The sequence below is a fragment of the Gadus chalcogrammus genome, chromosome 15, assembly GCF_026213295.1.
Source record: "Gadus chalcogrammus isolate NIFS_2021 chromosome 15, NIFS_Gcha_1.0, whole genome shotgun sequence".
Taxonomy (NCBI): Eukaryota; Metazoa; Chordata; class Actinopteri; order Gadiformes; family Gadidae; genus Gadus; species Gadus chalcogrammus.
The window spans coordinates 1,992,406-2,112,405 of NC_079426.1; the positions used below are offsets into that span (position 1 = coordinate 1,992,406).

The 120,000-nt window shown below is 45.6% G+C and overlaps 11 protein-coding genes across 20 annotated transcripts; 8 read left to right on the top strand and 3 right to left on the bottom strand.

The window, feature by feature from the left end:
• The first annotated feature begins 7,848 nt into the window (after window positions 1-7,848).
• Window positions 7,849-15,327, top strand: cdc42ep3 (CDC42 effector protein (Rho GTPase binding) 3). Its single transcript, XM_056610184.1, has 2 exons — window positions 7,849-8,275; window positions 13,401-15,327. Exon 2 carries the CDS (start codon window positions 13,650-13,652, stop codon window positions 14,742-14,744), a length of 1,095 nt encoding a protein of 364 aa, XP_056466159.1. The 5' UTR covers window positions 7,849-8,275; window positions 13,401-13,649; the 3' UTR covers window positions 14,745-15,327.
• A 5,937-nt stretch (window positions 15,328-21,264) lies between these two features.
• On the bottom strand, window positions 21,265-28,647 carry LOC130405168 (uncharacterized). 8 transcript variants are annotated; one of them, XM_056610175.1, is made up of 9 exons: window positions 28,538-28,647; window positions 26,110-26,164; window positions 24,956-25,180; window positions 23,560-23,716; window positions 23,215-23,307; window positions 22,955-23,044; window positions 22,546-22,632; window positions 22,157-22,219; window positions 21,267-21,979 (listed from the first exon to the last, which is right to left on the bottom strand). In XM_056610175.1, the coding sequence occupies exons 3-9, from the start codon at window positions 25,166-25,168 to the stop codon at window positions 21,855-21,857; spliced, it is 828 nt and encodes a 275-aa protein (XP_056466150.1). In that variant the 5' UTR covers window positions 25,169-25,180; window positions 26,110-26,164; window positions 28,538-28,647; the 3' UTR covers window positions 21,267-21,854. The 8 variants fall into 8 exon arrangements, 6 of the variants coding, with proteins under 6 accessions (XP_056466152.1, XP_056466148.1, XP_056466151.1 ...); XR_008904305.1 differs by lacking the exons at window positions 26,110-26,164; window positions 28,538-28,647 and adding an exon at window positions 23,428-23,458 and having other exon boundaries at window positions 21,265-21,979; window positions 23,215-23,283; window positions 24,956-26,103; XR_008904304.1 differs by lacking the exons at window positions 26,110-26,164; window positions 28,538-28,647 and adding an exon at window positions 23,428-23,458 and having other exon boundaries at window positions 21,265-21,979; window positions 24,956-26,103.
• Window positions 28,648-36,297: 7,650 nt separating this feature from the next.
• On the top strand, window positions 36,298-86,656 carry LOC130404346 (E3 ubiquitin-protein ligase TRIM39-like). Its single transcript, XM_056609023.1, has 3 exons — window positions 36,298-36,315; window positions 84,025-84,201; window positions 84,308-86,656. Exon 3 carries the CDS (start codon window positions 84,310-84,312, stop codon window positions 85,933-85,935), a length of 1,626 nt encoding a protein of 541 aa, XP_056464998.1. The 5' UTR covers window positions 36,298-36,315; window positions 84,025-84,201; window positions 84,308-84,309; the 3' UTR covers window positions 85,936-86,656.
• Window positions 36,354-46,095, top strand: LOC130404907 (uncharacterized). The gene is made up of 6 exons (XM_056609851.1): window positions 36,354-36,479; window positions 37,445-39,060; window positions 42,796-43,002; window positions 43,110-43,161; window positions 43,595-43,762; window positions 43,867-46,095. The coding sequence occupies exons 2-6, from the start codon at window positions 37,447-37,449 to the stop codon at window positions 45,492-45,494; spliced, it is 3,669 nt and encodes a 1,222-aa protein (XP_056465826.1). The 5' UTR covers window positions 36,354-36,479; window positions 37,445-37,446; the 3' UTR covers window positions 45,495-46,095.
• LOC130404350 (serine/threonine-protein kinase pim-3-like) lies at window positions 42,723-43,595 on the top strand. The gene is made up of 3 exons (XM_056609027.1): window positions 42,723-43,002; window positions 43,110-43,157; window positions 43,508-43,595. The coding sequence occupies exons 1-3, from the start codon at window positions 42,865-42,867 to the stop codon at window positions 43,559-43,561; spliced, it is 240 nt and encodes a 79-aa protein (XP_056465002.1). The 5' UTR covers window positions 42,723-42,864; the 3' UTR covers window positions 43,562-43,595.
• On the top strand, window positions 58,880-69,403 carry LOC130404349 (zinc finger protein RFP-like). Its single transcript, XM_056609026.1, has 2 exons — window positions 58,880-59,672; window positions 69,217-69,403. The coding sequence occupies exons 1-2, from the start codon at window positions 58,888-58,890 to the stop codon at window positions 69,305-69,307; spliced, it is 876 nt and encodes a 291-aa protein (XP_056465001.1). The 5' UTR covers window positions 58,880-58,887; the 3' UTR covers window positions 69,308-69,403.
• Window positions 70,350-72,932, top strand: LOC130404345 (E3 ubiquitin-protein ligase TRIM39-like). Its single transcript, XM_056609022.1, has 2 exons — window positions 70,350-70,571; window positions 70,676-72,932. The coding sequence occupies exons 1-2, from the start codon at window positions 70,469-70,471 to the stop codon at window positions 72,301-72,303; spliced, it is 1,731 nt and encodes a 576-aa protein (XP_056464997.1). The 5' UTR covers window positions 70,350-70,468; the 3' UTR covers window positions 72,304-72,932.
• Window positions 74,798-76,660, top strand: LOC130404348 (zinc finger protein RFP-like). Its single transcript, XM_056609025.1, has 2 exons — window positions 74,798-74,886; window positions 74,993-76,660. Exon 2 carries the CDS (start codon window positions 74,995-74,997, stop codon window positions 76,396-76,398), a length of 1,404 nt encoding a protein of 467 aa, XP_056465000.1. The 5' UTR covers window positions 74,798-74,886; window positions 74,993-74,994; the 3' UTR covers window positions 76,399-76,660.
• A 7,489-nt stretch (window positions 86,657-94,145) lies between the features above and the next one.
• Window positions 94,146-96,256, top strand: LOC130404347 (E3 ubiquitin-protein ligase TRIM39-like). The gene is made up of 2 exons (XM_056609024.1): window positions 94,146-94,266; window positions 94,373-96,256. Exon 2 carries the CDS (start codon window positions 94,375-94,377, stop codon window positions 95,998-96,000), a length of 1,626 nt encoding a protein of 541 aa, XP_056464999.1. The 5' UTR covers window positions 94,146-94,266; window positions 94,373-94,374; the 3' UTR covers window positions 96,001-96,256.
• A 2,305-nt stretch (window positions 96,257-98,561) lies between these two features.
• erlin1 (ER lipid raft associated 1) lies at window positions 98,562-105,525 on the bottom strand. 2 transcript variants are annotated; one of them, XM_056609219.1, is made up of 12 exons: window positions 105,431-105,525; window positions 104,592-104,720; window positions 104,165-104,246; window positions 104,007-104,053; window positions 103,853-103,914; window positions 103,195-103,320; window positions 103,004-103,077; window positions 102,788-102,846; window positions 102,600-102,691; window positions 102,335-102,424; window positions 101,522-101,601; window positions 98,562-100,778 (listed from the first exon to the last, which is right to left on the bottom strand). In XM_056609219.1, exons 2-12 carry the CDS (start codon window positions 104,702-104,704, stop codon window positions 100,611-100,613), a joined length of 993 nt encoding a protein of 330 aa, XP_056465194.1. In that variant the 5' UTR covers window positions 104,705-104,720; window positions 105,431-105,525; the 3' UTR covers window positions 98,562-100,610. The 2 variants fall into 2 exon arrangements, with proteins under 2 accessions (XP_056465194.1, XP_056465195.1); XM_056609220.1 differs by lacking the exon at window positions 105,431-105,525 and adding an exon at window positions 105,201-105,385.
• A 115-nt stretch (window positions 105,526-105,640) lies between these two features.
• LOC130404470 (inhibitor of nuclear factor kappa-B kinase subunit alpha-like) lies at window positions 105,641-115,480 on the bottom strand. 2 transcript variants are annotated; one of them, XM_056609218.1, is made up of 22 exons: window positions 115,345-115,480; window positions 114,883-115,005; window positions 114,547-114,641; window positions 114,302-114,419; window positions 114,120-114,189; window positions 113,890-113,978; window positions 113,323-113,412; window positions 112,716-112,840; window positions 112,535-112,642; window positions 112,213-112,348; window positions 111,117-111,317; window positions 109,507-109,609; window positions 109,290-109,413; window positions 108,768-108,919; window positions 108,135-108,196; window positions 107,909-108,018; window positions 107,770-107,819; window positions 107,508-107,616; window positions 106,930-107,077; window positions 106,614-106,663; window positions 106,394-106,426; window positions 105,641-106,137 (listed from the first exon to the last, which is right to left on the bottom strand). In XM_056609218.1, the coding sequence occupies exons 2-22, from the start codon at window positions 114,985-114,987 to the stop codon at window positions 106,086-106,088; spliced, it is 2,130 nt and encodes a 709-aa protein (XP_056465193.1). In that variant the 5' UTR covers window positions 114,988-115,005; window positions 115,345-115,480; the 3' UTR covers window positions 105,641-106,085. The 2 variants fall into 2 exon arrangements, with proteins under 2 accessions (XP_056465193.1, XP_056465192.1); XM_056609217.1 differs by having other exon boundaries at window positions 106,394-106,493; window positions 115,345-115,479.
• Window positions 115,481-120,000: the final 4,520 nt, after the last annotated feature.

Sequence of the window (120,000 nt, forward strand, 5' to 3'; positions counted from 1 at the left end):
AACCAGGCTACACCCCGTGTAGGGAGGTCAGTCACCGTACACTATCATTAAGCGATGCACTAGAACCTGTGGGGTGACAGTCCCTCCATCGGCACCTAAGTGTCAGCAAGCGGGTCAGCAAGCGGGTCAAAAGGATGAATCTGGGATGGATCAGACCAACATTTGAAAGAACTCATTTGTCATGTCATGCAGTCGCAAAGGCTTTCGTTCCATAGTCTGGTGGCGCGTGTGTTGTGTCAACGCCCGTCTCCCGTCCTAACTATCCACCGTCCTTTGCTTTGGCCTATTGGATGCTTTGCTGACATCTTACTGCCCCCCCCCCCCACACACACACACACACCTTCAGATCTCCTGCACACGCTCAGTGGCTCTGAATAAATGCTGAAGGTATCCCTGGCATGGGCCTAGCCCTCAGCAGCGCGGGGACCTGCTTTAGCTTAGCGTACCGCACACTCAGCCTCCTGAGCAACAGGCTCCTAATATAGCCCCCCCCCCCCCCATTCCGCTCCATCTCGCTAATGACCTCATATCAATGTAGAGGTCGTAGGAATTCAGAGAGAGAGAGAAAGGTGGTTCTATATTTCGTGAGCGATCCGTGTCTTATTATACCAGGTCGGGAGGTAGGAGGCCGGTAAGCAGAAGCAGCGGAGGCCGAGAGGAATGCAAGAGGGGGTGGAGGTCAAAGGTCGGAGTCCATATAGTGAGTGGAGCGCAGTGTCTGAGGTCCCGGGTCCCGGGAGTCGGTCACTCCTCCTCCTTTCTCATAACACGTTAGGACCGGTAGCCACAACACGCCGGGCCCCGGTCCGGTCTCGTGTTTCAGGCTGAGGACCAGGCCACACCGTTCGGCTGCTCAATGGATCCATTCTTCATGAAGGGTGTTGTGTTGTATCATCAATCAAACTCTCGTTTCGTGGTTAGATAACCTGGATTTATGTTCAGTTTGAGATTAAGGACATCGATGTAGGTTTTCCACGAGACCTTGAGTACGTTTCCATTATTGTGTATAAAGCTATTCTTTTTACTATATTTATTTTTCTAGCATATAACGTAAGCCATATATTGGGAGTTAGGATGTATGATTAGAACGTTATTGAACGTTACTTGCCCAGGGAGAGGGCAAGCCAACAACAGAGATGTGTGCTATTATTCTGATATAAATATAATGTTTTATAAGTACTATGTACTGCAGATCACATATATGTGTAACTATTTTGTAATTTAGCTTCTGTCCAAAGTTATTTCTAGCATTTCATTCTAGATTAGATAATATCAATGACCAATCCGGATGGGGTTGGGCAGGTAGACTGCAGACGTCGGGGATTTAACCTAATCTCTTTTTGTCTGGGAGTCAAATACCACAGCCACTATCCTGCCCCCGAATATGTTAAACACAAGTAGAAAAAATAACTTCCATAATTAAAACCGCGTTGTTTAAAGACTGCAGCAGATGCTGCTCTGGAACGTGCGCTCTATAAAACTCCCCAAGGCATCTGCACTCGGCACAGTAATGCGATGCTATGGTATAAATGTCTTACAAATGTCACAACAATAAATCAGTAACTGGAACACCATTTAAAATGGGTTTTCTGTTTCAAAAAATACAACTCCAGTGACTTCTGTGATAAGTATGAACACCATGAACTCAGTTCATGAGTTTGGCGGTCAAAAGCCACTGAAGAGAATATCTCCAGATAGTTGGAGGTATTTTTCCATCCCATAATAGTAAAACCACGATTGCTTCTATCTAATTCCCGCTAGCCAAAACAGGGTGATTCGAACAATGCAAAGCGCCCAAGAACATTCAATCATTCATCACCCAATCACTCTAATTGAAGCCACAATAGATGCTCTGAACAAGACAATACAGCCTGAATATTCTTGGAAAAAAACAAAAACATGCTACAAAAAACGCAGAAGAAACCGCCTTTCTCATGGCATTTCCGATCCCTCCTTGATTGTTGGAATGTTATTTGGTGAGGGCAGAGATAGGGCTGCCATAAACACACAGTCACACACGTGAGCTCCCAGGAGACACTGCGGGAGGAAAACAGGAAGTCATCATCGGATCCGATTCGATCAGATGGCTATCACAAGGGACCTTTTCCTCCTCCCCTGTCATGCGATGACCGTGTGATCAACAATGGCACAGAAATGCAACCAAACAATTATTTCCAGTATATCTCGACATCTTCAAATCTGGAACGCAATATGTTTAGTCTGGCTCTTCCCAGTCATACTTTAGTATCACTTTTGAGTGTGCTAAGGACATCAACTTCACTCACATTAGCGTGATACATAACATACCCTCATGCAACCGCCTCACTGTACATTTTACAAATTCCTACACTTGTTTCTGGAACATTTTCCTGGAGCCCTTAACGCCTTTCTAACGAGGACCAGACCATGACGGGGGGGGCTCATCTTGAGTTCTGAGCCCACACGTTGGGCCCCTGTAGAAATACTCCCGGAAACATCCAGAGGTGTTTCCAAGGTGAGACATTTATCAGTCTCAGAGAACATCTTATTCTCTGCCATCCCACCAGGTGTCAGAGGCCCCCGGCCCGGCTCCTGCTAACCTCAACCATCCATTTAGTCACGGCCATGCTCGACTCTAGCTCTGTTCGTCCAGGGTCTGTCTCTGTCTCTCTCTCTCTCTCTCTCTCTCTGCATCACATCCTTCAATGCCTCCACACTGCAGTCTCTCTCTCTCTCTCTCGCTCTCTCTCCCCCCTCCCTCTCCCTCTCTCTCTCTCTCTCTCTCTCTCTCTCTCTCTCTCTCTCTCTCTCTCTCTCTCTCTCTCTCTCTCTCTCTCTCTCTCTCTCTCTCTCTCTCTCTCTCTCCCTCCCTCACTCTGTGGTGGTGGTGGATCATGGATGATGATCCACAGCTTTTACAGAACCAGACCCCCGACCACAAGCTTTCCCCTCCGATCCAAAAGCATACTCCTGCTTTATTACCGACCCGCACATGACTTTGCCTAGATCCCCCCCCCCCCCCCCCAACCCACCATGCATTTGGCAGTTGTGTAACAGAGAAAACCGCATCTTGGATGTGTGTATGACGGTGGGAATTGTCGATGATTCTGTTACAGTAAATTCCTCACAATGTCCTCATGGCTTCTTGTGGGGGGGGTGGTGGTGAGTGGGTGGTGGTGGTGGGGTTAGACGTGGTGGTGGGGTGGGTAGGGCTCGTGGAGGTGGGCGATGGAGGACAGCAGTAGAAACTAGAGTACTAGTTTGGGTGTTGTGGGTGGAAGTGCACACAGAGTGCGTACAGTGTACACTCGCCCTGGAGGATTGACCTGATGGATGCCAGTTCCTTGTGATCAGTGTGTAGAGTCAGGAGAGGTGGGGACCGAATCCTGTTCTCACACAGCACTCTGAAACGATAAATAAGACAATACATAAGACATATATCGACAAAAAGTATTGTAAAACAACGATATCACTGATTCTGGCTTTTCCAGGGTGCAGCCTAACATTATAGTGTGTCTCTTTTTTTGCCGAAGAATGTGTGAGAATGTGCAAGAAACGCCAGAACAGGCCTACACAGCGACTACCCACAATGCACTGCTGGTCACGTTGCAGCTACTACCCAGAACAAGACTCCTCTGTCCATTCTTCCCATTACACTGACCTCTCTTAGTTAGTCTGTACTGTGTGTTGGGGTGGAGACATTGTGAAATGTTTACTGTCTGAGCCTGGAATATAAATCTCAGCATTAGGGTCAACAGCTACAAAAAAGTTACAGCCCTCGAGGAAAAACGTTGACAACGGAGTAATTATGGCCTTGCCATCTATCATCTGGTCCCGAGAAAGTGGAATTGTTCACAAAATATGTTTGGGGCCGAGGGGCATTTTGCTAAAAACATAAATACTGGGAAGGTAATGTTTGCCACCATGAAAACACCTTTTATATCCTATTATTTCTCGCGGACTTCTTTTCAACAGTACAGGATTTTCAGAAATGTGTAACCTGTTTATATTTTGATATGATTTAACTAAAGAGATAGGCTCGGTGTCTCTCCACTGAAAAAAGTTAGGATTGAATTAATTTGAACATGTTCTCTCCCTTACCTCTTTTAACCCTCTCACTCTTTGCCCACTAAACTACATTCCACCGACGATGGAAACCATTAAGTCTCTTGAACAGGTACCTGTTACGAACCACACAAAAAGCGTACTGGAAGATAACAAGCACCTCCCCTTCCAATGAAACAATAGAAAGCTCATCATAAAAGACTCCAGTCGTTCTTATCTTAAAACAAAGGAAACACATCCCAAACATTCCAGCTAGCACATCAGACCTCTGGCTCCCCTCCCTCCCTTCGTCTTCATCGGATGCCAAGTGATAATGATATAGTTTACACGCCGCTCTGGTGTGAACATGTCTGTCTTACAGGAGGAAGGGCGCGGCCTTACCGTGTGTGTTTGTACATATGTGTGTACAAGTGTGAGTGTGCGAGTGTGTGCGTGGTGGTGTGTGTATTTGTGTTTGTGTGTACGTGCGCCTGTGTTTTTTTTAATGTGAGTGTGTGTGTGTTTATCTGTGTGTATGTATATGTGTCTGTGTGTGTGTGTGTGTGTGTGTGTGTGTGTGTGTGTGTGTGTGTGTGTGTGTGTGTGTGTGTGTGTGTGTGTGTGTGCGTGCGTGTGTGTGCGTGCGTATGTGTTTATCTGTGTGTATGTATATGTGTGTGTGTGTGTGTCTGTGTGTGTGTCTGTGTGTGTGTGTGTGTGTGTGTGTGTGTGTGTGTGTGTGTGTGTGTGTGTGTGTGCGTGCGTATGTGTGTATCTGTGTGTATGTAGATGTGTGCGTGTGTGTGTCTGTGTGTGTGTCTGTGTGTGTGTGTGTGCGTGTGTGTGTGTGTGTGTGTGTGTGTGTGTGTACGCATGTCTGTGTGTGTGTGTCTGTGTGTGTGTGGGTGGAGTACTATCGAGAAGGGGAATGTGTCGATTGGCAAAGGCGCGAACAGACTCTAGAATTAGCCTGAGATCTGTGCAAGCTAGCGAGTCATGGACCGCACGCAGAGAGCTAGAAGCTACTCCTTCTCTCCGGGATGATTTACGGGAGGGCTTTCGAAATCCTCTTTCGAAACTTTTTCCCGTCAACAAGCGGAGACGGGGGAGGGCTTAGCAGGGCTTTCTATCAGCAACCTGTGTGTGTTTTAGGGTGTGGGTGGAAGTGGATGACCTAACCCCGCCTTCCTCCGGACAGCTGAGTTGAGAAAGTTGAGAAAGGACAACTAGGAGTGGATGAATAACCCACACATAACCACGCACACACACACCCACCCATACACATAAATACACACAAACACAAACACACACGTACACATACGTACACACAGAGCCTCAGTTGTTCAACGGTTGGAATACATGATGCAAACCTAATGACGGTTCAACGGTGCTGAATGAAAGGGGGGGTAAAAATAGAATTATACCATCATAAAAAACAAAACATGTGACAGAAAATCTGTGAAATTAGATGACAAACATCGTCCTGGCAATGTTACTGCATTTAACATGCCAAGTTCAGTCACAAGGTTTTGGATTTGATGATATTGCCTCTGAGATCCAATGGGAGAAGTGAGGGGAATTTAAGTCTTGAACAAGTTTAACTGGATGTTTTTTCAAGAGTTTAAAAAGACAAACCAGAAATGGGTTGTGAATGTCTCCATGATTTTAAATGGTAAATGATTGCGAAAGATTTGAACCTGCATATTCAATAAATATAATCCCCTTACAGCTTTTTTTGTCTTTTTATTTGTTATACTCTAACAGGAGATTACTATTAATGTGAGTGACCTTGGGTTTGAATTTAGAATCCCTCCTAGAATATCGGGTCTTTTTTTATTACTAATTTAAAAACATATAAAAAGACAGTGGCCATGTGTTCAGCGCGTTGCGCCACGCGCTGAACACATGGACGCCTCGATGACATCACCCCAAGCAGCGCCGCGAGACGCGTCTTAAAAGGCCACCATTCACAACTGAGTCCCGACCGCAGCCAACCGAACGGGCACGTTACTCAAGAGAAGGGTGTCAACGTTAGTGTGTCCACACACAGGCAGACGCTACAGCATTGGTTCGTAAATGGGCCGATGAATTGCATAGTGTGTAGCACTAGTTGTTAGATGGCCAATCTATACTTTGTCTTGTTGTTGTGAAGCAGTTAACAGATTAAAAGATTGGGCTGACTGGGAATCTTTCTCTTGAACGGATGTGCTTTTGCATGCAAGGAGAAATAGCTGACCTCTTTGGACGCGTAATATCCCGAGGAATAGAAGCGCACCCACACACACACATGCAAACGATCATGCACATAAACATTTGCATAGGCAGGCAAACACACACACACACACACACACTGTCACCTACACACAGCCACACGCACACATGCAAACAAACACGCACACCAACACCTACACACAACCACTTGCCCACATGCACATAAACATTCACACAGCAATTAAAAAATCAACCCCCCTGGTCCCACCTTAATCTTCTCTCTCCTCTCTCTCTCTCTCTCTCTCTCTCTCTCTCTCTCTCTCTCTCTCTCTCTCTCTCTCTCTCTCTCTCTCTCTCTGTCCTTATTTCACCTCCGGTTTCAACCACCTTTCACCACCTCAGAGCTGCAACGGTTTCCATGGCGATGCATATTTGCTGGTGGTTAATATTTTGGGATGCGTGGGGGATACAGAGGCCTGTGTATGCGATGCAGCGTCTTGCGGTCTCCTCGGTTTATAGAGGACCCCCAGTCTCATAGACGACCCCGGGTCTCATAGAGGACCCCGGGTCTCATAGAGGACCCCGGGTCTCATAGAGGCTACAAACGGCTCTCCTGGTCCCTATTCAACCACAACAACAACACCATTAATAATAACACAACAACCACCACTGTTCCCGGGATGGTAATATTTTTGCCGCAGTTGATCATCGGCCGTCCGTGAGGCAATTTGTAGCTGTCCCCGAATGCACCGCAGTAGCCCCTCTGCAGCGCTCTGCAGTGAAGAGTCTGTTACTGCAGAACAGAACCACAATCTCACCACAAAGAGAGGCAGTGAGATAGCAGAGGGAGAGAGAGGAGGGAGAGAGAGAGGGAGAGAGAGAGAGAGAGAGAGAGAGATAGAGAGAGAGAGAGAGAGAGAGAGAGAGAGAGAGAGAGAGAGAGAGAGAGAGGGGGGGGGAGAGGGAGAGAGAGAGAGAGGGAGAGGGAGAGGGAGAGGGAGAGATAGAGAGAGAGGGAGAGAGAGAGAGGGAGAGAGAGAGAGAGGGGGGGAGAGGGAGAGAGAGAGAGAGGGAGAGGGAGAGGGAGAGGGAGAGAGAGAGAGAGGGAGAGAGAGAGAGAGAGAGAGAGAGAGAGAGAGAGAGAGAGAGAGAGAGAGAGAGAGAGAGAGGGGGGGGAGAGAGAGAGAGAGAGAGGGAGAGGGAGAGAGGGAGAGAGGGAGAGAGAGAGAGAGAGAGAGAGAGAGAGAGGGAGAGGGAGAGGGAGAGGGAGAGGGAGAGAGAGAGAGAGAGACAGAGACAGAGAGAGAGAGAGAGAGAGAGAGAGTGAGAGAGCGATAGAGAGAGTAAGGAGAGCCAGACACAGCCCAGTCAAGAGTCTGCTGTCGGCACAGCTCTTATCAGATGTATGGAGACTGCAGGCGCGGCGCGGTGACAAGCAGAAGAATGGAGAGCAGCCGGGGAAGGAACAAGCACAGGTGCTGCTACAGTCCACACTCAGCAGCATAAAGACAGACTGGGAGAGAGAGAGGGAGAGGGAGGAGGAGAGAGAGGGAGAGGAGAGAGAGGGAGAGGGAGGAGGAGAGAGAGGGAGGAGGAGAGAGAGGGAGAGGGAGGAGGAGGAGAGAGGGAGAGGGAGGAGGAGGAGAGAGCGAGCACGAGACACGCAGAGAGAGCTATAGAAGGAGGAGGGGTAGGAGGAGATTAGCATTTCAGAAGGAGCTGAACAGAGAGAGAGAGAGAGAGAGAGAGAGAGAGAGAGAGAGAGAGAGAGAGAGAGAGAGAGAGAGAGAGAGGAATTCCAAAACAGCTGTCCGGCAGACGTCCCAGCAGACAGCAGCAGGTCCAGAGGGCTGAGGCATACGGCAGACACACACTGTCAACACGGCACGGGAGCAACACACACTGAGACGGACCGACGCTCCGGCCAGAGGACACACTCACGCATCAGGACCCGTCGGAGGCGCAGCGGGCGGCCGAGGCAGCCCAACTTCAGCAGGGATCCCCACCTCGCCTTTGGAATATCTCAATCTACATCCCAGAGGTAAGAGCAGAGAGAAGGTCATTCTTTTGGTGCACTGTGACTTTATTTTGATGCCCTGTGCTGCCATGGGGGCGGCGGTGTGTACATTGATTATTAGGCTGGGATGATTCATTATGCATGAACTTGTCATGATTTAACATCCTGTGTCCTGCCTGTCCTGCCTGTCCTGCCTGTCTGTCTGTCTGCCTGTCTGCCTGTCTGCCTGTCTGCCTGTCTGCCTGTCTGCCTGTGGTGCAGGCAGAGCCTAACGCCTAAAGTACAGGCACTCCACAGTGCACCGCTGAACAGCCCGCAGTGTAACAAGGTTATTGCCTCAACGACAGGAAATGCTTGTAACGCGTGCACGGCAAGTTTGGCCTCATACAAGAGTGTTTGTTCAGCGAAAGCTCTCACGCATACGACACTGGCGGCAATCCGTTTAGGGCAACCCGATACACCCCCTCCTCCCCGCCACATTTCTCTCCCAGAGGGACACATTTAGTGTGGCTACACGTTCAAGGCATGTTTCCCTGAAATGTGGCACCGGCTCGGCCTGTAATCTCCCGGAGGACGGGAACTGCCTTTTGAGGTGGAGGGGGGGGGGGGGCGGGGATGGGAGGGTTGAACTGGTAGCGAGGGGCCGTTGCTCACCAGTCCCGGGGGCTCTTCTGCGTCCGTGTTGACGGTCCCTTGATCTCCCCGCGGTTCTTTGATATGGTCCCGCTGCCGCGGCGTGGCCAAGGACGACTAGAGACGGGGCCGGGTGCCTGCGGGTGCCACTGGAGGAGAGAGAGAGACAGGAGACAAGGAGGAGGAGGAGGAGGGAAGGAGATAGGGGAAGAACAAACGCCTCCACCCTGCTATTCACCCGGCACCACCACCACCACCACCCTCACCCCAGCTAACTCCCGTAGGAAGGCCTTTGCCTATAATTGAGGTTTTCCCTGTGCAACAAACTGCTCCTTGCCATTCTGTAAGGCTACCATTACGCTCCCTGTGGTATGCGCCTATTCTTCTGCCGCAACCCAAAGTGAGGGTCGTTCCGCTATTCATAGACGCCCGGGCCAGGGCTCTGCGTGTTGGAACAGGATCTGAGGAGCTCGCCAGCCACCTTCAGCAAGATACATTTGATGTCTGTTCAAGGCATTATGTGGGGAAATATATGGAGCCACCTGCCAGGGCACACACAACATGCTACAACACTATACCTAGGGCTGTTTTATGTTTTTATTACCTTACAGAGGCGCTATGAAGTATAGGGTCGATATCATGATAAAATGTTCGGTATCAATGCAGTTCAATGCAACAGTGGTATCGTCAGGTTCAATGAGTGAGGTTTGAACCTCACAAGCTCTAACACACACACTCTCACTAACTTTAGACCTTAGCCTAGGCCTCTCTACTGTATGTTTGGATACGCTGATGCCACATGGCATCATTAAACAGGGCTGTACTCGTTCTAAGAATATGCTGACCCATTTATTTCACACACATGTGACTTATGCACACAAGGTGTCCGAAATAGCCAAGTTAAGCTAAGTCCAGCCTTAACTTTAATTACCCACTCGGCACTCCCCATCTCTGCGCCCCCCAATTACTACCCATATCCGTCAGTCCTCACACTGAGTCAAACCCCCGCCACCCCCGCCCGTCCACTCGTAGCCCCTTTCTGCCCCTTGTTTTGATGAGACGCAGCCCTCTGGTGAATAGGACTCCAAATAGCAGCCGATGGCCCACTGACCCATAGGGCTTCAGCAGGCCTGAGAGCACTCAGACCTCCTGTCAGTAGCACCGTCTGCCCGAGTGATTCTCAGCCAGGGGCCGGGCGCCACTACATCCCCCACCACCCCCCTGCCCCACAACACTCTTTCCTGCGGATGTGTAAATAAAACCCATGAAGACATTCTGCAGTGGCGTCGGGCTGGCGTTGCCAACCCTCCCCTGATCAGAGCTGCCAACCCGTGCCGCTTCTTCTGGGCCGCGTCCAGAGACGAGGGCAGCATCCTGCTTTCAGAACACCTGCTTGACAGCTCACACCCTGCCTGGCAGAGACTCACGTGGATCTGGCGGGCTAGCCGGTCATGTCCCTTTGTCCTCCGCCGGCTGTCTTATCGGAACTTCCTTCTGGGTCCTGGACTAGATCAACTCATAGACCTCGTCGTCTATTGGATGCTTGATTCCTGTCTCAATGAGCGAGTGAAGTTCACTTTTTTTTCCGGCCCACTAATGAAAAACAGTCGTGGAAGTGTGTGTGTTGTGAGAGGTTTGGAGAGGCTGTATGGATCTTGTTTTGCACATAGTTCGGTCGGTGGCCTCTGACATTCCTCCCGTGTTTACCACCCGAACCAAACAGAGGCACCAGCAGGATGTCAGATGTGAAGGTCACGGCCTCGCCATAACAGCCGACTCCTCCTCCACGAGGCCGACGCCACTGCTGACCTTGGCTGGGATGCGCGGCAGATGCTGGGGTACCTCTGATGAGCTTCCTTTACATTCCGTCCATAACTATTGATCCCAAACCGGATTATCGTCTATAATAACGCCGAGCACGCCCCAGATGTAAACTCACGTCATGGCGCTTGGGAACAGGCGGTCTAGACGATTCTCGTGGCGGAGGAGATTTAATTCCATGGCGATAATCAATAATGTATGTCGGAGAGAAAGCGCCGGCTTGAGTCGGAGGGGGGACTGAGTCGAGCAACGAAGGACGGTAGCGTAGCAGGAACCCTGACTTGGAGCGGGGTGCGTTAGAATCGACCAGCCTCAGCTGCATAGGTTAAGCTAACTAGCTGCTGAAGGTCCTCCCCCCCAGACCCCCGTCAAGGTCAGAAACGATTGAGTGACGACAGGGGAAGGGGAAGGAGATTTTTTTTTAACCAAATACTGCAGCAGACGAAAAGCCCCCACTCCCGCCACACACTCCTCGCTCACCCTCAGCATACAAAACACTCTCAGCAACACTCTGTTGCAGCCATGACACCCATTCGCAACGGCTATCTCCCGGCAGGCCCAACAGGCAGCTAATAGAGCAGGAGTTCGGGCGCTCACAGCAGCACTGAGAATACATGAGGAGAGTGCAACACATGCTCCGGATCCTTCCGCGGTGGACGCAGAGTCTATCTTTAGATCCATAGCCCTCGCTGACTGACGGGTTTATTTGAATTGGAATGGCATCCTCCTAATACAGAAACTTTATGCCAAGAATAGGCACGCCGCCAGTTTGCTGAGGCCTTATGGGAGGTTGATTATGTCGTTTGCAAGTTGTATTCATCCAAAATCACTTGCATCATAATCCAAAATATAACAGATATAAAATATATAATTCAGCCAGCTTTATATGAAGGATATTAACATTGTAAAAGCAATTTGTAATTGAAACAGTGTATGTCTCCTTCTCCCTCTATCTCATGGGTCTCTCTCTCCCTATATCTCTCCCTCTCTCTCTCCGTCTCTCTCTCTCTCTCTCTCTCTCTGTCTCTCTCCCTCCTTCTCTCTCTCTCTCTCTCTCTCTCTCTCTCTCTCTCTCTCTCTCTCTCCGTCTCTCTCTCTCTCTCTCTCCCTGTCTCTCTCTCTCTCTCTCTCTCTCTCTCCCTCTCTCTCTCCGTCTCTCTCTCTCTCTCTCTCTCCGTCTCTCTCTCTCTCTCTCTCTCTGTCTCTCTCTCTCTCTCTCTCTCTCTCTCTCTCTCTCTCTCTCTCTCTCTCTCTCTCTCTCTCTCTCTCTCTCTCTCCCCCTCTCTCTCTCTCTCTCTCTCCTTCTCTCTCTCCTAAGCTGCTGTTAAAGAGCATTGCGCCTGGAGAGGCTCTGATAAGCCCGCTGCACGTCGTCCCTCAGTGTGTCTATGGGGCAGGAATGTGGATGTTTTCTCAGTCAAACATTTCTTTCAGGGTTTTTTTTTCCCCTGAAGGAGCTGGACTTGACCGCCCAGCCACTCTTGGTTGTGCGTGTTCAACTGTGCACTCTGTAAGACGGTCACCACTGACATACCTCTCAAAAGTAAATATGTCTATAAATGGGCAAGCTCTCTCCTCTCTGGTGCGCCCCCCCCCCCCCCCACCACCACCCCTCCTCCCCTCCTACACCTCAACCCCACACATCGTATACTCCCTTAACTTCTATACACAGTCCTTTCCTTTCTCCTTTGTCGGTCCCTCTAACCGGCCAAAACTGATGTACTCCCTTTATCCTACTCTGCACATCCCACATCGGACCAGCTGCTCATAAACAAATATAGAGCGGTTCCATCAACAATAATACCGCACATATGCACACGGACGTGACCTCTAAAACTCATCAGCCGCTTTGAGATTTGAAACATTCTAAACTGGACATTTACTCGTCCGGTTGATACTCAAGTTCAAATTCAAAGCAGATCTTTGGTTATTCAAAGTGAAGCAACATCAGCATCTGCAACGTCGTCTCTCATAACATCGACCTTGTATAATCTCTCACTCCATCTCGCTCTCGCAAGAGCAACCTAAAACCCCTTCTCTCTCTCTCTCTCTCTCTCTCTCCTCCCTGGTCCATTCCCATCTATTCCTCTTTGTTTCTGAGCAGCAGCCCCTCTATAAAATAACTAGCTGTGCCTCTCTGATCCCAACACAGTCCCCTTTCGTCTTTTCTTCTCCAAAATCACTCCAGCTGTTTGCCATTAACACGTCCAGATGAGAAAATGCATGTGGATGCAAATAGAGCAAAGAGGAACTTGAGGAGCAGCAGTAGCTGGACTGGACTCGGACCAATCATGTTTCCTTCTGGCTCTGCCATTCCCTCCAGATGTGAAGGGATGAGGGGGATATTTACTGCTGGCTCTGAGTTGTATTTTTTGTATTTATGTGACTTGTGCTGGTGACTAGAGATCTTTATCTGGGTGGCTGGCGACAGGAAGGTTGTAGGGGAGCTCAGCAAATCAAAGTGCAAGGCCCATGGAAAGGTCTGAGGAAAGGACATCTCAGTAAATCTGTCCATGCAGGGTTTAAGGTGTTGAATAAAAACATGCAGTGGAATGCATGCTGCTCAATAACTCCTTCTCCCTGTACTGTGACTCAAGCAAAGAGCCAATTGTTTTACAGGCTTGGATTTGACCATTGTCAAAGAGCTTGTAAACTAACACTTGTCCTTTTCTTGTTATTTTGCTCTTCTTTGCAGAACAGCGTGCCGGTCGACCTTCCCTCAACCCAAAGCCTCAGCAGTTTCAGCACTTGGAATCCAATTCCCCGATCAATGACAGAACGGCTGAAGTTATTTCGGGACTTGCACATGACCTGAGCGTTTGAGAATGTAACTGGGGGTCCTTTTTCAAGGGCACGCCGCGTACTGTCCAGCCATCCATACCAAGAGAGCACACTGTACTGCTGTTTCTCCTGAACACCAAGACACCCATCGTTGACCTCAGCAATGCCGGCCAAAGCACCCATCTACCTGAAGCCCAACAACAGCAAGAAGGGGAAGAAATGTCGCCTGCGAGACATCCTGTCCCCGGACATGATCAGTCCACCGCTAGGGGACTTCCGCCACACCGTCCACATCGGCCGGGGCGGGGAGAGGGACGCCTTCGGGGACATGTCCTTCCTCCAGGGGCGGTTCGAGCTGCTGCCGGGGAAGGCGGAGGTCGTCCACCCGCAGTACGGCACGCAGAGCGACTACCAGAGGACCTGCAGCACCTCTGACGCCTACTTCGCCGAGACCCCGTCCCCGGTGCTGAAGAACGCCATCTCGCTGCCGGCCATGGGCGGGGGTCAGGCCCTGACGCTGCCCCTGATCAGCTCCTCGGCGTTCCCGCTCCCCCCCGCGCCCCTGGAGGACATCCTGGGTCCCACGGCCGCCATGAAGCAGGACAGGGCGGACGCGCTGGAGAGGATGCAGACGGACGCGCTCTTACACTCTATGGACGTCTTCGCCGAGGAGCCCACGCAGCCCTCTCCGAGCATGCAGTCGAAGCCCGACGTGCTCTTGGATCTGCTTGGGAAACCGTCGAAGCCGGCCTCCAAGGCAGTGTCTGATGCTACCAAAATGAAAAAACGGGACAAGAGGTCTGAGAAGCCCCGGTCCTTTAATGCCAACAATCTCAGCAAAAGCAGCTACAAAACCAACGGGAGCCTGCACAGTGACGCGAGCAGCGACAGCTACGAAAGTTTCGACGGGAAGGGAAGTTTCATGGGCCGCAGTCATGAGGAGGAAATCTACAACGGCGACGGCAGTCTCAACAGCACGGGGAACTGCGATTTTGGACCATTTGGCAACAACATAACCATGGGTTATGAGAAGGGGCCTTCTCGTTTCAGCGGAGACTACGCAGACAGGGACAGCGGCGTGGAGGAGGGACGGGTGTGTGACTTTGACTATGAGTTCGGCAAGGATAAGAGATTGTCACGGGATTCCCTGGTGCAGATTACCGGATCTATGCTCTCGCTTGAACTTGATCTGGGCCCATCCATCCTGGATGAAGTGCTCAACATAATGGACAAACCTTCAGCCAAGAGCCGGCCCTGAACAATGCAGAGAGCCCCTTGAGAGAACCAAGGGAATGTACGGACATTGACCTCGCAAAGCAATCAGAACGGTGTCTGGATGTATCGCTGCAACAGAATGAGTTGCAGAAGGCAGAGCTGCTTATATTTTTTATGTTTGAAATAGAGAACTATTCTAGCTTCTATGGAGTGCTGGTTATTCTTCATGTTTTTCAGTCATGCTATCAGCATGTTAGGGTGCATGCGCTATTCTATTATAACTCAAACTCAACCATTGTGCCTTTGATTTAGCAATTAATTACTGATATCGGCTACAAAGTATAGACTTGTGGTTTACGGACTATTGCAGCCCATATACATGATTCTTTTGAAAGTGCTTCGGGTGTCCTTATGTCTTCATGGCTTTTTTATTGCACAACCTTGACCTTTGGTTTCCTCGTTTACCTATATGCATTTTTGTGTGACCTTCAACCGTGTTTAACAACGCACTCTTTTGTTTCGTCACATGATCGTTTTCCTTGCGAGTAGGCCTATTTCATAGAACTCTATGCATACGCACAGATTTGTGTTTTTAATGATACAACACAAATAAAAACATTTTGTCGTATGTTGTCGTTTTCTTTCTTGTCAGTGTCGAGGGGAGGTATTGGCAGCATGTGTGTGTGTATGTGTTGGTGTGTGTGGGGGGGGGGGGGTGGGGGTTTACTAGCATTGAGAAGAATTGTGCCAGATTTCTCCTCACTGTTATAACTAGTAATGATACACACTGATTCCTCCCTTGTAGAGGGAGGGCTGGCTTCAGGCACCCCACAGGGCGCCCGCTCCGTTTGTTCCGCTGTGGACAGAACAAGCAGAGGAGGGGTCTTTAGCATTCTCTACATTCCGCTCCTCAGAGTACAAGTGTCCATGTCCCGACATAAATCAGCTGTCTGCTGTGAAAGGGGGAGGAGTCTGGCGTTAGACCCCGGCACCGATCCATCACCACACAAAACACAGAGTGCCGCTGGGCTGATAAACATCCCGACGAGTGCTCACACGCAAACGCTGTTGAAGCGCTCATCCCATTGGACAGACACTCTAGCGGCGCAAGGGCTACAACAGAGACGTGTCGACCCTGGCGGTGATGAAGCGACCGTGTAGAGGAGCGAGACAACCCCCCCTTGAACCCCCCATCGACCACCCCACAGCCCTGACTCGTCATGTCTCCTCGGTCTCTCGTGGGGCCCGGCCCCTGCAGCTGCATGGATGTGGTGCTCGGTCAGCCCTGCCTTCTGAGGTCCCTCTCCCAGATAGGAGCAGAGGCAGGACCCATGGCGTGCGCTGCCCTGCCGCAATGCTCTCTCCGCCAGCTTCAGAGAGCAGGATCAACCTCTGTGGGCGCTCCCGTCGCACGCTGCATCAAACGTGCGTTAGTGTCGGCGGGGGCGACGGCACATGTGAATAATTACAATGGTTTTATTTCAATCTCGGTCACAAAAGCGAGGCAGTTTGCGGCAGACCTCTCCGGATCCCTCAGAATGTCAGTAAACAACCACGGCCGTAGCAGTAAAGGCGTGCCGTGCTCGCTTCAAACCCACTGTTAGGAGAGGCATTAGCTTCTTCCCATGCAAGGAAACCTGTGTCACGGCCTTAGCCTTTGGACAATCCCAGCAGTATAGGGCTGAAGGAGATTGCTGAGCCGACGAGTACGGCTTTCATGTGTAAAGCATTGAGGCCTTGAGTGTGGAGGTAATTACAATGCTGGTGCGTGCAATGGTACACCATTGACTTGATGACAGTCTTCTTTTGGCAGGCTAAGATCCTTAGCAAAACTTCTTAATTCCTGCGAAACATCTTGTAGCCATCGCCATGTGTTATGTTGTGTAACAGAATATATTTAGACATATATTCTGTGGGCCAGTGTGCGACGCAATGACGACGAAGAGCCAGAAGAGACTCTCAGGGCCCGCGATACGCTGGAGTCACTGGAACGCTGCCGGGCTACAGAGAGAACCCTCCCTTATAAGGCCAGACCCCCTCTCTGCTCCATCTCCCTGTGTCTGCTTTGATCCCTGTGTCCCCAGGGGGTCCTCTTCGGGTGCCCCCCAAAGAGGACCCCCTTTATATAACTTGTCACCGGTGATCACGCCATCACGGGCTACGCGGGTATTTCCAGTGGGCCCCGTGCTATACCCATCCCCTTGAAGACCCGGCAGCTGCCTGCCATGCCTCCTAACCTTTTGTCCTCTTTTGTACACTTCATGGTTTGCACAGTTGAATTACGACCGGGCCAGTAAAGTGAAGCAACCAACACACACTGTCTGCAAACGCAACCAGAGCGAAAAGCCCTGTGTCTTCTTTTTTTTAAGAAAGTAAGAAATGTGTGTTCATGAGAGTCTCCGGCTGGAAGGCGACCTGTGCTCGTGGTTTCCATGGTGCCCCCGACGTGACCCCCGTTGAGGACTGTCTGTGAAATACACCTCGTCACGATCTGACCGCCACGGGGAGTAGAGTAGTAGTAGTGGTAGAACAGCTCAGCCTTAAGTCCACACTGTGCATAACCTGAGGCTTCCAGATCCCTCGATACGAAGTGCTTCTGAGGCTGTTGAGAATGTCTGTGCTATGCCTCCCTACGTTCTTCGTGATGAATTTGGATAAAAAGATTGATGTTAAAGTGTCTACCCTGGTTGGAGGCATCAACAAGGTTATTTCTGTGGTGAAAACAAAAAAAGAAAATGATCTTTCGCAAGGTTTTCCTACAGGTTTGTTTGTGTGTGTGTGTTATCTATCTTAATGTTCCAATTAGTATTGTATACCCCTTGTATACAAAAATACTAAGTGAAACATTAAGAGTTCAATAATCCGGTGAGTCCTCTGTTGGCTGGCAGTGGTATGACTTCATAAAGCAGCGGGCGTTTGAATTACACATCATCGTTAACGCCTTTACTGATCAAATCCTTATCAATCAAGAATACCCATATAAACTACATAAGTAAATGCTTTATCAAACTGCCTGAAAAACTCTTGCATTTCTAACCTAACAACAAGGTCAAAGGTCTATGCTGGAGATTCCCAGATACAAGGTTTGCCTTAGCCTGTCATGACTTTGAAAGATGAGCTTTCCTGTTTGAAAGATGGGTGGTCATGTTTTTTAAGGTGAACTGCAGGTGACGTCCAAACACAACATTCAAAGTAGAATGTCTTGTCCTCCGTGTGTCCTGTCTCAGCGTATCCTAAGGGCTCACGTTGACTTTGCACTTTGAAAGGTACTAATTTAACAAGCCCCCACACACACTTGCGACGTGGCAATCACCCTAGCAAGAAGTTGGCCTACAAGTTGCAGATATTGTTTTTAATTCTCTTTATATAGCTCTATATATTACAGTGAGTAAACCTCAGAACCGGACTGAAGTTATCGATGGACATTTAACTGTTTATTCAACTGTGGGTGAGAAAGAAGAAAATATAAAATATAACAGACCCAACTTGTTTTCAGTCTGAACTCAAACTAATATACCGGTACTTTGTTTATCAGAGAGTGAGAGCACCTTCAATTGATCAACGTTCATGTCTTCTGCAGAGGCCAAGCTTACTATGACCTTATTATTACATATTTAATTATTACAATAACAAACCATCTCAATGATTTGTAGGTGAGCACTGCCTTTTTCCTCTAGGTTTAGTTACCTGAAGGTCGGAGTCTCTGTATCTCTTCCATCACTCCAACTGCTGTTAAAACCGAAACACGTCCTCCCGCAGCATCAGACTCCGCTCCGGGCATCAGAGAGGAGGACAGATGGAGGACAAATGTCACGGTTAGAAAAACAACCGGTATATATTGACCATTTCAGGCCCAAAACATCACACTATCTGGTCCTATGCCTTTAGAGTTGCTATTTTAGCTTATACAGAAATCCCTACCGGTCTTTAGAAAACTAAAAAGAGGTGTGCAGCGCCCTCTGCTGGTTGGAGGGTATGATTTCTTTCCTCCGCTCTGATCTTAAACCAGCTTGTAAAATGAAATTTCTAAGCAACTCCAGTTGGCCCCATACCACGTATTCCCTAGGTGTTCATGGTTACCTCATTAAGGGGATTATGTCCTTGTAATTCTTAAGACCACCTAGATTTATCTAAGTAGCTGAGCAGAACATTCCACACTTATGAATGTCAAACACAATTAGGCTTTCCAGATCAAAGAGAAAATGCTGAACATGTGGTGCAGTTGGATTAATCAGCACGGCACACGTCAGGATGCACCTACCTGCGTTGGTGGGTTCAGATTATGAACACAAATCATATTAAAGGGTTATGGGGTAGTCATTACCGGCTTTATTATTTCTTGGAATATCCCCACAGAACACCATTTCGTTCAGAGATTCAGGTCCATATTGGTCCTGGAGCAAAGCCTCTGTGTCCCCCTACAGCCTGGAGTAAAGGTTGATCCCCCAACACACGTCCAAACAGATCAACATTGTTGTGGTTTTACCCCCTTGTTGTTTTGAACTCTCAAGGTCAACATGACCTAGGTGGACTGAGCCATTCACAATGACGTCTCCGCCATCAGTCCAGGGTTAGGGTGCAGGGTCAAAGGGCAGCAACATTTTCTCAAAGCACCGGATCAACCAACTGGGTGGCATCGGTCAGCAGACAAACACTAGGACGAGTGGATCCCTCATAAACATTAAAGCCCAATCAAATTAGTTTATTTCTCACATACAAGTGCAAGGAAAGTACACTGCTGGGCATTGCTGCGGCCCCCCCCCCACCAGATTGGACACAATACAAGCAAGAAACCAACAAAAGACACTCCAACCATAACCCATATGGAGACAAGGGATTCATTCATGGAACCATTAGTCCCATCAGGCTTCCACAGGCATGGGGCCTCCGTATGGGGCAATTTGAGTGAAATTAAGCTGCTGTATAAATGCCCCATAGTCAGGCTTAAACTAACTAAAGCCTTGACAAAGTTATGTTTTACTAATGAGATTATCCGTGCTTTCACTTCCTCCCAATGGCACTGCCCTGGACATGGGGAGGGGGGGGTGAGGGGGGGGGGGTGACCCCACCATTCAGCGGTCTGGATCCGACCCAGGCCATTCGCATGCGACCTGCTAATAGGCGCGGGTGGGCCGGAGCTGGGCGCTGCGTGCCAGAGCTTCGTTAGCCGCGGCGGCTCAGGTGGTGCTGGCTGAATAGAAGAGGAGAGTCACATGACCCCCTGGCCCGGTCCGGCCCCTCTGTGAGCTCCGAGCTGTGAATGACGCCACGCGGCCCGGAGAGAGAGCGATCACGTTGGTTTCTGAGGGCTACTGACCTGAGCCGTACCCTGAAGATAACTTTATGCCACAGGTCGGCTGATGGTCCCTCTGACAAATATCTGTCGCATACATTCTTGTGTTCGTAATATAATATCTATCGATAGAGCTGCATATTATGAACAATGCCAAGCGTATCATTCTGAATGTATAAAGTCCACTGTCCATCATTCAGCCATTCACCTATCAATCCATCCATCCATCCATTCATTATCTTCTAGCCATCCTCCGACGCATCCAACCACCCACCCATCTGTCCTTTCATTATCCACCCATTCCTCTTCCATCCACCTATCCATACATCCATACATCCATACATCTGGTAATCGAGTGATAGTCTGTGTGATGACCTTCAAAATTACACAAATGTAACCACAAGCACGAGGAGGAAAGGAGAAGGGAAGTTTACTAAGAGAGGAGGCTGTGGATCCCGGAGTTCAAAGTAAGATGGCTATTGGCAGAGACATGAATGGGGGGGTGGCGGGTGGGTTGGGAAAGCGCTACTGTATACGATACCGCTAAGTCCTCGCTAAAAGCTCTCTGATTCATTTTCTGGGAATTTCTCCAAGACAAACAACGTGTCTAAAGCCTCCCTCGGATCTGAGGCAGGAGCACGCAGGGAATTAGAAAGACAAACACACGCAGAGCGGGAGGCCGTACGCAGATGTGTATAAATGTGGAGGATTAATGCACGTCAGCACTTTTTTTGCCGCGGCTTGCTTGCCATGTTGTTCTATATGTTTGTACGTATATGTTGCTACTGCTTGTACTGCTTTCAAAAACGATGTACTTTTCCATACTGCTTTCTGCCCCTGCGTTGTGTATTAGAGGTTGAACACCTTGACCAGAGATTACTAATGAAAAATTACCCCTTGGCGGATTTTGGTATTTTTCATACCATGTGTCTCTTCTATCCAAAAATGTAAATAAAGAGAAACGGACGTATAAGAATCGGATCAAAAGATAGATACATTTATAGATAGATGGCTGGATATGGAGAGAGAGAGAGAGAGAGAGAGAGAGAGAGAGAGAGAGAGAGAGAGAGAGAGAGAGAGAGAGAGAGAGAGAGATAAATAGATAGCACACTTGTGAGTGATACATGCAACCACTAGATGGCGTTCTTCCATTAAAAACCACGTATCAAAATGTTTTTTTTATCCCAATTATCTTCCTTTCACCCTGGTGTCACAGGAATCTGAATTGACCACGGGCGCTTAACTGAAAATCCATGGTGGCCTCACGGAATCACGTAAATTGTCAGTGAAGCTGCCACAGATTTTGCTCCAATGCAAGTTGATGACACTCATATTCCGTGGCCCACACACAGATCACCGCTTCAACGATCGAGTTGACTCATATTATGGTGAGCAGGACATTATGAACAGAACTCCATTTCTGTATAAATTAAATAACTTACTCACCCCAGACAACACTCTTCCACCAATTCCCACAAACCCATAATGTACCCATCCAATAATTTAGGGGTGAGTAATCTCGTGTGTCTTATCGAGTGGGGAAAAAAGTGTAAGAATTTTGAACTTATTTTATTGTGCATGAAAATAACCGTATCTTTCTTTGTATGATTATGTGTCTGTACTGATGCACCTTCTGGCTGTTGTGGGGGCAATCCTTTCCTCTTTAGAAACTGTTTGACATAAGCAAATAGCGGTATGTTTATTCTTTATTGTCATTGTGCAATAAAACCATACAATGAAATCTGTTTATGCAGCCTCTAAAACAATGCTCACACAAACAGTCACACAAGGAATAGTATAAATACAGAATAAAACACAGTATAAAAAACACATTTTTAAGAAAACATAGTCAAGTCCTTTTTAAGTACAACTGTGCAGTCTAGGTGGGGGGAGGGGTGGAATTGGTTGCGTTTCCTTGGGCGTCTGTTTTGTATTTTGCCAGTCGTTGTTGGTGGTGGCAGGGCTGGCTGACAGGACAGTCTCCACTGAAGGTGTACACACAGAATATACAATATGCAACCAGGTCAAATAAAGATGCGTGGCTGCTAAAGGCATTCTACGAAAATGTCAAAGATAGCACAAGAAAGCGGACCAGCAAACACTAGGCTGAGCACACCGAATTATGGTCCTATCATTACATGCTAGGGGGGACTTTGGGTTACCTGTCTCAGTCTCTCGCCCCCCGTTGGTGGTGGTGTTGGGGCTTGTGGACAGAACCGTCTTCACTAAAGATGTACACCCAGAATATACAATAAGCAAGCAGGTCAGATATATATGTGTGGCTGATCAAGAACATTCTACAAATAATTTGAAATATAGCACAACAAAGTTGAACAGTCTACAGATAAGATGTAATTGTTGTAACTTGTAACTCCATAAAGAGAGAGGGTTTTGTTTGACATCGGGCATGGAAATGAACTAAATTATAATGCTCATTTCAGAATGCCGACACGCATAACAAATGACATATTACGCTTAGTGGGGATAATGTGACAGACGGCAGAATATCAGCTTTGTGTTGATTAGGTACTAATCTAACCTTAGTACTAACCTTTTGTGCTTGGGTGTCTCTTTCGTTTGTTGCCAGTCTCTGTCCCCCTGTTGGTGGTGGCAGGGCTTGTTGTCGGGAGAGTGTCCACTAAAGGTGTACACACAGAATATACAATATGCAAGCAGGTCAAATAAAGATGGCTGCTAAACACATTCTACAAAAAAATTGAAATATGGCACAACAAAGTTGAACAGTCTACAGATTAGATGCATTTGTCGTAACTTGCAACTCAATAAAGAGAGAGGGTTTTGTTTGACATCGGGCATGGAAATTAACTAAATCAATAATGTTAATTTCAGAAAAAAGACATGAATAACAAATGAAATAGTACACTTAGTGGGGATAATGTGAAAGACGGCAGAATATCAGCTTTGTGTTGATTAGGTACTAATCTAACCTTAGTACTAACCTTTTGTACTTGGGCGTCTCTTTCGTTTGTTGCCAGTCCCCGTCCCCCTGTTGTTGTTGGTGGCAGGGCTGGCGGACAGGGCAGTCTCCACTAAAGGTGTACACACAGAATATACAATATGCAAGCTGGTCAGATACATGTGTGGCTGCTCAAGCACATTCTACAAAAAAAAATTGAAACATAGCACAACAAAGTTGAACAGCAATAACTAGGCTAAGCACACTGAATTATGGTCCTATCATTGCAACTTATTGAGTTACCCGTCTCAGGTTTAACCCCAGTCTCTGGGCCCTCAATGGTGGTGGTGGTGGTGGTGGTGGTAGGGCTGGCTGAAAGGAGAGTTTCTGAAAGAGCTGTACACACATAGAATATATACTTTGATAAAAATATACCATAATAATGATAATAATATGCTGCTAAAGCACATTCTCACAAAAATATGAAAGATAATGATGAAGCTATGCTAACCACACCTTGTTGTTGTGGTGGGTCTTGGGTAACGGACTAAAAATTAAAAATGTAAGTACATTTTGTTATTTGATGCCACATTTTTCAGAATTAGGGTTGTATAGAGACGTTATAATGTACGGTAAATGTGGAATCACCTTCAATCATGAAGGTGTACATTTCTTCAATGTCATCCAGACATTTCTTTTCCCCCACACTTGGAACGAGCCCTTCTGGGAGGAGCATCCTTGCCTCCTTCTTCGGATATTCCAGAAGGAGGATGGGCTTCCACCCCACTGCATTCAGCTTCTCCATCTGAAAAAAAAAAAATCACACACTTTAAAAAGAATAATAAATTGTGCCAGTGATACGCTTGTCACCCACACTAGCTCATAGGCAGCTCGTTTCAATTGCAGTTCAGAGGCACACTTATTTATTTTACTTATTACTTTACTTATGCATACATCAGGAAGAGCTGATGTAAGATATGGTAAGTTGTGAGTTTATGTGGGAAAGGTGTGAATATATGTGGGTGGGTTTGGTGTGCCTTTCTACTTGAATGTGTGCATGATGCATGTATGAACGTGTCAGTACAGGAGCATAGTAGGGGTATCACTCGTGTCTGCCTTAGACTGTTCTGCAGAGCATGATCGAATCAAAACTATAACCCTCACAAAGCAATTTCACGTAAAGCACCTTCCTAAGTGGCATAATGCTGAATATTGAAGAGATTGGTAAATACTTTTCCTTCTACACCACACATCACATTCACTTACTCATATAACCCATGTGCTGTGCAATAACAGAATCTCACTCACTAACACGTCCCTGCATTTCACTCAACTGGACACTATGTACTTACATAATGGCACTTAGTAGGGAAGAGTCAACTGTGGCTGATATGGAGAGCTCCGACACAGAACTGAAGGCTATCAACTAATATAGGTGATCCTGGCCATTTCTGTAAGCTTTTCCAATGATAACACTTTTAAGTCAAGGTGCTAAAACTGATCAATAAATCGCCGCCATTCTCTAAACAGTGTTGGGTCACGTCACTATTGTTTATGTTTGGGGTTAAAACAAAACCAAACAAAGCACCTGTACTTCCTTAAACAGTCATGAAAGTGCAATTAAAAATACGTGCTTAACTGACTTAATCAACTTCTTCAGACTGTCGTTGAGTACATTTACAGCAGAAGTGTAAATTGTCACAATAGTTGGTGATAAACTAACGCTCTCGCGCTAAACCCCAATCCCCAGATGGTCAAGCCTGGAGCTGAATGTTTTTGTTGAGTTTTTGGATCCTTGGCTGTCCATAGGGACCACATTTCTTTAACAACGTATTCAGGGGGCAAACTGCTAGCGGATAGCAGAATGTAAAATACTTTACAGTAATACATTACAGATGATCAAATACCCACATTGTGAAAACCCCAAGTCATTGATGCCAGTGCACTCAAATACCCATCGCACACCACCTGGAACTAGGTCATTTTGACGCTACATTCTTAACCCAAGATGAGTAGTTTTGGTAATGTAGCACCAGTTACTTACCAGAATGACAGCATCATCCATTAGGTGCGAGGTGATCTGGTTTTTCTTTGTGTTGGCCACCCAAGTATCTTTTTCTTTTTTAAACTTTTCAAGTTTTTTTTTAAGCCTCAGTTTTTGTGGCTGTGGTGCCTTGCACATGGGGCATACTTTACAGCCATTAAAGATGTTTGCCTGACATGCAGGGCATGACTTTTTGAACCCTCCTCTTGCCATGTTTTTGATATGCTGTAAACCATAAACAAGAAAAGCACAATTTGAATTACCATTGTATATAAATACAAATGCTTTTTTGTTAAGAGATTTAACCATAAAACAGCACTTTCAGTCTTTCAACTCAGTTGTAATAAAGGCAATAATCCTGCGGTTTTCAACATTTCAGCTATTTCGAGAGTGATATTTGTGACCAATCCAGGGTATCTAGTATAACACAATGCGACTTGCTGTTCCCACGTCAAACATGGATTGATAAGTAGGTATTCCCCCAATGCTAATTGGACATCCATTAGAACTATGCTCTTCAGGTTAATAATAATAAAGAAACATTTCTTACGAGAGTATCTTTAAAATACATACATAAGGAAACTTCGCATCATCGTTGTGGTTGGTTGCCTGTCCTGGTAGTGGCACTTCAAATACACTACAGTGCTATAGCCAACATAAAGGCTGATAATTATGTTTACGACCTACTGGAGGTCTGACTGACTGGTTCTTACAATGTGCGTATGAGACTCGTGTAACGCCAGGCAGGGCATTTCCACTTCACCATCCCTAATGCATGCACTCCGCTCCTTATTTACATGGTGCTCATGCCCACACATCTGTTGTTTGCACAAAGACAGAGGAACGCGACCCACGGCTTTTCGATACACATAGTTCAACTCTAATACTGGCCGTCTACAGGCAACCGGGGCAACTGTTTTGATTACCCAAACCTGCTAAATCAGCTGGACCTGCACAATCAGAGCTAGCGCTAGCTACCATGAAACAACTGGGAAAAAGCTTTGCCTACATAATTGCAACACCATAACAGACTCAAACTGACTTTCACGATGCAACCGACAATGATGCACAAAAATAGTTAGGTAGGCTAATGACAGCCACTTTGTTTGGTGTTTTGAAGAAAGGAAGAATGCACACATGCTGGAGATACTTACCGATCGCGAATATGTTTATCGTATGCAGAATCCAGGAAAGGTCCCGCCTCAAGAGCTAGGATTGGACAGGAAGCCTGTCAGTCAAACTCGCATGCCTCCATTCTGATGCGAGCTTCAAAGCAGCTCGGAGGTTCGGAAGCTCTTCCGAAATAAAAGTGTTCGTGTACGTTCGTAGGCTATGACATAAAACCGGAAAAACAGCTCGTTCACACCTGATATCACATGAGCAGCCATTATTAAAGGTTGGGTATGGAATTTGTTTTTTGGCCATTTTTGCAAAATTACTTGAAATCCTTATCATAACCCGCTTACAGCCACTGAGTTAGAAGTACTGACATTAAACAAGTCAATCATCTGTGGAACGGGCAGGGCTCGAAAAACTCCAGCCAATCATTTGGATTGCCACCTCGTTGCATTGGACAGTAAGTACGTCAATCAAACGGTCGTACTGCACTCCCCCTCCCCCGCGCCCCGCGCGCGACCCCTTCGTGCAGTACTCGTGACCCAGAGCTCGTGAACCAGAGCGAGCTCCTGTTTGTTGTTATCCTGCGGTAGCTACTGGAACTAGTTAATCCACATTTGGACCTAGCAGTAGAAGACAATTTCCATGGCAGACAAGACACCACCATCCCCACCACCACCACCACCACCAGCAAAGAGAAGGAAAACTCTTTTTCAGAGAGTAATTGATAATAAAAACGCTGAAAGAGAAAAACTGAAATCAAGAATAATCCTAGGCGCTTCTTTCGAACGTTGGCGGCAACTGAAGGACGAGAAGGGTCTAAACCGATGCTTGTGTGGCGGTTGACCTAGTTTCAAAGTTTATACCGTTTATACTCGGTAATACCGGTGTTGAGACGAGTGTATTACTCGTTGTGAAAATGTCCACACGACACACCGCAGCAACCCTAGTGAAAACCAGGACTTCCAATACAATTATATGAAACAAACATACATTTTCTAAAAAAAGTAATGATTTATGTGACCGTTTAATGTTTATAACATCTGGTGCAACCATAGCCGCGAGAACGTATTCTCAGCAGGGGCCTGCACTAGACTCGCAACTCGTCACATTGATAAAAAAGATATATAGCAGCGCAGCTCAATTACACCAGTGCATGCGCGCACAGTTGAAAATCGATCGTTGTGTTCACTTCCTTCACACCATGGTTCACATCCAGCTGCTCACAGAACAAGTTTAGCGCACCACCGCTACCCTAACACTTTTTCATCTAACCATTTTTCAGCACTAGGTCATATGAGCATTAAATAAATGCTGCGTCTCAAAATGCCTTGGACAGCAGCGAGGATGACTCGCTTTGCCACGGGCCGAAACAGTTCGGAGCGACCACAGCCAGAGCGAACACAGCGGGGCAGAGGAGTGTCAGGAATAGTCTTTGGTGTACACATCAGTACGGCCTATTTGCACTACTGTTTAGTGGCAATGCAGTGTTTTATTCTATGCCTTTTTATTTTCGTATATTATTTCAATGAATACAATTTATTTATTCATAAAAACAAGATCTGGTCTTCAAATCTTTTTTCCAAATATAGGTCGTCTTACAATGGGGTTTGTGTTTATATTCGGACCAATACGGTACAGCGGGCGCTCACATGACGTTAAGCATTTCCTGGTGCATAATGTGACGCTTCAGAACCTAAAATCCCGTTTCTCCCCGTTGACACGACAACACATAACCGGCGTTTTCAGAAATCTCCACTTTGGCCGGAGTTTTTAAGAAATGATCGTTTTCTGTGATAAGACAGGGCCTCGGACAGGGGTTGTTGCAGCACCCCCAAAACCCCTACTTCCCGCGGTACTGGGTGCAACTTACAGCTGAATGTAGTGCCATGTTGTAAACGAAAACCTACGCTAGCCTGGCTCGCTCTCGCGCATCTCTGTTCGCGCTCGTGCATGATTGCGCGTCCAGGTACTTGGAATGGGTGGAGTCAGAGTCAGCGTTGAAGGAGAGGGGGTAGGACCATTTGAGTTGTGTATTTTCAAAATCTGCTGGCGTTTCGCAAATCGCGTACCCAACCTTTAAAACACAAAATTGCTGATTAAATAAAACATTGTCACACTCATTTCACTTTGCACTACCATTGATAATAAGTAATGAAAAAACTAAACTTGTGTTCTGCTCCCTAAAGTTACTCTGCCCTCTGTTCAACGTATATAACGAACATATATCATGAAACACACAACTACTTGCCTATCAATAGTCCGTAACTCATGGGCGTAATCACAAGTCAAGTAAGGTTAATGTGAGCCTTTTGCCTCGAACACACATGTCGCTATTTAGGAGAATAAATCTGTCTATACGGTCACTGGTTTATCAGGATGGTACCTTTGGCTAAAAACCTTTTCTTAAAGTACATTTTAAATGTATGCCGATGAAAAGACTTTTTACTGGATTATGGCACCTACCAAATCTCTTCCTGCGCTCCCTCCGGTCCAAAGACGTGTCCTCAGGTAGGTTCCTCAGAGAGCCCAGGGTCTTGTTCAGAGATGGCATTGGTGACCATGGTTCCTCTCTGACAGCTTCCAATGCTTCTGCTCTCAGGAGTCAGCTCTGCTATATCAGCTGGAAAAACCAATTCTGACCAATCATCAGCCTGCAATCTGATATCAGTGTCAGGAAGTGACAGTGGTTTTCTTCTACTCTTATCAGATGTCTTTATTTGACGCACGGACGCATGCAAACACAACAAACACACACACGATCATTTTTTATTGAATACAAAGATACAACATACATAGGTATACTATAGCAGATAGCGTAGTGGACATGTCTAGCAGTCCAATACAGATTTGTATTCATATTTTAACACAACTTAACTTACCACATTATGGGAACGGCAGAATTTGTGTGTTTTGCTGACACTTGAAGTTTCAAAGTTTTACTGGTCACATGTTTGCAAAAATAACGTTTTACATACAGTGAAATTAAAAAGGGGTCACCACTCTGTCATTCATTGTGCAAATTATTGGGACTTGAATAAATAATAGATAATAGTAATTTAAAAACCGACATCCCTTAATAAGGTGAGACTAAAAAGTCATTAAAAAATAAAATGGTATATGAATATAAAAGTGCATAGAAAGTGGTTCAGAAAGTGCAAGAGTGGCAGTTATAGTCCACCGGAGTTAAGCAGTCAAACTGCCTGCAGTAAGAAGCTCCTTCTCAGTCCCTCTGTCCGAGCTTTAAGGCAGCGTAGCTGAGCGCACCACCCTTCTAGGTGTGTGTGTGTGTGTGTGTGTGTGTGTGTGTGTGTGTGTGTGTGTGTGTGTGTGTGTGTGTGTGTGTGTGTGTGTGTGTGTGTGTGTGTGTGACATGCTGGCTCCATGCATGCAACATGAACCGGGGAGACCACGCTATTTTCACAATAATAAGTAATTTATTATATAATAAACATAACAATAAGAAGTGTGGTGCAAGTCAGTATAAATCTAAGTAACCTAAAAGGTAATGTAAATATCAGTCCATGTGAATACAAAGGAAGCCAAAGGAAAGCCAATGCTGGGAGGAGGGAGAAGCCACGTCTGCTGTCTGGGCAGGCTCTTTATACTGCCACCGGTCCATCCCACACCTGCCGACAATCCCCTAATCAGGAGGGAGAGAAACACAGGCATACACAGCAGGGGCGGGGTCAAAGACCCAACTGGGTCGTCACATCCCCCCCCCTTAAAACAGAAGCCCACCTAAATGGGATTCTGTTCCAAAGAAACAACCACATAAAATAATCGATCAAAATAAAAACAATAACCAATCAATCCAAAACATCAAAACCCAACTACCACCAGTTATCTCCCCCCCAAGACTCCTGTCCCACAGCAAAACCGGGCCCGGAAAAGCACTTTAAGAGGGACAGGGAAGGAGAGAAATAACCCCATGCCTATATGTATGAAACCAACCACCTACTCCATCAACTCCGGAGCGCGGGACAAAGCATCTGCCACAACGTTGTCCACGCCCCGTATGTGGCGAATCTGAATATTGTAGGGCTGCTGCAGGTGAGCGGCCCGCTCTCAGACACTCTTCCTCCGGTCTGCCAACAGTGACTCCATCTGGTCTGCCAGGAGAGTGTGCAGCTCCAGCTCCAACAAGTTGATCTCCACCACCTTCTCCTGGAGACACTCCACCAGGTTGTTGGCGTACTGGGTCATGGCCCTGTAGAAGCGGAGCCGCTTGTCCGAGGCGCTGCCCTCCAGGTTCTCCGTGGAGCTCCTGGCGTTCTCCACGTCCCCCTCCATCCCCCTCAGCTTCGCCTGCCGCGCTCGGTGCACCTCCTTCAGCGACTCCAGCTTTCCCTCAAGCCTCCGTTTCAGGCCTCCGACAGGCGGCAGACTCTCTGGGTAGTTGAAGCCGGCCTTCTTCTGCCTGTGTTGGTTTCTCCTCCGGCTTCTGCTGCTGCTGCTGTAGTTGCTGGCTTCACTGCCTGAAGGACTCTGTTCACCTGGACGTCTTTTGAGTCCCTTGAAAATCTGAGTCTCCTCCCAAAGTTTCTGCTCCTCTTCCTCAGAGTCAGATTTACTTTCATCGCTGCTTCCTAGTTTCTGCTCAGTAGAATGTCTGCCGTCAAGAGCATCTCCTCCTTCGCTCTGATCCGACTTTGGTGGCATCGTTTCTCGCTTTGAATGGCACGATATACCGCGGCCTTGTGAACTTTGAGACGGCTCGATGGTCACTATTGGTAGTGCTGGCCCACTTGGCCAGACACGATCTCCTGCCAATTTGTTGCCCAAAATCATATGCACTCCCAGTACAGGCAACGCAGGGCACACGCCGACAACAACATTCCCCTTCACCAGATCAGAACTTAGTTCGATATGGTGGAGGGGAACAGACATAGTCTGCACTCCCATGCCTCGAATTAGCACAACATTCCCCGTGCTCGACTGCCCTGAGAATGGCAAAACGGACTCAACAACAAAAGTTTCAGTAGCACCAGTATCCCGCAAAATCTTTACCGGCCTCTTCTCTGAACTACCTACAAGTGAAACAAATCCGTCCGTAATAAACGGTCCGTAGCCTTCACCTACGTGCCCGATGCCGGATTCAGAAAAACACTGACCTTCCCCAGGAAGATCCAACACCCCACAGCCTGAACCCCCCTTCGAGGCAGTACCCTCCGTAGGGCCTTTGTTCACCTGCTCAACGTTGGGTGTGGGGTTTGACTGCCGAACATTCGCCACGCATCCAACCCCATTAGCGGAGGATGGCCCGCTGAAATTTGACTTGGTTGGAAGTCTATTCCGTAGTGACGGACAGTACCTCTTCCAATGACCACTTTCATCACAATAATGGCACCTTTCATTGTCAGCCTTATTCCTATATGAGGAATCCTGTCTAAACACAGCCTGACCACTATCTTTCCCATTGTACCGAGTGGTCCGACGCTCATCCCGATCGTGAATGACAGGTCTATGAGTTAAAGCATACTCGTCCGAGAGTACGGCAGCCTCCGCGGCCGTCTTAACCTTGTGCTCATTTATAAAGGCAGCCAGATGCTCTGGTACAATGTTTATAAACTGCTCCAATACCACCAAATCACTCAGTTGTTCCAAGGTTACTACATTGACTGCGGAACACCATTGGTTAAAATAACCAACAAGGTCTCTGGCCACCTCAGAGTATGTTTGCCGGTCACCTTTTCTCCAATTTCTAAAATGCTGTCTGTAAAACTCTGGCACTTGTTCGTAAGCCCGCAATATGGAGTTAGATTCATGCCAAAACCCTGCACACACGCAAAACGTGTTTTGCTCACGCAAAACGATTCACACGCACACAAAACGTGTTTTACTCACGCAAAATGATTCACACACACGCTCAGTGTGGTTTGCAAATACAAAACATCATTCACAAACTAAAGCATTTTGCTTCAGAAACAAATACAGTATGTTTTACACAAAGTACAAAAAAATCCTTCAAGTACACAAAACAATTCTACAAGTACGGAACACGAAAGCTGCGCGTGGATCGGAATGCATTTGCGCACGGATCGGATTGCATTTGCGTGAGGAACAGCAAGGCGGAAAATTAGTGCCAAAAGTCACGTGACAAATAAATGTCCTGTTATTCACACTACACAACAGCAGGTGGCGGTGTTGAGTCAGTTTAAGGCCGCCAGGACGATCTTTTTTCTCCCCAAAATCTTTATTTGATTCCAAAACAGAGTGGCGACACTTCCATTGGACTCACCTGTTGGCCGCTCATTTTGTTCAATTTAATCTCCCAAACTAGCTTTTCTCCGTGTCGTACGTTTCCGTGACAAAGGGGCGGCAAGTCGCATAGTATGGAGTTGAATCCACACACGTTTGGCCGGCATCAAATAAGATTTTGGGGAGAAAAAAGATTGTCCTGGCGTCCTTAAACTGACTCAACACCGCCACCTGCTGTTGTGTAGTGTGAATAACAGGACATTTATTTGGCACGTGACTTTTGGCACTCATTTTCCGCCTTGCTGTTCCTCACGCAAATGCAATCCGATCCGTGCGCAAATGCATTCCGATCCACGCGCAGCTTTCGTGTTCCGTACTTGTAGAATTGTTTTGTGTACTTGAAGGATTTTTTTTTGTACTTTGTGTAAAACATACTGTATTTGTTTCTGAAGCAAAATGCTTTAGTTTGTGAATGATGTTTTGTATTTGCAAACCACACTGAGCGTGTGTGTGAATCATTTTGCGTGAGTAAAACACGTTTTGTGTGCGTGTGAATCGTTATGTGTGAGCAAAACACGTTTTGCGTGTGTGCGGGGTTTTGGCATGAATCTAACTCCATACCGCAATACTGCTGCCTTCACCGACTTGTAACACCTACGCTCAACCACTGACAACGCCACATATGCGTCTTGGGCGCGCCCCTCGAGAACTGCTTGTAGAAGCAAAGTGCGCTCCGCATCATCCCACTCCCGCTGATCAGCAATCCCCTCAAAGAGGGAGAAGAAAATGTCCGGGTCTCGGTCGTTAAATCTTGGTAAAAACCTAATCATATTAGAGAGGTTTCCCTCTGCGCCCGATCTTGACTCCCCAGCTTCAGTACCCCGCATTTTACCCTCTGCAATTAATTTAAACTTCTCTCTCTGAAGTTCAGACTCGGTTCTCAGTCTCTCGCTTTCCAAAGCAAGACGCCTCCGCTCTAAATCAGCTTCACGGTCACGGTCTAGATGCCTCTGCTCCGCCTCGAAACGCCTGAGCAACATTTTTTGTTCGAAACTCAAATCCTTGTCCCCAGAACGCGAATCTTCATCCGAGTCGTTTGGTGTAGAGGGCTCAGTCTGAGTTCTTATAATAGACTTCTCTACCAAACCCGATCTTATCAATTCCTGTAGTTCCTCTTTTCCTAAATCTTTCCGCAGACCCTCCAATCCATAATGCTCAGCCACCTCCCACAATTGTCGCTTGGTACACTTATAAACTTTAGCCTCCGATGGGGCCTCAACAAAAGCTTCCATGTCCCTTTTAAGCAATGCTTGTCAAATGCTTACCAAATAAATGCTTATGTTGCTCTAAACCGGATGATAGAACAAAGCTACAGCGCACCGAACAGCCAACCAATTGAACACAGGTGTAACAAATTTCCCACCAGACCGGAGCAGCCCCGCATCTAACTGTAGAACACAGCCCTACCTACTTCTAAGCTAGTCTTCGTGTGCCCATAGCAATTTGGTTACAAGCAACCCCAGCGCGTCCGACACACCAAAAATAACAAACAAAAACAACAAAGGCAAAACCATAAACAGCGGTAAGCGCTCTACTCCTAACGCGAGGACTATCAGTTGCTCCAGCAGATCTAATCTACCAGCCTTCCATGGTAACCCCCACACCTGCACCCAATTGAAGCTACACCTAGCCTCCTAATTGGCTCTACTCCTCCCCAGCAAATCAAACAAAGCAATCCATATCAACCAAATAACCAATTAATCCAAAATCTCAATTTATCATTTAACCAACTCAACTAATTTAGCGCGGGTCTCCCCCAATTCCATTTAATGCCACTGTCCAGGCAATTCCTACCCGTCAGTACAAACCAAATGCCAATTTGACAAAAATTGCCAATCCAAAAAAGTGGAGGAAAATTTCCTTTACCTTACCCACTTCCAGAAACAGATCCCGGACGAGCCCCCATATGTGACATGCTGGCTCCATGCATGCAACATGAACCGGGGAGACCACGCTATTTTCACAATAATAAGTAATTTATTATATAATAAACATAACAATAAGAAGTGTGGTGCAAGTCAGTATAAATGTAAGTAACCTAAAAGGTAATGTAAATATCAGTCCATGTGAATACAAAGGAAGCCAAAGGAAAGCCAATGCTGGGAGGAGGGAGAAGCCACGTCTGCTGTCTGGGCAGGCTCTTTATACTGCCACCGGTCCATCCCACACCTGCCGACAATCTCCTAATCAGGAGGGAGAGAAACACAGGCACACACAGCAGGGGCGGGGTCAAAGACCCAACTGGGTCGTCACAGTGTGTGTGTGTGTGTGTGTGTGTGTGTGTGTGTGTGTGTGTGTGTGTGTGTGTGTGTGTGTGTGTGTGTGTGTGTGTGTGTGTGTGTGTGTGTGTGTGTGTGTGTGTGTGTGTGTGTGTGTGTGTGTGTGTGTGTGTGTGTGTGTGTGTGTGTGTGTGTGTGTGTGTGTGTGTGTGTGTGTGTGTGTGTGTGTGTGTGTGTGTGTGTGTGTGTGTGTGTGTGTGTGTGTGTGTGTGTGTGTGTGTGTGTGTGTGTGTGTGTGTGTGTGTGAGTGAGTGAACCATTACCACATATATCCTTAAACACTGTCTAACCCCTCCCTGTTCCATTACCACATATATCCTTAACCACTGTCTAACCCCTACCTGTTCCATTACCACATATATCCTTAAACACTGTCTAACCCCTCCCTGTTCCATTACCACATATATCCTCCAACACTGTCTAACCCCTCCCTGTTCCATTACCACATATATCCTTAAACACTGTCTAACCCCTCCCTGTTCCATTACCACATATATCCTTAAACACTGTCTAACCCCTCCCTGCTCCATTAGCACATATATCCTTAAACACTGTCTAACCCCTCCCTGATCCATTACCACATATATCCTTAAACACTGTCTAACCCCTCCCTGTTCCATTACCACATATATCCTTAAACACTGTCTAACCCCTCCCTGTTCCATTACCACATATATCCTTAAACACTGTCTAACCCCTCCCTGATCCATCACCACATATATCCTTAAACACTGTCTAACCCCTCCCTGATCCATTACCAGATATATCCTTAAACACTGTCTAACCCCTCCCTGCTCCATTACCACATATATCCTTAAACACTGTCTAACCCCTACCTGTTCCATTACCACATATATCCTTAAACACTGTCTAACCCCTCCCTGCTTCTGGCAGTTTGCATACAAATGTCAAACACAAGGAGGGTTTACATATGAGGGCGGCCGTCGGTCCACAGCCGCAACAAATCATAAAGAAATGACACATTTAAAACTCTTCAAAATCCTCACAGAGACACCTGGGGACAGGTTGAAGAAGAATAAGGCGGAGTTTGGATTTTTATTTATTTCTCTCTCAATATGACTTCATTATCATTAATATCATGCATTTCGATTTCTCCATTCAGTTATTAAGGGACTGTAATATGACAAGTGAAGGAATATTTGTCTCAGGGAGGGGGGGGGGGTTATATCCCCAGCATACTGTTATAAACAATACATTAAGTCTTCCATCTTATAATTTCTGGATTTTCTAGGTAAACCTATTTTTAATTCGGTGGAATTAACTGCCGCACGGCTGCAAGTGTTTGTTGGCACTGACTGAAGGTGAACTCGTCGTTCTGGTTCGTCTGCCCTACCCCGAGTCACATGACTTGGCGGTTTTATGAGGTTAGAAGCTGGGAGAGAAGCCTTATATCACTAAAAGTGTTAACTTAATAGACTGTCGAGAAAATACCATGCACAGTCAAAATCAAGTCAAATGTGTTTGTACAGCTCTTACTCAGTTACAAAGTCACAAATCACCACTAAATCACAAACTTTATTTTTTACCCGGAGTCACTGTGTCGGGTCATTTTAAGGTTGAACATATTTGAATGCCGCAAAGAAGAGAGAACATATCAACGCATTTTAACCTGCCTTTACTGAATGCGCCCACATTCAGGGTGTGGACGTTTGAAACGTCAGTAAACCGTGGGGGCGGAGCCAGGTGTTAGGGGAGAAGCCAGGTGTTAGGGGAGTAGAGGAGAGGACGTCATATTGAGGAAACGAAACTTAACATTCGAAACCAAAGCAATCCACGTCGAAGCTGTTCTCCCGTTCAGGAGAAAAATAAAACGCATTTTGGAACAAAAAGTCAGACAGTAAGAACAAGTAAGTAAAACAGCACAACTTTGAGGAGCAGTTAAATAAGATAAGATAAATGCAATTATTTATTTATAGCTGTCAGTTAAACGCGTTATTAACGGCGTTAACGCAAACCAATTTTAACGGCGTCAATTTTTTGATCGCGCGATTAACGCAAATCTTTTATTAAACAAAAAAATATATATATATTTTTTTTTCTTAGGCTCAAAACAAAGAAGCAGTAGCCTGACTGCTATGTTCAAATGACATTTGTTCAAAGCAGTCTAAACGACTGCTTAGATTTTGATTGCACTATAGGCTCTTTTTTTGTATCTTCCTGTTTTGATCAGTATATGCCAATGTTGTTATCAATAAAAAATCATTTGCACAAGGCAAGCCGATGCACTTCACCATGTTGATAAGAGAATTAAAACGAGAAGAATTAATGGGACACAGAAATCAAGGGATATTTAGCATAGAAAACTAATTTGCGATTAATCGCGATTAATGTGAGTTAACTATGACGTTAATGCGATTAATCACGATTAAATATTTTAATCGCTTGACAGCTCTTATTGTCATTTCAGCCATATACACAGTATACAGTGAAATGAAATAGCGTTTCCCAAGAACATAAGGTGCAACATAGAGCGACAATAAGAACAACAACAACAACATGCTACATATAACTGCAAACCAGTAAAGTGACTGTGTGGAATTTGTAGTGCAGGAATATAAATATAAATATGACTATGTGTCTGAGTAGTGCGGAAATATAAATATGAATATAATAAATATGAATATGAAACCAAAGTGCAATAGTGCATAAACCAAGGGCAACAGAGATGATCGGATCAGTCCCTTAGAGTTGAGGAGTCGGATGGCCTGGGGGAAGAGGCTGTACTGTAGTACTGTAGTAAAACCTCTCTTCCTGTTATTGAATAAGATATCTATAATTGCTCAACACAAAAAAACTTGTCGTCTGTTTCTAGGAATGGCCTGTGCTAACACGTCGTGGTCTGAAGAGAACTTTTCATGTTCCATCTGTCTGGATGTGTTCAGCAGTCCAGTTACCACCGCATGTGGACACAACTTCTGCAGAAACTGTCTAACAAAGTTCTGGGATGAACAAGTCCTGTACAAATGTCCTGTTTGCAACAAGCTTTTCAACACAAGACCTGATCTACGGGTCAATACCTTCTTATCAGAGCTGGCTGCTCAGTTTAGAACAACCGTACGAGTAAAAGAGCAGCCTTGTGTTGAACCAGCAGAAGTTCCCTGTGACGTCTGTACTGGGACCCAGCAGAAGGCTGTGAAGTCCTGTCTAATGTGTTTTACCTCTTACTGCCAAACCCACCTGGAGCCACATCAGAGAGTCGCTCGCCTGCAGAATCATCGGCTGGTCGAGCCTATGGACCGTCTGGAAGACAGGATGTGTAAGAAACACGACCGACTTCTGGAGCTCTTCTGCCAGACTGAACAGGTGTGTGTGTGTCAGTTCTGCACAGAGGCAGACCACAAGTCCCATCCTGTTGTACCTCTGAAGGAGGAATATGAAGTGAAGACGGCCCAGCTGGGGAAGATAGAGGCTGAAGTTCCGCAGATGATCCAGGAGAGAAAACAAAAGATTAAGGAGATCAAAGACACAGTGGAACTGAGCAACAAAGACGCAGACAGAGAGATAGCCCATGGTGGGCAGGTCTTCACTGCTCTGATAGGCTGTGTTGAAAAGGGCCGGGATGAATTCAACCAAACGGTTCAAGAGAAACTGAAATCCACAGTGAAACAAGCTGGAGACCTCATCAAAGAGCTGGAGCAGGAAATAGAAGATCTGACCAATAGAAGCTCAGAGGTGAAGCGGCTCTCACACACTGAAGACCACCTCCACTTCCTCCAGACCTTCAGATCCCTGAAGGATCCTCCACCCACCAGGGACTGGACCACGGTGGAGCTCCGTTCTCCGTCATACGTAGGGACCTTGAGGAGATCCCTGGATCAGCTGGAGGAGACACTGAACATGGAGATGAAGAAGCTGCCTGATGATGCTGAACTGAAGAGGGTCCAGCAGTATGAAGTAGATGTGACTCTGGATCCTGATACAGCTCATCCCAGGCTCATCCTGTCTGAGGATGGGAAACAAGTACATGATGGAGGTGAAGAGGAGGAACTCCCAGACAACCCTAAGAGGTTTACATACACTCCATTTGTTCTCTCGAGGCAGGGCTTGTCCTCAGGGAGATTTTACTTTGAGGTCCAGGTTAAAGACAAGACTGCATGGGGGTTAGGAGTGGTCAGAGAGTCCATCGACAGAAAAGGTCTGACAGAGCCGACCCCTGAGACGGGTTTATGGACTCTTTGGTACAACAATGATGCGTTGTTATTTTATGATGACCCTGTTGTCCATCTCCCTCTGAGAGCTGGGCTCCAGAAGGTGGGGGTGTTTGTTGAATATGACGAGGGTCTGGTCTCCTTCTATGATGTGGAAGCCAGGGTTCATATCTACTCTGCTACTGGCTGCACCTTCACTGAGCCTCTCTATCCAATCCTCTGTCCATGGATACATGAAGAAGGTACAAACTCTGCCCCCCTGATCATCTCACCTGTCAATCAAACAGACTAGGACCTTTGTTTGATAATAAAATAATCACACGACCAAAACAACTAATGTTGTTTCCTGAATTAGAATAGAATTAGAATCTCTACTATGTGAGATCAGAGAGATCTGCATTAATGTCATACTGCTGTCATTTAACGAGAAGAATATCTTTAAGAATTAACCCTGTAGTTGTGTAACATAACACTTTATAAAGGGTTATATTACACTCCATTCATGTGTCTGTTTTCCTTTTATTTATTTTACATGTTTAAAGATATACATTTTTTTGCAGTTACGTAGAACATGTTTAGAGGATAAATATGTATGAATAATAATTTGAAAATGTAATATATATTTGAATATTGAATGACAAAACAATCCAATGTCTTACACTTGTGATTTTAATAAAAAAGAAAAGGTTCAATATTGTAAAGTGTGGCCTACATTATCATTTAATGGATCGTTTCAAGGGAATAGATCGACTGTGTAGCCGCACCCATTCTGCCGGAGATGGAGAAGAGCAATACATTCCGGTACGTTTTTGCGGGAGCCAATCACCAAGCTGGCTTCTCCCCTGTGGCTGGTTGAACAAGTATAAATATAAGTATAACTACTGTTTCTGTAATCAAAGAAGTGTAATACAAAAAATTAAAAAAAATACTTCTAAAACCCTGATGATTTTGATAATTTCGAGATTGATGGAACGTTTTAAATCATTGAAGAAATGTAAAAGTTTGTAGTTGATGAACCATTAAATTAATCTCCAATATACAACAACCGAACATGTGTTACACACTTACACAAAGGTCACACTGACTACATGTAAAGATACTCCCCATGTGTGTGAGTACCGTGACTTTGTCTTGTCAGCTCTCCTCTCTTCTCTTCTCATCTCTTCTCCTCCTCCTCCTCCTCTCTCTTATCTCTACTCTCCTCTCTCCTCTCCTCTCTCTTATCTCTGCTCTCCTCTCTAGCTCATCTAGGATTGTGTTCATTATTGTCGTACATTACGCATTAAGTGATGTACGACAATGTCAAAGGTCACCCCATTTAGATTGGTGAATCTACAATATATGTAGTACAACAGAACTCCCACTGGGGGAGCTGCACACCTTGCATGTTATGTGTCCCTTTGATCTTACAAGGCTTGAGGAACATGGTTCACTAATAAATCCAATCAAATTAAAACATAATCTCCTTAATCCAGGAAACGCGAAACCTTTATGGATTTCTCGCTACTGGAAAATGCCTTGTAAACTCTCTGTTGGCATGTTTAGAGCATAGATCTTTAGAGTTTACTTTTAGTAGAAGAAGCTGTTGCGAGCGGATGATCGACCAATGAGAGGACAGAGAAGGTGGAGATGAGGAGTAGCATGTGTGAGTAGTAAATCACATACTTTCACTTTCACTACTTTTGATCGCGCGTACTTCCGGTCCCAGACAGGAAGTAGCGGGGCCTCTGTGCCAGATGTGTGTGTGTGTGAGTGTGAGTGTGTGTGTGTGTGTGTGTGTGTGTGTGTGTGTGTGTGTGTGTGTGCGTGCCATGCCTGTGAGTATACCTCCACAGTCTCCTGCAGCGTCCTCACAGCCCTCTCCTTCTCCTGCAGCATTAACCGGAGTGCAGGGTCTGTCACGTTAAAATTGTACCGGGGGCGAAAATTGTACCGGCCTACGTCATCGTTTGTTTACATCCTGACAACCTGACAACCTTCCCTGCAACAGACGACGCGATGCAGAAAACATGTTTCCAAACGACGAAATAACATAATACAGATAGCGGATCGCTATCTGAATTATGATAGATAGAGATAACACTTGTTTTTACTTTATATTTGTATTGTATTTAATTGTTTAATCGAAACAATAAAGAAAATTGCCCGCGAAACGGGCGATCGCGTCAAATGACGCGTCAAATCACGTAGGAAGGTTCTTGAACATTCTAGACTATGAAACCTGCTTAAAACACTCAGTTTACTAGCTAAATTAGATTAAACAATTCAATACAATACAAATATAAAGTAAAAACAAGTGTTTTCTAGCGATCCGTTATCTGTATTATGTTTCAAGAACCCTCCTACGTCATTTGACGCGATCGCCCGTTTCGCGGGCAATTTTTTTTACTGTTTCGATTAAACAATTAAATACAATACAAATATAAAGTAAAAACAAGTGTTATCGCTATCTATCATAATACAGATAGCGATCCGCTATCTGTATTATGTTATTTCGTCGTTTGGAAACATGTTTTCTGCATCGCGTCGTCTGTTGCCGGGCAGGTTGTCAGGATGTAAACAAACGATGACGTAGGCCGGTACAATTTTCGCCCCCGGTACAATTTTAACGTGACAGGTCCATCTCTGTGACGTCGCGCTCCAAGGCCTTGGGTTTGCTGTCCAGCAACAAAAGAAGCCCCAAGCACTGACGTTAGCGGAGCTAGTTGTTCTCTTCTGACGTAAAGGGATTCTGTTCAGTAAATACCTGCCATTCACCGGGAACCTTTGGATTCTTCTGCTGCCCTCCACGGCTTTCATCTGAGCCTGAATGAGGGCCTCCAGTACATGTGTTTCTGACGAGCACAGCAGACAAAGCCTCAGAAGAAGGCCCTGTGGCTGAGTCCGGGAACCGGCCCGTCTCACAACCAGCAACCAGGCCGGGGGGGGGGGGGGGGGGGGTTAGTAAGAGCCGACGCATCCGGTCGTGATCCGGGGAGGGCAGAGGAAGAACAGAGCGGCACGGAGAGCAGAGGAGGAGGCAGCGACAGAGGAGCTTGATGTGTCTGGTCTGGTCTGGGGGGGGCTGGTGACGCGGGGGGGGGGGGGGGCTCCTCTGGTGACGGGGGAGAGGGGTGCGTGCGTTTGTGTGTGTGTGTGTGTGCAGGCGTGCGTGTGTGTGTTTTCAAAGATGTTCACGTGCGTCAACAATTACAATAATTGTTTTTAATATTGTTGTGGATTATCTGTTGCCAGTCTACAGCCCATTTAGAACATTGGAAGCATATTCCTCAGATTTAAATGAAGTTAAGTTAATTAAGTTAAGGTATCCTTTATTCTCTGTCTCTGCTCTTGACCCGTCCGGGAGCTGGTGAACACACACACACAGAGGAGTGACCTTGACCCCACACACGGGGGCACACACACGGGGGGTACCCCGGCGTTCCCGGAGCAGTGGGCGGCCGCAGTGCAGCCCGGGGGCTTCAGGTGCCTTGCTCAAGGGAACCTCCTCTGTGGACGAGGACGGAGGAGAGCGCTGCACAACTACTGCCCCCGTCCACATAGCTCACCTACCGGTCGGGACTCGACCCGGTCACCCTCCGGTTACCGGTCCACCTCCTTAACCAGTAGCCCCCGGACGCCCCGCGGACGTTCAGAAGGAGGGGCGGTATATAGAAACACTGAGGAGCCCTATCACAGATAACATGTTTAGGGAAGTGAAAGTCCTGCTCTGAGTGAGCTAGTGTGCTCCGTGTGCGGAGGGCTAGTGAGGGGGCAGAGGAGCAGAGAGGATCCCGAGGAAGGCCCAAGCCCCTCCAAGAGGTGGAGGACCACCACAGGGCAACACCCTCCCCATTTGGAGGCTGTGGGGCGGCCGGAGGACCCCTCTGAGGCCCGTGTAGACCCGGGGGGGGGGGGGGGGGGGGGGGTCTCCGGCCGGATCCCGGGACACAGACGGAGCTGACAGAGGACTCAGCTCGTCTGGAGGTGTTGAGCGCTCCGACCACAGCTCCCCCCGTATCTCCTCCTCCTGCAGGACCCGCCTGACGACCTACAGCACAGGTCAGACAGATGGAGGGTGAGATATGAAGGGCTGAACGGAGGGATGGACGGGTTAATAGACTCAATAACGGTCTGGGTGGTCTCAGCCGACTTTGACGCTCCGTACGAGGAGCTGCAGCAGCTGGGACAGGGAGGCTTCGGGAGTGTCTTTGCTGGCTGCCGGAAAGAGGACCGTCTGCCTGTAAGAGTGACGCCACAAAGCCACACTCTGTGGAAGCACATACGCGTCTGATTCACGGCATCCTCTGTTAAACACTAAAGCAGTGAGCTTGTGTCTTTGTTGCTTAGGTCGCTATAAAGCACATCCCAAGGGCCAAGGTCACAATGACACAGGACGTGAGTAGCTTTAATTTAATTAACAAGTAACATTACTGTAAATCTTCCATCTCATAATTTGTGAAGTTTCTAGGTAAACCTACTTTTAATTCAGTGGAATTAATTGCCGTGCATTGCATTGCCGTGGGTACTACGTGACGGTTTCGGTGCGCCCTAACAGTTGCTCCCACGCCCCCTCCCTTCTCCGTTTGTTTCGTGTTTTTATATTAAGACTGGAGAAAATACTACGCACAGTCAAAATCAAGTCTAATGTATTCTTACAGCTCTTACTCAGTTAGTCACAACACAACTCACCACTGAATCACAAAGTGTATTTTTTCCCCGGGCTCTCTGCGTCCAATCTTTTTAAGGTTGAACATAATTCAATGCCGCAAAGAAGAGAAAACATCAACGCATCAAAGTAGCCTACACAGTGCATGAATGCACCAAAGTCTGAGTGTGTTCGTGTGGGCAGAGCCAAGGGTTAAGGGAGGAGCCATGTGTTAGGGGAGGAGAGGACGTCATATTGAGGAAACGAAACCAAAGCAACCCACGTCGAAGCTGTTCAACCGTTCAGGAGAAAAATAAAACGCATTTTGGAATAGAAAGTCTGACAGTAAGAACAAGTAAGTAAAACAGCACAACTTTGAGAAAGTTAAATCCTCTCTTCCCGTTATCGAATTAGAAATCTATAATTGCTCAATACATGAACCTTGTCCTCTGTGTCTAGGAATGGGATGTGCTAACACTTCCTGGTCTGAAGAGAACTTTTCATGTTCCATCTGTCTGGATGTGTTCAACAGTCCAGTTACCACCACATGTGGACACAACTTCTGCAGAACCTGTATTACAAAGTTCTGGGATGGACAAGTCAAGTACAAATGTCCTGTTTGCAACAAGCTTTTCAACACAAGACCTGATCTACAGGTCAATACCTTCTTATCAGAGCTGGCTGCTCAGTATAGAACAACCGTACGTGTAAAAGAGCAGCCTTGTGTTGACCCAGCAGAAGTTCCCTGTGACGTCTGTACTGGGACCCAGCAGAAGGCTGTGAAGTCCTGCCTAGTGTGTCTTATCTCTTACTGCCAAACCCATCTGGAGCCACATCTGAGAGTCCCAGGCCTGAAGAAACATCGGCTGGTCGAGCCTATGGACCGTCTGGAAGACAGGATGTGTAAGAAACACGACCGACTTCTGGAGCTCTTCTGCCAGACTGAACAGGTGTGTGTGTGTCTGTTGTGCACAGTGACAGACCACAAGTCCCATCCTGTTGTACCTCTAAAGGAGGAATATAAAGTGAAGACGGTCCAGCTGGGGATGACGGTGACTGACGTTCCGCAGAAGATCCAGGAGAGGAAACAAAAGATTAAGGAGATCAAAGACACAGTGGAACTGAGCAACAAAGGAGCAGACAGAGAGATAGCCCATGGTGGGCAGGTCTTCACTGCTCTGATAGGCTGTGTTGAAAAGGGCCGGGATGAATTCAACCAAACGGTTCAAGAGAAACTGAAATCCACAGTGAAACGAGCTGAAGACCTCATCAAAGAGATGGAGCAGGAAATAGAAGATCTGACCAATAGAAGCTCAGAGGTGAAGCGGCTCTCACACACTGAAGACCACCTCCACTTCCTCCAGACCTTCAGATCCCTGAAGGATCCTCCACCCACCAGGGACTGGACCACGGTGGAGGTCCGTCCTCCGTCATACGCAGGGACCTTGAGGAGATCCCTGGATCAGCTGGAGGAGACACTGAACATGGAGATGAAGAAGCTGCCTGATGATGCTGGACTGAAGAGGGTCCAGAAGTATGAAGTAGATGTGACTCTGGATCCTGATACAGCTTATCCCCTTCTCATCCTGTCTGAGGATGGGAAACAAGTACATCATGGAGGTGTGGGGAAGGAACTCCCAGACAACCCTAAGAGATTTAGAACGTATCCATTTGTTCTCACGAGGCAGAGCTTCTCCTCAGGGAGATTTTACTTTGAGGTCCAGGTTAAGGACAAGACTGCATGGGGGTTAGGAGTGGCCAGAGAGTCCATCAACAGAAAAGGTGAGACGGTGTGGACCCCTGAGACGGGTTACTGGGCTCTTTCCTATAACAAGGATGTGTTGGTATTTAGAAATAACCCTTCTGTCCGTCTCCCTCTGAGAGCTGCGCTCCAGAAGGTGGGGGTGTTTGTTGATTATGATGAGGGTCTGGTCTCCTTCTATGATGTGGAAGCCAGGGTTCATATCTACTCTGCTACTGGCTGCACCTTCACTGAGCCTCTCTATCCAATCCTCTGTCCATGGTTACATGAAGAAGGTAGAAACTCTGCCCCCCTGATCATCTCACCTGTCAATCAAACAGACTAGGACCTTTGTTTGATAATAAAATAATCAAACGACCAAAACAACTAATGTTGTTTCCTGAATTTGAATAGAATTAGAATCTCTACTATGTGAGATCTGGGAGATCTGCATTAATGTCATACTGCTGTCAAATAACGAGAAAAATATCTTTAAGAATTAACCCTGTAGTTGTGTAACATAACACTTTATAAAGGGTTATATTACACTCCATTTATGTGTCTGTTTTCCCTTTATTTCTCTTACACGTTTAAAGATATACCATTTTTTGCAGTAATGTAGAACATGTTTAGAGGATTAATATGTATGAATAATAATTTGAAAATGTAATATATATTTGAATATTGAATGACAAAACAATCCAATGTCTTACACTTGTGATTTTAATAAAAAGAAAAGGGAAATATTTTAAAGTGTGGCCTACATTATCATGTAATGGATCATTTCAGGGGAATAGATAGACTGTGTAGCCGCACCCATTCTGCCGGAGATGGAGAAGAACAATACATTCCGTTACGTTTTTGCGGGAGCCAATCACCAAGCTGGCTTCTCCCCTGTGGCTGGTTTAACAAGTATAAATATAAGTATAACTATACTGTTTCTGTAATCGAAGAAGTGTAATAAAAAAAATAAAAAAAAAGGCTTCTAAAACCCTGATGATTTTGATGATTTTGAGATTGATGGAACGTTTTAAATCATTGAAGAAATGTAAAAGTTTGTAGTTGATGAACCACTATGTTAATCTCCAATATACAACAACCGAACATGTGTTACACACTTACACAAAGGTCTCAGTGACTACATGTAAAGATTCTCCCCATGTGTGTGAGTACCCTGACTTTGTCTTGTCTCCTCTCCTCTCCTCTCCTCTCCTTTCCTCTCCTCTCCTCTCCTCTCCATCCTCTCCTCTCCTCTCCCTCCTCTCCTCTCTCTCCTCCTCTTTCCTCTCCCCTCTCTTTTCTCCTCCTTCTCTCTCTTATCTATACTCTTCTCTCCAGCTCATCTAGGATTGTGTTCATTATTGTCATACATTACGCATTAAGTGCGTTCACATGTCAAAGGTCACCCCATTTAGATCGGTGAATCTAAAATAGATGTAGTACAACAGAACTCCCTCTGGGGGAGCTGCACACCTTGCATGTTATGGAGGTACAACACCTTCTATGTGTCTCTTTTATCTTACAAGGCTTGAGGAACTGTTGTGGATTAACTGAGATATATAACACTTAGACTAATTCAAGAGAGAGAGAGAGTAAAATGAAAACGAGGGGTCCGGAGCAAGAATTTACAAAAGACTTTATCGTGCAGAAATACAACAACGACAACAGCCTGAGTAGGTCTATAGAGTACTGCTCGAACATCGATTTCAGCCTCTCTTTATACACACAAACTGAGCGGCTTCTCCTTGAGGTGTCTGCCTCCTGTTTAGTCATAAATTCATCTTAACCTGAACAGTCAGCAATTGGTCAGCAAATGGTCAACAAAGATAGCCCAAAACACTAGGCTAAGGTCAGCATGCCTTATCCCCGTAGCGTCCTGTTCCTTTTAGGGGCCCCACCATCTGTTCTGAACCCAGACACCCAGGCCCCGTGTGTTTCTCCACTATTAGACACACAGACCTCATCACAATCATGGTTCACCACAGAATATACTCCTTAATTTCTACCACAGAACATGGTTAACTAATAAATGCAATCAAATTAAAAGATAATCTCCTTAATCCAGGAAACGCGAAACCTTTATGGATTTCTCGCTATTGGAAAATGCCTTGTAAACTCTCTGTTGGCATGTTTAGAGCATAGATCTTCAGAGTTTACTTTTAGTAGAAGAAGCTGTTGGGAGCGGACGATCGACCAATGAGAGGACAGAGAAGGTGGAGATGAGGAGGAGCATGTGTGAGTAGTAGATCACATACTTTCACTTTCACTACTTTTGATTGTGTGTATTTACGGTCCCAGACAGGAAGTAGTGGGGCCTCTGTGCCGGATGTGTGTGTAAGCCGTGAGTGAGTGAGTGAGTGAGTGAGTGAGTGAGTGAGTGAGTGAGTGAGTGAGTGAGTGAGTGAGTGAGTGAGTGAGTGAGTGAGTGAGTGAGTGAGTGAGTGAGTGAGTGATGAGTGAGTGAGTGAGTGAGTGAGTGAGTGAGTGAGTGAGTGAGTGAGTGAGTGAGTGAGTGAGTGAGTGAGTGAGTGAGTGAGTGAGTGAGTGAGTGAGTGAGTGAGTGAGTGAGGAGTGAGTGAGTGAGTGAGTGAGTGAGTGAGTGAGTGAGTGAGTGAGTGAGTGAGTGAGTGAGTGAGTGAGTGAGTGAGTGAGTGAGTGAGTGAGTGAGTGAGTGAGTGAGTGAGTGAGTGAGTGAGTGAGTGAGTGAGTGAGTGAGTGAGTGAGTGAGTGAGTGAGTGAGTGAGTGAGTGAGTGAGTGAGTGAGTGAGTGAGTGAGTGAGTGAGTGAGTGAGTGAGTGAGTGAGTGAGTGAGTGAGTGAGTGAGTGAGTGAGTGAGTGAGTGAGTGAGTGAGTGAGTGAGTGAGTGAGTGAGTGAGTGAGTGAGTGAGTGAGTGAGTGAGTGAGTGAGTGAGTGAGTGAGTGAGTGAGTGAGTGAGTGAGTGAGTGAGTGAGTGAGTGAGTGAGTGAGTGATGTGAGTGAGTGAGTGAGTGAGTGAGTGAGTGAGTGAGTGAGTGAGTGAGTGAGTGAGTGAGTGAGTGAGTGAGTGAGTGAGTGAGTGAGTGAGTGAGTGAGTGAGTGAAGTGAGTGAGTGAGTGAGTGAGTGAGTGAGTGAGTGAGTGAGTGAGTGAGTGAGTGAGTGAGTGAGTGAGTGAGTGAGTGAGTGAGTGAGTGAGTGAGTGAGTGAGTGAGTGAGTGAGTGAGTGAGTGAGTGAGTGAGTGAGTGAGTGAGTGAGTGAGTGAGTGAGTGAGTGAGTGAGTGAGTGAGTGAGTGAGTGAGTGAGTGAGTGAGTGAGTGAGTGAGTGAGTGAGTGAGTGAGTGAGTGAGTGAGTGAGTGAGTGAGTGAGTGAGTGAGTGAGTGAGTGAGTGAGTGAGTGAGTGAGTGAGTGAGTGAGTGAGTGAGTGAGTGAGTGAGTGAGTGAGTGAGTGAGTGAGTGAGTGAGTGAGTGAGTGAGTGAGTGAGTGAGTGAGTGAGTGAGTGAGTGAGTGAGTGAGTGAGTGAGTGAGTGAGTGAGTGAGTGAGTGAGTGAGTGAGTGAGTGAGTGAGTGAGTGAGTGAGTGAGTGAGTGAGTGAGTGAGTGAGTGAGTGAGTGAGTGAGTGAGTGAGTGAGTGAGTGAGTGAGTGAGTGAGTGAGTGAGTGAGTGAGTGAGTGAGTGAGTGAGTGAGTGAGTGAGTGAGTGAGTGAGTGAGTGAGTGAGTGAGTGAGTGAGTGAGTGAGTGAGTGAGTGAGTGAGTGAGTGAGTGAGTGAGTGAGTGAGTGAGTGAGTGAGTGAGTGAGTGAGTGAGTGAGTGAGTGAGTGAGTGAGTGAGTGAGTGAGTGAGTGAGTGAGTGAGTGAGTGAGTGAGTGAGTGAGTGAGTGAGTGAGTGAGTGAGTGAGTGAGTGAGTGAGTGAGTGAGTGAGTGAGTGAGTGAGTGAGTGAGTGAGTGAGTGAGGTGAGTGAGTGAGTGAGTGAGTGAGTGAGTGAGTGAGTGAGTGAGTGAGTGAGTGAGTGAGTGAGTGAGTGAGTGAGTGAGTGAGTGAGTGAGTGAAGTGAGTGAGTGAGTGAGTGAGTGAGTGAGGTGAGTGAGTGAGTGATGTGAGTGAGTGAGTGAGTGAGTGAGTGAGTGAGTGAGTGAGTGAGTGAGTGAGTGAGTGAGTGAGTGAGTGAGTGAGTGAGTGAGTGAGTGAGTGAGTGAGTGAGTGAGTGAGTGAGTGAGTGAGTGAGTGAGTGAGTGAGTGAGTGAGTGAGTGAGTGAGTGAGTGAGTGAGTGAGTGAGTGAGTGAGTGAGTGATGTGAGTGAGTGAGTGAGTGAGTGAGTGAGTGAGTGAGTGAGTGAGTGAGTGAGTGAGTGAGTGAGTGAGTGAGTGAGTGAGTGAGTGAGTGAGTGAGTGAGTGAGTGAGTGAGTGAGTGAGTGAGTGAGTGAGTGAGTGAGTGAGTGAGTGAGTGAGTGAGTGAGTGAGTGAGTGAGTGAGTGAGTGAGTGAGTGAGTGAGTGAGTGAGTGAGTGAGTGAGTGAGTGAGTGTGTGAGTGAGTGAGTGAGTGAGTGTGTGTGTGTGTGTGTGCCATGCCTGTGAGTATACCTCCACAGTCTCCTGCAGCGTCCTCACAGCCCTCTCCTTCTCCTGCAGCATTAACCGGAGTGCAGGGTCCATCTCTGTGACGTCGCGCTCCAAGGCCTTGGGTTTGCTGTCGAGCAACAAAAAAAGCCCCAAGCACTGACGTTAGCGGAGCTAGTTGTTCTCTTCTGACGTGAAGGGATTCTGTTCAGTAAATACCTGCCATTCACCGGGAACCTTTGGATTCTTTTGCTGCCCTCCACGGCTTTCATCTGAGCCTGAATGAGGGCCTCCAGTACATGTGTTTCTGACGAGCACAGCAGACAAAGCCTCAGAAGAAGGCCCTGTCGCTGAGGGGGGAGGGGGAGTAAGAGCCGACGCATCCGGTCGTGATCCGGGGAGAGCAGAGGAGGAAGCAGCGACAGAGGGCCTTGATGTGTCTGGTCTGGTCTGGGTGCTGGTGAAGTTGTTGTGCAATTAATTGTGCAATTATTGTAATTGTGCAATTATTGTAATTGTAATTGTGCAATTACCATTATTGTTTTTAATATTGTTGTGGATTATCTGTTGCCAGTCTACAGCCCATTTAGAACATTGGAAGCATATTCCTCCAATTTAAATGAAGTTAAGTTAAGTTAAGTTAAGGTATCCTTTATTCTCTTTCTCTGCTCTTGACCCGTCCGGGAGCTGGTGAACACACACACACACACAGAGGAGTGACCTTGTCCACACACACGGGAAGAAACTCCACAGACGAATTAACCCTGCAGTTGTGTAATATAACCCTTTATAAAGGGTTATATTACACTCCATTTATGTGTCTGTTTTCCCTTTGTTTATTTTACGCTTAAAGATATAAAAGATTAAAGATATAAAATTTGTTGCAGTTATGTAGAGCCAGCCCAGTCACCAAAAGCATACGTTGACAGTGTACGTTTTAGTGAACACTGGATTACGTCGCATTTCAACATAAAATAGCGTGTTAAGCACACACACACACACGCACACACACACACACACACACAATGCATTTCGCTGCTAAAACAACAACTTGGGCTGCTTCTGGGTGGATTTTGAACGGGATGTGGGCAGGACGTCCTGCCCACATCCCGTTCAAAATGTTGAACGATGTTGATTTAACGAGGCAGGGTTATTTGAAACAATTTATTAAATAAATATTTGCGAGAGGTCATTCCATCTCCTGAGTTTGCTTCCTAATTATGTCTAGTGTTCACCCCTACTGTCCACAAGTACCCCCCCCCTTCCCCATTTGGATCATTGTTGCCACGTCCCAGTGGTGGTGGTGGTATCATATATATGAAAGAGGGCATTCAATTATGATCAATTAGGTGGCCAAAGCCCTAAAGGAAGTGATGCAATAGGTGACAACATTTAAGCAAGCTGTACCTTGGCTTCTCTTATATATCAAAGGGGGTCTCAAAGGACGCATAGACGCATCAACCTGTGGCTCCAGCCATACAGGAAATGACTCAGCAAGTGCTCCATCTCGTTGCACCTCACCCAGCGGCTCGCTCGCTCGCTGAAGTTCTTCCCAGACCTACACCCTAGCCATCCAACATGCATATCTGAGAATCAGGCCTCTCTTTAACAATAACAAAAAGTTATGAGAGAAATACACATTAACTTTTTGTTATCTCATAAGCGGCGTGGTGCCGGCTCCTTTTGACCTTTTGACCCCAGACTTCAAAAACGTGGCCACAGGCCAGCTGTGTCTACACACCTTAAGCCACAAATGTACAGCTCCATCACACAAAAAATGGGGACTAGAAACTAACCTCTGTCTTATGTACATTTACTGTACTGTTGGAGGTCACGCCCCTTCTCCGGCCTTTTTGAGATAGCTAGAGATGCTAAAATGTTTACACACATTTCCCGGGGCCCCGAGAATGACATATACAAGATTTGGAGTTCTAGCCCTTAGAGAAAAAAAGTTTTCCCAAATGGACTGTCATTTGGACAAAGCCCCTCAGAAGTGTTGCTTGCAAGAATGGTTCAGAATGTGGTGGAAAAACAGTTTTTGAGATAAGAAGGTCCTACCCCCCTGAAATTTGAATACCTTATACTAGGGCCTACCTGGGACCCCCACCCCGAAACTTGGCCCTGTCGGACCCCGAGTGCAGGAAGGGGGGGCCTGCCCTCGGGGTCCGACCGAGGGCAGGACTTTCATAAACTTCGCTCGGTGAATGTGAAGGATGTTTGGTTGGATAGTTATGACGAAGAATCATAATGTGAATTGTAATATTCTATAAATGTCTTGATTTCATCTTTCTTCTCAACACTTCTGCTGCAGCCACTTAAAGTCTCACTGCGAGAACCTTAAAATATGAATCAATCCATTAGAAGTAGGAAAATATCTTCCCTTTGGCGTAACGGGGCAAACAAGGTGTCCTTTGACATCTACGTTTCGAGGCGATTGCAACAGTGCCACACATGATCATATTTGAATATGTTTCGGGGCAGTAATTAGCTGTCGATTTTGGAGGCCTTTATCAATAATGACCAGCTATAGATTTGCTTCCCGATGGGGATTTTTGACAAATTACATGTTATTTAGCATCTACACGTTAAGCTGAGTCCAATGAGATCAAGCTTGTGGACAGTAGGGGTGTACACTAGACATAATTGGGAAGCAAACTCAGGAGATGGAATGACCTCTCGCAAATATTTATTTAATAAATTGTTTCAAATAACCCTGCCTCGTTAAATCAACATCGTTCAACATTTTGAACGGGATGTGGGCAGGACGTCCTGCCCACATCCCGTTCAAAATCCACCCAGAAGCAGCCCAAGTTGTTGTTTTAGCAGCGAAAGGCATTGTGTGTGTGTGTGTGTGTGTGTGTGTGTGTGTGTGTGTGTGTGTGTGTGTGTGTGTGTGTGTGTGTGTGTGTGTGTGTGCGTGTGTGGGTGTGTGTGTGTGTGCGTGTGTGGGTGTGTGTGTGCGTGTGTGCGTGTGTGTGTGTGGGGCGCCGCTAGGGATTTTGGGCCCCATGAAAATAATTTTCTGTATTATAATTTCATCATCATTAGGGGCCTCTCTGGGCCCCCCTCCATCATGGGCCCCTAGAATCCGTCTCCTTTCCCCCCCCTTTTCGGCACCCCTGCGTGTGTGTGTGTGCTTAACACGCTATTTTATGTTGAAATGCGACGTAATCCAGTGTTCACTAAAACGTACACTGTCAACGTATGCTTTTGGCGACTGGGCTGTCTCGCAGAAAAACGTGTTTCTAACAAGATGATATTGTAGCGTCACAGGGTTCGGGAGGAAGGGGCGGGCCTTCTGAGAGGGGGTTCCGGGGGTTTCCTTCCGGGCGGGAGTTTTGGTTGTTGTAGTTTTCCGGTGGAGCTGTGCCTGCCTGTCCGATTGTGGAATCCAATAAACCTGCTATCAAGCTTACTTCGCTCACTACCTCGCCTGTGGTTATGACAATATCATTAAAATTTACATAAAGTAACGGTTTAATAACACAAACGCAGAAAACACGTGAGCTGCTGGTTTAGCGAAAGCAGCGTCCCTAGCAACCTGACGTCGTTGAAACATGCGAGCGAGCCGATAAAATCTTCCTTATAACTATAAAACTAAAGATCAGACACAATCACTGACTGAAGATTATGCACGTAAAAAGTATATTTCTCGCTAGAAATGTTATTAGAAACACGTTTAACCGTGAATCGGTCCTAAAATATTGCATTTCCCATTCAGATAATAAAGATTAATAAAGATCATACACATTCACTGACTGAAGATTATTCAAGGAAAAAGTACATTTCTCGCTAGAAATGTCATTAGAAACACGTTTAATGGTGTCTGTTTTAGGAATCTGTCCTAAAATATTGCATTTCCCATTCAGTTAATGCTGGGTTTTGCGTATCATATGCACGCGAAATGGACGCATCCGCTCTCCACAGTAGTTAATGCTGGGTTTTGCGTATCATATGCACGCGAAATGGTCATTTGGCGTATGTAGGACTACTGCACGCATTTTGAAAGTGTCAAACCGTGAGATCTGTACGCATATTGGTGAGACTGTGCGCATCTGTTGACCTTTATCCATTTACAGAAAAAAACAAAAGCAAAGAGATTTTGCAGCAGTAGCACACTTTTACTTAAACAGAGTGGGATAGGAATCAGGTTAACAAAACATCTAAGAACATCTAAGCTGTCTAACACATTACCAACGCAACATTGAAACATCGTAAAACATCACAAAAAAAACAGCTGGAATACAAAGAGTTTGCTTTGTATTCCAGCTGGCCTGTTATGAGCAAATTTATATACTCTACTATACATCCATTCCAAAACATGTTCCAAGTAGGCTATAGGACAACGCATAATGCATCCTGGAAAGAGTGAAGCTTGCCTGCTGACACGTTAAAATGACTGTCACAACTGCCATGAGCAAAGAGGAAAACCATTTGTACATAGTGTAGGCTACAGTAGCCTATTCGATATTGAATGAAGTAGGTTACTTTACACTCCCTGTCACTGTACAGAGGAGACAATATGATTTGCTTGTACAGCACCTTAAAAAACTCACTGTAGCCTATATTCATAGGCACACCCAGCCTCGCTTTCAATATAACACGCACTCGCATTCTGTAAACACAGATCATCAGATCATCAGTAAATAATACTATGAAAACATTATAAAATATCTTTCAACAAGAAAAAATTATTTGTTTACTGTAAATGGATAAAGGTCAACAAATGCGCCATTTTCAGCTGTCAGAAATGTGTTGTGATCACTTGTATTCCTCATAGCTCTCAGGCTGTGAGGAAATCAGCAGCCCGCGATCGCAGCTCCTTTGATGTGAACGCGCACAGAGCGCAGAGTTCAGAGCCGGACAATGATGTCGTAGTAAAGCCCTCAGGTCTACTCTGAATGTATTAACTGCGGCTAAACATCAACTGCACTGAAGTCATCATAACTTCAGAAGTTCTAATTTTCAAATGATTATGAATGCTATTATTGTTATTTGAAGCCGTGTCAGTCTTGACTGTGGGTGGTTTGGTCCTCTGTGTCTGCTAGTGTCTATAATACAGTAATATTTTTGTCGACATTATCAAACGGAAGAACTTTTATTTTGAAGAGCACAGGGCAACGAAGCACACTAGCCAATAAGAGGACCCGCCCACCGGCGGAAACCAGATATTGAGTGGTAAATTCGTTTTGTTAAGAAGAACCAAAAAACGAATAAACAAACTTACATTTTGATTTTCGTTTTTTTGACAAAACGAAAAAACGAAAAAACGGCTGGTTTTTGGTTTCTGCATATGTCAATTATTCCCAGAAAACAGAGTAATAAAACGTGCCTTGCTCATTTATATACCCCAAAACATATGCAAAGCGCAATAGGAGAAGGAAAAAACGGAAAAGCCTAATAGGCCCCCTTTAAGTTATAAACAATTTATTTCTTCTTTAGAATAGAATAGAATAGAATAGAAAGCTTTATTGTCATTGAACCAAGTACAACGAAATGCAATGAGCAGCTCCATAAAAGTGCACACATGTTATTGAATATATAATATATAATAATATACAAAAGCAATATATAATATCAATAAAAATTTAATGAAATAAAGATTTAAATACACATTCAAACTTAAATACACAGTAAAGACCACAATCAGACAACAAACATCAGTGCAGGTCTGAGTTCAGTATGGTGACAGCTTTGGGAGAGAAGCTGTTCCTGAGTCTATTTGTTCTGGCCTATATGGACCTGAAGCGCCTGCCAGACGGGCCACAGGTTGAAGAGACGGTAGCCGGGGTGGGGGGGTCCTTCAGGAGGCCTCTGGCCCTGCTGAGACAGCGGGAGCCGTAGATGGTGCTTCAGGAAGGCAGAGGGCGGCCAGTGACTGCCTCTGCAGTCTCTTCCTGTCGGCCTCCGTGCAGCCTGAGGGCCACACTGACACAGCGTGGGTCAGCAGGCTCTCGACGGTGGACCGGTGGAAGGTCACCAGCGGCCGTGTTTTGAGATGCTCCCTCCTGAGCGCCCTCAGGAAGTGTAGCCGCCGCTGGGCCTTGTTGACCAGCGCCGAGGTGTGGACCGACCAGGAGGGATCAGCAGAGGACGTGGACTCGCTCCACACCGTCACCGTTGATGTACAGGGGGGGCAGGGGGGGCTCTGCTCCGTCGGGAGTCCAGGATGAGTTCCTTGGTCTTGGTGATGTTCAGGGCCAGGTTGTTAGAAACACACCGCTCACCAAGTTTCAACTTTAAGAGCTAGAGACGAGTTTAACTGAGGTTAAACTGTTACAAAAGGTCTGTGCTTTTCTGATAATAAACCAGCAGACTGTTAAAATATATACAATAGATAAACGTGGATGGAGTAGCTCTTATTGTGGCGTCGCGTGTGGTGCTGAGGGCTCTGAGGAGGCAGGTGATCTCCCTACCCGTGTGACGGGGCCTTGATGCAGCCGCTCTGGGGCTGGGAGGACCGGCAGACGCAGCCTGGAGCATCATGAGACAGGCCCAGGTTGTGCCCCATCTCGTGGGCAAGGGTGGTCGCCACCCCGATGGCGTTATCGGTACGATCGGTTATTTGGATAACCGTGCTGCTGTACTGCCACAACGAGACTCGTAGTGGGGGTTATCTCAGCCATGGTTGAGAAGGAATTGGGGGAAACGAACATTGGCTCTGGCTCCCTGAAGTACATGAACCACGACATGGAGGAGAAAGGGATTTCCCCTGAACATGAGACACTTTGGGAACGCTTCACTCACTTGATTCCTGAGCAGAGGTCGATCCTGGCCGTGTTATATTATTATTATTATTATTATTATTATTATTATTATTATTATTATTATTATTATTATTATTATTATTGTGTGTGTGTGTGTGTGTGTGTGTGTGTGTGTGTGTGTGTGTGTGTGTGTGTGTGTGTGTGTGTGTGTGTGTGTGTGTGTGTGTGTGTGTGTGTGTGTGTGTGTGTGTGTGTGTGTGTGTGTGTGTGTGTGTGTGTGTGTTCCACTACCACATATATCCTCCAACACTGTCTAACCCCTCCCTGTTCCATTACCACATCATTAAACAATCCTAGTCCAATCCTGACGATATCCTTAAACACTGTCTAACCCCTCCCTGTTCCATTACCACATATATCCTTAAACACTGTCTAACCCCTCCCTGTTCCATTACCACATATATCCTTAAACACTGTCTAACCCCTCCCTGTTCCATTACCACATATATCCTCCAACACTGTCTAACCCCTCCCTGTTCCATCACCACATATATCCTTAAACACTGTCTAACCCCTCCCTGTTCCATTACCACATATATCATTAAACACTGTCTAACCCCTACCTGTTCCATCACCAACTATATCTGTCACAACTTCAGCAAGGCTTTAGTTTTTCAGTTGTCTGTTTCCTGTTTTGCCGCACTAACTCCTGTCATTTCAGACTCTGCCATTCCCTCCTGCTCTGCATTACCTGCTGTTTTCATTCACCTGGCCGGCCCCACCCCCATACTCACCTGCTCCTCATCAGCTAATCAGCCCCTCAGTATATGGACCGGTCCATTTCCCTCAGCTCTCTGCCAGATTGTCTAGTGTGTTACCTAGCTCTCCCGCGTCTTCTAATTCTGATTCTGATCCTGAACCTGCCTGCTCGTGTATCGACCTGCCTGTTTGGACTGTAAATGTGACTTTGGACCTTCCTTTTTGCCTGCTCCTACTGGATTTGTTTGCTACACGGATCGACTCCCTGGTTTGACCTCTGCTTGGAATAAACACTGTTCCTTCACCTGAACTGTTCTTCTTGTCGTGCTATTGGGTTCTCGTCTGCCATTTTGTGAAACCTGACAATATCCTTAAACACTGTCTAACCCTTCCCTGCTGCTGTTAATTTGCATACAAATGTAAAACACAAGGAGGGTTTACATATGAGGGCGGGCCGTCGGTCCACAGCAACAACAAAAAGTTAGAATTTATATTTATTTGTCTCTTAATATTATCACTTCATTATCATTAATATTATTCATTTTGATTTCTATATAGTTAAGGACTGCAATTTGACAAGTGAAGGAATATTTGGATCAGGAAAACAATATATTATGTCTTCCGTCTTATAATTTGAGAATTTTCTAGGTAAACCTATTTTTAATTCAGTGGAATTAACTGCCGCACGGCTGCAAGTGTTAGTTGGCTCTGACTGAAGGTGAACTCGTCGGTCTGGTTCGTCTGCCCTATACCCCGAGTCGCATGACTCAGTGGTTTTATGACGGTAGAATCTGAGAGAGAAGCCTTATATCACTACCAGTGTTAACTTAATATGAAATAACCCACAAACTTATTTTTTGTCCCGGACTCACTGTGTCCAGTCTTTTTAAGGTTGAACATATTTGAATGCTGCAAAGAAGAGAACGTATCAACGCATTGTAGGCAGCCTTTAAAGAATGCTTCAACATTCAGGGTGTGTACCGTGGGGGCGGAGCCAGTTGTTAGGGGAGGAGCCAGGTGTTAGGGGAGGAGCCAGGTGTTAGGGGAGGAGCCAGGTGTTAGGGAAGGAGAGTAGAGGACGTCATGTTGAGGAAACAAAACTTACGGTTCATAGAGACCAAAGCCAACCGACGTGGAAGCAGTTCTCTCTTCAGGAGAAAAATAAAACACATTTTTGTAAAAAATAGTCTGACAGACAGTAACAACTAGGTAAGTAAAAGCACACAACTTTTAGGAGTAGTTAAAACGTCTCTTCCTGTTATTGAATTAGAAATGTATAATTGCTCAATACATAAACCTTGTCGTCTGTGTCTAGGAATGGCCTGTGCTAACACTTCCTGGTCTGAAGAGAACTTTTCATGTTCCATCTGTCTGGATGTGTTCAGCAGTCCAGTTACCACCGCATGTGGACACAACTTCTGCAGAACCTGTATTACAAAGTTCTGGGATGAACAAGTCCAGTACAAATGTCCTGTTTGCAATGAGATTTTCCATACAAGACCTGATTTACGGGTCAATACCTTCTTATCAGAGCTGGCTGCTCAAATTAGAACAACTGTACTAGTAAAAGAGCAGCCTAGTGTTGAACCAGCAGGAGTTCCCTGTGACTTCTGTACTGGGACCCAGCAGAAGGCTGTGAAGTCCTGCCTAATGTGTTTTGCCTCTTACTGCCAAACCCACCTCGAGCCACATCAGGTAGTCGCTCGCCTGCAGAAACATCGGCTGGTCGAGCCTATGAACCGTCTGGAAGACAGGATGTGTAAGAAACACGAACGACTTCTGGAGCTCTTCTGCCAGACTGAACAGGTGTGTGTGTGTCAGTTCTGCACAGAGGCAGATCACAAGTCCCATCCTGTTGTACCTCTAAAGGAGGAATATGAAGTGAAGACGGCCCAGCTGGGGAAGATAGAGGCTGAAGTTCCGCAGATGATCCAGGAGAGAAAACTAAAGATTAAGGAGATCAAAGACAGAGTAGAACTGAGCAACAAAGACGCAGACAGAGAGATAGCCCATGGTGGGAAGGTCTTCACTGCTCTGATAGGCTGTGTTAGAAAGGGCCGGAATGAATTCAACCAAACGGTTAAAGAGAAACTGAAATCCACAGTGAAACGAGCTGAAGACCTCATCAAAGAGCTGGAGCAGGAAATAGAAGATCTGACCAATAGAAGCTCAGAGGTGAAGCGGCTCTCACACACTGAAGACCACCTCCACTTCCTCCAGGCCTTCAAATCCCTGAAGGATCCTCCACCCACCAGGGACTGGACCACAGTGGAGGTCCGTCCTCCGTCGTACCTAGGGACCTTGAGGAGATCCCTGGATCAGCTGGATGAGACACTGAACATGGAGATGAAGAAGCTGCGTGATGATGCTGAACTGAAGAGGGTCCAGCAGTATGAAGTAGATGTGACTCTGGATCCTGATACAGCTCATCCCCAGCTCATCCTGTCTGAGAATGGGAAACAAGTACGTGATGGAGGTGTGAGGAAGAAACTCCCAGACAACCCTAAGAGATTTACAAGGTATACATTTGTTCTCACGAGGCAGAGCTTCTCCTCATGGAGATTTTACTTTGAGGTCCAGGTTAAAGACAAGACTGCATGGGGTTTAGGAGTGGCCAGAGAGTCCATCGACAGAAAAGGTCTGACAGTGTGGACCCCTGAGATGGGTTACTGGACTCTTTCCTATAACAATGATGGGTTGATATTTAGTGATAACCCTTCTGTCCGTCTCCCCCTGAGAGCTGGGCTCCAGAAGGTGGGGGTGTTTGTTGATTATGATGAGGGTCTGGTCTCCTTCTATGATGTGGAAGCCAGGGTTCATATCTACTCTGCTACTGGCTGCACCTTCACTGAGCCTCTCCATCCAATCCTCAGCACAGATTTACATAAAGAAGGTAGAAACTCTGCCCCCCTGATCATCTCACCTGTCAATCAAACGACCAAAACAACTTGTGTTGTTTCCTGAATGAGAATAGAATCAGAATCTCTACTATGTGAGATCTGAGAGATCTGCATTAATGTCATACTGCTGTCATTTAACGAGAAGAATATCTTTAACAATTAACCCTGTTGTTGTGTAACATAACCCTTTATAAAGGGTTATATTACACTGCATTTATGTGTCTGTTTTCCCTTTATTTGTTTTACGCTTAAAGATTTAAAAGATTAAAGATATAAAATTAGTTGCAGTTATGTAGAACATGTTTAGAGGATAAACATTTATAAATAATAATATTTTTTAACATTTCTATTGGTTTTAACTTCTGAATATTGAATGACAAAACAATTCAATGTTCTTGCACTTGTGATTTTAATAAATAGAAAAGGCAAATATTGTAATGCGTGGGCCTACATTATCATTGTAATGGATCATTTCAGGGGAATAGATACATTCCAGTCAAATAGTGTTCAGTATAAATGCTGTTTCTGTAAAAATAAGTGTGATACAAAAAATAAAATTGTTTATTTCTAAAACCCTTATTTTGATTATTTCGAGATTGATGGAACGTTTTAAATCATTGAAGAAATGTAAAAGTTTGTTGTTGATGAACCAGTAAATTAATCTCCAATATACAACAACCCACCATGTGTTACACACTTACACAAAGGTCACAGTGACTACACGTAAAGATGTGTGTGAGTACCGTGACTTTGTCTTGTCAGCTCTCCTCTCTTCTCATCTCTTCTCCTCTTCCTCTTATCTCTGCTCTCCTCTCTAGCTCATCTAGGATTGTGTTCATTATTGTCGTACATTATGCATTAAGTGATGTACGACAATGTCAAAGGTCACCCCATTTAGATTGGTGAATCTAAAATAGATGTGGTACAACAGAACTCATGCAAGGAGCTGCACACCTTGCATGTTATGGAGGAACAACACCTTTTATGTTTCTCTTCGATCTTACAAGGCTTGAGGAACATGGTTCACTAATAAATCCAATCAAATTAAAACAATCTCCTTAATCCAGGAAACGCAAAACCTTTATGGATTTCTCGCTATTGGAAAATGCCTTGTAAACTCTCTGTTGGCATGTTTAGAACATGAATCTTTAGAGTTTACGTTAAGTCAGGGGTGGACTGGGGAGAAAAATTCAGCCCTGGCATTTTCTCTCCAGACCAGCCCACTCCATTATTAGCACTAGGGGTGGGACGAGACGAACGGGAAGAACCCTGTATATCCGAATAATAGTACCGTTTTTTGTTTTTCAAGTTTGTGTTTCTTGTGCTGCTGACAAGAAAGGTGTGAAACCCGAACAGGAAGTTAACAGACATCCTGTGGCTGCTGCATCTCCACCCGCCATATCTACTACAAAACCCTTGTTAAATATCACACATGATCCAACGCTAAATCCTCTCTTGCAGTTATTAGTCTGTGACTGTGAAAATCGTTTGGTGTAAGCCCAGCATTAGTTAAAACCAGACTCGGACAATAATAACAAACTCTCCTGACAAATAATCTAAATAGAAACATATTACAGACAGTAACAGCATTAGAGCTGAAACCAATTTGTTTTAACGGTGACTCAGTCATTATGAAAGCATAAATAGAGAATTGAATTTTTTTTCTCATATACTTCTCATACACGTGTATGTGCACATGTATGTATACATGTGCACACACATGTATATGAGAATGCATATCTATTCAGACCTGTAATTCGGCCTACCTGCATAACTGTTCATTTAACTTAAAAGATATGCAAATGTTTGAAATTAAAATCAATGTGAAAATCTTCAACCAGGAAATAATCATAATCAAACCTTTTGTTTCAATCTGAGGCAAAACAAGTTGCATAATAAACTCACAAAGTCAAGAGAAGCTCTCTCTCTCTCTCTCTCTCTCTCTCTCTCTCTCTCTCTCTCTCTCTCTCTCTCTCTCTCTCTCTCTCTCTCTCTCTCTCTCTCTCTCTCTCTCTCTCATCATAGAATAACTTCTAGAAGGTGAGGAAAACCTGGGAGGAGGTGTGCGAGGGAACGCGGTCGGTCGCTGCTCGAGAAGCTGCTGCTCCGGTTGTAGAGACAAACTTTTTTGAGCTTTTTTGTTGCACTTGTGTGATTGTGGTTCATAGGAAATAAAGGAAAAGGATATCACTTGGTGGGGGTTAGAGTCAGGTGGTGTTCTCGAGGCGGGTTCCGACCAACGACCTGTATAGGTCCGGAAAGGTGCCGTTTCTTTTCTTTCTCTTTTATAATTTTTCTCGTCTTTTCTATCTAGTGTATAGGATGACTAAAGGGAGTAAAGGTAGGGGGAGGGGGGTAAGGGAGGTAGGAGAAAAGGGGCAGTGTAGGGGAAGAGGCAGTAGTAGTAGCGAGGAAGGAAGAGAAGAGGAGATTCAGGGAAGAGAAGGAAAAGATGTTAAAAGAGCGAGAACATTTAATAGTGTAGATGGAATCGAAACGGAGACGGTGAGTGACTCAAGTGAGGAGGAGGGGGTTGAGAAAAAGGGAGATGTCAAAATGATAGTCCGGTTTGCTGAGGAGGGAGGTATAGGGAAAATGAACCCGTTAAAGCTAACAAAGGAGTTGACAGGAAAGTGCGGTGATATAAAGTTTGCTAGGGTTTTAGGAGATGGAAATCTGTTGATCGGTTGCTCGGATGAGCTTCAGGTAGTTCTGACAAAGAATCTAACAATGGTTGGTGTTAACAAAGTGGTGAAGGTGGTGCAGGTTGGATTGCAGAGAGAGAAACGTTGCAAAGGGGTGATAACAGGAATCTCTCTGGATATTGAGGAGCAGGAGATTAAAGAGAACTTGGTGGCCAAAGGCATAGACGTGATTAGTATTAAGAGGATGACAAGGGGCCCTGAAAAGGAAATGAGTGAGTCTGTATTGGTGGAGCTTAAAGGAGAAGTATTACCAGATAGAGTATTTCTAGGGTTCCTGTGTTTCTATGTGAGGGCTTACATTCCTAAGCCAATGAGGTGCTTTCAGTGTCAACGATTTGGGCACATCGCTAAAATCTGTAAGGAAAAGAGGAGGTGTGCGAAACGCTCAGGGGATCATGAGTATGGGAAGTGTGAGGGGGCCAAGTTAAAGTGTTGTAGTTGTGGGGGTGAACATGTCGTCACTTTGGAGGCTGTGAAATAATGAAAGAGGAAGTTGCAGTTCAGAAGGTAAAGGTGTTGGACAAAGGGACCTGTGCAGAGGCAGTGAAGGGGGTAAAACAGAGGCACGGTGCTAAGAGTCAGGGAATGGTAGCAGCCTGGGGAGGTGGAAGGGAAGTGACAAGGGAGTCGGTGGGAGAGCAGCACGATGGAACAAAGTGTGGGGAGATGAGAAGCAGGTGGGGATGTTTGTGGCAGCAGTGATGAACTCCACTAGAGACTCCACATCAAAGACAACGAGCATACAGACGATAGCTAAGGCAGCCAAAGGTTATATGGGGATGGAAGGGTTAAAATGGGAGGCTTTGGTAGCTGAGATAAATACACAGAGTAGTCAGGAGCCGGTGAGAAAACATCATAACCATGGTGAGAACCCTACAGTGGAATGCTAGGAGCTGGGTGGCTAATGGCCGGGAGGTTAAATATTTTTTAAGAGAAATGAAAGGAAAACCACAAGTAATACGCATTCAAGAAACGTTTTTGAAACCAGTGTTAGATTGAGTTATTTATAGATATGTAGGTATAAGAAGAGACAGGAGTGGAGGTGAAGGGGCTGGTGGAGGGTGGGTAACATTTATTAAGCTAGGTATATCATACAGGGTATTAGAAATAGGAACGGAACAAGAGTATATAGTGGTGGAGGTATGGGAGGGGGAGAGGAGTTTGTTGGTGTTAATTACTATAATCCATGTCAAAGGTTAGAGAATGATAAACTAGTTAGGATTAAAGGTATAGAAAGACACAGGATAATATGGTGTGCAGACTTCAATGCTCATAACACAATGTGGGGAGGGAATCACACAGACACGAATGGGAAAGTGATTGTAGAGTTAATGGAGGACAATAATCTTGTTTGTTTGAATGATGGGAGGGGGACAAGGATGGATATAAGAACAAGTAGTGAGTCCGTGTTGGATCTGACGTTGGTGTCAGTAAGTTTGGCAGGGATCAGTAACTGGGAGGTTTTGACAGGTAAATCTTTAGGTAGTGACCACGATGTGTTAGTTTGTTCAGTAGGAGGAAGAGGAGAAGTGAATGTTGGAAATGGAATTCAGAAATGGGTGTATAGTAAAGCAGAATGGGGTACATTTAAGTTGGTCAGTGAAGAAGTTATGGTTTCAGTTGTTACTAGTGGAGATATAGACACAGTAAATAACAGTGTTACATCAGCAATTATTGCTGCAGCAAGTAAATCCATTCCAAGAAGTAAAAGTAGAAGGGATAGGAAGTTAGTTCCTTGGTGGACAGAGGAGTGTTCCAAGGCAGTTAAAGCCCGAAACAAAGCATTTAAGAAAGTCAAAAGAGAGCATAATACACAAAGTCTGGTGGAGTATCAGACCTCAGAGGGCACAGGCACTGGTAGAGAGAGTTACTAAGAGAACACAGAGGGTCAGCTGGAGACAGTCTGGTGGTAAGTGTGGTGGAGTATCAGAGGGCACAGGCACTGGTAAAGAGAGTTACTAAGAGAACACAGAGGGTCAGCTGGAGACAGTCTGGTGGAGTATCAGAGGGCACAGGCCCTGGTAGAGAGAGGTACAAAGAGAACACAGAGGGTAAGCTGGAGACAGTTTTGTGGTAAGATAAGAAGAACAACACCGGTAGGAGAAGTGTGGGGAATGATGAGGAAGATGGGAGGAGATAGAAGAGAGTGGGAGTACCCAGTGATTACGTTAGAGGAGCAAACTGCAATATGTGATAAAGATAAGGCTGATTTGATGGCCAAACCTTTTGCTAAGGTGCATAGTGTTGATCAGTTGACAGTGGAAGGGAGAAGGAGAAGAGAAATTACTTTGAGTAATTATCCTGATGTGCTAGTTAGGAGAGTAGATACTAGAGAAAATAGATGATGGATTTACAATGGCAGAGCTTGTGAGAGCAATTAAAAAAGCGATGCCCTCAGCTCCAGGGGGAGATCAGGTGAGCTATGTAATGTTAAAACATCTAGGAGAAAGAGGAATGGAAAAATTGTTAGAACTATATAATAGAGTATGGGTGGAGGGAAAGTTACCAAGTGTATGGAAGGAAGCGGTGGTGATTCCGATTAGGAAACCAGGGAAAGATCCAGGTACACCTTCTAGTTATAGGCCAATAGCATTAACGTCTAACATATGTAAAATAATGGAGAGATTGGTGACAGAAAGGTTAACGTATGAGCTTGAGAAGAAAGGGTTGTTGACAAGTGGTCAAAGTGGTTTCAGAAAAGGGAGACATACGATGGATGCAGTGGTAAGGCTTGAAGATGAGATACGGAAAGCACAGGCAAACAAAGAGTCAGTGGTGGTAGTGTTTTTTGATATCGAAAAAGCATATGACATGATGTGGAAGGAAGGTTTGTTAATTAAGTTGTACAAGATGGGGGTAGGTGGAAGGGTTTTTAACTGGATAAAGAATTTTTTGTTTGACAGACATACAAGTCCGGTTTGGGTCTGAATTGTCAAATAAGTATATGGTGGGGAATGGCACTCCCCAAGGAAGTGTAATTAGTCCTTTATTGTTTATAATCATGATAAATGATGTTTTTTCAAAGGTGCCAGAGGATATAGGAAGTTCTCTGTTTGCAGACGATGGGGCTTTGTGGAAAAGGGGAGGAAATGTGATGCATATTATTAGTAAAGTCCAGTCTGCAGTTGATGGGGTGACAGAGTGGGGATTTGACTGGGGGTGCAGATTTTCGGTAGAGAAAACTCAAACTGTATTTTTCACTAGGAAAAGAATTGAGGATGGGATGAAATTGAGGATGTATGGGAAAGAGTTGGAAAGAGTTGGCTCATTTAAATATTTGGGAGTTATTTTTGATTCTAGGGTAACATGGGCGGACCATATTAGGAAGATAGAGGATAAATGCAAAAAGGTAATGAATGTGATGAGATGTTTGACTGGTAGGGATTGGGGAGCGAGCTGTTCAGCTTTAAAGACTATATATTTAGCTATGATTAGATCTGTGTTTGATTATGGGTGTGTAGTGGATGGGTCAGCCTCAGTGTCTCTCTTGAGAAGGCTGGACGTGATTCAGGCCAAGGCATTAAGGGTATGCAGTGGGGCTTTTAAATCATCACCAGTGCCTGCTCTGCAGGTAGAAATGGGGGAAATGCCACTGGAGTTGAGAAGGAAACATTTGATGGGGAACTATTGGGCTAATCTGCGAGGGCCCAGTGAGTCTCACCCCACAAAAGGAGTGTTGAAAGAGTGCTGGGTTTATGGGAAGGGTGAGAGGAATCATTTTGGTCGGGTGGGGAATGATATAGCGAAAGAGTTTGGTGTGGGTGAATTGAAGCTTAGTCCAACAGTGGTATATCCAATAATGCCGCCATGGAGGATGGTGTGGCCAGAGGTGGACTGGTTTGTGTTGGATATAAAGAAGAGAGAGAGAGAACGGATTGACCTGGCTAGTGTTTTTAATATTCATCTTCTTATAGAGCACAGTGAGTATGTTCATGTTTTTACAGATGGTGCCAAACAACCTGAGACAGGAGTGACAGGGTTTGGAGTAGCTGTTCCATCAGAAAGAATAGAGTTTAATAGAAGAACATCAGATAATTTAAGCGTTTATACAGTGGAGATGTTGGGGGTGCTGGTCGCATTAAAATGGGTGGAATCAAGTACAGTTGAAAAAATTGTGATCTGTACAGATTCAGCATCAGTTTTGGCAAGTATGAGGTCTTTTTATTCAAGTAGTCGCCAAGGTTTGTTGTATGAAGTTCTACAGTCAATTACGAGAATCGTTCAGCAGGGGAGGCAAATACATTTTTTATGGGTTCCAGCTCATGTAGGGGTGAAGGGAAATGAGAAAGCCGATAAGATGGCGAAGAAGGCATTGGAGAAGGCAAAAGTAGAAAGGAATATCAGTTTAAGTAAGGAAGAAGTTAAAAGCCTGATATGGGGAAAAGTTAACAAGATGTGGCAAGACAAATGGGACAGTGAGGAGAAAGGGAGATATTTATATAATATTCAAAAAAGTGTTAATGTTAAAATAAGGTATAGTGGTCAGAGGAAGGATGAGCCAATTTTGATAAGGTTAAGGTTGGGGCACAGTGCACTAAATAAAACAATGAATTTGATAGGAAAACACCCCACTGGATTATGTGAGGGGTGCCAGGTAGAGGAGACAGTGGAACATGTTTTAATGAACTGTAGTGGTTATGGGATGGAGAGGGAAAGTATGAAAAATCAATTGAGAGAATTGGGTATGCAGGAGTATACTTTGGAAAATATTTTAAGATTAATGAAGAGGAATTGTATAAAAGTATTGTTTGGCTTTTTGAGAGAAACAGGGTTATATGATAGGATATAGAGTAGAAAGAAGGTGTGAATGAGTGAGTGTTTGGATATTTTTGTTTTGATTCATTAACTGGATCAGAAGAGGGCGGTAATGCACCAAGTTGTGGATGCCAACCGCCGATAAACCCCAAGAAGAAGAAGAGGAAAACCTGTTTGACAGGAGATGATGGTAGCAGAGAATATAAAGAGACATTTATGAATAACCAATTGTCATTTTATCACACATATAGTATGTTTCTTCACATAAACCTTTAAACATACATATTGCATTCCTCTCGAAATAGTCATCACCTCAGTAAACAATAAATGAATTGAAAGATTACAATAAATTCAATGGCAAATATTGCAAATTAAACTAATTATTTACTTGTATTTTGTGCTAAAATTCAAAGTGTCACATCTGTATTTACAATACAGCTTGATTCTGCATCTCTATTTACAGCTCATTAGTCCATGTCAATGTTTACTGTTGCTATGGCAACAAGAGACTGCTAACGTTAGCAGCTGTTAGCTAGCTTAGCCAAATCATCTGAACAATAATAATAATAATACATTTAATTTAGAGGCGCCTTTCAAGACACCCAAGGTCACCTAGACTATATATGTAGCTATGATTAGATCTGTCACATAATAACCCATAATATCACAATTCGGCCTATTTAAACAAAATCAACCACAACTACCAACAATCACAGCCCTTCAACTCTGGGCTAATATGTTGTCGCAAGTATGCAGTTAATTAGGTCACATCACATTCAATGTAAAAACGTTTTCTACTTTGTTTTGGACATGTCTCAAAATGTAGCTTAGCTAGCCCCAGGCTAACGTTACTTAGCATATATGCCTCCACTCGCTCGTCTCCTGGCGCAGCAGCACCTGCTGGGGTGTGGACCCCGGCACCAAATAGGTCTGTCAATTTTGAACATTTAACTTCCATCTCCAGAGGCTTAAGTCGCCGTTTTTCAGCACCACCCGGGCGTTTTCAGCTCCGTACCGACTCCCGCGACTCCGGCCCATGCCATGAGGTCCCGCCCACCCTGGTTTGTGTTGTGATTGACAGCACTGTCAGGGCTCTCTGAGCCAGTCAGCCCATGATTGATTGACAATGACAAACATAGACCAATAATATGCGTCGATGCTGGCAACACACTGCTAGCTCTCTGTAGCCCATTGGCCGGCCCAATTGGAGGGAATTTAGAGAGAGAGGAAAAAAGAAAACATAGCGGACCGGACCGGCCCACATTGGGTCAACGGCCCACCGGGACGATGCCCGGTATGCCAGATGGCCAGTCCACCCCTGCGTTAAGTTGAAGAAGCTGTTGCGAGCGGATAATCTACCAATGAGAGCACAGAGAAGGTGGAGATGAGGAGGAGCATGTGTGAGTAGTAAATCACATACTTTCACTTTCACTACTTTTGATTGCGTGTACTTCCGGTCCCAGACAGGAAGTAGTGGGGCCTCTGTGCCGGATGTGTGTGGGAGCCGGAAGTGTGTGTGTATGTTTGTGTGTGTGCGTTTGTGTGAGTGCGTGTGCGTGTGTGCGTGTGTCTGTGTGTCTGTGTGTGTGTGTGTGGATGTGAGTGTGTGTGTGTGTGTGTGTGTGTGTGTGTGTGTGTGCCATGCCTGTGAGTATACCACCAGTCTCCTGCAGCGTCCTCACAGCCCTCTCCTTCTCCTGCAGCATTAACCGGAGTGCAGGGTCCATCTCTGTGACGTCGCGCTCCAAGGCCTTGGGTTTGCTGTCGAGCAACAAAAGAAGCCCCAAGCACTGACGTTAGCGGAGCTAGTTGTTCTCTTCTGACGTAAAGGGATTCTGTTCAGTAAATACCTGCCATTCACCGGGAACCTTTGGATTCTTCTGCTGCCCTCCACAGCTTTCATCTGAGCCTGAATGAGGGCCTCCAGTACATGTGTTTCTGACGAGCACAGCAGACAAAGCCTCAGAAGAAGGCCCTGTCGCTGAGTCCGGGAACCGGCCCGTCTCATAACCAGGTCGGGGGGGGGGGGGGGGGGGGGTGAGTGAGAGCCGACGCATCCGGTCGTGATCCGGGGAGGGCAGAGGAAGAACAGAGCGGCATGGGAGAGCAGAGGAGGAAGCAGCGACAGAGGGCCTTGGTGGGTCTGGTCTGGAGGGCTGGTGGGGGGGGGGGGGTGTTTTCAAAGATGTCAGGTGCAATTACAATTGTTGTTTTTAATATCGTTGTGGACTGTCTGTTGCCAGTCTACAGCCCATTTAGAACATTGGAAACATATTCCTCCAATTTAAATGGAGTTAAGTTAAGTTAAGGTATCCTTTATTCTCTTCCTCTGCTCTTGACCCGTCCGGGAGCTGGTGAACACACACACACAGAGGAGTGACCTTGTCCCCACACACGGGGGCACACACACACACGGGGGGTACCCCAGCGTTCCCGGAGCAGTGGGCGGCCGCAGTGCAGCCCGGGGGCTTCAGGTGCCTTGCTCAAGGGAACCTCCTCTGTGGACGAGGACGGAGGAGAGTGCTGCACAACTACTCCCCCCGTCCACATAGCTCACCTACCGGTCGGGACTCGACCCAGTCACCCTCCGGTTACCGGTCCACCTCCTTAACCAGTAGCCCCCGGACGCCCCGTGGACGTTCAGAGGGAGGGGCGGTATATAGAAACATTGAGGAGCCCCATCACAGATAACATGTTTAGGGAAGTGAAAGTCCTGCTCTGAGTGAGCTAGTGTGCTCCGTGTGCGGAGGGCTAGTGTGGGGGCAGAGGAGCAGAGAGGATCCCGAGGAAGGCCCAAGCCCAAGTTGAACATATTTGAATGCCGCAAAGAAGAGAAAACATCAACGCATTGAAGTAGCCTACACAGTGCGTGAATGCACCAAAGTCTGAGTGTGTTCATGGGGGCGGAGCCAAGGGTTAAGGGAGGAGCCAGGTGTTAGGGGAGGAGAGGACGTCATGTTGAGGAAACGAAACCAAAGCAACCCACGTCGAAGCTGTTCAACCGTTCAGGAGAAAAATAAAACGCATTTTGGAACAAAAAGTCTGACAGTAAGAACAAGTAAGTAAAACAGCACAACTTTGAGAAAGTTAAATCCTCTCTTCCCGTTATCGAATTAGAAATCTATAATTGCTCATTACATAAACCTTGTCGTCTGTGTCTAGGAATGGCCTGTGCTAAGACTTCCTGGTCTGAAGAGAACTTTTCATGTTCCATCTGTCTGGATGTGTTCAACAGTCCAGTTACCACCACATGTGGACACAACTTCTGCAGAACCTGTATTACAAAGTTCTGGGATGAACAAGTCCAGTACAAATGTCCTATTTGCAACGAGATTTTCCATACAAGACCTGATTTATGGGTCAATACCTTCTTATCAGAGCTGGCTACTCAGTATAGAACAACCGTACGAGTAAAAGAGCAGCCTTGTGTTGAACCAGCAGAAGTTCCCTGTGACGTCTGTACTGGGACCCAGCAGAAGGCTGTGAAGTCCTGCCTAGTGTGTTTTACCTCTTACTGCCAAACCCACCTGGAGCCACATCAGAGAGTCGCTGGCCTGAAGAAACATCGGCTGGTCGAGCCTATGGACCGTCTGGAAGACAGGATGTGTAAGAAACACGAACGACTTCTGGAGCTCTTCTGCCAGACTGAACAGGTGTGTGTGTGTCTGTTGTGCACAGTGACAGACCACAAGACCCATCCTGTTGTACCTCTAAATGAGGAATATGAAGTGAAGACGGTCCAGCTGGGGAAGACGGTGACTGACGTTCCGCAGATGATCCAGGAGAGAAAACAAAAGATTAAGGAGATCAAAGACACAGTGGAACTGAGCAACAAAGACGCAGACGGAGAGATGGCCCATGGTGGGCAGGTCTTCACTGCTCTGATAGGCTGTGTTGAAAAGGGCCGGGATGAATTCAACCAAACGGTTAAAGAGAAACTGAAATCCACAGTGAAACGAGCTGAAGACCTCATCAAAGAGCTGGAGCAGGAAATAGAAGATCTGACCAATAGAAGCTCAGAGGTGAAGCGGCTCTCACACACTGAAGACCACCTCCACTTCCTCCAGACCTTCAGATCCCTGAAGGATCCTCCACCCACCAGGGACTGGACAACGGTGGAGGTCCGTCCTCCGTCGTACGTAGGGACCTTGAGGAGATCCCTGGATCAGCTGGAGGAGACACTGAACATGGAGATGAAGAAGCTGCCTGATGATGCTGAACTGAAGAGGGTCCAGCAGTATGAAGTAGATGTGACTCTGGATCCTGATACAGCTCATCCCAGTCTCATCCTGTCTGAGGATGGGAAACAAGTACATGATGGAGAAGAAGAGAAGGAACTCCCAGACAACCCTAAGAGATTTACAGAGGATACATTTGTTCTCACGAGGCAGAGCTTCTCCTCAGGGAGATTTTACTTTGAGGTCCAGGTTAAAGACAAGACTGCATGGGGGTTAGGAGTGGCCAGAGAGTCCATCGACAGAGAAGATCCGACCTGGAGGATCCCTGAGACGGGTTACTGGACTCTTTGGTACTTCAATAATGAGTTGGTATTTAGTGATGACCCTTCTGTCCGTCTCCCTCGGAGAGCTGAGCTCCAGAAGGTGGGGGTGTTTGTTGATTATGATGAGGGTCTGGTCTCCTTCTATGATGTGGAAGCCAGGGTTCATATCTACTCTGCTACTGGCTGCACCTTCACTGAGCCTCTCTATCCAATCCTCGATCCATGTGATCATGAAGAAGGTAGAAACTCTGCCCCCCTGATCATCTCACCTGTCAATCAAACAGACTAGGACCTTTGTTTGATAATAAAATAATCAAACGACCAAAACAACTAATGTTGTTTCCTGAATTAGAATAGAATTAGAATCTCTACTATGTGAGATCTGGGAGATCTGCATTAATGTCATACTGCTCTCATTTAACGAGGAGAATATCTTTAAGAATTAACCCTGTAGTTGTGTAACATAACACTTTATAAAGGGTTATATTACACTCCATTTATGTGTCTGTTTTCCCTTTATTTCTTTTACATGTTTAAGGATATACAATTTCTTGTAGTTATGTAGAAGATGTTTAGAGGATTAACATGTATAAATAATAATTTGAAAATTGAATATATATAAGAATATTGAATGACAAAACAATCCAATGTCATACATTTGGGATTTTAATAAAAAGAAGGCCTGCCTTATCATGTGATGGATCATTTCAGGGGAATAGATAGATTCCATTCCAAAAGTGTAATAAAAAAAGTGTACTACAAAAAATAAAATTCCTTATTTCTAAAACCCTTATTTTGATGATTTCGAGATTGATGGAACTTTTTAAATCATTGAAGAAATGTAAAAGTTTGTAGTTGATGAACCAGTAAATTAATCTCAGATATACAACAACCCAACAACAACCATACTTTCACTTTTGGTCGCTCGTACTTCCGGCCCCAGACAGGAAGTAGTGGGGCCTCTGTGCTGGATGTGTGTGTGAGTCGGAAGTGTGTGTGTGTGTGTGTGTGTGCGTGTGCGTGTGTGTGTGTGTGTGCCATGCCTGTGAGTATACCTCCACAGTCTCCTGCAGCGTCCTCACAGCCCTCTCCTTCTCCTGCAGCATTAACCGGAGTGCAGGGTCCATCTCTGTGACGTCGCGCTCCAAGGCCTTGGGTTTGCTGTCCAGCAACAAAAGAAGCCCCAAGCACTGACGTTAGCGGAGCTAGTTGTTCTCTTCTGACGTAAAGGGATTCTGTTCAGTAAATACCTGCCATTCACCGGGAGCCTTTGGATTCTTCTGCTGCCCTCCACGGCTTTCATCTGAGCCTGAATGAGGGCCTCCAGTACATGTGTTTCTGACGAGCACAGCAGACAAAGCCTCAGAAGAAGGCCCTGTCGCTGAGTCCGGGAACCGGCCCGTCTCACAACCAGGTCGGGGGGGGGGGGGGGGGGGGGGGGGGGCAGAGGAAGAACAGAGCGGCACGGGAGAGCAGAGGAGGAAGCAGCGACAGAGGGCCGTGATGGGTCTGACCCTGTCGGGGGGGCAGGTGACGCGGGGGTGGGAAGTTTGGGGGGTGGGGGCTCTGGTGACGGGGGGGGGAGGGGTGTGTGCGTTCGTGTGTGTGTGAGCAGGCGTGCGTGTGTGTGTTTTCAAAGATGTTTTCAAACAATTACAATTATTGTTTTTAATAATAAGTTAAGTTAAGTTAAGGTATCCTTTATTCTCTTCCTCTGCTCTTGACCCGTCCGGGAGCTGGTGAACACACACACAGAGGAGTGACCTTGTCCACACACACGGGGGCACACACACAGGTGGGGGCGTGGAGGTAGGTGGCACCGTGGCTACCTACCAGCTAGCGAGCGCATCGGTCGGCATCTCGCCTTGTTGACACCAGTGGCGTCACTAGGCTGTTTCATTCTGGGCTATTAGGATGCACTCACACTGTACCCCCCCTACTGTGCCCCACCGACATTTTTGATCACCAGCCTCGACTGCGCATCACACGTCGGTTCTTTGACCTCTCTTGTATTTCCCCAATGAGACTGTAGTTGGGGTTATCTCAGCCATGGTTGAGGAGGAATTGGAGGAAAGGAACTTTGGCTCAAAGGTGAAGCGGCTCCTACTGGATTTGTTTGCTACACGGATTGACTCCCTGGTTTGACCTCTGCTTGGAATAAACACTGTTTCTTCACCTGAACCGTTTCTCTTGTCGTGCTATTGGGTTCTTGTCTGCCATTTTGTGAAACCTGATAATATCCTTAAACACCGTCCAACCCTTCCCTGCTGCTGCTAATTTGCATACAAATGTAAAACACACAAGGAGGGTTTACATATGAGGGCGGGCCGTCGGTCCACAGCCGCAACAACCAAAAAATATATATAATTTTTATTTAATTATCTCCTAATATTATTACTTCATTATCATTAATATTATGCATTTTGATTTCTCCATACAGTTATTAAGGACTGTAATATGACAAGTGAAGGAATATTTGTATCAGGAAGGGGGGGGGGGGCGAGGTTATATCCCCACCATACTGTTATAAACAATACATTAAGTCTTCCGTCTTATCATTTGTGAATTTTCTAGGTAAACCAATTTTTACTTCAGTGAAATTAACTGCTGCACGGCTGCAAGTGTTAGTTGGCTCTGACTGTGTTAGCGGAGGAGCCAGGTGTTACGGGAGGTCGCTAGGTGTTGGGGGAGGAGCCAGGTGTTAGGGGAGGAGCCAGGTGTTAGGGGATGAGAGGAGAGGACGTCATATTGAGGAAACAAAACTTAACATTCAAATAAACCAAAGCCACCCGATGTGGAAGCAGTTCTCACTTTTAGGTGAGAAAATAATCCGCATTATAGAACAAATAGTCGGACAAACAGTCACAACTAGGTGAGTAAAACAACACAACTTTGAGGAGAAGTTAAAACCTCTCTTCCTGTTATTGAATTAGAAATATATAATTGCTCAATACATAAACCTTGTCGTCTGTGTCTAGGAATGGCCTGTGTTAACACTTCCTGGTCTGAAGAGCAGCCTTGTGTTGAACCAGCAAAAGTTCCCTGTGACGTCTGTACTGGGACCCAGCAGAAGGCTGTGAAGTCCTGCCTGATGTGTTCTGCCTCATTCTGCCAAACCCACCTGGAGCCACATCAGAGAGTCGCTGGGCTGAAGAAACATCGGCTGGTCGAGCCTATGGACCGTCTGGAAGACAGGATGTGTAAGAAACACGACCGACTTCTGGAGCTCTTCTGCCAGACTGAACAGGTGTGTGTGTGTCAATTCTGCACAGAGGCAGACCACAAGTCCCATCCTGTTGTACCTCTAAAGGAGGAATATGAAGTGAAGACGGTCCAGCTGGGGAAGAGAGGGGCTGAAGTTCCGCAGATGATCCAGGAGAGAAAACAAAAGATTAAGGAGATCAAAGACAGAGTAGAACTGAGCAACAAAGACGCAGACAGAGAGATAGCCCATGGTGGGCAGGTCTTCACTACTCTGATAGGCTGTGTTGAAAAGGGCCGGGATGAATTCAACCAAACTGTTAAAGAGAAACTGAAATCCACAATGAAACAAGCTGAAGACCTCATCAAAGAGCTGGAGCAGGAAATAGAAGATCTGACCAATAGAAGCTCAAAGGTGAAGCGGCTCTCACACACTAAAGACCACCTCCACTTCCTCCAGGCCTTCAGATCCCTGAAGGATCCTCCAACCACCAGGGACTGGACCACGGTGGAGGTCCGTCCTCCGTCATACGTAGGGACCTTGAGGAGATCCCTGGATCAGCTGGAGGAGACACTGAACATGGAGATGAAGAAGCTGCCTGATGATGCTGAACTGAAGAGGGTCCAGAAGTATGAAGTAGATGTGACTCTGGATCCTGATACAGCTCATCCCAAGCTCATCCTGTCTGAGGATGGGAAACAAGTATATGATGGAGGTGAAGTGATTGAACTCCCAGACAACAATACGAGATTTACAACGTATAGATTTGTTCTCACGAGGCAGAGCTTCTCCTCAGGGAGATTTTACTTTGAGGTCCAGGTTAAAGACAAGACTGAATGGTGGTTAGGAGTGGCCAGAGAGTCCATCAACAGAAAAGGTGAGACAGAGTGGACCCCTGAGACGGGTTACTGGACTCTTTGGTACTACGAGGATGGGTTGGTATTTAGTGATAACCCTGATGTCCGTCTCCCTCTGAGAGCTGCGCTCCAGAAGGTGGGGGTGTTTGTTGATTATGATGAGGGTCTGGTCTCCTTCTATGATGTGGAAGCCAGGGTTCATATCTACTCTGCTACTGGCTGCACCTTCACTGAGCCTCTCTATCCAATCCTCGGTCAATGGTATCGTGATGAAGGGATAAACTCTGCCCCCCTGATCATCTCACCTGTCAATCAAACAGACTAGGACCTTTGTTTGATAATAAAATAATCAAACGACCAAAACAACTAATGTTGTTTCCTGAATTAGAATAGAATAAGAATCTCTACTATGTGAGAACTGGGAGATCTGCATTAATGTCATACTGCTGTCATTTAACGAGGAGAATATTTGTAAGAATTAACCCTGCAGTTGTGTAATATAACCCTTTATAAAGGGTTATATTACACTCCATTTATGTGTCTGTTTTCCTTTTATTTATTTTACATGTTTAAAGATATAAAATTTGTTGCAGTTATGTAGAACATGTTTAGAGGATTAACATGTATACATAATAAAAAAATGTAACAGTTCTATAGGTTTTAATTTCTGATCATGTAATGACCAAACAATTCAATGTTCTTGCACTTTTTCTTTTTTTTGATTTTAATAAAAATAAAAGGCAAATATTGTTATGTGTAGGCATACATTATAATTGTAATGGATCATTTCAGGGAAATAGATACATTCCAGTCAAATAGTGCTCAGTCTAAATACTGTTTCTGTAATAAAAAAAGTATGATTCAAAAAATAAAATTGTTTATTTCTAAACCCTTAATTTTGATGATCTGAGATTGATGGAACGTTTTAAATCATTGAAGAAATGTAACGGTTTGTAGTTGATGATCCAGTAAATTAATCTCCTAATTACAACAGCCCAACTTGTGTTACACACTTACACAAAGGTCACAGTGACTGCATGTAAAGATACTCCCCATGTGTGTGAGTACCGTGACTTTGTCTGGTCAGCTCTCCTCTCCTCTCCATCATCTCCTCTCCTCTCCTCTCCTCTCCATCATCTCCTCTCCTCTCTCCTCTCTCCTCTCTCCTCTCTCCTCTCTCCTCTCCTCTCCCCTCCATCCTTTCCTTTCTTCTCTTCCCCCTCTCCCTTCTCTTCTCTCCTCTCTCTTCTCCTCCTCTCTCTTATCTCTGCTCTCCTCTCTATCTTATCTAGGATTGTATTCATTAGTGTCGTACATTACACATTAATGTTTATGTTCATCATTAATTAATGTTATGGAGGAACAACAGCTTTTTGTATCTCTTTGATCTTACAAGGCTTGAGGAACATGGTTAACTAATAAATGCAATCAAATTAAAACATAATCTCCTTAAACCAGGAAACGCGAAACCTTTATGGATTTCTCGCTATTGGAAAATGCCTCTGTTGGCATGTTTAGAGCATAGATCTTTAGAGTTTACTTTTAGTAGAAGAAGCTGTTGGGAGCGGATGATCGACCAATGAGAGGACAGAGAAGGTGGAGATGAGGAGGAGCATGTGTGAGTAGTAGATCACATACTTTCACTTTCACTACTTTTGATCGGGCCTACTTCCGGTCCCAGACAGGAAGTAGTGGGGCCTCTGTGCCAGATGTGTGTGTGTGTGTGTGTGTCTGTGTGTGTGTGTGTGTGTGTGTGTGTGTGTGTGTGTGTGTGTGTGTGTGTGTGTGTGTGTGTGTGTGTGTGTGTGTGTGTCTGTGTGTGTGTGTGTGTGTATGTGTGTGTGTCTGTGTGTGTGTGTGTGTGTGTGTGTGTGTGTGTGTGTGTGTGTGTGTGTGTGTGTGTGTGTGTGTGCGTGTGTGCCATGCCTGTGAGTATACCTCCACAGTCTCCTGCAGCGTCCTCACAGCCCTCTCCTTCTCCTGCAGCATTAACCGGAGTGCAGGGTCCATCTCTGTGACGTCGCGCTCCAAGGCCTTGGGTTTGCTGTCGAGCAACAAAAGAAGCCCCAAGCACTGACGTTAGCGGAGCTAGTTGTTCTCTTCTGACGTAAAGGGATTCTGTTCAGTAAATACCTGCCGTTCACCGGGAACCTTTGGATTCTTTTGCTGCCCTCCACGGCTTTCATCTGAGCCTGAATGAGGGCCTCCAGTACATGTGTTTCTGACGAGCACAGCAGTCAAAGCCTCAGAAGAAGGCCCTGTCGCTGAGTCCGGGAACCGGCCCGTCTCAGGTCAGGGGGGGGGGGGGACGAGTAAGAGCCGACACATCCGGTCGTGATCCGGGGAGGGCAGAGGAAGAACAGAGCGGCAGAGGGCCTTGATGTGACACCAGCACCCCAGTTCATTTAAATTTTACTTAATTTAAATGAAGTTAAGTTGAGTTAAGTTAAGGTATCCTTTATTCTCTTTCTCTGCTCTTGACCCGTCCGGGAGCTGGTGAACACACACACACAGAGGAGTGACCTCGTCCACACACACGGGGGTACACACACACACGGGGGCACACACACACACACGGGCACACACACACACGGGGGCACACACACACACACGGGGGGTACCCCGGCGTTCCCGGAGCAGTGGGCAGCCGCAGTGCAGCCCGGGGGCTTCAGGTGCCTTGCTCAAGGGAACCTCCTCTGTGGACGAGGACGGAGGAGAGTGCTGCACAACTACTGCCCCCGTCCACATAGCTCACCTACCGGTCGGGACTCGACCCGGACACCCTCCGGTTACCGGTCCACCTCCTTAACCAGTAGCCCCCGGACGCCCCCGGACGCCCCGCGGACGTTCAGAGGGAGGGGCGGTATATAGAAACACTGAGGAGCCCTATCACAGATAACATGTTTAGGGAAGTGAAAGTCCTGCTCTGAGGGAGCTAGTGTGCTCCGTGTGCGGAGGGCTAGTGAGGGGGCAGAGGAGCAGAGAGGATCCTGAGGAAGGCCCAAGCCCCTCCAAGAGGTGGAGGACCACCACAGGGCAACACCCTCCCCATGTGGAGGCTGTGGGGGGGCCGGAGGACCCCTCTGAGGCCCGTGTAGACCCGGGGGTGCCGGGGTCTCCGGCCGGATCCCGGGACACAGACGGAGCTGACAGAGGACTCAGCTGGTCTGGAGGTGTTGAGCGCTCCGACCACAGCTCCCCCCGTATCTCCTCCTCCTGCAGGACCCGCCTGACGACCTGCAGCACAGGTCAGACAGATGGAGGGTTAGATATGAAGGGCTGAACGGAGGGATGGATGGGTTAATAGACTCAATAACGGTCTGTGTAGTCTCAGCCGACTTTGACGCTCTGTACGAGGAGCTGCAGCAGCTGGGACAGGGAGGCTTCGGGAGTGTCTCTGCTGGCTGCCGGAAAGAGGACCGTCTGCCTGTAAGAGTGACGCCACAAAGCCACACTCTGTGGAAGCACATACGTGTCTGATTCACGGCCTCCTCTGTTAAACACTAAAGCAGTGAGCTTGTGTCTTTGTTGCTTAGGTCGCTATAAAGCACATCCCCATGGCCAAGGTCACAATGACACAGGAGGTGAGTAGCTTTAATCGTGTTATTACCTACAGTAATGTTACGACTCTGCTTATGATGGCGATCACATGCTCATGTTGAATCAATCAACCTGTTGGGAGGACTGCCGTTCTCCTGGTCTTGGCTCTGTAGCCGAGACCAGCTGGGTTTGAGTGTTTCAGGACTAGCTCCCTCTGTCTATCTACTCTCTGTGGTTCAGACGGTTGAAGGGCGGCTGACGGACTTCCCGCTGGAGGAGTCTTTGATGCTGAGGGCCGCTGAAGACCGCCCGGACCCGGGGGGCCCCGGGTCCTCCTGCTGGACTGGTTCCAGCTGGACCAGGAGCTGATCCTGGTCCAGGAGAGACCCAGCGCCTGCGTGGATCTCCTCTCCTACATGGAGAGCAAGGGGGGCAGGCTGCAGGACGAGGCGTTACACACACGAGGTTAAAAGTTAGACCCCCAGGATATCCTGCCCCACACACCCGAAGCATGGTTACACATCTAGTAGGAGTTGCCACATTTGTTATCTGGTTTTACCTTTAACACATTTTATTAAGGGGACATATTATACCACCAGGTGTGGGTGTGAGTAGTCCTTACAAGCCATTTTAGAAAATCTGCGTCTTCTGACATCGCTAGTGGGCGTGTCCACCTAGATGTGTGCTGGATAGATGAGCAATGTTTGCTACAGTCCACTGGGTCGGTTTGTGGACTGATCTATCCAACACAAATCTCGGTGAAGCCGCCCACTAGTGATGTCAGAAAACGCAGATTTCCATAACTGCTTGTAAGTGCTAATCACACTCACACCTGGTGGTATAATATGTTCCCTTTAACCTGGGTATATTTTTAAGTACAGTATATACTAAGGCAGATGCCATTGTGTACGCTTTAAACAAACACTATGGGTAAATAAAAGCCTGATGATACTCTGCACAAACAGCAACTATAATAAGGTGTAAAGATCGATAGTTCATTTAAACATTATTACCTTATAATCTGGTTGTTTGTTCAGCACCTTGGTCAGAATAATGGACAACAGAGAGGTTTCTCCATATAAGATGTCTACAATGGATATATATGTGGCCCATTACATGTAATCGCTATGGGATGGAAGCTTTTAAAACAAATTGAGGCCAGTTTGCCCCCTATTTCTAACGGCATGTAACCTATATGTTTCTTTCCAAGGGGAGAGTCCTGTTCAGCCCATCTATGGCCAGTGAGAATGTGACTATTGGAGGGGTTTACTGCAAACATGAGAAACAAGGGGTGGCAAATATTAGAATACAGACAAAGACAAAAGTAAAATAAAGATTAGAAAAGTGGAAGGCAGGGAGAGAATGCAGGCATACCTGTTGTTCTGTACTTGTTTGAGATAGTTTATATAGTTTTTGAGGTGTAATTTAATTTAATCGATTTATAATTAACACATGTTCACAGCAGCATTTTGTGATAACGCTCTCCGAATGCACTTTGGGGAAAACACTATACTGGGTTGTGTGTGCATAGATCGGCTATTACATATGCATGACAGTAGGTGGCAGTGTCAGGTCGAGGAACACGAGATTTAGCGTTCAAGATTTACCAATGTAGTCAAAGTTGTGTTCACAAGGTTAACGCATGCGAATAGAGAGGTACTACTCATAACAAGAAGAGTGTGTGTGTGTGTGTGTGTGTGTGTGTGTGTGTGTGTGTGTGTGTGTGTGTGTGTGTGTGTGTGTGTGTGTGTGTGTGTGTGTGTGTGTGTGTGTGTAGTGGTGAGCGAGTTCAACTCCAAGCTGAAAGGTTCTGGGTTTGATCCCCAATGTCTGCCTTACCTGATTTATCCTATAGAGCAAGATGCCCCCTAACCCCTACCTGGTCCATTACCACATATATCCTTAAACACTGTCTAACCCCTCCCTGTTCCATCACCACATATATCCTTAAACACTGTCTAACCCCTCCCTGTTCTATTACCACGTATATCCTTAAACACTGTCTAACCCCAGCTGTTCCATTACCACATATATCCTTAAACACTGTCTAACCCCTACCTGATCCATTACCACATATATCCTTAAACACTGTCTAACCCCTCCCTGATCCATTACCACATATATCCTTAAACACTGTCTAACCCCTCCCTGTTCCATCACCAACTATATCTGTCACAACTTCAGCAAGGCTTTAGTTTTTCAGTTGTCTGTTTCCTGTTTTGCCACACTAACTCCTGTCATTTCAGACTCTGCCATTCCCTCCTGCTCTGCATTACCTGCTGTTTTCATTCACCTGGCCGGCCCCACCCCCATACTCACCTGCTCCTCATCAGCTAATCAGCCCCTCAGTATATGGACCGGTCCATTTCCCTCAGTTCTTTGCCAGATTGTCTAGTGCAGGGGTCTTCAATTAAAATTGAACAAGGTCCAGTTACTAAAAATTCCTTCCAAGAAAGGTCTGAACCTACCACGTCCTAATAGCCTTCTTTTGTCAAATACAATCAACACGGCATATTATCATATAACTTCAGATGTATTCAAGTACTGCAAGTACGGCAGCAGCATTCAAGTACTCCTTCACAACAGTCGTGTCACTGAAAGTTTTTTTATGTTGCCCCAAAATCCATGCAATCTTAAGTGCTTAAGTGAGCATTCATTTGCACGTTGCTGGCCTGTAAATGAGTGTGTGAAGACACGCGTAGACCTCTCATACTGAGCACTCAGCTCGGATATTTTCCACACTCTTACTTCTGACTTCTGGGGATACTTTTCCTCGAAGGATCTGTCTTTGACTTCGTAATGCCGCTTAATATTCCTGCTTTTTAACAGCGCCATGGTTTCAACACATAAAAGACACAACAAAGGTTTTTTACTGCCTTGCGGGAGAATGAACATGAATTGGTCACTCCATTCATCTTTAAAATGTCTGTTTTCGGGGTCAAATTCCCGAGCAAGCCATTTTCTCATTCCAAATCGCTCTTCCGGTAAACAAAAAATTAGATTGGCTATTTTTTGAGTGACGCTGTTACACACATGCCGTGACAGACGGAGGGAGGGGGGGGTTCGGTGAGTACATGATCTTCGCTCTGTGAAGATCATTGCTTTTTGCTGTTTTTATGCTGTACTACAGACTATTCTGCCTTTCAATTTGTATTTCAGTGAGAAATGATTTTATTAACATAATCATGCTTTGTATAGTGAAATCATTTTTTTTTGTTTTTTAATTGGTCATGGGTCCGGATAGGACCGCCACTTGGTCCGGACCCGGACCGCGGTCCGCAGTTTGGAGATGCCTGGTCTAGTGTGTTACCTAGCTCTCCTGTGTCTTCTCATTCTGATTCTGATTCTGAACCTGCCTGCTCGTATGAGCGTACTTTTTGCCTGCTCCTACTGGATAGACCTGCCTACTGGATTGACCTGCCTGTTTGGACTTTGGACCGTCCTTTTTGCCTGCTCCTACTGGATAGACCTGCCTACTGGATTGACCTGCCTCCTGGATTGACCTGCCTCCTGGATTGACCTGCCTGTTTGGACTTTGGACCTTCCTTTTTGCCTGCTCCTACTGGATTTGTTTGCGACACGGATTGACTACCTGGTTTGACCTCTGCTTGGAATAAACACTGTTCCTTCACCTGAACTGTTTCTCTTGTCGTGCTATTGGGTTCTCGTCTGCCATTTTGTGAAACCTGACGATATCCTCCAACACTGTCCAACCCTTCCCTGCTGCTGTTAATTTGCATACAAATGTAAAACACAAGGAGGGTTTACATATGAGTGCGGGCCCTCGGTCCACAGCAACAACAAAAAAAGATAGAATTTGTATTTATTTTTCTCTTAATATTATTACTTCACTATCATTAATATTATGCATTTTGATTTCTCCATACAGTTATTAAGGACTGTAATTTGACAAGTGAAGGAATATTTGTATCAGGAAGGGGGGGGGGCGAGGTTATATCCCCACCATACTGTTATAAACAATACATTAAGTCTTGCGTCTTATAATTTGATAATTTTCTAGGTAAACCTATTTTTAATTCCGTGAGATTAACTGCCGCACGGCTGCAAGTGTTTGTTGACTCTGACTGAAGGTGAACTCGTCGGTCTGGTTCGTCTGCCCGACCCCGTGTCACATGACTCAGAGGTTTTATGAGGGTAGAATCTGAGAGGGAAGCCTTATATCACTACCAGTGTTAACTTAATATGAAATAACCCCCAAACTCATTTTTTTTCCCGGACTCACTGTGTCCCGTCTTTTTAAGGTTGAACATATTTGAATGCTGGGTTGAAAGAAGACAACGTATCAACGCATTTTAAGCAGCCTTTAAAGAATGCTTCAACATTCAGGGTGTGTACCGTGGGGGCAGAGCCAGGTGTTAGGGGAGGGGCCAGGTGTGAGTGGAGGAGCCAGGTGTTAGGGGAGGAGCCAGGTGTTAGGGGAGGAGCCAGGTGGTACAGAGAGGACGTCATGTTGAGGAAACGAAACTTAAGGTTCATAGAGACCAAAGCCAACCGACGTGGAAGCAGTTCTCTCTTTCAGGGAAAAACGCATTATAGAACAAATAGTCGGACAGACAGTAACAACGAGGTGAGTAAAACAACACAACTTTGAGGAGTAGTTAAAACCTCCCTTCCTGTTATTGAATTAGAAATCTATAATTGCTCAATACATAAACCTTGTCGTCTGTGTCTAGGAATGGCCTGCGCTAACACTTCCTGGTCTGAAGAGAACTTTTCATGTTCCATCTGTCTGGATGTGTTCAACAGTCCAGTTACCACCGCATGTGGACACAACTTCTGCAGAACCTGTATTACAAAGTTCTGGGATGAACAAGTCCAGTACAAATGTCCGGTTTGCAACAAGCTTTTCAACACAAGACCTGAACTACAGGTCAATACCTTCTTATCAGAGCTTGCTGCTCAGATTAGAACAACCGTACGAGTAAAAGAGCAGCCTTGTGTTGAACCAGCAGAAGTTCCCTGTGACATCTGTACTGGGACCCAGCTGAAGGCTGTGAAGTCCTGCCTAGTGTGTCTTATCTCTTACTGTCAAACCCATCTGGAGCCACATCAGAGAGTAGCAGGCCTAAAGAAACATCGGCTGGTCGAGCCTATGGACCGTCTGGAAGACAGGATGTGTAAGAAACACGACCGACTTCTGGAGCTCTTCTGCCAGACTGAACAGGTGTGTGTGTGTCTGTTGTGCACAGTGACAGACCACAAGTCCCATCCTGTTGTACCTCTGAAGGAGGAATATAAGGTGAAGACGGTCCAGCTGGGGAAGAGAGGGGCTGAAGTTCCACAGAAGATCCAGGAGAGAAAACAAAAGATTAAGGAGATCAAAGACACAGTGGAACTGAGCAACAAAGACGCAGACAGAGAGATAGCCCACGGTGGGCAGGTCTTCACTGCTCTGATAGGCTGTGTTGAAAAGGGCCGGGATGAATTCAACCAAACGGTTCAAGAGAAACTGAAATCCACAGTGAAACAAGCTGAGGACCTCATCAAAGAGCTAGAGCAGGAAATAGAAGATCTGACCAATAGAAGCTCAAAGGTGAAGCGGCTCTCACACACTGAAGACCACCTCCACTTCCTCCAGACCTTCAGATCCCTGAAGGATCCTCCACCCACCAGGGACTGGACCACGGTGGAGGTCCGTCCTCCGTCATACGAAGGGACCTTGATGAGATCCCTGGATCAGCTGGAGGAGACACTGAACATGGAGATGCAGAAGCTGCCTGATGATGCTGAACTAAAGAGGGTCCAGAAGTATGAAGTAGATGTGACTCTGGATCCTGATACAGCTCATACCATGCTCATCCTGTCTGAGGATGGGAAACAAGTACATGATGGAGGTGTAGTGAAGATACTCCCAGGCAACCCTAAGAGATTTACATACAATACATTTGTTCTCACGAGGCAGAGCTTCTCCTCAGGGAGATTTTACTTTGAGGTCCAGGTTAAAGACAAGACTGCATGGGGGTTAGGAGTGGCCAGAGAGTCCATCAACAGAAAAGGTTATACAGAGTGGACCCCTGAGACGGGTTACTGGACTCTTTGGTACTACAAGGATGCGTTGGTATTTAATGATGACCCTGATGTCTATCTCCCTCTGAGAGCTGGGCTCCAGAAGGTGGGGGTGTTTGTTGATTATGATGAGGGTCTGGTCTCCTTCTATGATGTGGAAGCCAGGGTTCATATCTACTCTGCTACTGGCTGCACCTTCACTGAGCCTCTCTATCCAATCCTCTGTCCATATTTACAGAAAGAAGGTAGAAACTCTGCCCCCCTGATCATCTCACCTGTCAATCAAACAGACTAGGACATTTGTTTGATAATAAAAAAATCAAACGACCAAAACAACTAATGTTGTTTCCTGAATTAGAATAGAATTAGAATCTCTACTATGTGAGATCTGGGAGATCTGCATTAATGTCATACTGCTCTCATTTAACGAGGAGAATATCTTTAAGAATTAACCCTGTTGTGTAACATAACACTTAATAAAGGGTTATATTACACTACATTTATGTGTCTGTTTTCCCTTGATTTCTTTTACACGTTTAAAGATATAATTTTTTTTGCAGTTATATAGAACATGTTTAGAGGCTTAACATGTATAAATAAGAATTTGAAAATTGAATATATATCTGAATATTGAATGACAAAACAATCCAATGTCTTACACTTGTGATTTTAATAAAAAAGAAAAGGTTAAATATTGTAATGTGTGGCCTACATTATCATGTAATGGATCATTTCAGGGGAATAGATCGACTGTGTAGCCGCACCCATTCTGCCGGAGATGGAGAAGAGCAATACAGTCCGGTATACGTTTTTGCGGGAGCCAATCACCAAGCTGGCTTTCCCCCTGTGGTTTAACACAATGACGACAGGGAAGCGACGGTGAGCAGCCAATCGCGTACAGAGTCAGTTGAACTATAGGCCCGTTGATCACGCCATGTGCTGAAGAAAATGAGAGCAGCTTCTTAAGGAGCTTGGTCTGGCATTAGCCGGGCAAGGTAAAAGATATATTCCAGTCCAATAGTGTTCAGTATAAATACTGTTTCTGTAATGAAAGAAGTGTAATACAAAATTTTAAAAAATGTGCTTCTAAAAGTTTGTTGTTGATGAACCAGTAAATTAATCTCCAATATACAACCCAACATGTGTTACACACTTACACAAAGGTCACAGTGACTACATGTAAAGATTCTCCCCATCTGTGTGAGTACTGTGACTTTGTCTTGTCAGCTCTCCTCTCCTCTCCTCTCCTCTCTCCTCTCCTCTCTCCTCTCCTCTCCATCCTATCCTCTCTTCTCCTCGTCCTCTCTCTTCTCCTCCTCTCTCTTATCTCTGCTCTCTAGCTCATCTAGGATTGTGTTCATTATTGTCATACATTACGCATTAAGTGTGTTCACATGTCAAAGGTCACCCCATTTAGATTGGTGAATCTAAAATAGATGTAGTACAACAGAACTCCCTCTGGGGGAGCTGCACACCTTGCATGTTATGGAGGAACAACACCTTTTATGTGTCCCTTTGATCTTACAAGGCTTGAGGAACATGGTTTACTAATAAATCCAATCAAATTAAAACATAATCTCCTTAATCCAGGAAACGCGAAACCTTTATGGATTTCTCGCTATTGGAAAATGCCTTGTAAACTCTCTGTTGGCATGTTTAGAGCATAGATCTTTAGAGTTTACTTTTAGTAGAAGAAGCTGTTGCGAGCGGATGATCGACCAATGAGAGGACAGAGAAGGTGGAGATGAGGAGGAGCATGTGTGAGTAGTAAATCACATACTTTCACTTTCACTACTTTTGATCGTGCGTACTTCCGGTCCCAGACAGGAAGTAGTGGGGCCTCTGTGCCGGATGTGTGTTTGAGTCGGATGTGTGTGTGTGTGAGTGTTTGTGTGTGTGCGTTTGTGTGAGTGCGTGTGCGTTGTGTGTGTACTTGTGTGTGTGTGAGTGAGTGCGTATGTGTGTGTGTGCGTGCGTGCGTGCGTGCGTATGCATGAGCAATGCCTTTTGAGTATTGACACAAACACAACACTTACACAAAGGTCACAGTGACTACATGTAAAGATTTTGACTATTTTTTGACTGATTTTTGTCTTTTCAGCTGTCCTCTCTCCATCCTCTCTCTTATCTCTGCTCTCTTCTCTAGCTCATCTAGGATTGTGTTCATTATGGTCGTACATTACTCATTAAGTGATGTACGACCATGTCAAAGGTCACCCCATTTAGATTGCGTGTGTGTGTGTGTGTGTGTGTGTGTGTGTGTGTGTGTGTGTGTGTGTGTGCCATGCCTGTGAGTATACCTCCACAGTCTCCTGCAGCGTCCTCACAGCCCTCTCCTTCTCCTGCAGCATTAACCGGAGTGCAGGGTCCATCTCTCTGACGTCGCGCTCCAAGGCCTTGGGTTTGCTGTCCAGCAACAAAAGAAGCCCCAAGCACTGACGTTAGCGGAGCTAGTTGTTCTCTTCTGACGTAAAGGGATTCTGTTCAGTAAATACCTGCCATTCACCGGGAACCTTTGGATTCTTTTGCTGCCCTCCACGGCTTTCATCTGAGCCTGAATGAGGGCCTCCAGTACATGTGTTTCTGACGAGCACAGCAGACAAAGCCTCAGAAGAAGGCCCTGTGGCTGTGAGTCCGGGAGCCGGCCCGTCTCACAGCAGTTGGAACGTGGAATGACCAATCGGTGCACACCAGGACGGCTGGACCCCCCCCCCCCCGCTCCACACTACGGGGGCACCAGAGGAGCACTCTCCTTTGACATGACCTATAGAAGATCCCCGAACCCCACAACCAGGTCGGGGGGTGAGTAAGAGCCGACGCATCCGGTCGTGATCCGGGGAGGGCAGAGGAAGAACAGAGCGGCACGGGAGAGCAGAGGAGGAAGCAGCGCCAGAGGAGCTTGATGGGTCTGGTCAGCAATCTCTGGGTGCCCGATCCGGGCGTGTCCGACCATAAGGCCATCTCAATGGAGCTACCCCCCCCTCAATAAGCCCAACAGACAAATCAGTTTCAGGAACCTTAAAAACATCAACCCAGTCCCCATGACTACTGACCTCCTCCGTCTCTCGCTGCCAGCCCCCCTTCAGTCACTGAATCTGTGGATCTCTACAGTTCATCCCTCAGCCCCCTCCTGGACCGCCATGCCCCAGTCCAGCCCAGAACCGTCCCCTTCCCACGCTCAGCCCCCGCTACACCAGTGAGCTACGACTGCTGAAGAGAACGGGGCGTGTCCTAGAGCGGCGTTTAAGGACTCAGGACCGGCTGTTCACAAACTAGCCTAGCGGGAACATCAGAAGGCCTACAGCGAGCCCCCCAGTGACACGGCCCCGGTTCTACCCCCACATGATCGACCACAGCCCTGGTAACTCCAAGCAGCTTTTATCAACCGTACATCATCTCCTCAAACCTCAGCCCCCTACACTCAGACAACACGCAGCAGCCGTGCAACAGCTTCATCTCTTCAAAACGAAGGCTCACTCTCAGTTCGGGACTCTCAGTTCGGGACTTCTCATTTTACTTTGTCTTCACATTTTTAGCATCCATTTTCCATATTTACCGTATATAGTTTACTTTGAAAACTAATGTGTTTCATTAACTGTGTAAATACAAAAAAAAGGGGAATTCCTTCATCCAAACAGTCCTGTTTCCTTTCATCACTTTAGTGGTTCAGAACTGCATTATTTAGCCCACACTGCCATCTATTGGCTCAGACATGCAACAGCATAGTAACTAAGAAAATAAAGGTCACAGAATCTTGGACAGGACAAAAGAAAAATCGTGAATAATATAATGCTACATAATACTACATTCACAACAGTGTTGTCTTTAACTCAGATGAAAAGGTTAAGTTATAAACAATTTATTTCTTCTTTAGAATAGAATAGAATAGAATAGAATAGAAAGCTTTATTGTCATTGTACCAAGTACAACGAAATGCAATGAGCAGCTCCATAAAAGTGCACACATGTTATTGAATATATCATATCTAATAATATACAAAAGCAATATATAATATAAATAAATAAATAATTTAAATAAATAAAAATTTAAATACACAGTAAAACTTCAATACACAGTGAAGACCACAAACAGACAACAAACATCAGTGCAGATCTGAGTTCAGTATGGTGACAGCTTTGGGAGAGAAGCTGTTCCTGAGTCTATTTGTTCTGGCCTATAAGGACCTGAAGCGCCTGCCAGAGGGCCACAGGTTGAAGAGACGGTAGCCGGGGTGGGGGGGTCCTTCAGGAGGCCTCTGGCCCTGCTGAGACAGCGGGAGCCCTAGATGGTGCTTCAGGAAGGCAGAGGGCGGCCAGTGACTGCCTCTGCAGTCTCTTCCTGTCGGCCTCCGTGCAGCCTGAGGGCCACACTGACACAGCGCGGGTCAGCAGGCTCTCGACGGTGGACCGGTGGAGGGTCACCAGCGGCCGTGTGTTTAGATGCTCCCTCCTGAGCGCCCTCAGGAAGTGTAGCCGCCGCTGGGCCTTGTTGACCAGCGCCGAGGTGTGGACCGACCAGGAGGGATCAGCAGAGGACGTGGACTCGCTCCACACCGTCACCGTTGATGTACACGGGGGCAGGGGGGGCTCTGCTCCGTCGGGAGTCCAGGATGAGTTCCTTGGTCTTGGTGATGTTCAGTGCCAGGTTGTTAGAAGCACACCGCTCACCAAGTTTCAACTTTAAGAGCTAGAGACTTTTAACTGAGGTTTAACTGAGTTTTACTGAGTTTAACTGAGGATAAACTGTTACAAAAGGTCTGTGCTTTTCTGATAATAAACCAGCAGACTGTTAATAAATATACAATAGATGAACGTGGATGGAGTAGCTCTTATTGTGGCGTCGCGTGTGGTGCTGAGGGCTCTGAGGTGGCAGGTGATCTCCCTACCCGTGAGACGGGGCCTTGATGCAGCCGCTCTGGGGCTGGGAGGACCGGCAGACGCAGCCTGGAGCATCATCAGACAGGCCCAGGTTGTGCCCCATCTCGTGGGCGAGGGTGGTCGCCACCCCGATGGCGTTATCGTTATGATCCTGGAGGAGAAAGCCAACCAACGAAGGGATCAGCACGTTCCTCATGAGTCAGACGCTCGGCTGAGTACCATTCAATGGGGAGCGTCAGCCGATGGGGCCAGGCTCTAGTCTCTGCTTCTATGTGTTGAAACGACGGTTCTCTACCTCGTTGACGGCCACAGAACGGCTGGTACATATTTCACCGGTGTACGCCAGGCCTACGGTATTGCCGATGAAATCCACGTCCCTGGACCAATCAGAGAGGGGAGATGTTTCAACATGTACAAATGGATCATATCCACGTCACATTCACAGATGAACACGGCGGGTCTTACGTGATGAACTGAGCGTTGTCATGCTTGGTCCTCGGTCTCCGTAGGTCCAGATCTCCAGACCCACCAGCATCACGCGGATACCCAGGCTACGATACAGCTGCACACCAAGGCAGAACATTTCAGAGGGAGTAGTGAAGACTCTCCTGTCCACGTTAAGACGTTTGGATCATAAGCATGGGGCACGGGGCAGGGTGGCATGGGGTGTTTGACCTCCTGCCCAAAGGGAACTGGGTTTAGTTTTAGGGGTGCCTTGAGCAAGATGCCCTAAACTCCTAGCTGCTCCTGAATGACAGTATCTGAATCCACTGTTAGCAGCTTTTGATAAAAGCATCTCATAAACAGTAACGATTTTCATTGAACTTCCCTTAAAGGTCCCATGGCATGAAAATGTAACTTTATGAGGTTTTCTAACATTAATATGAGTTCCTCTAGCCTGCCTATGGTCCCCCAGCAGCTAGGAATGGTGTTAGGTGTAATACGAGCACTAGGTATCCTGCTCTGCCTTTGAAAAAACAAAGGTCAGACTCGACGATTTGTAATTTTCCCTGTATGTAGTCACACGGGGACATGTTACCTCCCCTTTCACTGCTTTGCCCGCTCTCATAAGCCCGCTAATGACGCCAAACGTCGGGTTCTCTACGACGTCTCTGGTATGTCCACAACGAGACTCGTAGTGGGGGTTATCTCAGCCATGGTTGAGAAGGAATAGGGGGAAAGGAACATTGGCTCTGGCTCCCTGAAGTACATGAACCGCGACATGGAGGAGAAAGGGATTGTTGCCCGCGCTTGTCTCCCGCCGGAGCCCCGCTGCCCGCACCGTGGCGGTGGTGCCTCGGCAGCGGGCAGCGGGCGCTCTCTGCCCCCACGGGGCTCCGTGACCCCCGTGGGGGCAGAGAGGACACTGGAGGTCAGACTGAGATGTCCGTTTAGTGTCTGGGTGGGGTGTTAGGTCCCCCAGACAAAGGGCGCTGGGTTCGATCTCCACTGTCTACTACCAAGCTGTAGGCATCCCTTTGATAGACTCCTCATTCCTACCGGCCCCTTAATGACCTTATAGGTATTCACCAAGTTTCGTCTGAAATGCTAAATAGTATTAGTACAATTAGTACAATTCTCATTCAATTTAATGAAAAATAAAAGTATATATTTTTTTCCTTATGGTTCTATCCTATCCCTAACTCTGTTCACAACGATTGAGAGGGATTCATCAGAGTTCTTTGGTTTATTACAGCAGTCCTCGTCAGAAGCCATGCATGCCTGGTCTCAGTGCCATCGCCTTGGCAACGTGAGCAGGTGATTGGCTTATAGATCTTCAGGGACGGTCCAACACAGACCTGACGGTGCTATCAGAGGTCGTCTGGGTCTCCCTTCATGCAGTAAACCATAGATACTGGCCGTGATATCTTATTGTGTGTGTGTGTGTGTGTGTGTGTGTGTGTGTGTGTGTGTGTGTGTGTGTGTGTGTGTGTGTGTGTGTTAGGGATGAGTCGGTCGCGACCGATTCGTTACAACGAACGAATCCCGAACGTGAACGACAAGAACAGGTTCCCCAAAACAAGAAGAACTGGTTCTTTGATTCTTTTCTTTTAACATAAACCAAAAATATGGTCACGTAAATAAAATATACAAACGAACAGAGCTTCGTCTCCCCGCGACTATTGATTGAGTCCACAACGTTCTCAAAGATTCAGCCAATGAGAGGTAGCAATGGCGTTGCAATGGCACCTGGGTAAACAAATGACAAGGCGGTACCGTCGAATATGCGCGCTTTCTCTGTCTGACGTATCTTGGGTCATACCATTCGATGTGGGGCCTCTCATATATCCCCCTACATTTTTTCGAAAATAGACTTGACCTCCATCTGTATATTGGATAAACGCATTTCCCAATCCAAGGAGTCTTTGCTCCATTCTACGTCAATTTAAGAACAAACAAAGAAATTAAACTGCAGTTCGTATTTTTTATTTATGACCATGAAAGTTCTGTAATGCCTGAACAATGAAGAATTAAATGTAAAGTAAAATAAAATTATAAATGTAAAACCATGAATGAAATATAGAGAGTAAGCATGTGGTATAAATATTGGTGGGACGTTTGGTTATACAATATAGTATTTCTTCTTGATTTTCACGGGGGTTAGAGCCTAGAAGTGGTTTAAATTATGCTCACGGCCGTCTCGCGGGGGGGGGGCAGACACCAAATGACATAATCTGACGTAACGAACGAATCAAATAAACGAATCGTTTGAACTGAACTGAAAGAACTAGTTCCCGGAAAAGAATCATTTTGCCCATCCCTAGTGTGTGTGTGTGTGTGTTCCATTACCACATATATCCTTAAACACTGTCTAACCCCTTTCTGGCAGTTTGCATACAAATGTAAAACACAAGGAGGGTTTACATATGAGGGCGGGCCGTCGGTCCACAGCCGCAACAAATCATAAAGAAATGACACATTTAAAACTCTTGAAAATCCTCACAGAGACACCTGGGGACAGGTTGAAGAAGAATAAGGCGGAGTTTGGATTTTATTTCTCGCTTGATATTATGACTTCATTATCATTAATATCATGCATTTTGATTTCTCCATACAGTTATTAAGGACTGCAATATGACAAGTGAAGGAATATTTGTCTCAGGAAGGGGGGGGGGTTCTATCCCCACCATACTGTTAGAAACAATACAGTAAGTCTTCTGTCTTATCATTTGTGAATTTTCTAGGTAAACCTATTTTGAATTCAGTGGAATTAACTGCCGCACGGCTGCAAGTGTTTGTTGGCTCTGACTGAAGGTGAACTCGTCGGTCTGGTTCGTCTGCCCTACCCCGAGTCACATGACTCGGAGGTTTTATGAGGTTAGAATCTGGGAGAGGCAGGCACAGTCAAAATCAAGTCAAATGTATTTGTACAGCTCTTACTCAGTTAGTCACAAATCACCACTGAAACACAAAGTGTACTTTTTTTTCCCGGGCTTCCAGTCTTTTTAAAGTTGAACATATTTGAATGTCGTAAAGACGAGAACATATCAACCCATTTTAAGCGGCCTTTACAGAATGCGCCCACATTCAGGGTGTGAAAGTTTGAAACGTCAGTGAACCGTGGGGGCGGAGCCAGGTGTTATGGGAGGAGCCATGTGTTAGGGGAGTTGAGGAGAGGACGTCATGTTCAGGAAACGAAACTTAACATCCATAGAAACCAAAGCCACCCAATGTGGAAGCTGTCCTCTCTTTTAGGCGAAAAATAAATGCATTTTGGAACAAACAGTCGGACAGAAATTAAGAACGAGGTGAGTAAAGCAACACAACTTTGAGGAGTAGGTAAAACCTTTCTTCCTGTTATTGAATTAGAAATCTATAATTGCTCAATACATGAACCTTGTTGTGCGTTTATAGGAATGGCCTTTGCTAACACGTCGTGGTCTGAAGAGAACTTTTCATGTTCCATCTGTCTGGATGTGTTCAACAGTCCAGTTACCACCACATGTGGACACAACTTCTGCAGAACCTGTATTACAAAGTTCTGGGATGAACAAGTCCAGTACAAATGTCCTGTTTGCAACGAAATTTTCCATACAAGACCTGATTTACGGGTCAATACCTTCTTATCAGAGCTTGCTGCTCAGATTAGAACAACCGTACGAGTAAAAGAGCAGCCTTGTGTTGAACCAGCAGAAGTTCCCTGTGACGTCTGTACTGGGACCCAGCAGAAGGCCGTGAAGTCCTGCCTAATGTGTTTTACCTCTTACTGCCAAACCCACCTGGAGCCACATCAGGTAGTCGCTCGCCTGCAGAAACATCGGCTGGTCGAGCCTATGGACCGTCTGGAAGACAGGATGTGTAAGAAACACGAACGACTTCTGGAGCTCTTCTGCCAGACTGAACAGGTGTGTGTGTGTCTGTTCTGCACAGAGGCAGACCACAAGTCCCATCCTGTTGTACCTCTAAAGGAGGAATATGAAGTGAAAATGGCCCAGCTGGGGAAGATAGAGGCTGAAGTTCCGCAGATGATCCAGGAGAGAAAACAAATGATTAAGGAGATCAAAGACACAGTGGAACTGAGCAACAGAGACGCACACAGAGAGATAGCCCATGGTGGGCAGGTCTTCACTGCTCTGATAGGCTGTGTTGAAAAGGGCCGGGATGAATTCAACCAAATGGTTAAAGACAAACTGAAATCCACAGTGAAACAAGCTGAAGACCTCATCAAAGAGCTGGAGCAGGAAATAGAAGATCTGACCAATAGAAGCTCAGAGGTGAAGCGGCTCTCACACACTGAAGACCACCTCCACTTCCTCCAGACCTTCAGATCCCTGAAGCATCCTCCACCCACCAGGGACTGGACCACGGTGGAGGTCCGTCCTCCGTCGTACCTAGGGACCTTGAGGAGATCCCTGGATCAGCTGGAGGAGACACTGAACATGGAGCTGAAGAAGCCGCCTGATGATGCTGAACTGAAGAGGGTCCAGCAGTATGAAGTAGATGTGACTCTGGATCCTGATACAGCTCATCCCAAGCTCATCCTGTCTGAGGATGGGAAACAAGTACATGATGGAGGTGTGAGGAAGAAACTCCCAGACAACCCTAAGAGATTTACAAGGTATACATTTGTTCTCACGAGGCAGAGCTTCTCCTCAGGGAGATTTTACTTTGAGGTCCAGGTTAAAGACAAGACTTCATGGGGTTTAGGAGTGGCCAGAGAGTCCATCAACAGAAAAGGTCTGACAGTGTGGACCCCTGAGATGGGTTACTGGACTCTTTCCTATAACAATGATGTTTTGTTATTTAGTGATAACCCTTCTGTCCGTCTCCCTCTGAGAGCTGGGCTCCAGAAGGTGGGGGTGTTTGTTGGTTATGATGAGGGTCTGGTCTCCTTCTATGATGTGGAAGCCAGGGTTCATATCTACTCTGCTACTGGCTGCACCTTCACTGAGCCTCTCCATCCTATCCTCAGCACAGATTTACATAAAGAAGGTAGAAACTCTGCCCCCCTGATCATCTCACCTGTCAATCAAACAGACTAGGACCTTTGTTTGATAATAAAATAATCTAACGACCAAAACAACTAATGTTGTTTCCTGAATTAGAATAGAATTAGAATCTCTACTATGTGAGATCTGGGAGATCTGCATTAATGTCATACTGCTGTCATTTAACGAGAAGAATATCTTTAAGAATTAACCCTGTAGTTGTGTAACATAACCCTTTATAAAGGGTTATCTTACACTCTATTTATGTGTCTGTTTTCCCTTTATTTATTTTACGCTTAAAGATATAAAATTTGTTGCAGTTATGTAGAACATGTTTAGAGGATTAACATGTATAAATAATCTATATATATTTTTAACATTTCTATTGGTTTTAACTTCTGAATATTGAATGACAAAACAATTCAATGTTCTTACACTTTTTGATAAAAAGAAAAGGCAAATATTGTAATGCGTAGCCAAACATTATCATTGTAATGGATCATTTCAGGGGAATAGATACATTCCAGTCAAATTGTGTTCAGTATAAATACAGTTTCTGTAAAAATAAGTGTAATACAAAAAATAAAATAGTTTATTTCTAAAACCCTTATTTCGAGATTGATGGAACGTTTTAAATCATTGAAGAAATGTAAAAGTTTGAGTTGATGAACCTGTAAATTAATCTCCAATATAGAAAAACCCAACATGTGTTACACACTTACACAAAGTGACTACATGTAAAGATACTCCCCATGTGTGTGAGTACTGTCGTTTTGTCTTGTCAGCTCTCCTCTCTCCATCCTCTCCTCTCTTCTCCTCCTCCTCTCTCTTCTCTCTGGTCTTCTCTCTAGCTCAGTGGCGGTTCCTTAGAGGAAAATAATGAGCTGTTTGTAATAGGAAATCAGGCATGTTATATTTCCTTCATGCACTGTTAAGTGTCTAGTTTATTTTTGTTATGAAAGTTGTTTAGGCCTACGCTTCAGAAAAGTCATGAATGTGCGGGTGCACTGCGCGCGTTCATAAATGCGCGTTCATGTTTGCCTCCCTGGTGAGCTCGGACAGGAACCGCTACTGACCATATAAGGCCATATCAATGGAGCCCCCCCCCCCTCCCCCCCTCAATAAGCCCAAAAGACTAATCAGTTTCAGGAACCTTAAAAACATCAACCCAGTCCCCATGACTACTGACCTCCTCCGTCTCCCGCCGCCAGCCCCCCTTCAGTCACTGAATCTGTGGATCTCTACAGTTCATCCCTCAGCCCCCTCCTGGACCGCCATGCCCCAGTCCAGCCCAGAACCGCCCCCTTCCCACGCTCAGCCCCCCGGTACACCAGTGAGCTACGACTGCTGAAGAGAACGGGGCGTGTCCTAGAGAACGGGGCGTGTCCTAGAGCGGCGTTTAAGGACTCAGGACCGGCTGTTCACAAACTAGCCTAGCGGGAACATCAGAAGGCCTACAGCGAGCCCCCCAGTGACACGGCCCCGGTTCTACCCCCACATGATCGACCACAGCCCTGGTAACTCCAAGCAGCTTTTATCAACCGTACATCATCTCCTCAAACCTCAGCCCCTACACTCAGACAACACGCAGCAGCCGTGCAACAGCTTCATCTCCTTCTACACAACGAAGGGAGACAACATCCACCCCCCTCTCTCCTCCCCCCCCCCCCCCCCCGCCCCCCCTTTTCTCCAGCCCCCCCCCTCTCTCTTCTCCCCAGCCCCTCCTCCCCCCACCCCCCCACATCCGTTGACCCGCAGTTCGGGACTCCTCATTTTACTTTGTCTTCACATTTCTAGCATCCACTTCCCATATTTACCATGTATAGTTTACTTTGTAAACCAATGTGTTTCAGTAACTGTGAATACAAAAAAGGAATTCCTTCATCCAAACAGTCTTTTTTCTATGAAGGTATTATTGTAGCAAAAGTCTTCCTAAACCGTTTACGAATGCACACCTTTTGGGCATGTTCTCAGATTATGAAACACGGGTGTGCGAATGTGTTTTGCACCAACTGCGCTGCAATAATTGTAGCAAAAGGATTTGTGCACCTGTAACACAGATTTGCGTACTCGTAGACCCTATTTTGTGCCTAAAATCACATCAACGATATTCAGGCACACACACATTGCCTGCCCCCCACCCCCCCACTATAATGGTCCCCAATTGGGACCATTATAGTGGCTATTTGTTTTATTCCAAACGGTTGGTCAAGCCTTGCTTTCTACACGCGTATTATTTGTTATCTGATTAATTAAAAAGTTGTTTTCTCACCCCTACACCGACAAACATGGGGAGGCCAAGTGCAAGCGCGCCCCCTTCTGGCAGCTATAGGTATGGTCAGTGTTCAGAAGGAAGCGAAAAACCGTGTCAAAAGTGGTATCAAAATAGTTTTTATTTTACATTTGACAAGATTTTGTCCAACTGCATGAAAACATTTTGCATATAAACCTTTAAAAACAAGGAGACAATGTTTCCATTTAGCAAATTGTACAAAAGAATCATTCACAAAAAAAACGTATTAAGTAAATCATAAACTCATTTGCATCGTAATATTAACCAAATCACCAAAGCACAAGGGTAGTCTTAACGACAAATGTCAACAAATCCCTAAATCTTTCACACACACACACACACACTAGTCTGTTATTTTTTTTTCCTTATTAATTTTATTGTATGGCAATGTCTCCAATGTTTAGGCTCGTCAGTAGTCTTACTAGGCCACCACTTGAGTCAATATTCCACTAGTTTGTGCAAACCAGGCGACTCCTTCTGAAGTGGTTCCCCATTATTGTCGCTCTCTCCAGGTGGACTGGATATGTTAAGGCTTGAAATCTAAATCTTTTGAGGCTATTTATGTCCAACATGAAAGGCAAAGCACTGCATTTTGGAGAATAATGACACAAGTAGTCAGAATGTAAACCACCTATATTCCAAATTGCTAAGCGTTCTGCCGCTAATATTAATATACTACTTTCGAGAATTTGAACATCTTGCATAAATTAAAAGTGCAAGCTTTTGGATAATTAGTAGCCATGTAAAGTAAATTGCAGTGGAAATCCTGACTGCACTTCTGCTATGAAATTCCCAAAACGTTTTTTTTTTTTTAATGTAGGCCTAACATAATTATCTCATCAGGCGTATTAATCCCCGTAAGCAAGAGACATTCTGGTTGTAGGAAGACAGTTCCATAGCGTTACAGCTTATGTAGGGGCATTCCAGGTCATTGGTGGACGCAAATGTTTAATTCTGCCAGTTTCCTGAGATAAATAAGCACATTTTTCAAGCTATAAATATTGAAGCACTAATGAGAATATGATCAAGTAAGCATCGCAATAGGCGTCTTCGCAAATTAACTGGGAGTTTCGACAATAAAAAGGGCGCTAATAACCAACTGACTGGTAATGAAAAGGGCATTATATAAATACCAGGGTCAGGACATTGAATTTATTCTGAAGCAGCCCTGGATTCTTCCTTCTTGGTTGATTTCACAGTTTGGTGCAGTGTTTAAGACTCAGTTTGAAGGACACCCTTTTAAATCAATAACACTAAACATGACCAGTCTAACACAGAAAAATCAATCATCAACAACACTGGCTTCAACTGCAGCCTCGGTTTTCATTCAACAGCGCTTGCTGGAAGCCCTTTTATATTAAAAACAGAATTACGTGTCGGTTGTGTCGTTCATGCAGGTTCTGACGTCAATTGACTCGTCTGATAATTTCACTGTGACCACAGGACGTGGGGAAATGGGCCAAGGGTTCATGTCTGATTTGGTTTCGGATTAATTTCAGAGAACGGAAAGGACCAACTCTTGCATAAGCAAAAAAAGAATACAACTGATATGCACGCATGCACAACAGTTTTGCATATCACAGGATTCCCTTACCACCATCGAGTTCTTGAAACATAGGCCTGTTGGATATAAATCTCACCGATCCCCCTTGTTTGACCCATTGTCCAAGACAGAACAACAAGTCAACCATTGCATCACTTACATGATCTGCATTCAAAAATATATAAGTTCCAACCAATACACAAACGTGCCATCAAGCATTTGCACTCAGAGCAAAAGCAAAATTAAGTATTAAGGCTCCTTCTCTTGTTGAAGAAAGCCAAGTAGTAAATCAATGGTTACGAGGGGATGGAGAATGAATGACGCAGCCACCTCATAACAGTCATACAGCACATAGCTCATTAGAATTAGTGTTACCACATGAAGTCCAGTTACGGCCACATAACCAACGACAAATAACCCTCGGCCCAATTTTTCTCTCCTAACAAAATGAAAGCTGTTCCAACGAAGATAATAAAAAAATGTCTGCCATTAACGCAAGCATAGCGAAGCAGGAAGTGCTCGTTAGCAGAAGTCCATTTCAGTAAATTCATGCCTCTGAGAACCTTTCCCTGGTGGACTCAACCTTCAATCTATTTTGAATATGGCATCCATCATCCCACTGAAACCACACGCTAAACATTTCTCCAAAGAGAATGCAGGAATTAACCAAAAGGAAATCATATGCGTCTCTCCGCTTTCACTCCTCCTCTTTCTCAGTCATTTTGAAAATCAAGACCAATAGCGTGTCGTCATTCGTCCCTTTAGCTGCAGAAGCCTCCCCCTCACCGATGAGGCCACATCGGCTGGCCCTGTGGGACGGCCGAGCCATCACTGACCCTGGGAGTCAGAGTCCGTGTCGGTCGGCGGCGTGGGGGAGGGCCCCAGCTTGGCCCCCTCCACAAACATGTTGGGGATGTCCTGCCCGAAGTAGATCTTACTGTTGGTCGCTATGGACTGATACTTCATCAGCTCGATGTACTCGGGAGTCAACTTCAACTGTGGAGGGGAGAGAAAGCAGAGACAGAGAGAGAGACAGAGAGAGAATAATAGATAGAATGAAGTAGAGACGCAGAGAGAGGGAGAGAGAGAGAGAGAGAGAGACACACACAGAGACAGAGAGACAGAGAGAGAGCAATAGATGGAATGAAGTAGAGACGCAGAGACAGAGAGAGAGAGAGAGAGAGACAGAGACAGAGACAGAGAGAGAGAGAGACAGAGAGAGAGCAATAGATAGATGAAGTAAAGACGCAGAGACAGAGAGACAGAGACACAGTGACAGAGAGAGAGAGAGACACAGTGACAGAGAGAGAGCAATAAATAGAATGAAGCACAGACAGAGAGAGAGAGAGAGAGAGCAATAGATAGAATGAAGTAGAGACGCAGAGAGAGACAGACAGAGAGACACAGACACACAGAGAGATAGAGAGAGAGACAGAGACAGAGCAATAGATATAATGAAGTAGAGACACAGAGACAGAGAGAGAGAGACAGTGACAGAGAGAGAGAGAGACACAGTGACAGAGAGAGAGCAATAGATAGAATGAAGTAGAGACACAGAGACAGAGAGAGAGCAATAGATAGAATGAAGTAGAGACACAGAGACAGAGAGAGAGAGCAATAGAGATAGGATGAAGTACAGAAAAAGAGCAGGGGGAGGGGGATGTTAGCATGTGATGGATTATAAACACAACGTTGAAAGGTTGCTTACGCGCAGAGTTCAAATTGACGCCATAGTTTACCGTGTTGGCTTCGGCGAACTTGGCGGCAGTGTAGTATTCCGCATCAGCCCTGGCCTTCTCCCTGGCCAGGAAGCCAGCGTCTGGAACAAAGGAGCAGTGTTGGGAGACGCCGCACATGACGACGCGGAGCCCCCCCCCTGCCTGGTGGCGGGGGCCGAGGTTCCCACTGGTTTGGTCAGCACCCCACCAACCCCCACTTTGTGAGCAGAGGAAATGCCGCCCCCCCCTCAACACGCATCCATGAGTTACGTATTCAGGGTTCTTCCCAGGATGTTTGCACGGGGGCCCAGGCCCTCCCAGCTACTCGGTTTATAATGCGATATTGACAGGCTCGCTTTGCATTATCCCATACATAAATAAATAAATACATCGAGGGCAAAATATATCAGCAGCTCTACCGACTAATAATAAGGTATTGGGTAATGTACCAGGATTATTATTTCATCCGGTCATTTAAATTGGATCAGCAGTTAAAGCGTTTATTATTAGGGCATTTAGCAGACGCTTTTATCCAAAGCGACTTACATCGGTTAATACACACATTGACACACCGACGGCAGAGTCAACGATGCAAGGCGACAGCCAGCTCGTCAGGAGCAGTTAGGGTTAAGTGTCTTGCTCAGGGACACATCAACACTCAGCTAGGAGGAGCTGGGGATTGAACTAGCAACCTCCTCCTCCGTACGCGAGAGGCCTATGCCCTACCTGATCAGTAATGATCTGTATCCGAGTTCCCTCTGAGTGGATTTGGATCAGAGCGTCTGATAGACGACTGAATCGTAAATAGTTAAATGAGGGCCGGTTGGGCTTTACCCTCTATCTGAGAGATCCGCTTCTCGGTTTCCTTCTCCATCACCTTCTGCTGGAAATGGATCTCCGCGACCTGGGCCTGCTTCTGAGCCTCTGCGTGGGGACAGTCACAGGAACAGAGAAGTATCATTCAGGGTGGTTTGTAGCACTAGAGATGGCGGCAGAGGGACATCGCAATAACACAAGAATGGCCGTTCCGACAATGTTGTCGAGGGGAAAAGTATACCGTATACGTCAGGTGGAATGTAGTACAAAAGGTTATAGCTACCGATGATGGCTTTCTTCCTCTCAGTCTCGGCCTCCTTCTCCACCACCTTCTGAGTCTGAGCCGTGATGAGCAGGCGGGTCTTCTCCGCCTCCCTGTGGACACGAGGGCACAGAGTCCAAGCTTTAGCTTCGGCCTGCTTCGACACAAGACTCGTCACTAAGGACACGCGAGGAAGCGGGCCCACTTACATGAGTTCAAAGTTCCTCCTGATTGACTCTGGGATCTTGGGTTTGGTAACTCGAACTGCCTAACGGTTGGAGAACGGGGTCGGTGCGACGGGAATCATTGGTTAGAGTTCAAAGATTGTATTGACAGCAGTTACAGTTTGTTGGTTTGGTTTACAGATGGTCTATTTATTTTATTTTCAAAATGAGTCACTTAAAGGTCAATTTATCACCAGTTACCTGAATTGTGAGTCCAGGCGCCATTTCATTAAGATCCTTCTGCAAGGCAATCTTCATATTTTCATCAATGATATCTGCAAGCATAAAAAAAAAGAAACACAGATAAACCCGGTTATTGAGTGACAGTACAACATAGAGCAGCATGCTTCATTTGGGCATGTGTACGTTGTGTTGTGCCAATGTCCACTCACCGAACAACTCAATGTAAACCTCCTGTAGAGTGTGAACGCTGCAGAACTGGTTGAGTTCATGGTGGATTTTGTTAAAGATGAGGGTTTTGTCGTAATCAGCGGTGTAGTTCTTCACTACTTCCACAACTACAGAAAGGGGAAGAAGAGAACACGCAGGAATTAATTAAGCTTTTGCTGAAACATGGGTTGTTTGTTTAAAGTATACAAGAACAAGAGCACATACAAGATGGGAAGTGAGCCATGCACAAAGAGTGATTACACAATCTCTGTCCCAGTGGTTTGACTTTAGTCTTTGGTTGCTTTTCAATACCGAAGCCAGAATATAATACGGTCACAAAGGAGCATTTGGAATGTGCATGTAAACCTAAGTGACTTCAAAGGACATGTTATTACCACCAGCTGGGATGTGGATCAGACATTATAATCCATTTCACAATCTAGCCTCAAGTTACCACCAAGATCTATGACAAATAGATCAGTATACCAGTTGGGTCAGTCGCCTGGATAGGCAGAAATATCCATCAAATATCTGGATGGACACTGCGTGATCATGTGATCATGGCTAATCCACATCTCACCTGGTGGTAAAATAGGGGATCTTTAAGAGTAAAGGTTAAGAAGTCATTAAAGTAGCTTTTTGTGTAAACATGCTCTATACCTGCCGAGGGGACCAGCATGTTGACTACCTCTATCCTGTCAAAGTAGATCATCACACCGCCACTGTGGAAAAAGGAAGACACCAAAAACATTGTAGACTCTGCTCCAAGTTCAGACTTCATTAGAAGCCTGACGCACACTGGCCAAAACCTTACCTGGTTCCACATGGCACATTCTTGATTTCATCAGTCTGAAGCGTAGTCTGAAACCAAAGGGGTGCAACAATGTCATCATGTTGCTTGCAGAACATACACGGCCATGCTTGGTGGCTCGAGCCAAGAGTATGTTTTGCATAGTGAGAATGTGAGGGCACCTGCACCGATCTGAAGGTGGTGATGAAGGGGAGCATAATGTGATACCCGGGGCCGTTGGGGGCAGTCAGCAATGCTCCTCCCCTTACACACACACACACACACACACACACACACAGTTAGTAGTACTCATTATAAAAGGATATATGATATCTTGAGCATTGTTTGATTGTTCACCTGTCTGCATGCAATTTAGGTCGAATTGAAGTCAACTCTGTCATGAACAGTTGAATCTGAGCTGACTGAGCTGTTTGTTCACATGCCTAAAAGTGAGCTATCCTGTTTTTAACCAAACTGCCGACTTTATGTAACAAAGTAAAAAATACATGAGAAACACACAAGTATATTAATGGACCTAGACCCTGGACAAGAACAGTTAAATATGAATGAACAAGATAACTGCTGTGATAAAACACAATGCTTTAATACCTGTAATAAACCGCGAGATGTCCTTCTTCAATCTTATGAATGGATGAGTGGAGAAGGATGGCCATGAGTCCCGCTACTGTAGCCACTACTGCCCCTACGTGTGCCATAGTCATCCTCTGCTGCACTTACCTGCAGAGACGACAACATTACGAGTTCAAATAAACAAGCATGAAAAGAGTCGCGTTGTTCAATGTGGCTAGTCATATGGGACTAGCCTCACATGTAACACCCAACCAATAGGGTAGAGCGTATGGTGATAGGATTAGGTGCAGTTTTTTTATCAACTGGTAAGGGTTTACTACTATTAACTACATCAGTACTCGAACCTGTGACGGACTAATTGTGCAACGATATGCCGTCCAGGCCATCTTTAAAGCATGCTAGTCTTAAAACGAGAATGTGATCACTATATACTTTAAAGAGAGCCCTGCACAGCCTGCTAGCGTTCACTATGTAGGTTAGCCTGTAACGTTAGCTCAATGGGTGCTACACAGTGGTCATTCACTGTCGCTAGCATAGCCGAGCAGTTACACACTTCCCTATATACCTGAAATACAAATTTAATGGACGAGCAAAACACGAAACGCTACTACAAAAGTATCAACTCACTGACAGTGGCGTTCAAGCCCCATGCTGCTATTATTAGAAATGCAGTAGTAATGTTACGATAGCATTGCGAGCTAGGGGCAACTAGCTCCAAGGAGCAGGTTCGGAAGTGAACGCTTCTTATCGATTTCTGTCCTCTTATTCGTCGATGACACTGAACCCGATGTTAAATAAGCGTTGTACAAACGTTTCTCTATTTATGAAAAGGTTGCATGTAAAAAGGCGTTAATTACCACTCCACTGGACACAGTCACCTCTTCTCTCTGTATCATTCAGTTCACGACAGCCTGAACCCATCTCTCTACCGCCGCCTAGTGGCTCCTGCTTCTCCCCACTCTGTTCCAGTGTGGTCCTTCTTTGCTGATTTGGGTAGTCATTTGAAAGGGAAATAGTCATTTAAATTCTGAAAGTAATAAATCTGAAAGTTCCTATATGCTGCCGACTATTTACTATCATTTTGATCGAGCCTATATGACTGTAATCAAGGTTCCATTCAATTCAGTTTCCTTGTAACTAAAAACAATCCTCAATATACAAACTGACGGACGATAACAAACCAACAGGCATTCTTTATTTATGTAACATTTTGACAAACAAATCGGTATCTAAAGATACATTTTGCACATACAGGTAATACGTTTTGTCAGTCAAATTCTTGTTCTTCACTCCAACAAATAAATACAGCAGACTGGCATTACACTCAAACATGGAATTTAAAATATAAATCCATACATGTAGTTTAAACAGTAGTGTCTTAGCTTATGCTGCTAAATAAATGCATGATATTTTGAGTGTGCATCAGAAAGGATTTAGCCAGTGTATGGTTCTTCATATATTAAGATGAGAACCACCAGGCCGGCTTCATTCATTATATACAACTTTATGAGATCAGAGATTGAGCTTTTCCTGAATCATGCTGTATCCAACTCCAGTCCTCATCCTAGAAAATAAAAGGGGAAAAGGGGCTTTAGGGTTCGTATTGATCAACCGAAGAGCGCTCTTGCCCATATTAAGTAAGGTTTCGAATAAAAGCCACAGAGGTACGACACTTTTCTTTACATGAGTACTGTATATGTCACATTGAATGGATACTGTATATGTTTCATTACATGAATACTGATAACATTTAGTACTGTAAATAATAATAAATTAAATTTATATAGCGCTTAATATGGTACTCTAAGACGGTACTGTACCATGACACTGTTTCCAGTCTCTTGAGTCGTGTCCTGAAGCAGAGAAGTCAGTTGACTGAGGTAATGCTGATTCTCTTCCAATAATTGATGAACCGTCTCACTGCAAGACCAGCAGCCATAAGATAAACACATCTCAAGGCTCCGCTCAAAGAACATTCTAGATCGATAGGTATTCACAGACACCAAGAGAAAGGTTTTCCATTAATGTTGGTGGGCTTACCTTGCAGTTGTCTTGGGAACAGTTGGTAGTGAGGGAGGTTCTGTCTGGGCCTAACAACATTATAAAATAGTTAATATCTAGTAATATAGCAGAACGTTTTTGCTAAAGTCAACAATCAAAGTATATGTTAGCTATAAGAGCAAAGGAAATGGTACTTCACAAGCAAAAATCTGAACACATATGGAGCAGTAATACTATTAACAAGAAACAACATTATGGTTTTACAGCTTCCATAGCAATGGCCTTTGTACTTCTTATATGCCGAAGTGAGGGAGTTTTATGTTAAGTGAATTTTATTGGGGGTCAGTGGACTCACCCTGGCAATCTTCAACAGATACCAGAACTCTTTCTGTCGCTTCATTTGCATCTGCATCACTGTCGTCTCCGCTGCCTTGATGCTCTCTACCGCCCCCTCCAGCTTAGGGAACAGATCGACGATGCGTTGTTTACACACCAGTATGGTGCTGTTGACGACAAGAGAGCCAAAAACAAAATCAGACATGTTTTCTGGAAATTGTGTAAAGGAGCATTGCATAGGTTTTCTGTTGATGGGCCTTCATGCCAACCAGAAGACGACACGTTGGTTAAATATCATCACATTTCTCAATTCGGATGCCTTGCGAGCTTGGTAGTAATGGTTTCCTTCAAGTCAATTCAGAGCCCATTTACAGTTCGCTGAAGTTACTACTCAGATAACAACAAAGAGAAAACGTACATACCAGATACATAATTATGTGCGCATTAAGTTTATCCCTCTATTACATGACTTAATAAAACAAATATTATATCAAAGATATATATATATTTTTTTTTTCTTCTCAGAACTTTCGTATTAGAACTTTAAGATACGACATATGATAAAAATGTTGGTCCTTCACTCTGCTTAAGGAGTACCTCAGGTGAGTGTATAAGTCCTTCAAGACCCGGTCCTGGTTCTGAACTGTCTGAAGAATAGCTTTCACCATCTCGGAGCTATCGCTGTAACCGTGTGGCGGGTCAGGACCTGCACAGAATATACAAAACCCATCGTTAATTAAATCCACCAGAGCCATGGCAAGACAATCAGTTACATACACACACAGGTACACAGGTACACAGTCCACAGATGTGCACAAAAAACCTTTAAAAGGTTATACCGTACATATTTCACACTAACTTTTGCATTTGGCTTTCAGTTGCTTGTAGAGTTCAATCGCTTTCTCCTCCCTGGAAGACAAAACAAACAGTGAAACATGAACGTGCATATTCATCCATCGGAGAATGTGACCGTTTCTACAGAATACTGAAATACTGACAGCTGCCCCATAACGTCTCCTTGACTGCGAGCGAATGGACTTCTCCTCAACTCCACAATCTCACAGTGCAGAGAGACAATCTCTTCATCCAGATAACCGACCTCAGCCACCTACAGAAGGAAACAGTAGAGATACAGACCCACGGTATCACTGACCATCCTCTCCGTTGGATTCACGGTAGGAACGTTCAGTGTATATATTGTGGTCGCCATGGATAACTTCCCACCTGTGTAAACGCAGCAGCCTTCTCTTCGTTTTCATTCCAGGTCTTCAGCATCTTCTCTGAAGCTGGTGAGACAGTTCCACCAGAAAGAGACGGATACAGGAGAGCCACATGGTTAGACTTCCAGATGAGAGGTTCTGGGTTCGGATCCAAAGTTTCACAGCCTACCTGTAGGCATCCTGAGATCTAATATGCATAATTTTTACAAGCAGTGGCTTTGGATAAAAGTATCGTCTTAGTGACTAAATAGTTGAATAGTAAATAGTAGACCCATTACTGGGGCAACAACAACAGCCTAAAGCACGGGATCTCAACGTTTTGACAGCTGAGGGCCAATTTAGGAACCCAGAATTTGACTAAGGGCCACCAAAAAAAAAAATATATCAATTTTGTTTTATTTATTTTTTTACTTACATCTGTATGTCATTGCGGGCCGCCAGGAATGTTTCTGCGGGCCGCCATTGGCCCGCGGGCCACACTTTGAGAACCAATGGCCTAAAGTGTACTCATAGATACCCTGTGTGTCTTTGCTCAGAGTTGGCTTTGGATAAAAGTATCGGCTTAGTGACTAAATAGTTAAATAGTAAACAGTAGACCCATTACTGGGGCAACAACAACAGCCTAAAGCGTACTCACAAATGCCTGTGTGTCTTTGCTCAGAGTAGAGCTCCAGGTCGTTCTGGATGCTGATCTTGAAGAAGGCCAGTTTGGCTCTGAGCTGCTGGGACTGGGAGAACAGCATGTTCTTGTAGCGCGTTAGGTTTGTGTTGTAATGTAGCAGACTCCTCCTAAACCCACACAAGAACATAGATGGATGCATGATCTTATTTCGGATTTCTAGTCAACATTTGTGTTTGTGTGCAGTCAGTGTGTCTGTGTGTCTCCCCATGATAGGGTTTAACACTTTTAGACACACTTTCCAAACCATATTTTAAAAAAAATTGAGTTCTGATTCTTTGTGTGCCATAATATAATAAACTACCGCTCTACACAAGAAAGTAGTGATTTCGTCAAAAATGGTTACAAACAGATGGCTTCGCTTTTTCTAATGAACCCTGAATGGAGTTAAGATCACACAGCATGTACTTGATCATTTGAAAGATTGAATCCGATCTGTGACATGGCTCGACCACGCGCGTGCGGTGCGGGTTCACCTACATGGCGGCCTCCCGTCCCCCGTACAGCCGGACGTAGTCCTGCTTCAGCCCACAGATGTAGCTGACCGCCTCTCCCCACACCTTCCTCAGCGCAGCGAGCGGCAGCTGGGTCTTGGTCTCTCGCACTGTAACGGACCACAGAGCATCACGCCAATGACCGCGACGGCGACAGCATCAGCAGGAGGAGAAGCACGAGGTCAGAGCACACCGGCGCTCACCTATGAAGTTGACGCTGTCCGGCAGAGGTCGGGCGGTCAGCGGGCCGGAGTACTTGGTCAGGCTCTTGTCGAAGAGGTACACTATGGACCGGTCCCAGCCGGCCTGTGGAGAACAGCACCCACAGTGAGCCATTGGGCATGAGGTGGTCTCTGTGTATTGTCTAGAGATGACCCGGGGTCCACACCACATGACCATAAGAAGATGTTCTGATAAGAAGGTACGCCGCTTGGCTGAATATGTGGAGCACACACCAGGGGCCATTGAGAATAGACAGTGTAGAGTGCCACGATCGTGCCACGAATAGTTGCCAACTACCAGCTCTGTGCACATGTTAAGCCCTGCTGTCCAATTCATCCGATCATTTGGGCGCTAAATATATTATCATAGATGCAAAATATATTTTGCATCTTTTATTCAAACAACCAGCTGTGAGGCGCTACGGGAGGATCACGCCCGCTGCCAGCTGCTCGTCAAGTTGTGTGGCCTCAGCGTTGGTGCAACTGCTCTAAAAAGTAGGTCACGTCCCAACCATCGTTTCAGTATCGCCAGATAATGGTGTATTCACCGTAAATTTAAGATCGTGTTTGTTACACAGTAGCCGTGAACAGCTCACGCACATCTGGGCCCCCCCCTGGGCGCTCCAGCATGGTACAGCAGTCCTTATCGGGGGCATCCGTGGCCCACTGGTTAAGGAGGTGGACCGGTAACCGGAAGGTGGCCAAATTTGAATCCCGACCGGTAGGCAAAAATAAAATGTGGACGGAGGGAGTAGTAGTGCAGTACCCTCCTACGGCCTCATCCACAGATGTGGCGCCCTCGAGCAAAAGCCCCTGCAACCCCCACCTGCTCTCCGGGCGCTGCACTGCGGCAGCCCACCGGTGAACACATGGGGGGGTACACCGGCACACCCGGAGGGGTGTGCCGGTGTACCCCCCCCTATGTGTTCACCGGCTCCCGGAAGGGGTTAAAAGCAGAGACAGAATTTCCCCCCGAAAAAAGGGACAAAAAAGGATAACTTGACTTAAAGGGTAATTCGGGTGTAAAATGGATTTGGGATATGTTTTGTATGATAACGAGTTGAAACGTTCGTTTTGGAGCACAAAAAAGCCATTTTGTTTTTAAGACTCGATAAGTAGATTGGCGAACACAGAGCTTGCGTGTTGCTGACGGCTGTCACAATCTCTGTGTTCGTCAATCCACCTATCGAGTCTTGAAAACAAAATGGCGTCGACGGGTGTTCTACTGTTGGTATTGTGTGTATAAAATGTCATTTTCTAATAAACAATCTGTACACTTACAAAGTTCTCAATGCCTCGTTTTATATGTTAAGACCCTTATTATACTACCAAAGAAGTGTCGGGCTACTTCTAGCCTTTTAAGTGGTTTAAAATAGCGATTTAGTTTTTACCATAACCACTGCCCCCTTCGCTCCAAGTTTATAGCGTTTTGATAGAATCAGCTAAAAACAGCCAACTGAAGAAAGCGTCTATGTGCGGTTTTTGTGCTCCAAATCGCAGGTTTCAACTCGTTATCATACAAAACATATCCCAAATCCATTTTACACCGGAATTACCCTTTAATCGCTCAATGACCTCAGGTCCAAACGTACCAGCCCCTCGGGGAGGCAGTGGGCGGGGGGCCAGCGGGGGTCCAGCGACACGCCCGTCTCCAGGAGCAGCTCCTGGCTGCGGGGGGGGACGTGTGAGTGGGTGTGGGTCTCCAGCCGCTGCTGCAGGGAGTGCAGACTCTCCTCGGGGCCCAGCACTATGGAGTGTAGCTGGGCCGACGTCATGTCCAGCACGTGGATCACCTTGGTGGGGGGGGGGGGGAGAGAAGAAACTGTGTTCGAAATCGTTCCCTATTCACTCACTCACTATTCCCTATATAGTGTTCATGATATAGTGCGCTACGTAGGGAACGAACAAACGAGAATTCGGACGCTACGCTGAACGTTTCAAAATGTCATTTGAGTCGGCAAATGCACCGGGTATTTGTGTGACGCAGACAGATGCACCCACGTCATGTAAACAAACCGGGCACTCACGAGGAACGCTGGAGGTTGTATTGATGTTGAATGTTACGTTTCCTTGATTAAGGTTTTTTTTATTAATTTTGAATGTCAAATTTCTATGTTAAATCCCAAATAAATTGTTGACATTTCTAAACGAAAGCCGGAGACTCCATCATTAAATGTATTTGTTTTCGCGGTTATTCAGCTTCTTCTTCTCCTCCAGAAAAACACGACCGCATTGCATTGTGGTATACGGGAGTAACATGTAGGGTACATCGTATGTACACTCAAATTTTGGGTATTTTAAGTGAATGAAATTAACCACTGAGAATTCGAACACCACTACAAAATGGCGAGCACCCTATATAGTGCACTATATCCGTGATAGGGAGCGATTTCGAACACAGCTACTGTGTTCACAAAGTGTTGAACATCAGCGTCCACTCAAAGCGCCGCACCGCTGAATCTAATCACCACATCCAGCCGGTGTCAAACATGCAAGGAGAGAACCGGCATGGCGGAAGGAGAGAGAGAGAAGTATCTAAGCATCTCGCTCAAGGTTGGACGAACCGAGGATTGATCCAGCGACCCTCCAGTTGCTAGGACTTTCTTCATGACGTATCGATCCTAATGTAATGACGCATACATGCATAATGTGTGCTTTGGGTCTCTTGAGAAGCGCCAGAGTGTTCACCTTCATGCTGAGGATATTGTGCAATGTAGTGTAAAAGCAGGGATGGTTGCTCTCCGGGTCTGTGCCCCCCCCTCGGGTAGCAGGGTCCCACAGGAGCATCATCTGCAGAAGAGACTCGACAGGCTCCAGTAAGGGTCTACACACACACACACACACACACACACACACACACACACACACACACACACACACACACACACACACACACACACACACACACACACACACACACACACACACACACACACAATCATGAGTGAGGCGTTTTGGAAACATTTGTACCCAATGTCTCACGAAAACTAGGACGGATTTGCAGGGGCACCTGCTGAGGTTGTTCGGATAGGGAAGGTGTGTCGAGAACCTGACTTCCCCATTCATGTCCTCGACAGCCATGATATCTTTAGGACCTTTATTCTTCACTTTGCTCGTCCTAAAAGACACCAAAATGTTAATAAACTCCCAACGCAACCGTGAGAGGAAGTAGTGGCGTGCAGCGTCCTCACCACTGAACAGGCTGCATGTGGTGTAGAAAGGGCCGAAAGCCGCACACGCACTCAAATATCATCGTCCCGAAGCTCCAGTAATCCACAGTCACCGTGTAGGGCTTGTTCTCAAAGAGCTCTGGAGCCTGAAAAACATAAAAGACAATTTTAAGGGCTGGTTTGCTTAGGCCAGGGGTTTTACAAACTGTGGCTCACACAGGTTTTATTTCTGGAAATGTACAATCGAAAAAACTCAAGCGATAATTGTTCTGTATTGTTCTGTAAGAAGGAGAAAATAAAAAGAGAGAGTGAATTGGAGGATTCAGGGACCTCAGGGCGTTGTTTGCTAAATAAACAGTTAAACACGCATTAGCAGCATTGCTGACTTATCTTTCCACAGTTTCCAACTGGCCTTGGCCTTTTCTGCTTTAACGATTGTATATCATGGGGCTGCTGGCACTCTTTGCTCGCCTCAGTATTTATCTACTTTTGACCTTTTGCATAGGAGATGGTCCACTTCAGGGCTTGATGACAATTAAGTGGTCCACCGAAAGTCAAAGGATGGTGACCATTGGCTTAGAGCCTCAGTTCGCATTAAACCAGACATATTTGCCAGGAAGATGCTTACCAGATACTGCAGAGTACCGACAAAAGATGTGCAGAGACTACCCTGGTCCAGGTCCTTTGCATAGCCCAGATCAATGATTTTGTGGACGAGCTGTGGTCAAAAACATCAAGCACACACAAGAACCGCAATGAGGACCGCAGGACCGCAGAGTCGCTCACTATCTTCCGAAAAAGACTCAAGACTCACCTGTTCAGAGTCCACCTCGACACTGCATAGCCACCCCCCCCCCCCCTTCTGTCCACCATTGTACACTGTATTGTATTGTGTTGTATTGTGTTGTATTGTATTATAGTACTTAACTGTGTAGCAACTGCAGTAGCTGCTATCATGGCTGTAACACGAGGAATTGGTTAGCCTAGCGATTGTTGTACTTGCACTTGGTTCTATGAACATCCTTTCTGTACCGACAGCGATATATTGTTGCACTTCTTATGACAAATGTACTTATTGTAAGTCGCTTTGGATAAAAGCGTCTGCTAAATGCCCTAAATGTAAATGTAAATGTAAATGAGAACACGCAGAGCAGGACCATGGACCATATGCTTGTGTAGGATAAGGAGAGCGCACCTTCCCCCTGACATCCTGAAGGACTATGTTCTCTGGCTTGAGGTCTCGGTGGATGATCTTGTTGGCGTGGAGGTACCGGATACCAGAACCTGGTTGAGTTAGGCAGAAGGCAACATCATTACCATTGCTGCGTATGCCGTTAGATATCATCCTCGCACAACTGTCAGCTACAGACGGCAACCAGCCTTGCTATTTCAATTTGACGCGTGTGGAAGAATTAAAAAACACACCTATGTCACTGAGCAGTGAGAGAACCTCACTTTCCTTAAGCCCACAACAATTTTCTGGCTTGTTGAGCATCTGAAAGAAGAATTCATTTTTAGACTTCCATCTGGAAACCTTTAAAATATGTGTAACACATAGATACAATTCCCTACAATTCTAATGAGTGGTGTATGCAGTTGTAGCCTACCTTGCGTAGATCTCCTTTGGAGCAGTACTCCATGGCCAGTAGCGGTAGGTCATTAAGTCCGATGGAACTCAGTTCTAATGGAACTTCTCTTGCTTCCACTACGTTCACATGACTCAGCCTGCGGTTGGAGATTTGTTGATACACATGAAACAGTTTCGTTTAGTTTGTTCCGTAGTCCACTATTTGTATACATATTGTCCGCATGCTGGCCTATCAGAAATGGGTGGGACACAAGCCATAATTACTTTTTCATTATTTGTATCTCTCTGCTCCAGCGATCTTTGTTCTTTTGGTTCAATTCTAGGCGGCAAAGTTTCAAAGCAATCTTGTCTCCCGTCTCCTATTCCAAGAAACACATAAAACATGTACAAATAAGGAATAGATAAACAATAAATAAAGGAAACACAACTTTAACATTACGTAATTCAGCTGACGCTTTTATCAATAGCCACTTACAAGCGAGGTAATCATAGCCTGAAACTAAAAGTGTAACTATAACAATTCATAAAAGTGCTGAATAACAATGTTTTTTTCAACAACGCAACCCCTAAATTCCACATGTGGAATGTAGGCCTACTTACTAGATGTTGGTAGAGGTTCACATGGCCGAATCCTCCTGTTCCCAGCCGCTCCTTCATCTCCCAGGGACCGCACTGCTGGGTCTGTCTGAGGGCAGCTCTCTCCATGTTCTCTACCTGGTAGACCTGGAAAAAAATAACAACCATTCTGTGAGCATTGGGTCAACGTTTAGGATGATAGCGATCAACCACAATCCGTGCATGGGGCGGGCACACACAAATCGAACAGTCTAATAAAGACGTAAATAAAGTGTTTAAAAAGTTGTGTATACGTTATTGGAACGTAATATGCATGTTATTATGTAGTTGCTAGTTCGCCTACTTGAATCCATGTGTGAAATAAGATATCCATGGGTGTTGTGCATTGGGCTCTATGCCTGGTTTTCTTTTCCCTTTGAGTTCTTCGATACTTTTAGATGTTAAACAGGGAAACAAACTGTGAAGGCTTGAGCCTTTCGAACTTACCAATCAGTCAAACTAGTCCCATTCAACTTTCATTACTGTTATTATACATGGAAATCCCCTGGCCAAATTGCATCAACATCGTCCACAAAGTGAAAGTACTATTTACTTCGAACAGACGTACTACGCATGCGTGAATGCGTGGCAGATGCATATGTAATCAGGATAAGCAGCATGCCTGCAGTCATGGCTGCGTTATTGTTTGGAGATCAGCGGTCACATGACTACGACAAGCGGGCAGTACGAGATTGGGGTTTTCTCTTAATCCCTGCCGATCACGCCCAAACTACGTACACACCAAACGCCACATCGGTTTACACAAAACATAATTACTACTTTGTTATTAGCCTATTAAAATGATTCTGATGTCTGCATAAAAAACGTAGTTTAATGCTTGTCCGGCAACGAGGGGCAATTTTGTTCACTAGATGGCGCACTGCGTGCAGTTTTTAAAACACGCATGAGTAATTTACTTTATAAAAGCCTACTAATCCACGCTTTTGTAGTCTAGAGTGTAGACTATAAAGTACGGTAATGCACAGTACTCTTGTTTACCGAGCTCCACTACGAAAAGCCTCAAACGAATGCAGAACTCTGCTTCTAGACTCCTAACCGAATAAAAATGCAAATTAAATTAGCGTTTTTTGTGTGCTGCTTTTAAATGTACCATTAGCCTACTTTAGTCAACATGAAATCCTTTAAACACCAACACAATGAGTAAATGATAAATGAGTTAACTGTCAACTGTTAACTATATCTGTTCATTCTTATTACTGCATGAACTATTATTAATCAATGGTAAGTTAATGTACCCTCATTGAAAAGTGCTTTTTCCAATACTTGATGCTAAAAAAGTCCTAGTAGCTATATATGAATGGCAGTGATAAGGATCAAGATCGTTAATTTACGTGCAATTATGCGCTTCTCGCGATGCCGATTGTGAATCGGGTCATGGTTTGTAATTTTCAGAAGGTGTGTCCCCTGCAGAAATAAGTTGGCAAAACACTGCCAAAGCAAATGCCCAAAACCCAAATGACTGATTCCTAACAACTGGGCAAACAGTGCAGAGCTAACAACTATGGCGACTCAAACATAACAGAACGTTTCATAAATACCACTGAGGATATTATACTGTCACCACAGGTTAACAACTCAGCATCGCCTGACCATGAGCCATTTTACCCAACGCAAAACTACTCACCTCAGTTTGTATCAATGTGTGTAATGATGCTGTCTCTATGTTTAGCGTACATCTGGCCCAGAGGGCAACGGTTTAAAGATACCTGTTCATTTTCCCATTTGTGACAGTAACTTCCTCATCCCTTTTTATCTCTCCTCCATTTTTTGCTTTTCCAGCATTACAAACTCAACAGACGTTATTAAAGAGCAGTAGTAGTCCTACTCAAATTGGTGTGATTATTTATTATTATTATAATACAAAAAAACAATTAGAAGAAGAAAGTGAATAAATCCCTGGGCCTTAGTTCCTGCCTTCATCCCTCAGCCCTCATTTGCAGCACTGCCGAGAGGTCATAGGTCAGAGGTGTCCTACGTGTTCCTGGTCAACCCTGTCCCATCCCACCATAATGCTGTCCCTGTATTAGTGCGTTGCTGAGCTCGTGACCGGCGCCTGGCCACCCAACCTGACGGCTTTAAGCTAGCTCACTGGGCAGCACCTCATGACCATGGCCAATACTTCATTTATATTTCTAACCATTCACTTATACTAAAAGTGGTACGCCAATTATGGCACCAAATGCACTCCTAACCAATCGTAGAAGACATGAGATCCCCATTTTGCGTTCCTTCTCTATGTTTTTAGAGAAGGAAGGACATCCCCTAGCTAGTGGGGATGTCCAACATATTTGGCCTGTTAAGCCCTTTGAGACTGTAGCTGTTATATAAAATTGACTTTACTTGACTATTAGTAGGTTATAACTATACCACTAAAATGGACCAGTACACTGAATGTTTCAACAGTTTCTTGAAAAATAAATGTAATTATTCTTGAGCAAATCCTGGACCCATTGGGGCCTGTAGCACATTTGCCTAAAGCTATAGCTATACATGAGTCAACAACGCAGGCTAACACATGCATCTCGTAACTAACGATGTCATATCCAGCGTTGGGGTAGGGGTCCGGATATGGTGACTCGGGACTGGACAACCACTCACAGTCAAAGGCTACTGGTTCCGCCCCAATGTACCCAGACCCATACATGTCAACTTGAACGAGATGACTTATGACATAAGTAAGACTCGTGATGTCTCTGGTATATTTACTCTTTATGCTCTTCCTTCCTCATTTTCAACAGATGTCAGCATTTTGGAAATGAATGTATTTAGAAACAAAACAAAACAATTTACTGAAGCTCAGCTGCCCGCGTCTAAAATAATGTATATTTACTTAGTGAGTAAATTGATGAAAGATAATTAGTAAAGAGCACTTTTACGGTGGTAAATAGAAATAGAGTAGTAAAGAAAATATAAAGATATATATATCCTTCCAGATGCTTGAATCTGTAATAAAACGTATACTTAGGGTTAACCAGAAAATAGACGACACCAATTCCATAACCTTAAAATACAGAAAAAGGGAACGTAAAAGCACCACGAAAAGTTACAATTCACTACGTTGATATAAAGGTATCGATAAACGTTGAAATGAAACATATTTTTGGTTCAGAAACGTTGAGATTCAACGTATCGGTGGTTTGCAGAAACATAGGCCTGAAAATAGCTACCTCTTTCCCTCGGGTGACTGAGTTGCCATAACCCTAACCATGCCCGGGTTGATTGACCAGCATGAAACCCAATCAGCTGGACTTGAACCAGAGAGGTGCAACTGGACTAGAGAGCTTTGTCTTCTGATTCTTAAATGGTTAATCCCCCCCATCGCGATTTCCGACCCCAAGTATTGCAACACATTTATCGCTAAAATTGATCATCACATTTTTACGCGAAGGAGCGTGCTTGCAAGGTTGCGGTTACCGAACAGAGAGATTGTCATTACCAAGGTGAGCTGGAGGCCTCCTGGAAAATGGTTCAAGCATAAACGAGTCATGGGAGTAAATGATGGATCACAAGTTTGCAGCTGTTATTGAATATATGTTAATCCGTTAATACATTTGTGAATACTTTTCTGTGTACATCCAGGACACGGTTGTGTATATAATATGTTCTACCACTGTCAACATACAAGTAAGAATCTACAGGCATTCATGTGTATTTTTTCTGTGATTTCTGTGGGAAAATGTAAACATTCAAGTTCAGACTTATGTTCATATGTTCTCAAGTTGTATTCTAAAAGTTCTCACATCAAATAAAAAAGCTTTTTTTTTTTTTTTGCTCCTTGAGTTGCGCGTTCAAGTTGTATCTGTCATGTGTATTTTTTTAATCATTTGATCTCCCTGTAATCTTGGTCATGCTTACCTATCTGACTGAGGTCCTGTAAGAGCACAGACCCAATTATCGTCTAACTCTCGTGTTGTAGGTGTTGTTGTAGGGATACACACACCACACACACTGAACTCACATACACTCTTGCATATACACACAAACACACACACACAAAAACAAACCCTCACAAACACACACAGACACAGACACACACACACACACACACACACACACACACACACACACACACACACACACACACACACACACACACACACACACACACACACACCCACACTCTCACATCCGAGTGCACACAAACACACTCATAAACAAAAAAACACACACTCAAACGCTCATTCCAAGCAATACTTAGTCATAGACCACCTGTGTGTGTTCATGCACCGTGGGATTTTATGTTTCCTAATTTGATGATTTTGACAGGCCGGCCCTTTCGACACTACATATGTCAGCCTACATTTTACCAGCCCCGAGGGCAGGTAGTGACAGCCTCTCGGGGCATCCCCTGTCCAGCCCAGAGGAAATGTTAAAACCTCCTGTATTGGGCCGATTAGCAACTGATGACTTCAATGCAAAAGTTCCCCTTCTTGTGAGTGTGTTTCGCGGTTTCTGTTCCCATCATTTGTGGATATTTTTGAATAAACAGTCTGGCCCAGTGTCTGAATTATAATTATTTCATTGCTGCTTTTGCGGATTCTTGGCCGACCACCGTTTTCTCGGTTTTTAGATGATAGTCAAGTGTTGCGTTAGCATCTAAAAGGAAAAATATATCTCATTAGGTAATTTTTAAACTGAAAATTTAACAAAAGTAACCCTGATCAACTTGGCAGGAACTTTTGTAATTGTTTCTGCAGCTGCATATACTATGCAGTTAGAGAACTGCACTGTGAATGGAATAATCCCTTTTTGCAGGACTTTGTTATTAGATACAGTAAAAGCAGTTAAACAATAATTGTGTTGATACAGTGTAATGGTTATTATGCAATTATATTTTGCCATGCATATGTTGTCATCATAAACAAGTGGCCATATATGGTGGCTTCTTTGGAAATGCATGATTCAATTGGCAGACAACAGCGGAAGTGCTCTGAATCAGATGACATGACGTCTTCCCCTTGTAAAGTTGTGTTGAGGCCTTATTTGATGTGGCTGTTCCGAATCACTCAAACATAAGCAGTTGTCCTAAGCCCCTCCCACTCACTGCCCCATGGTTTTATAAGTCGAAATCCCAACAGACAA

Coding starts and splice junctions, on each gene's coding strand:
- cdc42ep3 (XM_056610184.1), top strand. CDS start 13,650: ATGCCGGCCAAAGCACCCATCTACCTGAAGCCCAACAACAGCAAGAAG.
- LOC130405168 (XM_056610172.1), bottom strand. CDS start 25,773: ATGTGTGGGCATGAGCACCATGTAAATAAGGAGCGGAGTGCATGCATT. Junction 23,717..24,955: donor TGGATGATGCTGTCATTCTG/GTAAGTAACTGG, acceptor TTTTTTTTTCAG/ATGGAGAAGCTGAATGCAGT. Junction 23,308..23,559: donor GTACACCTTCATGATTGAAG/GTGATTCCACAT, acceptor ATGTGTGTACAG/CTCTTTCAGAAACTCTCCTT.
- LOC130404907 (XM_056609851.1), top strand. CDS start 37,447: ATGGCCTGTGCTAACACGTCGTGGTCTGAAGAGAACTTTTCATGTTCC. Junction 39,061..42,795: donor TGATCATCTCACCTGTCAAT/CAAACAGACTAG, acceptor CTCCTCCTGCAG/GACCCGCCTGACGACCTACA. Junction 43,162..43,594: donor CACAATGACACAGGACGTGA/GTAGCTTTAATT, acceptor CCAAAGTCTGAG/TGTGTTCGTGTGGGCAGAGC.
- LOC130404350 (XM_056609027.1), top strand. CDS start 42,865: ATGGACGGGTTAATAGACTCAATAACGGTCTGGGTGGTCTCAGCCGAC. Junction 43,003..43,109: donor GGAAAGAGGACCGTCTGCCT/GTAAGAGTGACG, acceptor TTTGTTGCTTAG/GTCGCTATAAAGCACATCCC. Junction 43,158..43,507: donor AGGTCACAATGACACAGGAC/GTGAGTAGCTTT, acceptor AATCTTTTTAAG/GTTGAACATAATTCAATGCC.
- LOC130404349 (XM_056609026.1), top strand. CDS start 58,888: ATGAACCGTCTGGAAGACAGGATGTGTAAGAAACACGAACGACTTCTG. Junction 59,673..69,216: donor AACCCTAAGAGATTTACAAG/GTATACATTTGT, acceptor CTTCTCCTGCAG/CATTAACCGGAGTGCAGGGT.
- LOC130404345 (XM_056609022.1), top strand. CDS start 70,469: ATGTTGAGGAAACGAAACCAAAGCAACCCACGTCGAAGCTGTTCAACC. Junction 70,572..70,675: donor AAGTCTGACAGTAAGAACAA/GTAAGTAAAACA, acceptor GTCTGTGTCTAG/GAATGGCCTGTGCTAAGACT.
- LOC130404348 (XM_056609025.1), top strand. CDS start 74,995: ATGGCCTGTGTTAACACTTCCTGGTCTGAAGAGCAGCCTTGTGTTGAA.
- LOC130404346 (XM_056609023.1), top strand. CDS start 84,310: ATGGCCTGCGCTAACACTTCCTGGTCTGAAGAGAACTTTTCATGTTCC.
- LOC130404347 (XM_056609024.1), top strand. CDS start 94,375: ATGGCCTTTGCTAACACGTCGTGGTCTGAAGAGAACTTTTCATGTTCC.
- erlin1 (XM_056609219.1), bottom strand. CDS start 104,704: ATGACTATGGCACACGTAGGGGCAGTAGTGGCTACAGTAGCGGGACTC. Junction 103,321..103,852: donor CATGCTGGTCCCCTCGGCAG/GTATAGAGCATG, acceptor CCCTTTCTGTAG/TTGTGGAAGTAGTGAAGAAC. Junction 102,692..102,787: donor AGGAGGAACTTTGAACTCAT/GTAAGTGGGCCC, acceptor TCGTGTCCACAG/GGAGGCGGAGAAGACCCGCC.
- LOC130404470 (XM_056609217.1), bottom strand. CDS start 114,987: ATGGAGAGAGCTGCCCTCAGACAGACCCAGCAGTGCGGTCCCTGGGAG. Junction 114,642..114,882: donor TGAACCTCTACCAACATCTA/GTAAGTAGGCCT, acceptor TTCTTGGAATAG/GAGACGGGAGACAAGATTGC. Junction 114,420..114,546: donor GAGATACAAATAATGAAAAA/GTAATTATGGCT, acceptor CTCCAACCGCAG/GCTGAGTCATGTGAACGTAG.